This window comes from Delphinus delphis, chromosome 20 (genome assembly GCF_949987515.2).
Source record: "Delphinus delphis chromosome 20, mDelDel1.2, whole genome shotgun sequence".
Classification (NCBI taxonomy): domain Eukaryota; kingdom Metazoa; phylum Chordata; class Mammalia; order Artiodactyla; family Delphinidae; genus Delphinus; species Delphinus delphis.
Window position 1 is genome coordinate 22,966,394 of NC_082702.1, and position 144,179 is coordinate 23,110,572.

Below are 144,179 nucleotides of genomic sequence, written 5' to 3' on the forward strand. Positions count from 1 at the left end.
TCTTAAGCCATCCTCTATTGATGGGCACTTGGGTTGCTTCGATGTCTTGGCTATTGTAAATAGTGGTGCTATGAACATCGGGGATGCATGTATCTTCTCAAATTAAAGTTTTCATTTTTTCCAGATATATATCCAGGAGTGGAATTGCTAGACCATATGGTTGTTCTGTTTTCAGTTTTTTGTTTTTTGTTTTTTTGGGGGTTTTTGTGGTACGCGGGCCTCTCACTGCTGTGGCCTCTCCCGTTGCGGAGCACAGGCTCCGGACGCGCAGGCTCAGCAGCCATGGCTCACAGGCCCAGCCGCTCCACGGCATGTGGGATCTTCCTGGACTGGGGCACAAACCCATGTCCCCTGCATTGGCAGATGGACTCTCAACCACTGCGCTGCCAGGGAAGCCCTGTTTTTAGTTTTTTAAGGAACCTCCATGCTGTTCTCAATAGTGGCTGCACCAATTTACATTCCTACCAACAGTGTACAAGGGTTTCCTTTTTTCTACATCCTCTCCAGCATTTATTATTTATAGACTTTTTGATGATAGCCATTCTAACCAGTGTGAGGTGATACCTCATTCTGTTTTTGTTTTTAATTTATTTATTATTTCATATTTATTTTTGGTTGCATTGGCTGTGTGGGGTCTTCGCTGCTGTGTGGGGGCTTTCCCTAGTTGCAGCGAGAGGGGGCGACTCTTCGTTGCGGTGCGTGGGCTTCTCATTGCAGTGGCTTCTCTTGTTGCGGAGCACAGGCTCTAGGCACATGGGCTTCAGTAGTTCTGGTGTACAGGCTCAGTAGTTGTGGCTCGCAGGCTCCAGAACACAGGCTCGGTAGTTGTGGCACATGGGCTTTGTTGCTCCGCAGCATGGGGATCTTCCTGGACCAGGTCTTGAACCCATGTCTCGTGCATTGACAGGCAGATTCTTAACCACTGCGCCACCAGGGAAGTCCTCTCATTCTGGTTTTGATTTGCATTTCTCTAATTATTAGCGATGTTGAGCATCTTTTCATGTGCCTCTTGGCCATCTGTATATTTTCTTTGGAAAAAATGTCCATTTAGATCTTCTGCTCATTTTTTGATTGGGTTGTTTGTTTGCTTTGATATTGAGTTGTATGAGTTATTTGTATATTTTGGATATTAATCCCTTGTCGGTCACATCATTTGCAAATATTTTCCCCCATTCCACAGGTCGTCTTTTCGTTTTGTTGATGGTTCCCTTTGCTGTGCAAAAACTTTTAAGTTTGAATAGGTCCCATTTGTTTATTTTTGCTTTTATTTCTTTTGCTTTGGGAGACTGATCTTGGAAAATATTGCTACAATTCATGTCATAGAATTTCACCCATAAATTTCACCTATGTTCTCTTCTATGCATTTTATGGTGTCATGTCTTACATTTAGGTCTTTAAGCCATTTTGAGTTTACTTTTGTATATGGTGTGAGGAAATGTTCTAATTTCATTGATTTGTATGCAGCTGTCCAGCTTTCCCAACACCACTTGTTGAAAAGACTATCCCTTCTTCATTATGTATTCTTGCCTCCTTGTTGTAGATTAATTGACTGTAGGTGCATGGGTTTATTTCTGGGCTCTCTGTTCTGTTCCATTGATCTGTGTCTGTTTTTGTGCCAATATCAGGCTTTTTAAATTACTGTATCTTTGTGGTATAGTCTGAAGTCTGAAAGATTATATATCCAGCTTTGTTCTTTTTTCTCAAGAATTGCTTTGGCAATTCTGGGTCTTTTGTGGTCCCACGTGAATTTTAGGATTATTTGTTCTCATTCTGTGAAAAATGTCATGGGTATTTTGATAGAGATTGCATTAAATCTGTAGATTGCTTTGGGTTGTATGGCCATTTTAACAATATTAATTCTTCCAGTCCGTTTCTTATAGGTTGTCCAATTTGTTGGCATATAACTGTTCATAGTATTCTCTTATGATTTTATTGTTGTATCAGTTGTTATTTCTCCTCTTTCATTTCTTATTTTGTCTATTTGGGTCCTGTCTCTTTTCTTCTTGGTGAGCCTGGCTAGAGGTTTGTCAATTTTGTTTATCTTCTCAAAAAACCAACTCTTGGTTTTATTGATCTTTTCTATTTTTTTAATCTCTATTTTATTTATTTCCTCTCTGATCTTTGTTATTTCCTTTCTTCTGCTGACTTTGGATTTTATTTGTTCTTCTTTGTCTAATTCTTTTTTTTTTTTTTTTTTGAGGTATGCAGGCCTCTCACTGTTGTGGCCTCTCCCGTTGCGGAGTACAGGCTCCGGATGCGCAGGCTCAGCGGCCATGGCTCACAGGCCCAGCCGCTCCACGGCATGTGAGATCTTCCCAGACTGGGGCACGAACCTGTGTCCCCTGCATCGGCAGGCAGACTCTCAACCACTGCGCCACCAGGGAAGTCCCTGTCTAATTCTTTTAGGTGGTAGATTAGCTTGTTTATTTGAGATTTTTCTTGTTTCTTGAGGAAGGCCTGTATCACTATAAACTTCCCTCTTAGAACTGCTTTTGCTGAATCCCATAGATTTTGTAAAGTTGTGTTTTCATTTTCATTTGTCTCGAGGTATTTTCTGATTTCTTCTTTGATTTGACCTCATTTCTTCTTCTTCTTTGACCCATTGGTTATGTAGTATCTGTTGTTTAGTCTCTACATTTAGGTTGTTTCTATGTCTTGGCTACTGTAAATAATGTTGCAGTGAACACAGGGGTGCAAATATCTCTTCAGGACAGTGACTTATTCTCCTTTGGATATATACTGAGAAAATGAGTTGCTAAATTATACAGTAGTTCTATTTTTAATTTTTTGAGGAACCTCCATACTGTTTTCCATAGTGCTTGTACTAATTCACATTCTTACTAATATGCACAAGGGTTCCCTTTCCTTTGCATCCTCACAAGCATTTGTTATCTCTTGTCTTTTTGATGATAGTGATTCTGACACGTGTGAGGTGATTTCTTAATGTGGTTTTGACTTGCATTTGCCTGATGATTAGAGATGTTGAGCACCTTTTCGTTTACCTCTTGGCCATTTGTATGTCTTTTTTGGAAAAAAGAAGGTCCTTTGCCCATTTTTTAATTGGCAATATTATTATTATTGCTAATGAGTTGTATGAGTTCCTTACATATTTTGGACATTAACCTTTTTCAGATGTGTGGTTTGCAAATATTTTCTCACATTCTGAGGTTGCCTTTTTGTTTTCTTCATTATTTCTTTAGCTGTACAGAAGCTTTTTAGTTTGATGTAGTCCCACTTGTTTATTTTTTTATTTTGTTGCTTGTGCTTTAGTGTTATATCCAAAAAAATCATTACCAAGACCCATGACAAGAAGCTTTTCTTTGTTCTCATCTAGGAGTTTTATGGTTTCAGGTCTTACATTTAAGTGTTTAATCCATTTCAAGTCAATTTTTGTGAGTGGCATAAGATAGGAGTCTAGTTTCATTTTTGGCGAGTAAATATCCAGTTTTCAGAGCACCATTTATTGAAGAGACTATCTTTTCTCCATTGAATAGTCTTGTCTCCCTTGTCAATTATTAGCCGACTGTGTATGCATGGGTTTTTTCACTGGACTCTTGATTCTGTTCCACTCGTCTATATGTCTATTTTTATGCCAGTATCATACTGTTATGACAACTATAGCTTTGTAATATAATTTGAAATCAAGAAGCACTTGTCTTCTCTCTCATGATTACTTTGGTTATTCAGGGACTTTTGTGGTTCCATATGAATTATACTTTTTTTTTTTCCATTTCTGTAAAGTTGCCACTGTAATCTTGATAAGGATTGTGTTGAATGTATAGATGGCTTTGGGTAGTATGGACATTTTAACAATATTAATTCTTCCAATCCATGAACATGGGCTATCTTTCCAGTTGTTTGTGTCATCTTCAATTTCTTTTGTTAATGTCTTATAGTTTTCAGTGTAAAGATGTTTCACCTCTTAGTTAAATTTATTCCTAACTATTTTGTTTTTGATGCTTTGGTCAGTGGGATTATTTGCTTTATTTCTTTTTCAGATAATAAGTTGTTAGTGTATTGAAATGCTGCTAATTTTTCCATGATGATTTTGTATCCTGCAACTTTACTGAATTTGTTGATTAGATCTGACACTTTTTTGGTGAGTCTTTAGGATTTTCTACATATAAAATCATCTGCAAATAGAGACAGTTTTGCTTCTTCCTTATCTTTTTTTTTTGTGTGTGGTACGCGGGCCTCTAACTGTTGTGGCCTCTCCCGCTGCGGAGCACAGTCTCCGGACGCGCAGGCTCAGCGGCTATGGCTCACGGGCCCAGCCACTCCACGGCATGTGGGATCTTCCCGGACTGGGGCACGAACCTGTGTCCCCTGCATCGGCAGGCAGACTCTCAACAACTGCACCACCAGGGAAGCCCTTCCTTATCTTTTTTTTTTTTTTTTCCGGTACGTGGGCCTCTCACTGTTGTGGCCTCTCCAGTTGCAGAGCACAGGCTCCAGATGCGCAGGCCCAGCGGCCATGGCTCACGGGCCCAGCCGCTCTGCGGCATGTGGGATCCTCCCGGACAGGGGCACAAACCCACGTCCCCTGCATTGGCAGGCGGACTCTCAACCACTGTGCCACCAGGGAAGCCCATTCCTTCCTTATCATTTTTGATGCTTTTATTTTTCTTGCCTGATTGTTCTGGCTGACACTTCCAGTACTATGTTAAATTGAAGTGGCCCATGTGGGCACTTTTGTCTTTTTCCTGATCTTAGAGGAAAAGCTTTAACATTTCACCATTAATAAGATGTTAGCTGTAGGTCTGTCATATATGGCCTTTTTATGATGAGATATGTTCCTTCTATACCTGATTTGTTGAGGGTTTTTATCATGAATGGGTGTTGAATTTTATCAAATGCTTTTTCTACATGTATTGAGATGGTCATATGATGTTTATCTTTCATTCCTTTAATGTCATGTATCACATGTACTGATTTGTGTATGTTGAACTATCCTGGTATCTCAGGGATGAATTCCTCATGATCATAGTGTATGATCCTATATTGTGCTGCTGAATTTGGTTTGCTAGTATGTTGAGAATTTTTGGATCTGTATTTCAGGGATATTGGCCTGCAGTTTTTTTTTCTTACAGAGTCCTTCTCTGGCTTTCATATCAGCCAGAATGTTGGCCTCATAAAATTAGTTTGGAAGTGTTCCCTCCTCTTCCATTTTTTGGAAGAATTTGAGGATTGGCATTAATTCTTCATTAACTGTTTGTTAGATCCAATAAAGATGTTAAAAAAAAATGTTTGGTAGAATTCACTAGTGAATATTTCTGGTCCTGGGCTTTTCTTTCTTGGGATATTTTTGATTAATGATTTAATCTCCTTACTCATTATTGATGTGTTCAGATTTTCTATTTTTCCTGATTTGGTTTAGGTAGGTTGTATGTGTCTAGGAATTTATCCATTTCTTCTAGGTTGTCCAGTTTGTTGGTGTTTTAATTTTTCATAGTAGTCTTCTATGATCCTTTGTATTTCTGTGGTATTACTTGTTATGTCTCCTCTTTCATTTATGATTTCACATTGATTTTTGTTCTTTCTCTTCTTGGTAGTCTAGCTAAAGCTTTGTCAATTCTGTTTATCTTTTCAAAGAACCAACTCATTTTCATTGATCTTTTCTATTGTTTTTATTTTCTCTGTTTTGTTTATTTTTGCTCCAGTCTTTGTTGTTCCTTCCTTATGTTAACTTTGAGCTTAGTTTATCCTTCTTTTCCTTGTTTCTTTATGTGTAAAATTAGGTTGTTTATTTGAGATCTTTCTATCTTCTTGATGTATGTGTTTACATATATAAACTTCCCTCTTAAAACTTCTTTTGCTGCATCCCATTGGTTTTGGTATATTGTGTTTCCATTGTCATTTGTCTCAAGATACTTTTAATTTCTCTTTTAATTTCTTCTTTGATCCATTAGTTGTTCAGAAGTATGTTAATTTCCATGTATTTGTGAGTTTTCCAGTCTTCCTCCCATTATTGTTATCTAGTTTTATGCCACTGTGTTCAGTGACAATACTTGGTATGTTTTCACTCTTCTCAAATTTGCTAAGACTTGCATCTCATGAATCTGGATGTCCATTTTTCTCCCCAGGTTAAGAAAGTTTTCAGCCATTATTGCTTTAAATATACTTTCGGTCCCTATCTTTTTCTCTTCTCCTAAGATTCCCATAATGTGAATGTGGTTTCTCTTGATGGTGTCCCATAAGTCCCCTAGGCTTTCTTCATTCTTTTTCTCATTTACCTGATACTACATGATCCTTGATTCCTGTTGATTGCAATCTGCACATTTGAGTAAACTCTGCTCTTTCAGACAAAACAGATTCACTTTGGCAGAGATAGTCCTTCACCAGTTAGCTCAGCTTGGGGTTCCAGATGGGTCAGCTGGTATTGTCCTTGGGCAGGTTGGGAATGCAAAGTTCTTATGGACTCAGAAATTCATAGGGAATTACTTCCACTATATTCTGTTGGCAACACAGGGCCAGGCCATATTCACTGTGAAAGGGAACTACACATGGACATACCGTTAATTCTCATTATTTGCAGTATTTAAATTCTATAAGTTTTGTAAATCAACTATAGTTAAATAAAAAATAAATTTAAATAAATAAATGAATTCTAGAAAGTCAGCATGAACACTGAATTAGTGAATACAGACAGAACCATTGCTCCTAGGGGAAATATAAGGTTAGGTTCCTGAAACCCTCTGGTCACAATTTTTTTTTTTTTATTGGAGTATTGCTTTACAATGTTGTGTTAGTTTCTGCTGTACAATGAAGTGAATCAGCTATATGTATACATATATCCCCTCCCTCTGGGATCTCCCTCCCTGCTCCATCCCACTCATCTAGATCATCACAGAGCACTGAGCTGAGCTCCCTGTACTATACAGCAGGTTCTCACTAGCTATCTATTTTACATATGGTAGTGTATTTATGTCAAACCTAATCTCCCAATTCATCCCACCCTCCCCTTCCACCTCTGTGTCCACATGTCCATTCTCTAAGTCTCCCTTTCTATTCCTGCTCTACAAATAGGTTCAACTGTACCATTTTTCTAGATTCCACATATATGCATTAATATACAATATTTTTGTTTTTCTCTTTCTGACTTACTTCACTCTGTATGACAGACTCTAGGTCCATTGACGTCTCTGCCAATGACCCAATTTCATTTCTTTTTACGACTGAGTAATATTCCATTATATATATGTACCACATCTTCTTTATCCATTCATCTGTTGATGGACATTTAGGTTGTTTCCATGTCCTAGCTATCGTAAATAGTGCTTCAACTAACACTGGGGTACATGTGACTTTTTGAATTATGGTTTTCTTGGGGTATATGCCCAGTAGTGAGTTTGCTGGGTCATATGGTAGTTCTATTTTTAGTTTTTAAGGAACTTCCATACGGTTCTCCACAGTGGCTGTATCAATTTACATTCCCACCAACAGTGCAAGAAGGTTCCCTTTTCTCTGCAACCTCTCCAGCATTTATTGTTTGTAGATTTTTTTAAATTAATTAATTTATTTATTTTTGGCTGCATTTGGGTCTTTATTGCTACGTGCGGGCTTTCTCTAGTTGCGGAGAGCAGGGGCTACTCTTCCTTGTGGTGTGTGGGCTTCTCATTGTGGTGGCTTGTCTTTGTTGTGGAGCATGGGCTCTAGGTGCAGGGGCTTCAGTAGTTGTGGCATGTGGGCTCAGCAGTTGTGGCTCGTGGGCTGTAGAGTGCAGGCTCAGTAGTTGTAGCACATGGGCTTAGTTGCTCCATAGCATGTGAGATCTTCCCAGATCAGGGCTCAAACCTGTGTCCCCTGCATTGGCTGGCGGATTCTTAACCACTGAGCCACCAGGGAAGTCCCTGTGGATTTTTTTGATGATGGCCATTCTGACTGGTGTAAGGTGATACCCCATTGTAGTTTTGATTTGCATTTCTCTAATAATTAGTGATGTTGAGTATCTTTTCATGTGCCTCTTCATCATCTGTATGTCTTCTTTGGTGAAATGTCTATTTAGGTCTTCTGACCATTTTTTGATTAGGTTTTTTGTTTTTTTGATATTGAGCTGCATGAGCTGTTTGTATATTTTGGAGATTTTTTTATCTTTTTAATTTATTTTTGGCTGCATTGGGTCTTCGTTGCTGCATGCAGACTTCCTCTAGTTGCAGCGAGTGGGGGCTGCTCTTCATTGCGATACGCAGGCTTCTCACTGTGGTGGCTTCTCTTGTTGTGGAGCATGGGCTCTAGGCATGTGGGCTTTAGTAGTTGTGGCATGTAGGCTCAGTAGTTGTGGTTCGCGAGCTCTAGAGCGCAGGCTCAGTAGTTTTGGTGCACAGGCTTAGTTGCTCCATGGCATATGGGATCTTCCCGGACCAGGGCTCGAACCCATGTCCCCTGCATTAGCAGGTGGATTCTTAACCCCTGTGCCACCAGGGATGTCCTATTTTGGAGATTAATCCTTTGTCCGTTGCTTCGTTTGCAGATATTTTCTCCCATTCTGAGGGTTGTCTTTTTGTCTTGTTTATGGTTTCCTTTGCTGTGCAAAAGCTTTTCAGTTTAATTAGGTCCCATTTGCTTATTTTTGTTTTTATTTTCATTACTCTGGAAGGTGGGTCATAAAAGATCTCAAAGTGTGTTTTTCCTGGGCTTCCCTGGTGGCGCAGTGGTTGAGAGTCCGCCTGCCAATGCAGGGGGCACGGGTTCGTGCCCCGGTCCGGGAAGATCCCACATGCCGTGGAGCGTCTGGGTCCGTGAGCCATAGCCACTGGGCCTGCGCGTACCAAAAAAAAAAAAAAAAAAAGTGTGTTTTCCTATGTTTTCCTCCAAGAGTTTTATAGTATCCAGTCTTAACATTTAGGTCACAATGTTTCTGTCAACTGATTAATCCATAACCTATTTTTATGCTTGTTTCCATTTAAAGACACCTTATTTACTATATATTGTTGGCTATAATCTAATAGCCGATGGCACTCTAACTCATGCCAGAACAAAGCTTATTTAATAAGCTTATCATATTTTCTCCATAAGATAATCACAGACTTCTTGTGCTTAGTAACACCAGATAGCACTTCAGCACTCTTCTTGAGGATTACTAAATAGACTAATAAAGGCAATCACTAATCTACTTTTAGTCTCTATTAATTTACCTTTTCTGATGATTTTCTGTAAATGGAATCCTATCATATAGCCTGTAGTGTTTTCCAACACTACACCAAGTATGTGGGGGTTTTTCCCCGTATTAACCAATTCTCCAACTCCCTAGACACTAACTGGGTGTCCTACAATTCAATACATTCCTTTTTTTCTTTTTCTTTTTGTTTTAGCCACACTGTGCCGTTTGCAGGATCTTAGTCCCCTAACCAGGGATCAAACCCAGGCCCTTGGTAGTGAAAGCGTGGAGTTCTAACCACTGGAGTGCCAGGGAATTCCCCAATACATTTCTGATCCAACTGGAGTTAGTACAGAACCCACATTTTAAGGACTTAGTCCCATAAGACTGCCCCTTTAGATAACCAGTTGCAAGCCCCAGGTAGCCACCTTACTTCTGACCAACCCACTATAAATCAGGAGTTCCTGTGAATTGCTCCTCAGTTTCAATTATTTTCTAGAACAGCTCACAGGACTTAGGAAAACATATTACTTACTATTACCAGTTTATTAGAAGAGGATACAAGTCAGTAACAGCTAAATGGAAGAGATGCATAGGACAAGGTATGGGTCTACAGGTACAGGGCTTCCATTCCCTCTCTAGGCACACCACCTTCCTTGCACTTCGATGTGAAAGCTCTCCAAACCCCATTATTTAGGGGTTTTTATGGTGGTTCCACTGCATAAGCATGATTGATTAAATCATTGGCCGTTGGTGATCGAACTCAATGTTCAGCCCCTCTCCTTTCCCCAGAGATCCAGAGATGGGCTGAAAGTTCCAACCCTCTGATTTACATGGTTGGTTCCTTTTGAAACCACCCCACATCCTGAAGCTATCTAGGGGCTCACCAAGAGATATTGAATTAGCATAAGCCTTGGTATGGTCAAAAGGGGCTTATGAATAACAAAAGCTGCTCCTAACACCCTTATCACTCAAGAAATTCCAAAGGTTTTTGAAGCTCTGTGTCAGGAACTAGGGACAAAGACCAAATATATTTATTATTGTATCACATACAGCATGTTGCCTTTTATGTCTGGCTTCTTTCACTTAGCATAATGTTTTCAAGGTTCTTCTATGTTGTAGAAAGTATCAGTACTTTGTTTCTTTTTATAGCTGTATTACATTCAATTGTATGGATATACCGCATTTGTTTATCCATTCACAGTTGATGGACATTTGGGTTGTTTCCACTTTTTAGCTGTTATGAAAAATGTTGCTGTAAACATTTGTATAAAAGGTTTTGTGTAGACATGTTTTCCTTTTCTCCTAGGTATATACCTAGTTTTGGAATTACAGGATAATGTGGTAACTTTATGTTTAACTTTTTAAGCAACTGCCAAACTGTTTTCCAAAGCAGTTCCGCTATTTTTTTGTTGTCTCTTTAATTCAGTAATCTTTCTTTAAAAAGATTATTTTGACAAGAAAAAAAATTTTGTAACTATGTATGGTGTTGGATGTTAACTAGACTTACTGTGGTGATCATTTAGTAATATATACAAATATCAAATCATTATGTTGTACACCTGAAACAAATATAATGTTATATGTCAATTATACATCAATTTACAAAAGATTATTTTGATTTTTAATTTATTTCTTTGTGTTTTGTTTGTATATGTTATTTAAGTTTTGACAGTTTCATTGTTTCATTTGTCAGTATACTTCCATGAATAATACACCACAATCTTAGCTCTTGACTGTTAATTTTGGCTTTTATTGGCAAAAAAACAGAAACAATAAAGTTTGTTTTGCCACATTGGGGTGAAAAATAAATTTTCCTTCTCTAATTTAGCTAATAATTTTAAGCTAGATATATATTTCTTTTAAGACTTAATTATCTATAAAAATTTAAACGATTATAAATTTGGGAGCAGCTTAACCACGTGGTTCTGGCACAGAATCTCTTACAAGGAGGTGGCAATCAAGCTGTCAGCGGGGCTACAGCCATCTGACTGACTAGAGCTGGAGGATATGCTTCCAAGGTGACTCACATGTGGCTGTTGGCAGGAGGCCCCGGTTCCTCACCCCATGGGCTTATCCACAGGGATATTTGAGTGTCCTCATGGCATGTCAGCAGACTCCCTCCAGATCAAGTGACCTAAAAGAGAGAGCTAGGGTAAAGTTGTGATTTCGTTCACTACCAAGTCTCAGAAGTCACAAACCATCCTGTCTACTATATTCTGTTTACTAGAAGTGAGTTGGGACTTCCCTGGACGTCCAGTCATTAAGATTCCATGCTGCCACTGCTGGGGGCACAGGTTCAGTCCCTGGTCACGGAACTAGGATCCCGTGTACTGAGCAGCACGTCCAAAAAAAAGAGTCATAGTTCTTACCTTCCCTAAACTACTGTAGTGAACATAAAAGTTCCATTTCCATTCATTTAAGATACCAAAAAATATGCTTGAAATGAGCAAAAACAGTACAGGAATGTAAATAATTATAAAAAGAAAACAAAAGAGAAGTGAGTTAACAAGTCCAGTCCATACTCAAGAAGAGAATTAAGCTCTTCCTCTTAAGAGAGATGTATTAAAGAATTTGTAGACATCTTTTAAAACCACCACACTGGCTGTTGGCAAGAAGCCTCAGGTCCTCACCATGTGGGCTTCTCCACTGGACTGCTTGAGTGTCCTTATTACATGGCAGCATGGCTTCCACTGTGGAAGTAGGTGACCCAAGAGAGAACAATAAGGAATTCACAATATCTTTTATGGTCTAACTTAAGAAGTTACACTCTGTCATTTCTGCAGTATCCTATTGGTTACACAGGTCAGCCTTATTCAGGGTGGCAAGAGACTAAATGAGGACATGTATCTCAGGAACCAGGAATGACTGGGAGCCATCCTGGATGCTGGCAACCACATATACCCACAGGAAGTAATAACTAATTCTGCCAGGGCATTCTGGGGTGGGGTCCACAAAGGAATGACATAGAGATGGGCTTTTTGGATCCCACCTTTCGATCCCACAGACTCTGAGAAAAATCTGAAGGATCAGTAAAGGTCATCTAGTCTATCCCTTATTTGAAGACAGAAAGTAAGAAAGAACCAGGACAGATGCCAGGGGAGTCTACTTTCCACTGGCTTTTGATGCTATTTCTAACTTTGCTCAAGAGCTCTCATGTGTGCTGCTAAAATGCCTGTAGGTACTCTAGTCTCACAATATGCCATTAGGCCAGGCAGGAGCTTCTTTAATAACAGGTATTAAGTACTTGATGAACCAAAATGGCTATTTAAAGCCGCTTTTTGTTCTCTCTTGTAATTCGGATGTGCGCTTCCTCAGGGGGGTTGGGAGAAATGAGGTAACAGCCCCCACCTCTACTCCTGTCAGTGTTTTCACACTCAGAACACAAAATCTCTACTGAGGAGCCTTTTAAAGCTTCTATATTTTTGGTGGGAGAGGAGACGAAGAGCAGTGAGAAGCTCAGCAGATTCTTAAAATATAAAATTTCCCATTCCTCTTGGAAAACCAGAAATAACTCCTGAGTTACAAATTAGAGGTCTTTGTTCTTTATTGTTTTTCCCCCAAAAGGTTTGGCATCATCACAACACTGCAAAGGTGGTCATTTCATTTTTTTAAATATTTATTTATTTATTTTGGCTGCACCGGGTCTTAGTTGCGGCACTCGTGATCTTCGCTGCGGCATGTCTAGCTGCGGCATACAGGAGCTTTAGTTGCAGCATGTAGACTTCGTAGTTGTGGTATGCGGACTCTTAGTTGCAGCATGCATGTGGGATTTAGTTCCCCAACCAGGGATGGAAACTGTGCCCCCTGCATTGGGAGTGTGGAGTCTTACCCACTGGACCACCAGGGAAGTCCTGGTCATTTCATGTTTACTCTTTTTATTTTGTTATAAACTTTACATATTTCCACAGAAGAATAGTCTACAAACAACAATAATAAAAAAAGTAAATACAAAGAACTGTCCATGTAAAGAGAAAGAGGGTGAAGAAGCCTCCCTCATCTTTGTCCTGAAAGAGAGCTTTTCTTTCCTTCCTATGAGGCCAATAACACACTGGATCAGGGAGCACTTGTTGCAGGAAAGCCACAGGCTCAAAGCAACTCAAGACACCAGCCGTCCTTTACAGCTGGGTACCTCTGGACAGCGCAAGACACGTACCCCCACTGGCCTGCCCTGGAAACAGAGGGGCCTCCAGAGGTGCCCCATGCCTTGCTTTCCCTACTTTGTTTTTTCCTCTCATACTATTAAATACTATTTTGGGACATCTTCTCTGTGCCTGTGCTTTACATTTATTGACCTTCATCCTTCTGAAACCCTGTCACATTTTACAGTTACAGAAAGTAAAGCTCAGAGATCATATTAATCAAGAAGCTTTCTTTTACTGAAATGGAAAACTCAAATTCAAAATGGCTTAAGCAGAAAGACTGTTCATTGGCTCAGAGAACCAAAAAAGCCAAGCATATGATGGGCTTCAGGCATAGCTGGATCTACGTAGTCAAGTGAGCCACCAATACCGCCACCAAGACCACATTTCTCTCTCGGCCTCTTGTTTCTATACTCCGTGCAGGCAAGCTCTTCCTTCCTGGTATTGGGGGGGTGGCTGAGACAACAAAGACACTACATTTGATTAAGTGTGGCAGCTGAAGGGGTGCTCCATTTGGATCTCCCTTCTTAAAGAACTTGCCATTCAGCTGAAGGAGCACCTTTAGCTGGCAGCCTCCAGCTGTACCAGCTTCAGGATCCATGACCTTCCTGGTCCACTACCAGCCAATGCCTGGACATGGCAAGGGCCTGGTCACTTCTGCCCAATGCATGACTCTTCTAATGCGTCAGAGTTCCCGTGGGATTGGCTGAGAAAGTCAGAGCAGATAGTGTTCTGAGGCTCCTCCTTTATCAGACCTTACCCTCTCCCCTAAATAAACCTCTTGTGCCTCAAACTCCATCTCAGTAGCTTCCTCCTTCAGGGGTTAACTGAATCATCACATCTCACTGGCTTACTCGCCACTAGAAGCAGATGTTCTTGCTTCACACAGATCCCTTTGGATAACTTTGTACTGATTTTCAGTGTGCTCTTCTAACACCCAGCACCTTCAGCTGTGCCCTGGAGTTAGCGCTTCACCCTAAATGAACATTCAGATGGTCCAGGACCTACATCATCCCCTGCTTCCTCTCCTCCTTGCCCACCTGACGAATGACTGGCAGGTTAAGAGTCTCAATGCCAAGCCTCTTTGCCTCCAGGCAGACCTTGTAAGAAATAACCTGCCCCCCAAAGTTCCTTGGAGGGGTCAGGGTAAAGCTACCTTCCACAGGACTCTGCCAGAAATCACTTTGCCTGGCCTTCTCACCTTCTCTGCCCTGCTTCTCCCCCTCCACCTCCCATCTGTCTGGGCATACTTCCTTACTAAATCACTTACATGTAAATCCTTCTCTAAGGGTGTGCTTCTCAGGAACCCAACCAAGAACCACAGCTGGGGCCACAGCACCTGTCAAGTGGATCTCTCCTATGGAACAGTCCTTCAGGGTCCTCTCCCGCTTTTTGCTCCATCTGGCCTATGGGTGCTAGCTGCTTCCTACTGTCACTAACTCTACAGCGCTGGTCCTTGATTATTTCCCTGGGTCCCTTCCCATCCTTTTTGAGTAGCCCTTTCATTAAACTCTCCCCAGTCACCCCTTTGAAGTGTGCTGCCTGTTTCCTGCCAGAACCCTGAATGATAAATGTGATCATTCCAGGATTTTTTTTTTTTAATTACCTATCTAGGGACTTTCCTGGTGGCGCAGTGGTTAAGAATCTGCCTGCCAATTCAGGGGACACGGGTTCGAGCCCTGGTCCGGGAAGATCCCACATGCCACAGAACAACTAAGCCTGTGCACCACAACTACTGAGCCTGCTCTCTAGAGCCCATGAGCCACAACTACTGAAGCCCGCACTCCTAGAGGCTGTTCTCCGAAACAAGAGAAGCCACCGCAATGAGAAGCCCGTGCACCGCAACGAAGAGTAGCCCCCACCCGACGCAACTAGAGAAAGCATGCACGCAGCAGTGAAGACTCAATGCAGCCAAAAATAAATAAATTTATTTTTTTTTTAAATTACCTATCTATCTGTCTATCTATGTATCTATCTATCTATGAAATTCATAGTAACCTAGAGGTTTGGAAAGAGACACAAATTTTACACTGAGGAATGATTGCCCTTTTATCCCATCCAGTCAGTCTGGCTGTGGGACTGACTGTATGTAATATAATAAGCTAAATTAGAGATAATATCAAGAGTCTGATTTTAAGGTTCTTCCTGATGTGAGGGCAGAGGTAATGATCTCCTAACTCCATTCAGCTCTCAAAAAGCCTTCCAGCTGGAAACAGCCAGTAAACAGCTTGCAGAAGGTGACATCTGGCACTAGATGGCAGTCATGCCCACTGGTGCTCCTGCTCACAGAAGCCACTGACAGTCCCAGCTTGCCTGGCCCTGCAAAAGCCAGTTCGCCTGCCAGCTCTCTACTCTTAAATCAGGGTTGTTCCACATTCCTCCAACATAGAAGCAGCTTGTGGGTTTTCCAGCAGCTTGTGGTTTTCCAGCACCTTGGGCCAGGGCCTGGGAAGGTTCCTATTTGTATCTCCTTCTATTGGCCCTCCCACAGTACCTCTGTTGCTAGACACTCAAACACTGATGCAGACCCACAGACCCACTGGGTCTATGGGGAAGAGGCTGTAGAACATAGATGCTTAGGGGGAATCCCTCCTGGTGCAGGAAATATTGGTGTGTTTGGGCTGCCACTCTTCCTTGCTCAATGACCTCCACAATTGCTTTAGTGGGCCTCCCCTACCACCTTTGAATTTAGCAAATGAGTGACATTAGTTAAAATCATTATAGGGACTTCCCTGGTGGTCCAGTGGTTAAGAATCCCCCTTCCAATGCAGAGGACGCGGGTTCGATCCCTGGTCGGGGAACTAAGATCCCGCAAGCTGCGCGGCACAGCCAAAAAAAAAAAAAGAGACACTTTAAGTTGCAAGTAACTGAAGCCCTATGAAAATGAGCTTAAGCCAATAAAAAGATAGAAGAATTGTTTAGTCAATAGCGTTAAGAGCCATACATATGTGAATTTAGTCACAACTGTATCCACATGTGCTTCAGGCGTGTCTGGAAAAAAAAAATGATCAGTAATCCATTTGTCTCCATCCATCTCTTCTCTTCTCTCTTGAGTGCAAACTCCCAAGTGCTGAAAGAAATAAATGTTTTTCTTCGTAGTTCTGCCAAGATCCCTAGACTAATCACGTGGAAGGGGGCCTGGGAGATGACATACCCAGTTTGGTTAGGTCAAGTGCCCATTGCTAGAAAGAGGCATAGGTCAGGATGAGAATGAGGGAGGCTTGGATTTCCAAGAAAAAAATCAAGGTACTCTCACCTGAACAAGGGACACAGGACAAGCCATGTCAGCAGATGCCCATGACGACCAGGCATCTATGTAGTTCCCTTTCCCCTTATTACACTCACTTATCTATTGACTCATCCAGTACACCCAGGGGCTCCTGCCAGCTCTCGCTCTCCATTCCTGCTGAGGTAAAAGTCCTGCTTATTCAAGGACTCCTATCACACAGTCTTCTAACATCCTGTTCTTTTCCTTCAAAGCACTGATCAGTTCAAGATTATGTAGTGACATGTGTGATTATTAATCTGATATACATCTTTCCTCTAGATTTCGGTGCCCCTAGAGCCTCACACAGTGACTGGCACGTAGCAGATACTCAGTAAACATGTGTTTATTCATTGATTTTATGCTTATCTATTAGACCCCCAGGTATAGTAAGTCCAACCAGACATGGCCCCCACCCGGCTTCTATCCTAGTGATGGAGACAGACAAGTAAAGCAATGCTCACAGTCCAAATGCAATGCTTTCTACAAGAGTGGTGGACTCAAGGGAGCCTGGGAGAGGAATATCTAAATCAGAATGGTCCAGGAAGTTTCCCTTCAGAGTCATGATGTTGGTCTAACTTTAGAAAAATGAGAAGGCATATGCAGCAAGATGAAGGAGAGGAGGATGCCCTCAGAAGCACATTGGAAAACAAGGAAATGGGACGTAGCCTGATGTAGTCTCAGTCTCAGTGCATTGACCCTCTGGGACAGGGGGTAACCACATAAGAATTATGTCTTTTAGCTAAGCCAGTAACTTTTTGTGAAAAAGAAAATAAAAGGGGACGAGATCAAAAAACAATTTTGGGGCTTCCCTGGTGGCGCAGTGGTTGAGAGTCCACCTGCCAATGCAGGGGACACGGGTTTGTGCCCCGGTCCGGGAAGATCCCACATGCCACGGAGCGGCTGGGCCCGTGAGCCATGGCCACTGAGCCTGCGCGTCCGGAGCCTGTGCTCCGCAACGGGAGAGGCCGCAGCAGTGAGAGGCCCGCGTACCGCCAAAAAAAAAAAAAAAATTTGCGGGCAAAAAACTAGCTTAAAAGGATATGGAGAAGCCCTCTGATTATAGTAGCACCTGGCAGGGCAACTGCCACATATTAGGCCCTCAATAAATGTGTGAGTGCGTGGATGAAAGTCATTGGAATCAATATGTTTTGCTTAAAACAGAAAACAAAGCCAACCTGGGATATGGCCCATTAAGAATCCAAGCAGACCCCTAAAGTTACACAAAATAAAGGCAAAAGACATTACTGTAAAACGAGATTTATATAACCCTATCTGCGTGGAATAAAAATGTGCCCAGTTTCACATGCCACTTGCTGCCAGGATCTGAGATTGTGCTGAGAAAGGGGTGGGAGGAGGCTGTTGGGGGGAATCATGTACAAGGCCAAGACACAGGCACAGAGAATTCAACATTTGGGGGTTTGAAAAGAAGCCCTGGAACACAAGCCTCTTTTGTTTCTCAGCCTTCTCTTAACTGCCATGTTTGAGACCTGGGATTTATGAAGGAAGTACTATTCAAAATGGCAGTTTCCACTTCATTATAAAGAAAGTTCAGTCACAGTCCCCAATTTCCCCTCAAGTTGTATTACTCGAAAACTGGTGGGTGTCGAGCCAAAAGACACAACAAAGCCAAACATCGGGAGAAGGAAGGATTTACTATTACTTGCAGCAAGTAAGGAGAACGCCAGGAATTGGCAAAATTGGGGAAGTTTTAAGCTAAGCGTACATGCATATTCATGAAGGCGCTTGGGCAGTTGACAGAGTCCAAGCTTTAGTTGAGAGCACCTCAGGCTAATATTTACCATTGAAACAGAACTGGGAGTCTTTGCAACTGATATATTATCTTTGCTATTGTTACTTCTCTTGCCAGATAACAGTTGTTTCTGTATTCTTTTGTTCCTTTAAGATCATTAATTACTGAGACCTGTTCAAGGGCAAGCATTGTGGCCAGGATTAAATCACAAAATGGCTTAGGCCAAAAATGGCTTCCCTTATGTCAAGAAAGCCATGCCTGGTTCTCTTTCTCCAGGGACCCCCTATCTGCTTACAGTTGCAACCTGAGTCATTTGTGGAACAGCTGTGTTAAGTGGAGAGGAGAGTTATAAATAAAATCAGTGTGTTTTGTTGCAAATTGAAGCAGTTGCTGCTCCCCAGGCTGCCAGCAAAATCATGATTCAGAGTCTAAAGTTCTAGAACAATGTTTGTGAATCAACTCTCACAAAGGGCAATCAGCAGTTATGCCCTCACCCCCAGATTTCCTCTGTGTGAACCACCCCCAAGTATGCAAATTCATTGAACCTGGAAGTTCTTCATTCCAAACTAAGATGGGTGAGCTTTTGAAAGGGGTCTCTTCCCGTCACTGTATCTCACAGCCTTAGGCCAAAGGAAACCTGTCTTCTTTATTCAATACTTAATGTACAGAGAATTTTCCTTATTCTCCCCTCCAGATCATTAAATCTCTCTCAATAATAGCAAAGGCTTCTCTAGATCTTGTCCCAAGCCAGTCACTGTTTTAAGTGTTATATGCATATTTAATTAATTTGATGTCACAACAATCTTAGGGGGGACATGCTATCATCCTCCACTTTTCAGATGAGAAAGCTGAGGCCAGAGGTTTGTTAACTTGCCCAAGGTCATACAGCCCTCAAATGGTAAAGCCAATATTAGAACCAAAGCCATGTGTCTCCACAGCACACATTCTCAACCACTGTGATGCCTCATATGAGGGGTGCCACCTAAGCAGGGCTGAGCTATCCCTGTCACAGCCCCACTCTACTAACCATGCCTGATTCCCTCCTCCTTCCCTCTTCATTCAAGGGATTCGGAAGAAGCTGCTAACCTTAACCAGGCATGAGCCAATCATCCATTTTCCCTGCCTCAGTGATTGGCTCAGAGCTGGACTTGTGACCCAGTCAGAGCCAGTGAGTCATGACCAGACTTTTCCTGGGGCTTCTGGGAGAAAGAAGTCCTCCGTTCCTTCCTGGTTTTGGTGGATGGGAGGAGGTGGGGAAGAGGCGCTACTACAGCACTTTTATTGCTTTGAAGAGAGGCCAGCGAGGGGGAGTCAACAAACCGAGAAAACAGAACAAAAAGAGGGACCCACAGCATAGAACTCCAAGGGCATTGCCAAGAGTACATAGTGTTGGGCTCATGCCACACAATATAACGAGGCCTCCTGGAGTTGGGCCAGGCATATTGCCACGACCTGATTTGCGCTCTGAATCCAGTGACTCTTGAAGTGCCAAGGACCTCCACACTCTTTGGTTCCATGAGTCAATACATACCTTTTTAAAAGCCAATACGAGTAGGGTTTTCTGCAACTTGAATCAGAATGCAGCTTAATCAAAACAATCTCAATAAACCTTGTGAAGACTGGGCCAAAAAGCCCATTAGTTACCAATGCTATGATAGAACAGTAGGCTTGCTGATCAGAGATGAATCATGCCTCAAGTTTCTCACCATGCTAAAGAACAGAGAAAGGGCCAAGTTCCTAAAATTCTCAACTGTTCTCAAGTTTTACATTTTTGTACAAATGGAGGACAACAGCAGCTCAGATAATCCTCCAAAATGGCTGTGAATGGATTCACTTTCCTAATTACATTTAACTCTGGTTAATGTTAAAATGACTTTAAATGCTCTTTCAGCAAGGCAGAGGGTCATGGACCAGCAGTCTGTTGAAGGGGCAAAGTCAGCCAGGCGTCAAAAAATAGCCAGGGAACCTGGGCTGGTGAGGAGTGTCCAAAGAGGACTTTAGCCTTATGTATGTGTTGATATCTTATAAAGGAATGTATTTGTAAATTATTTGTTATTAAATAAAAATTAACTTTAAAACAGATAGGGTTAAAGGACAAGTCATGTAATTGCATTATCTTTGATGAATGTTTACTTTTTTTTTTTAAATAATGGAACCTGTCAAATGAAACATTATATGAATCACCATAGTGAACATCTGTTGTGTTTCTCCTTCTTTGGTATAGAATTTTAAAATGTAATAGCTTGCTTTTTGGGAAACACCTTCTCCTATTAACACCTGTGATTCAGGTACACAGTACTTGGTCCTGGTCTGGCCATGGGAGCAAATACAATAATTTGCTTCCTGAGCTCTCCTGGCTCTTTTTTCCTCCCTAACAATACTGGAAAGACAAAGCAGCAGCATAGTTTTTTAATCTCCCTGATCTTCTCTCCATCAAAAGAAAAGAAAAGAAAAGAAAAGCAGACAGAGCAACTAGATAGTAAAACCAAAAACTATGGACAACATCTACAACAAAACCAGGTGATAAGATGTGCCTGCCAAAAGTCCAAAATACAGGAAAGGGAGGACAACCACTACCAACACTATAAGATCTAAAGGATATTCACATTTATGCAGGAGAAACCAGAGGGAAGAAACCAGGGCATCTGATGGGCCAGCAAAAGGGTATTCATAGGAAGGCAGAGTGGACTGATTTGAGCGAAGCGGTTGAAGTGACAAGGGTTTGGCCTGCTCCAATATCAGATGAGTACAAGGCATCTCTGATTTCAAAAGATACAAGATATCAAAGATTAACATAAATCAGAACTAGAAAATTATGGAATTAAGTGATAAATCTCAGGAAAAATTAGGAATAAATAAAAGTTATTTCAGGAATGAAACTAAATCAAAAAGAAAGCAAGAGTGAATACACATTATAGATATTGCCTTATGAGAAATAGAAGGTGAAAAAAGTTTTAAAATTAAAAAGAATGAAGAAAGAAAAAGGATTCAAGAGAAAGTGACAAATACTGAAGCCATGTAAATAAGATTCAACATATTATAATAGGAGTAACTGAAAGAAAATCAAACCAAGGGAACAATATGACAAGTACTAAAAATTATAATTCCACAAAACTTTCTTGAAATAAGATTTGAGGGGCTTTCCTGGTGGCGCAGTGGTTAAGAATCTGCCCACCAATGCAGGGGACACGGATTCAAACCCTGGTCCGGGAAGATCCCACATGCTGTGGAGCAACTAGGCCTGTGCGCCACAACTACTGAGCCTGCGCTCTAGAGCCCGCGAGCTACAACAACTGAAGCCTGTGCACCTACAGGTCATGTTCCGCAACAAGAGAAGCCACCGCAATGAGAAGCCCGCGCACTGCAACAAAGAGTAGCCCCTGCTCACCACAACAAGAGAAAGCCCATGTGCAGCAATGAAAACCCAACACAGCCAAAAATAAAATAAATTAGAAACAAATAAATAAATTTATTTTAAAAAATAAGATTTGAAATTACATACTGAAAAGGCACACCTACACCTGAAAATGTTGACCCAGAATGACCAACACCAAGAAATACTCTAGACTTTAAAGGAAAAGAATTAAATTGGCCCTTTTTTGCATCAAGGCAAAAAGGCCAAGTGAATTATGATGGAAAGAAAATTAGATTTTCATTAACCTTTCCACAGCAATGCTTTATGCTGGAAGAAAATAGAGTCATATATAAGATAATCAAGGAGAGAAAATATGAGCCAAGGGTTTTGTATCCAATTAAATTGAGTATCCAACAAGGTAAAGGGGCACAGAAACAAATAACACATTATCAACATGCAAAAACTCAGGGAATCTTTTTTTTCTTTTTAAGATTTATTTATTATTTTATTTATTTTCAGCTGAGTCAGGTCTTAGTTGCTGCAGGCGGGATCTTCGTTGAGGCATGCAGAATCTTTTCATTACAGCGCACGGTCTGCTTGGGTTTCTGTCTAATTGCAGTGCACTGGCTTCTCTCTAGTTGTGGCACGCAGGTTTTCTCTCTCTAGTTGTGGCACGGGCTCCAGAGCGTGTGGGCTCTGAAGTTTGCAGTGTTTGCGGCATGCGGGCTCTAGTTGAGGCATGTGAGTTCAGTAGTTGTGGTGCGCAGGCTTAGTTGCCCCCGTGGCATGTGGGATCTTAATTCTCTGACCAGGGATCACACCCGCGTTTCCAGCATTTAAGGCAGATTCTTTACTACTAGACCACCAGGGAAGTCCCTCGGGGAATCTTGCTTCGGTTTGTGGTCACTTTGAAAAAGGAGTGTTTGTGATTGAGATGAGGCATATGGATGGCTTCTGAGATGGCTGACAATGTTTTATCTCTTTTCCTGAGTGGTGGTTTTAAGAGTATTCACCTTACAATAATTCACTGATCTATATGTATGTTTGGTATAGTTTTCTGTAAATGTGTTTTATTTTATAATAAGTTTAAAAACAACAAAAATAAAATAAAATAGACAATTACACTTAGAGAGATTTGAACATAAACTAAGGATGATATCAGGGAACTATTGTTAAATTTTAGGTATGATATAATTGTATTGTAGTTATGTAGTAGAATGTTCTTATTTTTTTGGAGATGCATGTTGAAAAATTTACTGTAATTTACTTTAAAATGCTCTAGCAAAACAAAATTGATTCTGAGTAATATTTTGTTACTTTAAGTTTTATAAGACATTATGTATTATATAAAGATCTTAAGTGGTACAGTTACATGAGTTTTGACAAATGCCATTACTCTATCAAAATACAGAATATTTTCCCCAGAAAATTTTCTCCTGGCTCTTCCTAATGAATCCCCTCTCCTGCCCCCATTAAGGGAACCACTGTTCTGATAATCTCTTTCACCATAGATTAGTTTTACCTGATCTAGAACTTCATCTAATGGAATTATGTAATATATACTCCTTAGACACACTTTTTTTTTTAACATTTTTAATATCCCTGAAATTGGAATGTATCTTAGAAATTGGTGGTGTCTTAACAATTAAATGGCAGTGTTTCCTCATTTTTACTGTTTTATAAAATAATGGAATGTCTTACAGTCAATGTCACCTTCTATTTGATGAAGTGTATTATATATATACAGATGAAGCAAATATGGTGAAAATGTTAACAGTTGTTGAATCTAGTTGGTGTTACATGGGTGTCCTACTTTTCTGTGAGTTTGAAAAGTTTTATATAAGAAAGTTTACTGAATACAGAAGTAAATAAAAGGATACCACAATTGTTATACCTTTTTTCCCCGTTAATTAAAGTGATGCTTAAATAACGGAATTGGCTGGAGCCCTTCTTGTCCTCTGCGAGGCCCTGATTATAGTAGGGACCTGGACACTCTAGACAGAGTAGCACATGATTATCAGTCTTTGTAAGATTTGCTTTTTTCTCACATATATTAGTTTTCTTCCCTCTATCTCCCCAAACTTTTCAAAAGCCAAGAGCCTCTGTCCTCTGTGTCCCAAGGCAGTGAGAAAGGGGAGCTCTGCACTTGTGACCAAAGTGTCTAATCAAGCATCTAATCCAAATCTATGGCAAGAAAGAAAAGCTGGAGGCCCAGAACCAGGGCCTTGCAGCTGGAAGGCCAAGGTGCTGGTCCTCTAAGTAGAGAAACACTTCCAGTTGCTCCTTGTGAGTGGTGCTTCTGGCGTGAAAGCTGACACTTTTCTTTGCACTTATAGGGAAGGTGGCAGTGGCCAGCAGGCCCTATCCTCATCATCTGGGACTTGCATCACTGCTGTACCATCCAGCAGAAATGGTCCTAAAAGGTCTGAACTCCTTTCCTATCCTGGAATCTGGCTTCCCCAGTCCCTTACCCTGTCACCTTTAGGAAGAGGCAGCCTGCCCTTTGTCCATGGAGGCAGAGAAGGTGACTCCACACTGCATATGTCACTTCAGCCACAGGCAGAATTACAGCTGACCACATCATGGCACAGACGTAGGTTTCCAATGGGAAGTTCAGACTTTGCCATTAGATAACCCATGTGGCCCAGAAGAAATCTGGAGCTCTTCCATTCCCAGTTTCCTCATTTGTAGGACAGGCTAATAGCACCCACCGCTCAGGGTGGCTGAAAATTAAGAGGACGAAAGGGAAAGCACTTAGCAAACTGTAAAACTACTTTCAATGTGGGCAGTTAACTTTTGGGGGGGAAGGGTGAGAGAAATATTTGTCAGCTGAAAAAAAAAGCACAACCTAAAAGTTGAGAATTATGCTTTATTTGGGGGACAAAACTGAGGACTTAAGCCCGGAAGACAGACTCTCAGATAGCTCTGAGGGACTGCTCTGAAGAAGTAAGTGAGGAGCCAGGATATATAAGAGCTTTTGCAACAAAACTCAGGTGGTTGGAACATTAAAAAATCACTGGGTTTTTAAAATTTATTTATTTTATTTATTTATTTTTGGCTGTGCTAGGTCTTTGTTGCTGTGCGTGAGCTTTTCTCTAGCTGCGGCGAGCAGGGGCTACTCTTCATTGCGGTGTGAGGGCTTCTCATTGTGGTGCCTTGTCTTTGTTGCAGAGCACAGGCTCTAGGCGCGGGGGCTTTGGTAGTGGTGGCTAATGGGCTCTAGAGCGTGGGCTCAGTAGTTGTGGCGCACAGGCTTAGTTGCTCCATGGCATGTGGGATCTTCCCAGACCAGGGCTCAAACCCGTGTCCCCTGCATTGGCAGGTGGATACTTAACCACTGTGCCACCAGGGAAGTCCCTTTTTTTTTTTTTTTTAATTTATTTATTTCGGCTGTGTCAGGTCTTAGTTGCAGCATGCGGGCTTCTTAGTTGCGGCATGCAGACTTCTTAGTTGTGGCATGTGGACTCTTAGTTGCAGCACGCAGGCTTCTTAGTTGCAGCAAGCGGACTCAGTTGTGCAGCATGCGGGCTTCTTAGTTGCCGCATGCATGTGGGATCTAGTTCCCCGACCAGGGATCAAACCTGGGCCCCCTGCATTAGGAGCGCAGAGTCTTATGCACTGGACCACCAGGGAAGTCCCAAAAGATTACCGTTAATTAAAGAAAACCAGACATCTCAAGTTAATGAATTTAATGATTTTCTATGTTTGGGAAGATGCGAGAGTCTGGGCTCATTGAAATCATTCCTTTGATGTGCATCTTAACTATCTAGGGCCAGTGTCCTGTTTTCTCCATCCTGAGTCCCCTCAGGGTGCACAGTGAGGGTTGGCTGCAGTGGCTGCCGGCTTGATGGCTGCAACATCCTTTGCTTACTGATCTGGCAGGCAATATTTTTCATCCACACACTTCACCTCAGATCTCAATTGGCTGATGGGTGGGCAGCAGTCATAGCCCCCACTGGCCCCTATCCTCATGGAGCCAATGAGACGCTCAGCATGGAGGAAATAAAGACACCAGCTTCCTGGTGTTTTTACCAGGCCCTGGCTTGTCCCACTTCACCTGTTACCTACCTGGTGGAGACCACAGGGAATTTACTATGGTCACATATTATTTAAAAGGTGCTTAGAGTGACATCAGCAAGATGGTGGACTAGGAAGCACTAGGCCCTTGGAATGTTCCCCCATGGAAACATTAAATCAACAACTAGAGATTGACTAAACTAACTTAAGAGGAGCTTTGCAAATCAGTCAAAGACCTATAGCAACCAAGCAAATGCCCAGTTTAAGTAAAAGCCACATTCAAAATGCAAGAAGTTTTGTGGTGTTTTTACTTGCCCCTGCCCCACACTCTCCTCAGCGTGGCACACAGTGGTTTAGGGGAAGTGGCAATCCAATCCCCAGTTTTCCTCCATGAACCAGAGAAGGCAGAGTGGACCTAATTTTCAACATTTTAACCTGTGTGGAAGCTGTCTGATTGGTCCCTGTGTCGCCTTACTTGGAGCTCAGATGGCCAAACATGGCACAGCTCAGATCTCAGGCTGGGAAAACCTGTGGGCAACAGTGGGCATGGCTCATGAAAGCCACAGGGGGAATACAGACCCACATATGCCTGGGGCAGAAGATTACTGATTGAAGAATACAATATACCACCTAGATCCCTTTAAAAAGCAGGGTGAGACACTTAGGGAAATTAAAACATTTAAAAGGTGCTGTGTATATGGGAGAATTGGGAATCGGAGTTTTTCGCTAACAGGGTGGCTCAAAGTGAGCCCTTAGATATTTTCAAGAGAGGAGTAGGCCATGCACTTGATTAGAGGGTTGGAAATGTCAGCCCCACCTCCCAAACTCCAGAGAGGTGCGTGAGTCTAGAGGTTAAGTTTAATCACCAGTGGTCAATGATGTAATCAATCATGCCTATGTAATGAAGCCTTGATTAAAAACTCTTGAACAGGGAGCCTTGGGGAGCTCATAGGTTGGTGAACGCGAAACCAAGTCCCCCTAAAACCAAGATCCCTTACCAAGTTTATGATTAATCTCTCTATCCAAAACATTATTTCTTTTCTTCCCTCTGACCTCAATTCTGTGCTAACTGAACACTAATCAACCAGAGTCAGATGACTAAAATTGCTGTTGTAGGTAACATCATTAAGATAACATTGTTAATGTACAAAAATCGGTTGTAGATCTCATCATTAACGACAAACTCAGGTTGTTTCTCCAGGCAGGATGAGCCCCCCCAGGCCATGGACCACCTGACCAGAGACATCCTGACTCCTGAAACTATGATCAAGAAATGTCGCAAGACGATGATTAATCCCAGCCTCTTTTTTCTTCCCCTTTAAAAAAACCCTGAACTCAAAGACCAAGTAGGAATGGGTCTGAGGCTTGTCTCCCCACTCCTTTGCTTTGATGCCCTACAGTAAACGCTGTACTTTCCTTCCCACAGCTTGGTGTCAGTAGATTGGCTTTGCAGTGCATCAGCAAGTGGACTCAAGTTTGGTAAGGTAACAAACACACCCATGAGCTGGGAGGATGGTATGCCCTCCTCCACTTCTCGTGCCACTGCTCTCCTCCCCATACCTGCCCTACACATCTCTTCCATTTGGCTGCTCCTGAGTTATATCCTTTATAATAAAATTGTTATAATAAGTATAGAACTTCCCTGAGTTCTGTGAGTCATCCTAGAGAATTACTGAATCTGATCAAGGGGTTGTGGGATCCCTTGAGTTTGTAGTTGTTGGGCACAAGGGCAGGTAGCCTGGGGACTCCATTTGCGGCTAGTGTCACAAGTGGGGGCAGTCTTATGGGACTGAACCTTTAACCTTTGAGATCCTAAGTTCAGGTCTCAGCTCTGCCACTTATTAGCTGTGTGATCTTGATAAGCAGCCCAATCTCTCTGAACATCAGTTTTGCTATCTGTGTAATAAGGATCATAGTAGTAAATATGTTAGGGTTGCTCTGAGGCTTGTATGAAATGATGCAGTAAAGCACTAAGCACAGTATCTGACACATTAAAAATGCTTAATAACTACTAGCTATAATTTTAATAATATTATTACTAATAAAGAAAGCTTTGGGCCAGGCCACCCTGATACTAAACCTAAATCACAGATAATCTGTGCCTGTTTCCCCAGGCATAAAATAGGAAACAGATTCCCTTTCTTTAAGAACTAGAATCCAGGAGTTCAGGGTTTTTAGAGCACTAGTCACCCATCCTCCTTGTATTGACGCCTTTACAATAAATGCTGCGTTTTCCTTCCCCACACACACAAAATAATAATAATAATAATTAAAAGAATTAGAATCCAAAACTCCAAAAACTAAAGGAGTAAATGAGAACAACAAATGACAAGGGCTTATGGTATTGCACAAATATTTTTTTCTCTTAAGTTCCTAAGTCCCAAAACTATTTTGCAATCTTCTCTAGGTGAAAGATTCTGTGGCTTCATGAAGAACATATCTGGGAAAACTCAGAGGGTAAACCAGTTGGAAGTATTGATTTGAGCCATTGCTTAATATTTTGTCTGTTTTGGGCACTGAATAGCTGAGGTCATTGAGTTTGCTGCTAAGGATTCTCTTTATATTAATCCCTTGGACTGTTTCTGAAACCTTTCCCAAATGTCCTCCATGGAAGAAGTAAAGTCAAAGAGTCCTCATATCCCGGCAAGACCAGGGAGCAAGAAATCAAGGAATGTGGAACAACAGACACACTCTGAATAAAGGAGGTTGCATTTGCTTCTGAAGCTTATACAACTGTTCTTTCTCTTTCGCTCCTCTACTCTTCCCTCTCCCTGTTCTCCAATACGTGGATTTTGTTGAGTCAGCTGCTAAGACCACAACGTGTCTGCATCTGTTTTGAAGTGTTATCAATTCAATACTGAACTGCAAATACTGCTTTTGTGAAATGTCTCTATTCAGCACTCACGTGCTGCCCATCTCCTGCTGGACTGCAAACACCTTGAGAGCATGGACCTTGTAGAATTGACTTCCTCATTCATTCAACAAAAATTTACTGAGAACCTCTGTGTGCCAGGTATCATTCCAGGTTCTAGGGATGCAGAGGAGCCTGTCCATTTCCCATCACCCCACACCCTAGTCCAGGCCAACCCTGGACCTTATTTGTGCCACAGTTCATCCTCCTGCACCCTCTATTGCCCCCCTCCAATTCATCCTCCATACAGCTGAATTTTAAACATAAATATGATCATGTCACTCCCTAGTTTTTTAGGCCTTCCAGGGGCTTCTAATTGTTCTTAGGATGAAAACCAAAATTCTTACATTCAGGACCTGGCCTGCCTGTCCTACCACTGCTCACCTCTGACCCCTGTCTTTCAGCCCTGCCCCTCCCTCACTGTCTGACCTGCAGTCACCCTAGCCTTCTTGGAGGTCTTCAGACCTCTCAGCCTTCAGCGATCCCTGGCCTGGGATGCTGTCCACCTCACCACTGACACTGAGATGGAGTGTGAGGTACAAGATGGATATTAGGAATCCACTCCTGTAAGAGGAAGTGGGAGGAAGCAGTATCAGGCAGAGAAAGAAAAACCATGATGCAGGTCTGCCAAAGCTTTGGCCAACCTCCTGGGGAAGGCCTGGAGCAAATACTGCTCCAGCATGTCCCACAGGCTTCTCCAGTTAGGGTGTGATGGTGATCTCAAAAGGCGGTTCTGTGCAGGTGCTGTGCAAGGCTGTCTGCTGACCGCACCCCTTGGGTAAAGGCAAGTTCTCCCTTGACAGGTGAGAGGGCACATCTCTGTGTCTACCACACCTGCCAGTACTGCTATCCCTCATCATCCAGCCAGGCTGCCAGGCAGCTCCAGCTTGCGGGCCACTTCCTCTGGGAAAGCTTTGCTCAGACCTTTGGGCTATAAGTGCTCATAAAACTCCTCAGCAGTTATCATAGTTTGTAATCATGTTTGTGTGTGCAATCAATGTCTGCCTTCCCTAAGAAACTATATGTTCTGTGTAGGCAAGGAAGGTCTGTGAGACTCATTATAGACCCAGAGTTCAGCCAGCACCTGGCCCCTGGTAGGTACCCAGTAAAAACCTGCTGAGGAAAGAAATAAAGATTGGTACCATGTCTTGCACACATATGACTTGCACAACTGTGTGGGTCCTCAAGAGCTTGCTGTGTATTTGGATCTCTCAGCTAGCTCACAGGGAGGGCATTTATGATTATTTCAATCAGGTTTTATCTCTGATATTTAGGAGCCTGCCTCCTGCCCTATCTTGACCTGGTCTAGAGGCAAAATAAAGGTAGAGTTCACACTATTACCACCACCATCATCATCACCACGACTACCACCCAAAAGCCTTTTAAGGGCTCAGTGCATTGCAATGGGCAGCTCCAATTTCCAAACCCAGAGAGCTACACAAGCCTGGTCTCTGCATGTATGGGCTGCAGCACTGGGTTAGGAATCACACTTCCTGCTCTACACTTAACTGTGCCACCTGAAAAGATTAAGTAACAAGTCAATCTCTCTGAGCTTCAACTGTAAAATAGGGATAATGTCTGCCCTTTCTCTTTCATTGATGTCTATCAGGTTCAAACTCCATGATAGGCAAGAAAGTGCTTTGCAAATTGTGAAGTGTGGTTCACAGGAAAGTAAGGGAGCTTTCTTCTCATGCAATCATGACAGGTTGGCAAAGGACATATTTGGGACACTAGTTTTCTACAATGGTGACGTGGGAGCCCACGTACATGGACTATGTGCTGGGCGTAGATGGGCTATGTGCTGGGTGTTGTTTTTCTCAGTTACGCAGATGGATTTGTGCTCACCTAAGCCCGCCCTACCTCCCAGTCCACTGTCCCTTCTGATCAGGGGTGGAGACAGCAGGAAGGGACTGTGTTTACAGCATACACAGGTCAAGGTTAAGCGTGTTTTGTAGGTAGAATGGAGCATGTGGGTGTGTGGCTCCCCAAGTGGGCAGAGCGAGTAAGAATATGACATTAAAGGCAGTGGAGTCCTTAGAGAAGCTAAGCTCCCCAGGGGAGAATCTTTAACCTGGAGACTGAGTACCTAGCCATTGAGACAGAGGCTAAGAAGGAGCTAGTGCAGACACAGGTGCTGGGGATGGGACCAGTGATGAGAAGCCCAAATAACTTTCCAGGGACCTCGGCAGGCCAAGACAGTTTGCTAACATAGGAATTCTCAGCGCGATCTTTGGTTTCTGTTGCTCTCCCCATCCCCCTTTCCCCTTCATTGGTAATCAATTTATTTAATCAAAGTATATGGCATTCCCTTGATAAGGATGAACAAGAGTGATCCACAGCACTAGGTTCCAAACTCTTGACTTTTACAGTTACCTCACTGAACTTTCCCCAGAGTCCCACTAGGTAGGTGTGTTACCCCTTTTCACAGATGGGGAAACTAGGCTTACAAAGGCTAAATAACATGTTCAAAGTCAGCCAAGTGGTAAGTGGCTATATGCACCTATATTCAAACCCAGATTTTCTAGTACCTTCTCCCTTACACCGCTGTGTTTTTTAAGTTCCTCTTGCCCCCCACTTTCATGAATCTAATGTGTGTGTATTTGTTGGGGTGAGGAAGCTCTGGACTGTTTATCTGCCTGAAAACACCTAGACACAGAATTTCCAAGCCCAGGAGGGACCTCGGAGGTCATTTAATCCAACTTATTTTGCAGATAGAGAATCTGAGGCCCAGAGACAGGAAGTGACTTCTCCCACATCCTCTCTGTCGATTTTGTTGTCTCAGAACAGTTGTCTTCCATTCCTACTCCTGCCCTGCACTCACTCTGGGTAAGCCAGGATGCCTTTTCCTGCAGGTACCTCAGCCAAAATAATAGTTACCATGCGCTGAGCATTCATCAGCAAACGTTTACTGGGTGCTTACTATGTACTGCGAACACTCAGAGGTGTTGTGAATATGATGAACAAGAAAAACGCTGCCCCTGCCCTCTAGAGCTTTCATGGTTAATGGGGGTAGAAAGGAAATTAACACAGGTAACGGAGGTGTGGTAGCGTTTCAAATGGAGCTGTCAGGAAGCCTGACCACCTGGTATATACCAGCTGCTTAGTCCTTTAATTTTCACGACATTCCTCAGAGGCTGTGACCTGATCTCCGTTTTGACGACAAGGAAACCGACGCTGAGACGGGTAAGAGTGGCAGTCAAGTCCAAAACTCCTAAGCCCCACTTCTTACCAGCCCCCTTCTTACCAGCCCCCGTAGAGCGGCCACTGCCACCGTCGGGCCCTGGATGATGAAACCCGGGGCGAGGACTGCACCATCTCTCAGCCTGTGTCCTTGCAGGTGTTGGGGGAAGGGATGTAGGGGGGAATGCAGGATGCGCTTCCAGGGAGAAGCTGCAAATAGCTCTAAATTCGCAGAAGTTTGAGAAGGGCAGACCCCGCCAGGACCCGTCCCGGCACCGCATCCCCTCTGCCAGACAAAAGAGCCCGCCCAGCCTACAGCAGAGCCAGACCACCGCTCCCGCCTCTTGCCCGGCCCCCGATCAGGCCAGCGCGGGGCACTATGGGACTTGTAGTTCTACCAGCTCTCCACACCTGCTACGAAAACAGACTAGGGAACTACAAGGCCCAGGAGCCAGCTGGCAGGCCCGGGCGGACTCGCCGGCGGTGGGTGTGCGAGCGCAGGAGCCGTGTAGTGCGGGAGCTGGGATGCGGCTGCGGGCGCCAGAGCCGAGGAGCAGCTCCAGGCGCGCGGTCTAGCCGGACTAGAAGAGGGGGTGGCCAGGTGGCGACAGGCACGTTGCATGCATGCATTGGGAGCAGACTTTGCAAAACCCCTGTCGTGCGGTGCTTTGGCTCTGCAGCGGCGAGGTGCAGGGTCCGAGTCAACGGGGGATGGGCACCCGTCCCAGAAGCCAGGCTGGCACCGCTAGCTGAAAGAGCCCTTGGCTGGGCTTGGGGACGGGTGTCGGCGTGCCCGCCTTGGGCTGTGCGTGACGTGTGTGTTCTCTTCTCCTTTTTGTCCCAAGGTTTCTCTGGGCGGGCGCGCGATGCAGCGGGCGGCGGCGCTGGTCCGGCGGGGCTGCTACCCCCGGACCCTCGGCCCCTGGGGCCGTGGTCAGAGCAGTGCGGCCGCCGAGGCCTCGGCGGTGCTCAAGGTGCGGCCCGAGCGGAGCCGGCGCGACCGCATCCTTACGCTCGAGTCCATGAACCCGCAGGTGAAGGCGGTGGAGTACGCGGTGCGGGGACCCATCGTGCTCAAGGCCGGCGAGATCGAGCTCGAGCTGCAGAGGGTGAGCGCTGGCTCCAGGGTTCGTGGGGCGGGAGGGCCCTGGGAGGCTAGGGGGCACTGGTGGCGGGGGGAAGAGTAGCAGCTGTCCCCTGCTGGGGTTCGCCCGCTGGACTTCCTCCCACCCGCGTGGCCAGCTCTTTCATTCGGCCCACCTTGGCTAAAACGATAGAATGCCCTCCCCCCATCCCTTTACCCGCCAGTGCCTGGCACCTGGCACAAAGAAAGGCCCTCAGATACGGTTCACTTGTTGAATTGAATTCATCAGTTATAATTGAGCTGCCCTTAGTGCCAGGCACTGCCTGCTATGTGGCCGTCCTACCCGCGTGGAACCAAGATCCATGGGGGGGTGGGGGTGGGGGTGAGGACGACAACAGGCAGTAAAGAAAGAAACCAGAATTTCAGAGATCACATTAGGTACCAGGGGAGGGAGGAAGGCTCTGAGGAGACTTAGGTTTGCTCACGAAGATTTTCTTTCTCTGTCTGAGACCTTTTGGGTCATTTTGCCAGTAATGATTCCCTGACAAAAGTGGAGTTGTTGCAGAGTGTCCTGCACAATTCCTTCCCTTAGGCCCCCTTTGGAACCCTGACTGACAGCCATATCTTGTTCTCCCGGTGGGTAGCAGAGGCTTGGGCCTTTTGGGCCTTGGTAGGGTGGCCCTGGGACGTTCTTCCTCCTGGTGACCGGCTGGCTGGGACCTTAACTTGAGTTCATAGCTGTGTGTAAAGTGACCACACACCCAGTAGTGATTTCTGCCTCCCTGCAACCAGGGCGGCTGGGGTAGGTGTAAGAGATGCCCCTGTAGGATACCAGAGTTCTAACCCAGGTGGAATTCAGGAGGCGGAGTCAAGAGGGTAATGTAAAAAAAAGTAAACACTCCTAAGATTTGTAAGAACTGATGACAGCAGTCACCCAGCTGCTTGCCTAAGATAGTTCTAACCCAGAAGGGGGGAGGGTTCCTTGATCTCGCTCTCACAGGCACCAGAACTGGATGTCTTGGGGGTGAGTTGGCCACTTAATGTTCTTTGAATGCATGGGAGGAAGCCGTGGTGGGACCGTTACATTAACGTGGGGACTTTGGGGGGTTGATGAGCTCATGGCTCGCTGAGACCTTGTTGGGACACTCAGTTCTGCTGACTCAAAACAGTGAGTTGGACAAGTCAGAGTCCAGTGTCTCCCTCTGACTCCTTGCAGGGCTAAGTTTAAAGCTTGGCCCACAGAAGGCTGGCTCGGTTTCTGTGCCTCCCTGTCCCGAAGGTGGGCCACAGGCAGAGAAAACGGGCTTTTGCTGCTCTGCTCCTTGCTGATACCTGGCAGAATCTAGCTGGCCCTCCTTAAGACAACAGTCTCCCTGATAAGGCTGAGATTAAATTGTTTCCGGTTTATCACTTTACAACTGATTTTTCTGGTTCCAGAACTTGTAGGGGTTCCACGGATTATCTCTGCCTGTTGTTAAATAGCAGCTTGCGTGTGGGCTCCATGAAGTACAAGGATGATTAAGGCAGAAGGGGACACTGTCTTTGCCTTCAGGGATCTGATTGCCATATTGTCCTCTGGACCTGAGCTTCTCTTCCCCCAATTCTTTAAGGATTGGTGAGATTTTTTTAGCAGGCACAGAAAATGTGAGAGCATTCCAGGTGGAAGGAGGGCTGTGAGCAAAGACAGAAGGTTGGGAAGTTCTGGGCATTTGGGGAAGGGAATTGGTGCTATTTGGAGAGCACTGTCTGGCAGAGAGATATGGTAGATGAATAAGATGGAAAAGGGGGACTGGAGTCTTGTGTGCTGGGCTCAGGACTTTATGGTGCAAAGTTTAGTGTGCAATGGGGAACCAGGATGGTGTTCCAACAGGGTATGGCTCCATCATTGAGGTGGAGAAATTTCTTGGTCATTTGGGCTGGAAACACCCTGTGATTTCTAGGACAGATGGCCCCACTGCCATGTTCTACCCCTGAGTAAGTTGAGACATTCTTTCTGTCCACCTACATTCTCCGGTGCTTTCGTTCAAATTCATCCCTTCTTATTCTCTTCTCACTTGGTCGAATCTCAGTTGCCTGATTCTTGGTGCTGGAGATAATAGCCCCAGCCAAGCCAGCATAGCCTTGCTTAAACCTTTCATTCTCTAGAGACAGCCTCTGCATTCTGCTAGCTTAGACAGTGCCCCTTCTGAGAGAGCCATATTTTCCCAGTCTTTTTTTTTTTTTTGGCTTGGCTTGGCTTGCGTTGGCTTTGCACAGCTTCGTTTTTTTCTACCTCCATTTTGAACTCTAATGATCAAAACCGGACTGATGTTATTTTAAAGGGTTCGATTTGGTTAGAGATGGGATTTGTAGAGAGTTGAGTGACTTGGGGTAAATCTTCAATCCTTTCTGGGCTTTGGTTTCCCTAGTCCATAAAAGGAAGGTCGGGTGGGCCCAGGGTTTTCCCCCAGGTCCTGACTTTTGTGCCTTTTTGTCCATCTGAAGACCTTTAAGCTGCCTTATGGAATCATTTCACCAGGTGCTCTGTAAATAGTACTGGCTGATTGGCTGGACACGTGGCTCTGGTTTTTTTTTTTAACATCTTTATTGAAGTATAATTGCTTTACAACGGCGTGTTAGTTTCTGCTGTATAACAGAGTGAACCAACTATACGCATATGTATATCCCCATATCCCCTCCCTCTTGCGTCTCCCTCCCACCCTCCCTATCCCACCCCTCTAGGTGGTCACAAAGCACTGAGCTGATCTCCCTGTGCTATGCGGCTGCTTCCCACTAGCTATTTTACATTTAGTAGTGTATATATGTCAATGTGGCTCTGGTTTTTGACTGTGGGGTGGCTTGCCAGGCAAGTCTCGTCTATCTTGCTTGGTGGTAGGAGTGGAGGAGAATGTTCAGGAGAGCCTGAAGGAGGAGGGGCACTTGACTAAGTGGGTGTGTGAAAGGGACCATTCTCCTCCAGCCTGGGCTGTGTGCTCTCAGGGAGGCCCTGTTTCTCCCTGACAGCAGCTCTAAGTGGGAGAACCTATCAGCTTTTCAGATCCTGGTGTTCATTGGGAGCAGCATTTAAAAATAAGCTGCCATTAGTAGGAGTTTTGAAAAGATCTGTCTGTTCCTCCTCAACCTACTTCTTTTTCCCTTGTTTTATTGGGGGAAAGGAGGAGGTTGGCATAAGTGGAGACAGGAAGGCTTCTGTTTGTAAAAGTACACAGAGTCAGGGCAAAACATTTACGAAGGGAAAAACTGAATACTGTTAACATCAGTGTGTGCTGCATCTAAACAGTAAAAGTGGAGAATGCTGTAGCACCTCCTTATCGTTAGCTAAGAACTAAGTCTGGAAACTCTGGATGTGCCAAGCACAAGAGGTGAAATCTCATCGGTCATTTTCTTTAGAGCTTAGATGCTATCTTAAAATAAAGAAATTTGTAGTGTAGGCTTCCATCTGGAACCCTCCACCCACCCACCCTGTCCAAGTCACCAAGGACCTGCATCCTGGGCTTTGCCTTTATGTGCTGTGGGCCTCAGACAAGTTACTCAGAGCACCTTGGCCTCAGTTATTCCTCTGCAAAATGAGCCCAATTTATTTCTCCTAAAGACTAGTTGGAGATGTTTAGTGATGATGCTTTGAACAGCTAGAAACCAGTCAGAACTCTTTTTTTTTTTTTTTGGTCCGCACTAAATGGCTTTTGGGATCTTATTAGTTCCCCGACCAGGGATTGAACTTATGCCCTCAGCAGTGAAAGTGTGGAGCCCTAACCACTGGACCGCCAGGGAATTCCCCAGTCAGAACTCTTAAGAGTCTTCATTTTCAAGATAATGAGAGTTGCTTGGGGAGAGTGCCAGGGGTCACTCTTTCCTTGCCTTCCCCTTGAGTCTCTGGGTCTAGGAATGTGGGGTTTGCTCTCCGGCCTGGGCCTTAACCTTGCTATCTTGAATTATCCTGTTTGGAGCTCATTCAGCTTTCATCCCTGCAAACCTCAGCTTCTACGGTTGACCCTCCCACAGGCCCCTAGACTTCAGGAACCTACGTCCAGCCTTCCCTGCTTCCATGGTTAGGAAACTCAGCCCTTGGAGCTCCCACCTCATCTCTTTTTTTTTTTTTTTTTTTGCGGTACGCGGGCCTCTCACTGTTGTGGCCTCTCCTGCTGCAGAGTACAGGCTCCGGATGCGCAGGCTCAGCGGCCATGGCTCATGGGCCCAGCCGCTCTGCAGCATGTGGAATCCTCCCGGACCAGGGCACGAACCCGTGTCCCCTGCATCGGCAGGCAGACTCTCAACCACTGCGCCACCAGGGAAGCCCCCACCTCATCTCTTAATCACAGGCCTGTATAGGTTTGGCTCGGTTTCTTTCAGCTTTGCCTGTCATAATGGTTGGGGCCAGACCCTGTGCTGAGCCTCGGTTTCCTCAGCTGTGCAGCGCACCTGTTTTCAGGGACCCTGGGGACTAGCTGGGTTTGTCTCTGGGGCTTCCGTCTGGAGCTCTCTGTTGGACTTCCTGCCTGCCCAGTCTTGCTCATGGCCCTGGGGTCTTTTCACGTGGCCTTCCTGGCCTGGAGCCAGCTGTGCCCTCTCTCCCTTCTCTGAGTCCACTTCTTCATCAGCCTGGGCTCTGAAGGTGGTAGCCTCTCCTGTGTTGCCCCCTTCTGTCACAGAGCATGATTCATAAGTGTTTGTTGAAGGAGAGAGAGGCTCTCTAGGGACTCACCGTCCTACCAAACCTTCCCGCTCGCATGTCACATGAAATGACAGGAGCCACCCCTACCTTGAGGAAACTGCCTTGTGCCTGTTAGAATTGTCCATTGTCCTAATGCTGGGCCTGTGAGCTGGGAAGGACAATGCTAACTCCTTTTTCCTTCTCCCTGCTAACACCCTCTGAAATATGCCATCCCCAGAGCCTGGGGGCCTTCTCCTTGAGCCCTACTTGAGCTGAACTGTGGGAAGAGAGCCCCCCTGTGTTGGCTCTCATCTCAGTGCCCCACAGGGAGGCAGCTCTGGGCAGGATGTGTGCAGATGAGTTAAACAGGTGGGCTCTAGGATGCTGGGAATTGAAACTAGAAAGCTATGTGCTGACCTGGCAGGCTCCCGGAGGGCAGGGCTGAGGTGAGGTTGCCATTGGGTGTGCGTGCAGGCCTGGATGAGTCACTGTGGGCAGGAGCTTGCCCCTGACTCCTTGGTATTTCCCAACCCATGTAGATCTCAAGTGCCTAGATACAGGAGTCTCCTTTGTATGGTGGCCCTTGGCTGGGCAGGCTGGTCCCCTGCCCATTCAGAGGAGCCAGTTTCCCACCCTGCAGCTCGTCCATCATAGCGAAGTGTCTGGAGACCATAGGTACCCAGACCCGAGAGAGGAGATGCTCTATGCTCCTAGGCTGCTTATTGGCAGGCCCCAGATTGGTTGAGCAGTGCAGGGTGAGGGCACAGGAAAGGAACATCCAGGGATCTGTTCCAGGCATTATTCTCTCCCTGCATTGGACTGGCTGAGGGCCCGCAGCTGTGTGTTGTAGTTCCTGGCCCTTGACTGTGACACATTTACTCCCTACCGAAGAATGGGCTGTGCCCACACCATGGAAATCACCTGAGTTCAGCTAGCCAGCCCTGGGGGACCGTGGCAATTGAGTCAGGCTGACAGAGCGTCCCATGCCAGGAGCCCAGGCCAGTGCCAAGGAGTGGGTCAGGTCTGCCCCTTTGCACACAGTGGCCTGGATTGCTCCACCTGTGGGACGAGCCCTGAGGCCACATGCCCCGAAGCCTGTCTCCAGGGTGCCTGCCCTCACCCCAGCCCAGCCCTGGGCAGCGGGTGGTGCTGTCCCCCTGCCTTGGCCCCCTGAGACGTCTTTCCATATTGGCCAGCCCTGAAGAACTTGGTAAAAGGAGCAGGAGGGAATTAAAAGGCCTTTCTCCCCGCTACCCGCCACCAAACGTAGCTTTTGGAGACTTATCAGGCCCTGTTTATGACGGTCCAGTGCTGTTTCTGGGGTGCCCTCCTCAGCGCCCCATGCCTCCTGGCTCCCGAAGCAGCTGGAGAATTTCTGTATGGGAGGGGCTGAGGAGTGGCAGATGAGGGTCAGGAAGACTTGTTCGGCAGGCAGCTGCTTTCATCCCTTAAGCCTTTACTTAAAGACTTGGTAAAGTAAAGTAAAGACTTGGTCTTTACTTAAGGGGTATATTACTGAGTTAAAAAAGGGAGAGTTTTCTAAAGTTGCTTTTATGCACACATTGTGTGAAATGGAGAAGGCAAGTGTCAGAACCATAGAATTGTACCTTTAAAATTTGTATTTAGGGTGCCTTTGGGGAAAGGGCAGCTGGAGATATGGAAAGGTGGCCAGGCATTCCACCCAGACCCCCCCTTGGTACTGCCACCCCTTGCCCCACCGCCTTCTTCCTCCACCATGACCCTTGTGACCTTGTTCCTGGTCCAGCTTTGTAAGATGATGATGTTTGTACTCTGCCAAGTGCTTTCATACTGTTTGTCTCAGATAATCCTTTCAGCTGCCCTGGGAGGTCCTTGAACCTGCTGTTGATTCTAACTCTTACAGTGGCTAATTCTGGATTTATCAGTGAGTTGCGTGGAGTTCCCACATTTCCAGATCCCCACAGTTTTCCATCCAAAATGCATTTTCTCCTTAGCAGCAGCCGGGGTGTCCTGCAGTCACCTCCCCAGTGACATTGTTGCCAGGGTTTCCGAGTTCCTCCTCTCTCTGCCATCTCTGTTCTGTGCTAAACGCATTGCTCAGGCAGTGGCCTCAGTTTTGCTCTTCAGCCAGTCTTTTCATCCCTGACGCTTTTTTTTTTTTTTCAATATGAAAATCAGCCCACATTCTTCATCCTGCAAAGACAGGGTTGCAAGAGAATGACCCCCAAGAGGTCCCTGCTGATCAGTGTCTTCTGGAGGGGAGGGTGGCTGCAGTGCCCCAGTCATTCACTTAGGGGTGGAGGTGGAGCTGCGCTTGGGGGGAGGGAGCCAGCAGTTGTGGGATCCTCTCCCTGATGTTTTCTGCTGCAGACCCCTCCCTCCCTCCCACCACATTTGCCCCAGGGTCAGCGTGGACCTGCAGCTGCCTCAGGGTGCTCTGGCAGCCCAGGAAGCTCTTCTGGCCTTTTCAGAAAATGGGTAACCTTTTGAAGCTTTAATTTCCTAATCTGTAAAAAGGGTTGTATATGGGTTGGCCGAAAAGTTCATTCGGATTTTTCCATAACATCTTATGAAAAACCGAAAAACCAAAACCAATTTTTGGGCCAACCCAATACTGGCCCTTCCTCATAGGGGTGGTTGTGAAGGTCAAATGGGACCAAACATGTCAAGGGCACTGGGCCTGACACCTGGCAAGGCTCAGAATAGGGCTGCTTATTAATATCCTGTTGAGCATTGCTTGGCCTCTGGAATCCAGGGTCTGAGAGTCACTAAGTAACCACCTGTTGCTTTCTCTCTACTCAGGGTATCAAAAAACCATTCACTGAGGTCATCCGTGCCAACATCGGGGATGCCCAAGCCATGGGCCAGCAGCCAATCACCTTCCTCCGACAGGTGAGCTGGCCCTCAGGAACAGAGGCCACTGGGACAGCAGGGAACCAGCCAGCCAGGCCCATTACATTACCTCTGCCTCCTTGCCTGTCCAGCTCCCTCAGGACACAGCAGACACCAGGATCCCACAGGGAGGTGCCATTGAAGTAGCAGCCCCTCCAGTGCCTGATGTCCCCACTGGTTCTCTCCCTGTCTCCTCCCCTTCCAAAGCTGTCTGAAATTCCTAAACCCATTTTGAGGATGCTCTAGTATACAAGGCTCCCAGGTGCATGGTCCTGGATGCTGAGTTTGGAGCTGGGTTGGTGAGGGCATCAGAGAGTAGATGGGAGAGGTAGAGGCCCAGTGGGCTGGGAGATGGTGCGTGGGGGTCCAGGTATGGCTTCCCAAGTGAGAATCCCCAGGTTTGAGTGTTGGCTTTGCTGCTTACCAGCTGGGTGGCTTTGGGCAAGTGGAGATCACCAGACACTGCCTCGGAAGACTGCTGGGGGACTCCATGAGATGGAGAGTGTGAAGGCCCTCAAGAGGCACATTGCAGTGTTTCAGTTTGAGTGCCAATTGCAAGGATGCTTCATGGGCCAAAACTGTGGGATTGGTGGGCTAGAGGGGAAAAGATAAGGTGGGAGAGTACTCCAGGGCCTGCTAGACAGAGGTTGGAGACCAGCTACAGCGAAAGCTTTTCCCTGGAGAAGGAATGGGGCAAAATTTGGTCCTTGTGTGGCTAAGGTTGGCAGGCTGGGGCAGGCAGCAAAGCTGAGTGCTGAATGCCCTGGTCTTTTCCTGCCCGTATTTCCTGCTGCAGGGACTGGCACACAGGAGGGGCGATCCTACCCTGCTCCCTGGGTGGAGGGTTGTTGGGGGCCCCGGGGCCTCAGCCTTCAGCCCCTCAGGGAATTCACACAGGGTATGGGGGAGAAGAACCAAGGCTGGCAACGACCTCAGGAACATCCACTGCTTGGACTCCCATGGCCACTGTTGCAGACCTCAGGAGCGTGCCAGCTGCCCATGAATGTCAGAGGCCCCAAGCTGGGCCCGTGGGGAGGAAGTGGATCAGACAAGACAGAGAGGCTCTGCCAGGGAAGTGGAGCAAGAGGAGGTCAGAGCATCCTGGTTGTCCTGGAAGCTCGTCCTGGAAGCACACAGCTTAGGAGAGGAGAGGCCCAAGGTGGCTTCCCCCTGCAGAGGTTCCCCACACGTGCCTGGGGCGCCTCCTGTTGCCTCAGCCTTTTCTGGCTGGCTGGCACACTCCCGGATCCAGCCCTGCCACCGGCTGTGGCAGGCCCGGCCTCTGCCACTTGGTGCTGGCCTCCTCCAGCCTTCACAAGCACCCCAGGGAGGAGGGCAGGCTGGGTCACTGCCTATTGCACAAATCTTTTTGAAGAAAAGCCGGGCTCCAAGAAGCCTGCGCCCGCCCAAAGTCCCCCAGCCGTGAGCCACAGCCTGCCTCAGTGCTCCTGGCATCGCTCTTAAGCTTCCAGCTTAGACTTGCCTGGTGAGGAGGGGTTTGCCAGCACTTTTGCAAACATTTCCTTGCTTAATCCTCTTAATTTGTGAGGTTAGGGTGATTTTCTGTGTTACAGAGGTGAAAAAGCTGAATCGGTTTTCAGTTCTGGCCAGGAAAAGGGGTGATGGGGGGGTGCTCAGGCTGTAGGCAGAGGTCTGTGCAATCCTGTCATCTGGGGTGCACCTGCCTCCTCAGCCCCAGCCCCCTGCTCTGGAACCCCTGGTTCTTGTGGCCTTGGGTATGTGAGCTGCTGTCCTTTATGGAGGAGGTGGGGCAGAGTAAGCAGCCTCCTTCTGTCCCCTGGCTCCTCGGAGGGTGGTGGCCCACCCTCCGCCCAGGCCCAGGTCATCATGGACCTTGCCTCTCACCATCTCCCTTCCGCTGCAGAGCATCCACTGTCCTCCGCCCCGCCTGTCCCCAGGCCCCCACAGGCTGGGGCCCTTGTGGAGAGGCCTGTGAGGGCACTGTCCCTCAGAGTTGTCATCTCACACCGTCGCCTGCCCAGAGTCCTTTGTGCCCCTCCGGGGTGGGCGGTGCTGGGAGCCCAGCCCATGCCTCTGTTCCTCCAGGTGATGGCACTCTGTACCTACCCGAACCTGTTGGACAGCCCCAGCTTCCCAGAAGATGCTAAGAAACGAGCCCGGCGGATCCTACAGGCTTGTGGCGGGAACAGCTTGGGTGAGGCCCCGATTTGCCAGGTCCCAGCGGGCATGAAAAGAACGTGTGTTCTCAGCGTGGGCCTGGGCCTCGGCCCAGAATGAAGGGTTACACGTTGAGTGAGTGTGTGAATGTGTGTGGTGGCTGACGTGCAGAGTAAATGACAATGTTCTTCTTGTCTGTGCTCTGTCAGCCTCTTGTTTGCTGAGCTTATGGGGTCGATGCCATCTTTTGGTGGATTGGGGCACTTCAGGCGCAAGAGCCTGCATTTGGCTGGATTTGGGGTTTACACTGGGAGCTGGCTTTGATGCTGAGCCCACCCTCAGAGCAGAAGGTTGAGCCCGAGGCAGCCTCCGAAGCCGGAGGCCAGAGGGAGGCACATGCCCCGCTGGCCCGGCTTCTCACTTCCCTGTGGCCACGCTGTGAGGTGCCTGTGGCCCCCTTTTGGTGGTTTCCTTGCTCTGAAGGTGCCGCCCACCCGCCCCCAACTTGTATGTTATGTTCCCGTCACCGGACTGTGCTCCTTTGTGCTGGGAGCCCAGGCCCAGCCTCGGCCCCCAGCACCAGAGGGCTCCGTGGAGGAAGGCCCTGTAGATGTGAAAATGATCTTCTCTCCCTTCCCTGCTGAGATGGATTTCCAGCCTCTGGGCCTCTGGCTCTTTGTTCTCATCTCATGTTCTTTTTCCTGTTTATTTTTGCTTCATTCCTTTGCCCAGTGCCTACATAGGGAATCCAGCTTCCTTTGTCCTGAGGAAAATCGTTGTCCTTAGGGCTTTTTTAGGACTAGTGCCTGAATGTTTCAAAACATGGGACGGGGATTCTTGTGGCTTGTTCAGCAGGGGATCAGCCACAATTGGCATCTCTGTCACCTCCCTGCCTTTCCCCTCCCCCTTTTCTGCTCTGTCCCTTTATGGAGAGTCCTATGCTTACTTTCCTGGCTGTGGTCACCCTACCAGCCCTCTGTCCAAGTTTGTGTCCTTCACAGTGTCCCTCTCAGGAAGGGGCCAGCTTCCCTGCCCGCCAGCCTGCTTGGCGTGTGGGCCAGCACCTTGTGTGGCAAGGACTGAACCACAAGCTGGCAGAGGCCAGCCCAGAGGCCTGGCCTCCAGGCTCCTTTCCTCCTGCACCCTCTGCCCAGCCCAGAGGACAAAGGTGCTTCTCGAAGACCCATGGCAGTGGGCCTGAGACTCCAGGAACTGCAACCCGGAGGTGGAGGGAGGGGGTTTGCTCTTGCATATCTGATGTCAGTGTCTGGGGAACGGGGAGGGGATTTTGTTCCATGCACTAAGCCTCATCGACAAGTTTTGTTCTGTGTCAGCCAGGGCTGGGAGAATGGCATTGGGAGGCCATGTCCGTGTGAGTCAGGACTGTTGGCCTTTGGGGTTTTGGGAACCTGCATTGAGTTCTGTCTGGGGAGCTCATGAGGACAGGTGAGGTAGGTGCTCTCTGAGCCTCTTTCCTCATCCTTGAATTAGGAGATACTTTGTACCCACCTCCCAGGCTTGCAGGAAGGTTGGCATTTGTGCCCCTTGTCAGGTGTGGAGAAGCCCCGCCCTGGAGGTCACTACCTGTTCCTGCCCATCGTTGGGGGAGGGGCAGTGTCCTGGCCAAGACTGGGACAATGGGGGGGTGGTGCTCTGTCAACTAAGGCTTGGGCAGCCTGAGCACCTGTCCACAAAAATAAAGGAAATGGAAAATGTCAGTATGCCCAGGGCTACCCTGGCCCACGGAGAGATTATACAATGTGTACACAAGGTCTTAGGGCCCACCTGGGCGTGTTTTTATCATGCCCTTTAAAATTATTTCTTACTGGGGCTCCATATATTTTTTGTTTGATGAGTAATCCAGTTCTCAGGCTGTGTCCCGGATCTTAAGTAGGATTGAGGTGAAACCTAGACACACCTGGGGGAGGTGGGAGCCGGGAGATAACGCCCTCGTCAGGCTCCTCTCTGAGCCCACGCCGTGTACCAGGCGCTGCTCTAGGCCCTGAGGGACACTGGTGAACAAGGCAGGTGGAGTTTCTGTGCTTGTGAAGCTCACTGTCAGATTTGGGAAAAACAAACATTAAAAAGAATTAACACAGAAACATAATCCCCAGTTTTCATGAGTTCTTAGAGAAAGAGCAGAGAGCTGTGGGGTTATAACAAGGGATTCTAATGTAGAGGGAGGGTTTAAGGAGAAACTGGCATTCAAATTCATGTGGAAGATGACTAAGAGATTCTGTTAATGCACACCAGACAGAGGAAATGGTGTGTGCAAAGGCCTTGAGGTTTAAGGCTGAGTGTGATCGAGTGAAAGGGTCTGGGTGCGATGGCGCTGGGGGTTTGGCAGATGGTGCCAGTTTGTGGGCAGTGGGAGGCAGGTTGCCATGGGTCCCAGGGCAGAGTCCTACACAGGGGTACGTGCTCTACAGCGATGAACAGAAGAAATAGGTGATGGTCCCTGCCCTCAAGTCAACATGGGGAGGCAGGGGTTCATCTGTATAAAATAAGATAACTGGAGAAATCACAGACTGGGAGAAAGGCTGGGGTGGGGCCCTATCTCAGCCTTCCTAGAGAGAGACTAGGTCTGAGCTGTGAAGGATCAGTGTGGTTCAGAGCATAACAGAAGGTGGAAGTCTGTGGCTGGCAGGAGCAGGGAGCTTGCCCGTGGGGGAATGTCTGGGAATTCAGGGAAGCAGGTGAACTAAAGGCAGGAAGAAGAGGAGGCTTAGCTGGTGTGGAAATGGCCAGGCCTCATGGAGTGGAGGGGAGGGCACTGAAAGAAGGCAGAGGGAAATAGGGAGCACAGGAAACTTTCTGAGCATGGGAGCTCAAGAAATATCAAATAAGACATCCAGTAGAAGAAGGATTCTCTAACACCGGCTTCTGTACCTCCCCACTTTTTTATTTGCAAAATATTTCAGATGCATTCAATACCCCAAATAATGTGACAAGGCTCTGTACTCACCACCCAGGTTTGATACGTGTTAATGTTTGCCACTTGATCCTTAGAGAAGTGGTCCAGCCTCCTTCCCCCCTCCCCCACCCCCACTTACAACTGGTCAGAGGGGAAAGGCCAGCCCAGTGCTGCACAGACCCTGAAACCCAGCACCTCCTGGGTGCTGGGCCTTGGATGCTGTGCACTGAGACCCAGAGAAGAGCTGGCCACTTTCCAGAGCTCCATCCTGCCTCCTGGTGGTGCTGTTGCAGTAGTCTTAGAAGGAATGAGCTGGTTTTCTTTAAATGTGTATAAAATTCAAATGGTATAAAAGGATATAGAGTGAAAGATCTGCCTCCCATCTCTGACCCCAAGCCTCCTGGTTCACTTCCCCAGAGAATTCACCTCACCAGTTTGAGTCTCCTTCAAAGAGATTTTGTGCATGTGCAGGTACCTATTTTCAGTTGCTTTTTAAAAACATAAGTAGTGGCTTGACATTTGGAAAAAGTTTTTATGCAAACAGTAAAAAGCACAAATATTAATGTACAGCACCTATGTGTGCACACCTGTGTAACCCCTGCCCAGATCACGACACTGACCATTCCCAGCATCACAGAAGGCTCCTCTGTGCCCCTTTGCAGTCAATACCCCCAAGCCCAAAGTGGTCACCACTGTTTTTGAACTTCATGTAAATGGTGGTTTGGATTTTGATCCAAATTGGCAGCCTGAGCATGCTGTTGGCATGGGGTGGGGGTAGGTGGGTCATGCCTCACAGCCCCAGGGGATCTGTGGTTAGTGCTGGTGAGGGTTCTGGATTCCTGGGCTGGCAGGCGGTGCCATTTTGGGGTGACCATTCTCTCAAGTTTTGTGGAACCATGTGTAGGCAACAGTGATGGAAGCATAGCAGTCCCAGCTGTAATGGTACATACTGTCATAGAACGTGTAAACCCCAGTAGGGTAGGTAAAGCAGGTATGGGCACCATTTAACTGGTTAGAAGCCAGGGCCTGGAATAATGCTTGATGTGTAAGTAGGTTCTCAGCAAATACTGGGGGGATGAATGGATGAGTGTGTGGGTGGACAGATGAACAGAAGGGCAGGTGGGTGGGTGGGTGGGTGGGTGGGCAGGTGAATGGATGTATGGATGAATGGATGGATAGCAGATGGACAGATGGTTGAGTGAGTGGGCAGCTACATGGGTAGATGGATGGATGACGGGATGGGTGGATGAAGCCCAGATAGGTAGTTAAGCAGCTTGCCACAGTTCCAGAGCCTAGAGTAGTGAGAATAGGGCCACACTGAGCCCTCCCTGACCTCCCCCTCCTTCCCACTCCCAGTTAATTATATGGATATCACAGACGCTATGGAGCCAGACATCCTGCCTCTAGTCACTGTCTTGCTTGCTGTCTTAACAGGATCTTATAGCGCTAGCCAGGGCGTCAACTGCATCCGTGAAGATGTGGCTGCCTATGTCACCAGGAGAGATGGTGGTGTACCTGCAGACCCGGACAACATTTACCTGACCACTGGAGCTAGTGACGGCATTTCCGTACGTGTGAGGGTAGCTTGTTGTTGTCCACTGTTCACCCACGTGAAGAACAGCCTTGCATGTTAGGGCCGAGTGTGTGAGCCTGTTAGCAGGGGGACAGCCTGGGAGGAGAGGTTGGCCTCCCTCTGGTCGCTGCTGTTTGCCCCACCCTGGTAGCCTGCTCTCCTTACCTTGTTCAGTCTTCATGAACCTGGGTACCCCTGCAGCCTCAGTTTCCCTCCAGAGTGGCACCAGCAGGTCCAGCTGGGAGGAGTCAGGGGTCACTCGAGGGTGCCCGTCTTCCTGGCGACATCGGCCTTTCTCTCACTCAGCACATACGGTGTATCTGCTCTGCGAGGCACTGTGCCAGGTGCTGGGGAGACAAACACGTTTGGCCTCTGCTTACGCATCAGTGCTGGATAAGACTGGCATTAATAGCACATAAATACATGTCAAATCTTAAGCTTTCAGTTTCTCTTCTGGAAGAGGACAAAGTATCACAGGAGGGAGCAGCAGGGACTCTGACCTGGGGGGCTGGGGAGGGCAGGAAGGTTTCTCCAAGGAAGGCTGAACAGATAGAGATCTGGAAGCTGCGTACCTGTGAACTCAGGAAGGCAGGGGAGAGACAGGTTCGGAGCAGAAGGTCAGCATATGTAGAGGCCTTGAGCTGGAAGGAGGCTGTGTGTCTGGAAACAGCATCGGGGGGACGAGCACCCATGGTGAGGGCCAGTTACCAGCAGTGGGCTGGGAAGCAGGTGGGGCCTTGTTGTCCTGAGAGCCTGGGAGCCACTGAAGGATTTGAAGTAGGCGGAGGGACATAATTATATTTAGGTTCTTAAGCTTTAAGTGTGGCAGGAGGGGGCATAATAGATGTAAGGGAGTGTTTAGGAGGCAAGAGAAGAGGTGGCTTGGGCTGGGGATCAGCCGTGGAAGAGGTGACGAGGGGCTGGTATCAAGTGTTCCATAGCAGAAGGGGCTGAACCCAGGGCCTGAGGAACCTGCAGCCTCCCTTCCCTTCCAGCACCCTGCCCCCGTGCCCAGTCAGTGCTGAGTGCCATCCACTCACTTTGTTCTCCCTACTCAGGGAGCCTGTCCTGTCTGACCCTTCCTGTAATGGAGTTATCTTTGTCTGTGTCTCTTGACTTCCAAAGGCTCCTGTTTTTGTTGTTTGTTAAATGCTTTAGTCCTTTCCTAAAGCCTTTCAAATGCATTAAACTCTTCCTGGAACCCAGGAGGAAACTGAGGCCCAGAGACCTTAGGTGGTCTGCCTGCTCTAAGTCAGCCTCTTGTGGCATTTGAGATTCTAGTGTTGGACTCAGGCTCCCAACCATGGCATCTTCCACCGTGTTCTGCCAAGGCCCGTCTCTATTCCCAGATAAGCCCAGGTATAGGTAGAGGTTCCAGAGGAGGGTTGGGGGAGGGGTCCTCAAGATTTAGTGAAAGAATCAAGTCATTGCAGTTTCTAATCCAGTGGCATTCTTGCAGCAAGGAGCCGAACCTGAGAAAGGAGCTAAGTCTGTGTAAGGTGGGGACTCGCCCAGAAGAGTTTGGGCTTATTAATCCAGTGAATTATTGCCACCTCCACCAGTGCCCCACAGGACTCCCCAGGCCTGGTTTCTCAGGAATCCTATGAACCTAGGGCGCGCTCAGCTTTGGAAACAGCCAGGTTGAAGCGCCACCTGGTGGCCATAGCTGGGTATTTTATCCCATTTCAACAATCCCTTGTTCAGGGGTCTGTCCAGCCTTGGGCACTGATAGCTACCGACCAGACAGATTCCTGGGCTCCACCCAAGACATACAGAATGAGTTTCAGGGGTGAGGTCAGAATAATTCTGAGACAGGGCCAGTTTGTGGGCTACTGCTTTAAAAGACCTCTTTAAAAAATACTAACAAGTATTGCGTGTTAAACTACATACCATGCACTGTACTGAGAACTTTAAAACATTTTGCTTATTTCTCACAGCAGACCTCATTTTACAGATGAGGAAAGTGAGGCTCAGGGAAGTTCAGCCACTCCCATGGGGCTGCACTGGAGGCAGGCAGTGGGGTGGCTGGTGAAAGGCAGGGTTGGGGCCTTCCAGCTTGCCTGCTGCTGGTCAGCCCCCGCGGGTGGGAAGTGGCAGTGGCCTTGCAAGATATGACTTCTCGGTTGCAGACGATCCTGAAGATCCTGGTCTCCGGGGGTGGCAAGTCACGGACGGGTGTGATGATACCCATCCCGCAGTACCCCCTCTACTCGGCGGTCATCTCTGAACTCGATGCCATCCAGGTGAACTATTACCTGGATGAGGACAACTGCTGGGCCCTAAACGTGAATGAGCTCCGGCGGGCCGTGCGGGAGGCCAAAGAGCACTGTGACCCCAAGGTGCTGTGCATCATCAACCCCGGGAACCCCACAGGTCTGTGCTTTACTACCTTGCCAGTTTCTTGGGGAGCAGGGGCAGGGTGGCTGGAGTACTGGATGTCTGGACACTAAAGATCTAAGAAATGATGAAGTCCTCTTTGCTCCCAGGTTCCCAATCCAACTTCAGATTTGCTAACCTAAAGCCATAAAATTTGCTGCAGACCACCTTAGGAGGTGAGCAAATGCAGGCATTTTCCTGGGCAGGGTTGTATTAAGACCAGTTTTTCTCCTGTTCTTGCATTTGCAAAGAATCTTCTCTTTGAGGTCACGCACAAACCGTCACCATTAATCATAGGCCTCATTTTACCCTTACTCCTACTTGTTTTTCTGAACCAGTTTTCAGATTGCTGGTGTGTGCGTTGTTTTTCTTTGACACAGCATTACTGTGTACTTTGAGGCCTGAAAAGGAAATGCCATATTAAAAACAAAAGCGAACAAACCAAAAAAACCTGATTCCAGAAGTTGAAAATCACTCCTAATTTTGCGTATTTTTCTTTTTTAAAAAAAATGCACAGTTCTGCCTGTTTTGATCTTTCCAGGCTGCTGGCTTCATGTGCCCCCGATGCTATTCGGATGCAGAGAACAAGGGCTCCTCTCTCCTCCTTTGTTGAGATAAACTGGGTCAGGGCCAAAGCGTGGTGGAGTTGATTGTGGAATCTGTTTCTTGGGAACATCAAATGATGCTTCAATCAGCTGAAAGCGCCACTTGAATTCCTGAGCGCAGAAAATGGGTGCAGCTGCCCTCCACCCTGGTTTATTTACGCCAACTGCTTGGGGGAAGGGATGAAGGGTCTAACCCTGGTTCAGTAGGAAAATGACAGAGCTGGGTTCTCAATCCTGGTTGCACATTAGAATCACAAAGGGAGCTTTTAAAAATGTTAAAGGCCAGGCTGCACCTCAGAATCTCTGGGGATGGGGCCCAGGCATCAATATTCTGTGCAGCTGAGGATGAGAAACACTGCCCTAGGATGATCGTTCTAAAACTTTAGCTTGTTAAGAAAAAAACAAACTGCTGGGCCCCACTTCTAGGTATTCTGATGTAATTAGGCTGGAGTGGGGCTTGACAATTTGCAATTCTAACAAGCCCCCAGGTGATGCTGATGCTACTGGTCCCAAACTTGGAGTAGTAGGCCCTACATCTTAGGAAATACTCTGTATACCTAGTTTATATCATAGGGTTGGTGACTTCTTGGCCAGGTGCTAACATAAATCTTCACCTGGCTGTCCTGGGAGAAATAACTGCACTAGAGACTTTCCTGTTTTAGGTCAAAGGTGGGGGAGTCATGTGAGTATATGTTAATATAAGCAGTTTTTTTGGGTTTTTTGGCCATGCTGCACAGCTTGTGGGATCTTAGCTCTCCGACCAGGGATTGAACCTGGGCCCTGAGAGTGAAATCACTGAGTCCTAACCATTGGACCATCAGGGAATTCCCTCTCTGGGGTCTTAATGGGTGAAAATCAGCTATTGGAAGATGGGAGATGGAAAAATAGAAACCTACCTGTGATAACCATGTATCTTGCCTGAACCACACACTGTGACCACTTTGGCTAAAAGGTATCAAAATGGACTGGGATATAAGTGGCTAACAGGGCTCTTTGGGATTCAAGACAGAAACTCATCTTAAGACTTGAAGGGAGTGGATCTGTGACGTCCAGGGTAAAGCAGCACACTTGAATCAGCGTCATTGTCATAGGAACCCCAGGCCATTTCCCAGCTCTGCTCTTCTCTGGGTTGGAATCCTTCTCAGGAAGCATCTGTCCTGGGAGTGGCCTTCAGCAGTTCCAGTCATTGCCCAGCACCTAAGCGTCCTCCACAGAGAGCCTTGCCTATAGTTTCAGCCAAAGCCACAGGCCAGACTCTCATTGGCCCACGTTGACCAACCTGCCCGTGCCTGACCTAGTTAAATCACTGAGGCTGATTGGCTGGGTCTGTATCCCATGTGCCTTGCTGGAGTTTAAAGAGAGGGAGTTCTCCCTGGGACATCTGAGTGTTGTTGCTCAAAAAAGGGCAGAATGCAGGGCTGGTGCAAGCAACAGGTATCCCCATTAGTTTGTGGGAAATTCCTTTGGCCTGGCCTCTGGGAAGGGGCACTTAGACCTCTCCCCAGCTTTGAGGCCTACAGCAGAGCCACCTCTTTTGTGCAGTGGGCTCATGTCTCCCCCTGCTGGGCACAGCTGTGCCCTGCCCCTCTAGAGCCTATGTGACTCTCCTCCTGTACCACCATGTGTGTTTGTCCATCCATTGGCTCAGCAGGCATGTTCTGAGTGACTCCTTCGTCCCAGGCGAAGACTGGAGAGAAGTAAGCTCTGTCCTTGTCCTACAGTTTGCATCGCTCATATCACAGGGATTATTTGCGCACAGCAGGTCTTTGCTCTCCCGAGCTACAGGCTTCCTGAGGCCTGGCCCTTACTCAGTTCTCTCAGCACTCCCCCTGGCAGTATGTACACATGGTTTGATGCTCTTGGTGCTCAAACCTTTGCTTGCATTCTAACAGAATACACTTTGTGGGATGGCAGCCCTGGGAGAGAAGACCAGCAGCATTTTTAGGCAGGCTCAGCCCCCTGGATAGGCAGCTCCTGTCTGTCTGTGGGAACAGCAGCTGGTTCCTTGTAGCATCCAGGGCTACTACCCTTCCTAATTCCCAGAGCCATGAGCTTGCTTCATAGGAAGCCCGGTTGACCCTTTCTTGGCAGGAGACAGGTTGTTCCCTTAGGAAAGGAATTGGTTCATTGCTTAGACAGTTTAAGTCTGAAATTCTGGCTGAATCATATCATACTTTTATAAGATACATCTATATATTTTTTCTAAGACTTATTCTTGTTATTCTTACATGGGCAAGAATATAGTTATTTTTAACAAGAAGGTAACATACTCTACATACTGGTTTGCATCTAGATATAGATACATATATAAATGACACATGTGCCCATACATACACACATAAATATATACATATATGTAACATCCATAGATGCACATTTATGTATAGTAAAGAAACAGCCTTTTGTGAGAAGTCAGCATGCCTGACTAGTGCTTTCCCAGAGGCTATGTGAGCACATCAGACAACCCAGTGCCACACTTACAGTGGGCCTCAGGAAATATTGGGAAAAGGTTCATTTCTACCTTGTTGCATTTGTTCCTTTCCCCACCTAAACCCACAGTATTTCCTGTGAACTGATGGGCGAATATTTTGCTGCTGGCTGGCACTCATTTCTCTAAGATGGATGAAATGTTGAGTCAAGCCCTGAAGGGAGACCCTGGCAGGGACACTGCGGGTACCCGGAAGCATCCTCAGAGGGCAGCTCCCATGTAGCTGCTGACAGGAGAAGCCAGAGCTAGCAGGCAGGCTCATCTCATTTAGAGCTTATTCCACAGTATTTACCGGGGCCCTGCTGAGTGCTGGCTTTGAGGGTCAGCACTGAGCCCACAGACCTTGTCCCTGCCTCACGGAGCTTGTGTGGGCAGAAGGTGTAGCCAGTGCAGTTCTCCTGGTGTTGCCGCTGTGGGGTGAGGAGGAGAGTGGGGCTGAATGATTAAACTCCTTCAGTTTAACTTTCCCGCTCTTTATGATGTTGTCATGCCTTCTTGCCCTCCAGCACAGATTAATACAAATATACCCCCTCCACACACACACACCTCCAATAAGAATAGCAAGAAGGCTGGGTGTGAAACACTGCTCCCTCCACGTACCCAGCTTAAGTGAGTCAGAGGGACGGGGCTGACCGTCGGGGCTCCCTGGAGGTTGACTGAACCCCCCGAGTCACAGCAGCTAGGGAGGGTGGTCCCACAGGGTCCTGGGGAATACAGATACCTGAGCGATTCTGGTTGGGGTTCTTACCTGGGGACAATTTAAACAGCATTACAACCTACCTTCTGCTTTTGTTTGGGGACTTTTTAGGTCAGGTGCAGAGCAGAAAGTGCATAGAAGACGTGATTCACTTTGCCTGGGAAGAGAAGCTCTTTCTCCTGGCTGATGAGGTAAGAGCAGCCTTGGCTCTCAGAGGTGAGGGTGCGCTTTCTCTTCTGGGAGAGGGAGCCAGGCCTGGTTTTTCTATAGCCAGAGAGAATTTTCTAGGTGTTGGAAGAGAGATTCTAACAAGGTTGAGGATGTTCAGTGTTACACCCTGTGAGACTGACCAAAAATCATCCCAACATTGGTTTGGAATCTTGGTTATAAGTTTCAGAAATCTAACCCAAACTACTTTAAACTTGAAAAGTAAAAAGGTGGTAGGGTCTCAGGAGTGGGGCTGGATCCAGGGACTCAGACCACATCTTCCACCTCCTTTCATTCCATCCTGCTGCCTTGGCCTCACACACGGGCCTGCTATCTTCGCAGTCTAGAAAGAGAGCATTTCTTCCTGGTGGTTCCAGCAAAAGTCTCAGAATTGAGCTTCACTGGTGCAGCTTGGGTCAAACACCCATTGCTGAGCCAATTACTGTGGCCCCGTGGTTGCAATATGCAAACTGACCAGGCCTGGGCACGGGGCTGTGTCTCTGCCCGGTGCCCCCAAACCTGCAGAGAGCGGGGCGGGGGTCGTGTTCACTGAGGCAAATTCAGGGCCCCTTTCTCAAGCAGGGAAAGTGGGTGCTAGGTGGGCCTGATGCTATGTCCTGTGAGGAGGGGAGTCTTAATTAACCCCCCACAGCTGCTGCTTCTTGAACCCCAGTTCTGGAGACAAGGCATGCCCATTCTTTTCCTGCAAGGAAAGAAATGAAAGACCCGTCATATCCTGTTTTCATTTCTTCATTGCTGCATGATTTCTAGTTAGTCGTAGCTTCTAACACACAAGCTTCATTTCTTTGCTTCTCAGCACCCGCACCGCCCCACCCCACACACAGAGCTTACCCACCAAATTGTTGCCGTGATTAATAGCAGGTGGACCTAAAATGTTCATTTCTATAGGAAAGAACGTACAGCAGAGTGACCTGGTGCACAAACCTCTTCCCTCGGGGTCTGGGAATGGAGGGGTGGGGGAGAAGGAAGCTCTGCCTGGCTTGTTGAAGGTGCAGCTGGCTTGACCCTCCTGCTGACCCACAGCACTCCAGAGAGCCTCGGTTTCCCTGATGTCCAAACTGGGTATGGGACGCTCATCTCCAAGGGCAGATGGGACGCTTGCCTGCGGCGCGCTAGACTGTGTGGGGACAGGGAGGCGCTGCTCCGTCCAGTGTGGGGGCTGCTCGCTCCAGTGTGGGGGCTGCTGGGTCCAGTGTGGGTGCTGTTTGGTCCAGTGTCGGGGCTGTTTGGTCCAGTGTGGGCGCTGTTTGGTCCATTGTGGGGGCTGCTGGGTCCAGTGTGGGGACTGCTGGGTCCAGTGTGGGGACTGTTTGGTCAGTGTGGGGGCTGCTGGGTCCAGTGTGGGTGCTGTTTGGTCCAGTGTGGGGCTGTTTGGTCCAGTGTAGGTGCTGTTTGGTCCAGTGTGGGGTTGTTTGGTCCAGTGTAGGGGATGCTGGGTCCAGTGTGGGGCTGTTTGGTCCAGTGTGGGGCTGTTTGGTCCAGTGTGGGTGCTGTTTGGTCCAGTGTGGGGGCTGCTGGGTCCAGTGTGGGCGCTGACAGCAATGGTGGACAGAGAGCTGGGTGAGTGCCGTGACGTGCGGAGGGTACACAGTTAGCACTTCAGGTGCGGAGGTCAGGACAGGTACATGAACTGCTTTCACCACTCATCTTATTGACGGAAGTGAGCATCACACTCCGGGAGGAAACCTGCTTGGGCAAGTGGGGTACTTGATGTCGTCACTGGCACATGAGGCAGAAAGGAGATCTGGAGACTGGGTGGGAGAATCCAGTGGGCATGCATCCCGAGGCCTTCCCTCCTTGCTCTTCTGTAAGGTTCCCTCAGGCATGTCTGGCTTGGCAGTGGTGTCCGAGGCTGGGCTTCACAGCAGGCTGCCTGGCTGCAGTTTGGCCTGGAGCACCCGTGCCCTCCCTCAGCCGGCGCCTAGGTGGCTCAGGCTTCTGGGGGACTTGCGATGACTGTCTCCATCCCGTCCCCTCCTGCAGGTGTACCAGGACAACGTGTACTCTCCAGACTGCAGATTTCACTCCTTTAAGAAGGTGCTTTACGAGATGGGGCCCGAGTACTCCAGCAACGTGGAACTCGCCTCCTTCCACTCCACCTCCAAGGGCTACATGGGCGAGTATGTGGGCCCCCACCTCCCTCCCGCTGCCCCTGGGCCTGCTTGGTCCCTGTGCTTCTCCGCTCTGCCCCACCTCAGTCTGCTGGACAGAGACAGCTGCCCTTATCCACCGACTCTGCTGATCTAAGAAGCAGGAGGAGACAGACCACACCTCCCCAAAGGGAGCATGGTGGTGTGAGGACAGACCTTGTGCAAGGGCTCGTGTAAAATAAGGCTGTGATGAAAATGAAAACAGGACCTCACAGCAGCTTCCAACGCTAGTGTTTTCTGCCAGCCATGTCGCTGTTGCTCTGACAGTGACTGAACTCTGAGGGCCAGGGAAGGCAGGTTGAGTGGACAAATGCTGTCAGGCCAGTAGGGCAAGCTCTGTGTGCAGGAGCTCTGTATGCACCCTGCCTCAGCACTATGTGACCTCTGGGGCCAGAGTCAGCTTCAATCCTGTATTCATTCATTCAGCTAATATTTATTGAGCACATGCTATGAGTCCAGTACTGATCTCGGCACTGAGGTTATAGCAGTGAGCAAACCACAGCCATCCCTGCCCTCACAGAGTTATGCTTTAGTGAGGAGAGAGCGGCAATAGACAAACGAATATCACATGTCAAGTGGGCAAAAATAATTAGAGAAGAGATGGGAATGCCGAGAGGTGGGGTCTGGTCACTGAGGAGTTGGCTTTTGAGTTAAGACCCAAGGGAGGGGTTGTGGGGAGCTACACAGATGTCTGAGGAAAGAGCATTCCGGACAGAGGGAACAGCACATGCAAAGGCCCTGAGGTGGAAGGAGCAGCTGTTTGAGGAGTGGCAAGGAGACTAGAAAGGAGTGAGAGAGAAAGTGGCAGAAGTTGCGACCAAAAAAAGTCATAGGAGGCCAGATCACCCGAGCTACTTAGGTTATTTTTTACTTTTACTCAGAGTGAGATGGGAACCCTTGGAGGGTTTACACAGAGGTGTGACTTCTCCTGACTTATGTTTTACCAGATTCTCTGGTTGCTGTGTGATGAGGGTAGGGACAGAAGTGGGCATTCGAGTCAAAAGGCTGTTATGGTCCAGGGGAGATATCGTGGGCCAGGGTAGAGGTGGGGAGAAGATGTTTGATCTTGGATATGTTTGAAGGTAGAGTTGACAGGTGTTGCTTGATGGAAAAGGTGGGTGTGAGAGAGGGAAGTCTCGGATGATTCCCAAGTTTTTTGTTCAAACAGCAGCAAGGATAGAGTTGCCATCAATAGATGAGGATTGCTGTTTGTGAAGCAGGTTTTGGGGTAAAATTAGAAGTTGGTTTTGGATGTGTAGAATTTGCAGATGCCTATTGGATGTCCAGATGGAGATGGATGTGTGAGTCTGCAGCTCAGGGCTGATATCCAGCTGGAGATTAAAGTTTATGAGATGTCAATGTATGAGTTGTTAGACAGATCTCTGAGCCTGGATGTCTCACCAGGGGTGAGTACAAATAGAGAAGAGGTCCAAGGACTGGGCCCAGGCCCTCCCTGCTCAGCAGTTAGGGGAGGAGAGGAGGAGCCTACAAACTAGACTGAGATGGAAAGGCCAGTGTATTTACAGCTAAGGACATTCATTCCCCAGCGTTGTGGGAGTTCTGCTTTATGCCAGGTGTCAGGAGGAGGTGTGCAGGCCAGTGTAACTGCGAAGCTTCAAGAAATATTTTAGCCAGGTCAAGGGAGCTGTCCCCTTGGGATGGTCACCCAACTGTTCTTGGCTATATTTGATGTGGGCAGGGGTTGATCTATGCTGGTCTTTCTGGTCTACCCCAGTAGTGATGCTGTCTCCTTGCTAGGCTTTCATGTGTTGTGTAGCTCTTTTCCTAAACAAATATGTTCTCCATTAACTCATTTTTCAAACTCAAGTGTGTTTGTCACATACCCACCCATCTTCCCATCTGTGTTACTGATGACTGTTTTAATGGTAATACCCTGGATGTTGGTAACCTGAGGTGGTATCCTGTTGCCCTCAGATCCTGATTACCTAGGATCAGACTGATTTGCCCAATTTGATATTCTGCTCATCAGCAGAGAATAAAGCAGAAAGTTTCTTCTTTCAACTTTGTTACAGGAAACATTTCCGAGATGCCAGAATTTATCTTCCCGCATTGGAAAAGCGAGTTGAGGGATCACATGGGGATCTGTCTCTGCCAGTTCATTCTGCAGCCTGATCCCAAAAGTGTTTTATCGAGTGTCTCATCGTATCAGGTGCTCTGAGGTTGTGTGGGTGTGGTACATGTACAGAGGAAGGCAGGAGCTGGTGCCTGCGTTTCTGTGCTTATTAGTCTGAATGTTATCAATCACAGTCCAGAAAGTGTGGCTGATGGAGCTGACTTCGTTCTGAAAGGTTTTTGTTTTTGTTTTTGACTGTATGATCTCAGCTTATTTTCATGAGATTTGACTGTATATCAGTCAGGATGCTTTTGGAAATACGTAACAGAAACTCAAGTTGAACTGGCCTACATCAAAGAGGCTTTTTAAAAAATCCATATCAGGGCACTTCCCTGGTGGTCCAGTGGTAAAGAATCTGCCTTACACGGACTTGCCTGGTGGCACAGTGGTTAAGAATCCACATGCCAGTGCAGGGGACGTGGGTTCGATTCCCTGGTCAGGGAAGATCCCACATGCCGCAGAGCAACTAAGCCCGTACGCCACAACTGCTGAGCCTGTGCTCTAGAGCCCTCGAGCTGCAATACTGAAGCCCGCACACCTAGAACCTGTGCTCCACAACAAGAGAAGCCACCACAATGAGAAGCCCGCACACTGCAGTAAAGAGTAGCCCCCCTCACCGCAACTAAAGAAAGCCCGCGTGCAGCAATGAAGACCCAACACAGCCAAAAATAAAATTAAAAAATAAAGTAAAATAAAGAATCCGCCTTACAATGCAGGGTACGTGGGTTTGATTCCTAGCCAGGGAACTAAGATCCCACATGCCATGGGGCAACTAAGCCCACGCGCCACAACTACTGAGTTTGCACGCCTCAACTAGAGCCCACGTACCACAAACTACAGAGCCCACGCGCCACAACTAGAGAGAAAACCCGCACGCCACAACTAGAGAGAAGCCCATGCGCCGCAATGAAAGATCCCACACGCCTCAACGAATATCCCACGTGCCGCAACTAAGACCTGACGGAGCCAAAAATAAAGTTAAATAAATAAGTAAATAATAAATCTTAAAAAAAATTTTTTTTAATCTTTATCAGTAAAAAGTCAAGGAGGGCTTCCCTGGTGGTGCAGTGGTTGAGAGTCCGCCTGCCGATGCATGGGACACGGGTTCGTGCCCCGGTCCGGGAAGATCCCACATGCTGTGGAGCAGCTGGGCCTGTGAGCCATGGCCGCTGAGCCTGCGCATCTGGAGCCTGTGCTCCGCAACGGGAGAGGCCACAGCAGTGAGAGGCCTGTGTATCGCAAAAAAAAAAAAAAAAAAGTCAAGGAGTGGACTTCCCTGGTGGTGCAGTGTTTAAGAATCCGCCTGCCAGTGCAGGGGACACGGGTTTGAGCCCTGGTCTGGGAAGATCCCACATGCTGCAGAGCAACTAAGCCCATGCACCACAACTACTGAGCATGTGCTCTAGAGCTCGCGAGCCACAACTACTGAAGCCCACACACCTAGAACCCGTGCTCTGCAACAAGAGAAGCCACCACAATGAGAAGCCTGCGCACCGCAACGAAGAGTAGCCCCTGCTCACCGCAGCTAGAGAAAGCCCGCACACAGCAACAAACACCCAACGCAGCCAAAAAAAAAATAAAAAGTAAATAAAATTTAAAAAGTCAAAGAGTAAAGTTTAATCAGGGGGCTTAAAAGTGTCACCAGATCTCTTTCTGCTTTCTGGCCTTGTCTTGTTTTCTTTCTCAGCTCTGCTTTCCTTTTTTTTGGCCACACTGCCTGGCTTGTGGGGTCTTAGTTCCCTTACCAGGAATTGAACCCTGGCCCTCGGCGGTGGAAGTGCCAAGTCCTAACCACTGGACCGCCAGGGAATTCCCTGCTTTGCTCTCCTTTGGGTTGGCTTTGTTTTCAGGTATCAGAAAGTTCTAGCCAAATCCTCAGGCTACTGCTCACATGCCCACCCCTCGAACCTGTGCAGGGGGTGCCCAGCCTGAATCACATGCCCCTTTGGAGCAGGGCTAGCGTATAAGTTAAGAGTCAGGCTAAGCTGCTCTAACCAAAAGGCCCCAAAATACAGTGGCTCAAACAAGATGGAAGTGTGTCTCTGTGATAACAGCCCAAAGGTAGGGGGAGTCCAGGACTGGCTCTGCCCCGTGAGGTCATTCAGAGATGGGCTGGTGGACTGGCCCTGTTTTCTCAACATGGGGCACTGAGGCTGCTGCTCTGGTGTGTGCATTCCTCAGGAAGTGGGGAAAGGGAGAGAGGAAGGAGAGAGCATGCTTTTAAGGAAGTGATGTGGAATTTACACATATCGCTCCCTTTCACTTTCCACTGGCAAGAACTCAGCCACACCTGGAAACTCAGTGTTGGGCATGGGGATGTTTACAGAAGATTCTGGCCGGCTGGATGCACTTAGTAGAGGTCTCTCTGTGACTGGTGGGTCCTCTCCCTGTCTTCAACCTTTTAGGTGTGGCTACAGAGGAGGCTACATGGAGGTGATCAACCTGCACCCTGAGATCAAGGGCCAGCTGGTAAAGCTGCTCTCGGTGCGTCTGTGCCCGCCAGTGTCTGGGCAGGCTGCCATGGACATCGTTGTGAACCCCCCGGTGCCAGGAGAGGAATCCTTCGAGCAGTTCAGCAGGGTGAGTCAGCTTGTCCCACGGCCTGTCTGCATCACTGCTGTGACCAGTGTTCACCGTGTATTGTCTCAATGGCCAGCCTCTGTCTAGATGGCCTCCCGGGGGTGCTCGTGGTTCCACGTGGCGCCTGACTCACCCCAATGAGGTTAAGTCTCAGGATGCAGCTGGGCTGTATTTGAAGTGGGAGGACTGTTGCATGTGGGGGGGGCGGGGTGCACCCCTTCCTGTTTCTCGCCTGTGAGCACCACGGATGGGCAGGCGCCCAGAGGGAATGGCCTTGTGTCCTGAGAACACCCTGGGTGGGAGTGGGAGGGGAATGATTCTGTTACTAAACTAAAAGGGGGAGATGGATGAGCATGGCATTGATTCTAGGCCACGGGCCACAGCTGCAGGCTGTCCTTGCAGCTTGAAGTGATGCAGTCAAACCTTTTTAACTGCAAGTGAGAAAAACCCAACTCTAAGTAGTTTAAACAGAAATGGAATTTATTGGTCATATAACCAAGAAGTCAGTTCCCAGCTGTTCTAGATTCACAACCTTTTTTAAAAATTGTGGTAAGATACACAGAACATGCAATTTACCATTTGGATCATTTTTAACTGAACAGTTTAATGCATAAAGTACACTCATTGTTGTGCAACCATTACCACCGTCCATCTCCAGGAACTTTTCATCATCCCAGACTGAAGCTCTGTACCCATTAAACAATAACTCCTCATTTCCCCCTCTCCCCCAGCCCCTGGTAACCTCTACTCTACTCTCTATGAATATGACTACTCTAGGTACCTCATATACAGCGTTTGTCTTCTTGTGACTTTATTTCAATTAGCATGATGTCCTCAGGGTTTATCCCTGTTGTGGCATGTGTCGGACTGTGCCTCCTGTTTAAGGCTGAGTGACATTCCCCTGTGTGTACATTCTACGTTTTGCTGATCCGCTCATCCGCAGGCCACAGCTCTTCACCCACACATTCCAGTAGTACTTGCAGAAGTGCTGGACTGCTTGCTCCAGCTTTGGACACATGTCCAGCTCTGAGCCTGTCACTGATGTGCTTTGCCTGGATCACGTGCCCCAAACACACCACGTGGATTGGGGGAAGGGTGACTCCCCAAAATGAAGTGGTGGGCTGTCTCCTAGAAGCATGTTCTAGGGTGTTCCATCCAGGCCCAAGTTCATTCAGACCAATGGGCAGGGACTGGTTTTTCTCATTTTCAGGAATGACATCCTGGTACAAGAGTAGAACCCATGGGCTTCCCTGGTGGCGCAGTGGTTGAGAGTTCGCCTACCGATGCAGGGGACACGGGTTCGTGCCCCGGTCTGGGAAGATCCCACATGCCGTGGAGCGGCTGAGCCCATGAGCCATGGCCGCTAAGCCTGGGCGTCCGGAGCCTGTGCTCCGCAACGGGAGAGGCCACAACAGTGAGAGGCCCGCGTACCACCAAAAAAAAAAAAAAGAGTAGAACCCATGACACAGGCTACCTAGGACCTACCTGTGGCCCGTGTGCTCCTGCCCCAGGGCACATGGCAGCTTCATGGGCTGAGCGTCTATGGAAGAAGTTCCTGCAGAGGGACATGTGTTTCGCCCACCTCCCCCATTTGCTGTGCTTATGCACACGCAAGCTCACCTTCACCAGTCTGCCCTGACGCCCCAGTTTGAAGGGATAGTTTCCAGGGTCTGGAGCCATGATGTCCAGAGATGCTAACTCCTGTGCTTTCTCTGTCTCATCAGGAGAAAGAGTCCGTCTTGGGTAATCTGGCCAGAAAAGCTAAGCTGACAGAAGACCTGTTTAACCAAGTCCCAGGAATTCACTGCAACCCCTTGCAGGGGGCCATGTACGCCTTTCCTCGAATCTTCATCCCTGCCAAAGCCATGGAGGCAGCTCAGGTCAGGGGTGCCAGGTCAGGGCTGGCTCTCTCACTGGGTTCACATGGGACTGCTTCTTGCCATGGGGAGCTAAAGTGTTGGCCCTAGAGGCTCTGAACTTTGTGTATCTGTTGGTCAGATGGTACTTAGTGTGTAAAGATGACGGGCTCTCAGAGACCCAGCCCTGCAGCATGCTGTGTTGATGCGGTGGGTGTGAGGCCGGCCCCAGGTGAGCGGTGTGCTGAAGGCAGGTGCCCACATGTGATATGATGCATTTAAAACTGAACAGAGGGCTTCCCTGGTGGCGCAGTGGTTGAGAGTCCGCCTGCCGATTCAGGGAACACGGGTTCGTGCCCCAGTTCAGGAAGATCCCATGTGCCGCGGAGCGGCTGGGCCCGTGAGCCATGGCCGCTGAGCCTGCGCGTCCGTTGCCTGTTGAACAGATGCTGGGGAAGCATCAAGAGCAGTCTCTTTCACCTGGCCACAGTACCCTAGAGCAGCGCTTCTCAGACTTGAGTGTGTACGTGGATCACCTGGGGTCCTGTTAAAAATGCCGATACTGGTTCAAGAAATCTTTGGAGGGGCCCAAGATTCTGCGTTTCTAGTAAGTTCTCAGGTGGTGCCACAGACCCTGGTTTGAGGATCAAGGGCCAGAGCCGTATCTCTGAAAGTGTCCTTCTACCTGCTTACCTCCTCGATACCTTGTTAAACATTCAAAATCTGGCCCCACCCCTCAGCCGATTGAATCAGAATTTCTGGTATTGGAGCCTGAGAACCTATTTAACAGGTGGCCTGATTGTGCAAACCGAAGTGTGAGAAGCACCAACAGTAGGGCCCCTGAGAGGCTTGTTCCTTGAGGCCCCCTGGGCAGAGACCTCAGGGCCCTGGCTTGGCGTATAGGACACAGCCAATGCTTGTGGAGCTGCTCCGTGGGGGTAGGGTACACAGGCAACAGGCTGGCACTCCCCACTGGAGAGCAGAAGCCCCGCAGCCCATGGCTGTCCCACAGTGGCCTTTGGGTTCTTTGTTCCTGGCCCCAGCTGCTTACAGCACCCAGCATCCTGCCTTGGTTCTCACAGGAAGGGAGGGCAGAAGGGCCCTGCCATGGGAAAGAACCTGCCTTCTCAAGTGTATTTGGCTTTGAGATTGTAATGTTTGTACAGTGCGAAACCAGGAATGAATCCTAAGTTCTGTCCCACTCCCACAGGCCCATAAGATGGCCCCCGACATGTTCTACTGCATGAAGCTCCTGGAGGAGACGGGCATCTGTGTCGTGCCCGGCAGTGGCTTTGGGCAGAGGGAAGGCACCTACCACTTCAGGTACCACTTCCTCTGCACCGGCGGGCTGGTCCCGGGTTTGTCTTGGGAAACTTGGGCTTCTTAACATCAAGGCACCTACAGAGACTGGGATGTGTGGAGCCCCTGTCCCCCCATCCCACTCCCATTCTGTCCTGCTGCAGAGGTAGCTGAGACCCTGCGCCAGGGACTAAGGAAGACTGTGGGCGACGCCAAGGTCATCTCCTTGACTGCTCTATCTCCCCTTCACTGCCCCCATCTATCATATGCCATCTGCAGTGTTCCCGTGCTATGTTTTCTTTTCCTTCCCCTGTCCCTTTTCAACTCTGTGATGGTATCATACAGCATCCAGGAGCTCAATAGCTTGTCCATTGCACCAAAAGCCTGCTGAGATGTTGCCTCTGAGACATGGTGGAATTGCTGTGCCTCCTTTCACAGGCATGTGACTCTGCTGGGCGAGCCGGAGCAGGTCAGCCAGGTCTTCCGCTGAGGCCAGTTCTGTTCCAAACAGCACCCTCTCCATGCGCAGCACTCTCAGATGTTTCCTGCAGCAGATGCTAAAAAAAGAAATGTCATGGGCTTAGCACCTGGGGCTAAGTCTTGAGGCAGTGAAGGTCGTGGGTAGGGCCCCACCCCCCACCCCCCGCAGTGGACAGACATGTGTGGGTGGTGTGGATGGCCTTTCCACCCTTGTTGGATTCACCTTGGCAATTCACAGGTCATTCAAGAGGTGGTTACTTCTCCAGGGCTGCCCTTAAGGCTGGGAAGCAGGCTGACCATATTGGAGGGAGGAGTTAGTTACCATGGCAATGTGGGAATTCCTGTGGAGGAAAGTTATGACTGGAGGTTCTCACTGTGAGACTGATGGTGGAGATGGAAAAGGCCTGTCTAGCAGGAATGGAGTCTCGCTCTGTAGCCATAGGAAATACCAAGAGTCGTGCGCTGGAGAAAGTTCTATGCACCTGTCAGAGTGTTGGGCAGACCTTCTGTGATTATGGGTGGATGTGTTAGTGAGCTGAGATGCTGCCACCAGCTTATTGCTTTTGTTCACATATACGAGTTGGGTAAAAAAATGTGTGAATGGTGGGAGAAAGTGGTTCAACAAGTGCCAGGTGCTGTCCAGAGCCTGGAGCCATCGCAGTGGACAAGACAGGCCTGTCCCTCCCCACACAACTTGCCCGCACCACCTGGTCTCTGCAGCTGCAGGTGGAGGAGTGACCTGCCAGGTTCACTTCTCTCCCCTTTTCCAGAGCCACTTGTCTCTGACTGACGCTCTTCTCTTTCCTGACAGAATGACCATTCTTCCTCCGGTGGAGAAGCTAAAGACGGTTCTACAGAAGGTGAAGGACTTTCACATAAAGTTCCTGGAGAAGTACGCGTGACGACTCCTCAGGCCCCAGAGGGAGACCTGGCCCTCAGCCTTCCTCCTGATGCCCACCCAGCCCAGACTGGATTCGCCCCCCCAGCGACTCCGCCTCAGGCCTTACGAAGGCCACTGGTCGCTTTCATCGTCATTTTGCCCCAGGAGACTTCTTTCTTTGTGCCTTGATGTTGGGAGCACCTCTCTTCTGAGCAAATGTGAATTGGGGTTGTCTCAGAAGCCCTGTTTTTTGATGCAACCAAAGTAGAGGGGACTTGCTCAGCATATATGGTGGTGTTCTCTGAATCTGTTGTTGTTGCTTTTGGAAAAGTCTTTTGGGGTTGAAACAACCAGGGTGTGTTGGGTGAGCTGTTTCAGATCTGGAGAAACAAGGTGTCGGGAAATGTATAACTTAACCATGGTGAGGACTGGAAATCGCAAACTCACCACCATGATCTGTGAAATAAAACCTTTAGCAGTATGAAAATCTAGTCCTTCAAACAGGAGAGCCTAGAGTCCACTGGAGGCTCCGAGAGGGCCCGCCCTTCTGACCTGGAGGCAGGCAGCCTGCTCTCAGACAAGAATGGTAAGGGCAGCAGCGCATGGGGCTGGACCGCATGCCAGACTAGGTGGTGGCGGGCACCGGGGGCTATGGCCAAGGTCAGAGGGTCCTGCAGGGGAGGAGTGGGTGTGAGCCAGGCTCCAATTTGAACCGGGCCTCCACGTGGGAGCACACAGCAGGTAGTGAGGACTCTGCACACACGAGGGCTTTGGGTGAAGGGTTCTCTTGGGCATGCTTAGGCTGGGACGCCCGTCCAGGGATCTCCTTGGACTCCAGGGGCACAGGGTTCAGCCCAGCAATATCCCAGTCACGTAGAGGGATTCTACCTGGTGGTGTGTGGATCCATCCCACTGTTACCCAGCAAACAAGCAGTCTCATCCAAGGGCTTGAGTGAGCCTTTAGGTGATAGTAGGGCAAGGAAACACTGAAAACGTTCTAGTGAGGGAGGGGTATCCTTAAGGACATGAAGACAGTTAAACCACACCCCCTTCCCATAGTGTTTGTTGAGTTGTTTCAAGCGGAATTTGGTCCCTTTCCTAGCTCTTAATTGGTCAAAGTGCCTGGTAGCGTGGCTGCTGTGTACATGTGATCCGATTCAAAGTTTATAGAAGTATTTTACCTTATATGCAAAGTGTTTTGCCTCCACATCTGCTTCTGGCTCCCCTCCCAGACTCTGCAGACTGTCCTGTAGCATCAGTCATCTCTCGGGGGAGGGGGTGGGAGTTGGGGGATCATCCACCAAGTGCACAGTTTCCCTGGTATGAGCAAACCTGGGTGCAGGGCCCAACGTGTGCCCCCAGAAAGTGGGCACTACGGGTGGCAGCAGGCTTACGCCCTCTTTTCCTACTGTGGGCCTTCCCTGGTGGGCGGTTAGGGAAGCCAAGGCCAGCTCAGGAGTCTGGGGATCCAGCAAGTCCCAAAGTGGAATTGAAGGGACTGGAGAGAAATCTGAAAAGGCTAAAGGAGTGAGCTTTGAAAGCAGCCTCCTGTGCTATAATTCCCATGCCGGGTCCATGCAGGGGATGCAATAGGAAACTTCAAACTGTCCTTACCACTAGCATTACAGTCCCTATGAAGAAAGTAGCCACAATCTCAAGTAACAAAGGGAATGTTTGGGGACTTTTTCTTCCTTAAAAATTTGAGAAAATTGCACTTGTGCTTGTTGATGGTATAAAAACCAGGATGTGTCCCAGAGTTGTGAGATTTCTGGTGGAAAGGTTAAATAGTAGAAGCTAGTATATTTTTTATATTTTTGTAACAATTGCTTTTTTCATGGGGGGGTGGGGTAGGGTTAGTATTTGTAGTTTTAACAAGTCCAGTAGTTTTTTTAATAAATCTCTTCAGATTATAAATAACCCCTAAAAATTTTGCAATGTTTACATGATTTTTTTAAAAAGATGTCATATACACTTGGTTTGGTTTTAAAATAAATGAGTAAAAACTTAATAAGGTCAGCTGGTTTAGGAGGTTAACTTCATTCAGGTAGGAACGCTGATCATGATAGATTTGATTTTCTGCAGATTCTGATGTCTTGTTTGGGCACCACCAGAGTAAGTCGTTTGTCATTTGAGGTCGCACTTTAAATCCACACCTGTGAAGTTTTCTGCTGTTCATCTAGATCTGCCTGTGGGGATGCTGGGCTATACCTTGTTGGTCCATCACCTTGCACCTTGAGGCCGGACTGGTTGTCCCCATGTTTGTGGATTTGCAGGAAGAGCTGACAGGCCTGCCTGTCCGTTTGCCGTTCTGGATTCTCGTAGGCATCTCCTGACAAAGGTACTTCGTGATAAGCTCTGGTGGAAATTTCTGAACAATAAAATATATGTCCAAAATGGTGACTGTGTTTAACTTGCTTTGTAGTTTAAATCTAAATATCAAGCGGACATCACTAATTGTATATCTTCACTCTTATGTTCATTCTTACGTTCCTAAGTCACAGCTTTTCAGTTTCCATTTCTTCTTAGGTGTCAACTCCAAGGACTCTGGGCTGCTTTTTATTGCTTGAGGTGGGGAAACTTCACCGATTCTTTAGAATGTTGTTCAAATGAAAACAGACGTTGATTTTCTAGTGGAAGTGAAACAGGAACTAGCAGCTTCTTCGCAGGGGGCAGGGGAGGGCAGGCAGGCAGGGAGAGCCAGAGAAGCAATCCTGAGGCCAGTGGGGAAAGGGGAGCTGCCTATACAAGCGATTTCATTCATTTCCCTAGCCTTTCCCAGATCCATGTCAATGTTAAAGTGTGGTTCTGGGATTCAGAACTTTATTTTTCACTTAAAACAGAAACGTCTGTCTTTATTATAGAAAATTTGGAAAATATATTTTTTAAAAAATAGGATTCTTTCAGGAGGAAGACATGGAAACCTACTCAAAGTAGCTTCAGCAGAAGAGAATTTATTGTGTCATGTAAGAGGAATTTATTGAAATCCTGGAGGGATGCTGACTTTAGTTTTGATGTGCACTGTTAAGTGCAAAGCCTGCCTGTCCATCTGTCCAGTTCTGCATCGAAAAATCCCACGGAGGGGCTCTGCCTTGGTCCACATGCCCTTCTCTGAACAGTCACTGTGGCCCTTGAGAATAGAGTCCTTTGGCTGGCCCTGTGCATGAGCGGTGGTAGAGGAGGGTCTAGAATGGCCAGACCCCTCAGGGCCATTGGAGGAGAAGCTGCTCCCCACAGAAATGGGGGCTGGAGGTGGTGCCACACCCACAAACCTCATTTAACCACAGGTGGCTCTTTAGAGAGGGGCTGGGGAAGGAGGCGGTGTGTTCAAGGCAGGTTGAAAGTCATTACTGGTTGATAACCAAGGGGACTGAAGATGCTCTGCACACACACACTGTACACACACATACACACACACACACAGGGACATGTGCATCTTCTTGTCTGGGGAGCAAACTTGGTGTAGTTTATTCTACAAAGATTTTATTAAATAGACAAGGATGGGGAAATACAGTAATTATTCTAGACTATTTTTGGTATAGTGTTTGCTGTAAACACACCTAGAAAGCTTTCAAATGTTTGATTTGAAAGCATAAGCCACAGACTTCTAGGGAATGGGGAATCAGAAGCTAATAAGATGTGGTCACTGTCCTCAAAAAGCCTACAGATGGAATGGCCACCAGATGGTTCAGTGCTCAAATCCCATCCACCCAACAGGGCTGGGCTTTAAAGAAGAATGTGGGTGACGCAAAGGAGGGAGGGGCTGATGCTGTTCTCTACCTAGTTGGGGGTGCCTCTACCTACCTCTACTCTTTCCACAATGCCTTCTGAGGTCTTCCATATATCTTCCTTTTGGGCTTCATCCTGCCACCGAGCCAGGAGACCCCTCAAGAAAAAGAAAGATGAAACTCACTGCCAGACACCCACCCAACTCTCTTCCTTAAGAGGACATGTCAGTTAGAGTTTCCTATTTCATTCTCCCACTTGAAAAAATAAGAGGCACCCACACACCTATGGTCAATCAATCTATGGCATAGGGGCAAGAATGTACAATGGAGAGAAGACAGTCACTTCAATAAGTGGTGCAGGGAAAACTGGACAGCTACATGTAAAACAGTGATTAGAACATTTCTTCCCTCACGCCACCTACAAAAATAAACCCAAAATGGATTAAAGACCTAAATGGAAGACCCAAAACCATAAAACTCCTAGAAGAGAATGTAGGCAGTACATTTTTTTTTTTTTTCGTTACGCGGGCCTCTCACTGTTGTGGCCTCTCCTGTTGCGGAGCACAGGCTCCGGACGAGCAGGCCCAGCGGCCATGGCTCACGGGCCCAGCTGCTCCGTGGCATGTGGGATCTTCCTGGACCGGGGCACGAGCCCGTGTCCCCTGCATCGGCAGGCGGACTCTCAACCACTGCACCACCAGGGAAGCCCGGCAGTACATTCTTTGACATAAATCGTAGCAATATTTCTTTGGATCTCTCTCTCAAAGCCAAAGAAATAAAAGCAAAAATAAACAAATTGGCCTTAATTAGACTTCAAAGTTTTTGCACAGCAAAGGAAACCATTTGCAAAATGAAAAGAACATACTGACTGGGAGAAAATATTTGCAAATGACCTGACTGACAAGGGGTTAATATCCAAAATCAGCTCATACAGTTCAAGGTTAAAAAAAAAAAAAAAAAAAATGGGCAGGGGCTTCCCTGGTGGCGCTAGTGGTTGAGAGTCTGCCTGCCGATGCAGGGGACACGGGTTCGTGCCCCGGTCCGGGAAGATCCCACATGCCGCGGAGTGGCTGGGCCCGTGAGCCATGGCCGCTGAGCCTTCGCGTCCGGAGCCTGTGCTCCGCAACGGGAGAGGCCACAACAGTGAGGGGCCCGCGTACAGCAAAAAAAAAAAGGGCAGAAAACCTGAATAGACATTTTTCCAAAGAAGACGTAACAGATGGCTAACAGGCACATGAAAAGATGCTTGATGTCGCTAATTATTAGAGAAAGAAAGAAAAAAAATACCACCTCACACTGGTCAGAATGGCTATCATCAAAAAGTCTACAAATAACAAATTCTGGAGAGGGTGCAGGGAAAAGGGAACCCTGCTACACTATTGGTGGGAATGTAAATTGATACAGCCACTATGGAGACAGTATGGAGGTTCCTCAAAAACTAAAAATAGAATTACCATATGATCCAACAATCCCACTCTTGGGTATATATCTGGAAAAAATGAAAACACTCATTCACAAAGATACATGCATCCCAATGTTCATTGCAGCACTGTTTACAATAGCCAAGACATGGAAACAATCCAAGTGCCCATCATCAGAAGATTGGCTTAAGAAGATGTTGTATATATACATACATACACACGATGGAATACAGCCATAAAAAAGAATGAAATAATGCCATTTGCAGCAATGTGGATGGACCTAGAGAATATCATACGAAGTGAAGTAAGTCAGAGAAAGACAAATTGTGTATTGCATCACTTATACGTGAAATCTAAAAAATGAATGTGTATAGCAAAACAGTATCATATAGAAAACAAACTACTGGTTACTAGTGGGGAGAGGGAAAGGGGAAAGGACATGATAGGAGTATGGGATTAAAAGATACAAAGATACAAACTACTATATATAAAGTAGATAAGCAACAGGGATATATTGTACAGCAGAGGGAACTATAGTCATTATTTTGCAGTAACTTTTAATGGAGTATAATCTATTAAAATACTGAGCCACTATGCTGTACGCCTGAAAGTAATATAATATTGTAAATCAACTACAATTTAAAAAAAGAATCTGTCACTAAAAAAATTAGAAGATATAGAGTCGTCCCTTAGTATCCATGGGGGATTGGTCCCAGGATCTCCCAGGATACCAAAACCTGAGGATGCTCAAATCCCTTATATAAAATGGTACAGTATTTGCATATAACTCACACATATTCTTCCATATACTTTAAATCATCTCTACATCACTTATAATACCGAATACAATGTAAATGCTACATGAATAGTTGTAAATACAATGTATATAGTGGCTGGTGTGTGGCTAATTCAACTTTTGCTTTTTGGAATTTTCTGAAAAAAGTATTTTTTGATTTGAGGTTGGTTCAATTCACAGATATGAAGGGCTGACTCTCATGTTTTTGTGGGTTTTTTTTTTTAACATCTTTATTGTGGTATAATTGCTTTACAATGGTGTGTTAGTTTCTGCTTTATAACAAACTGAATCAGTTATACATATACATATGTTCCCATATCTCTTCACTCTTGCGTCTCCCTCCCTCCCACCCTCCCTATCCCACCCTTCCAGGTGGTCACAGAGCACCGAGCTGATCTCCCTGTGCTATGCGGCCGCTTCCCACTAGCTATCTACCTTACGTTTGGTAGTGTATATATGTCCATGCCTTTCTCTCGCTTTGTCACAGCTCACCCTTCCCCGTTTTTTTTTTTTTAATCTCCTCCCCAGTTTCATCTGCTTTGCTCTGAATGCATAACCTTGAAGTCCTTTTGAAGATATTAAATTTCAAAACTGTAAAAACATCGAGAATCCTAGTGATGCTTATGTCAGAGCACAAAAGTGTACATTAAATCACAGTGTAAAACAAAAAGTATTCTGATTATCAGAGTAAAGATGTTCATGTGGAAAAACTAGAAAATAAAAGTCAAGGAAGAAATTTTAAAATCCCCTGTAATTCTCTAACCAGAATTAATCAAGCCTACATTCCTTTTTTGGGGGCGCGCCACATGGTTTGCGGGATCCTAGTTCCCCAACCTTGACCAGGGATCGAGCCCAGGCCCTTGGCAGTGAAAGTGTGGAGTCCTAACCACTAGACCGCCAAGGAATTCCCCTAACATTCCTTACTGTCCTTTTCCTGAGAGTATTTTTATATGGTTGAGACGTATGTGTGTGTTTAGATCCTTTTTCTTTTCCCCCTTCAACATTAGAACATGCTAATAAAAGTGCCTGATGAGCAGTTTGGTTGGCTACTTCATCAATGCTATGAATAAATAGTCATTTGGCTAACTGCACACTTAAGCATTTAGATTATATACAGTTCCTGGTTTTTAAAAATAATGCCACTTAATACATCCATACATAGAGAGGGTATTCCCCTCCCTCACCCTTGTGTTTTAAGGCTTGTTGTGGAACATGCTCAGGAGTGGGTGTTTTCCATGAACCGCCAGGTCCTTCACCCCTGAGGCAGAGCCAGAGCTGGGCAAATCATTGTGCACACCTTGGCTCTAGCACTTACCAGCTAAGAGGTCACTGAGCCTCAGTGTTGCCATTTGCAAAATGGGACTAATCATACCTATTCATGGGGTAATAGAACAACTGTGAGCACTGAATAGGAAAATGTATGTGTGTGGGGGGGAATTAGCATATCTCATGCAAGTAGCTTCATTTGTTGACCACTTTCTGTGATAATCTGATTAATCTTTAGAGCAGTGCTGATATGATACATGTTCAATAAATGTTTAAATTGAAGGGAAAAATACACCCTTGGAATGCTAGATACAATATGAAAATGACACATAGAGGAAGTGAGGACTCTTTCCCAATACTTCTGAACATACTCTGCTAGACAAAGTACACAGGTTATTTTTTCTGTCAGTGGTAACTTTTTTTGTCACAGTTTCTGAAATAAAAATGCATTGGGTCCAGTTACACTAGACTCCTTATGAGGTAGGTCCAATAAAAAACAACACTTTTACAACTCTAGTGAAACTGGACATTGTTTTTGGTGCAGGTCTATCTTGACCTGCTGGCACCAGTTAGGAACCGGTATTTACATGGAGTTGTGTCCTCTCCCAAAAGGAATTTTGTGGACCTTTTTCCCTTTATGGTTAAAGTAAGCTGCTATTTGCCGTTTCCACCTTAAAACTTTAAAACAAAATGCTCCCAGTCGTTTGAGTCAGCATCATGGTACACTTTGAGTGACAGAGCCCCACTCCAGGAGTTAGAGTGTATATGTTAGGATTCTTTTGGTTGTACATGACAGAAAACCAAATCTGAGAAGTCAAGAAGACCTGGAGAAGTCAAACCTACATTCCCCAGGCTCCCTTGCGGCTATGTGTGGCCATAAATTTAATGGGACATCATAAATAGTGTCATGTGGCAGCTTCTGGGAACTTTCCTTAGGAGAAACCTGCCCTGTGTCCCTTTTCTTCCTTGTCCTGTCCTCTAACTGCTTGGAATGCATGGGTGACAACTGAGACATGGCAACAAGTGTTTCTTGTGCAGAAACACTGTGTAAGATTTTGCTATTATTTTTGTTGTTGTTATTACTCCACCCTAATCCTAATGACATAATCTTTTGTGCTTTCAGAATCATTTGCCTGGAATTTAGCTTGATCATCTCATCTTTGTTACCTACCAGGGCAGCCTAATAAGTGTTGGCAACAGTCATAGAAATGCTAACAACGTCTGTCACGCATGTAGCACTGGCTGAGTAGCTGTGTGTCAGGCACAGTGCTTGGTGATGGGGAACCAGCAGTGAGTAAGAGGTGGTCTCATGGTTTATAAGGTTGATGATGCTTATGCTGATAAGAGTGAGAGAAGTAACAGTGATACACTGTTGATAGGAGTATAAGTCTGTACCATTTTTTTGGGAGAGCATTTTGGCACGGTCAACATTAAATATACACATGCCAACTTCAAAACTGCAGTAACTTGGGACTTCAATGGTGGCACAGTGGATAAGACTCCACACTCCCAGTGCAGGGACCCAGGTTCGATCCCTGGTCAGGGAACTAGATCCCACATGTATGCCGCAACTAAGAGTTCCAATGCCACAACTAAGGAGCCCACATGCCACAAATAAGGAGCCAGTGAGTCGCACCTAAGGAGCCTGCCCACCACAACTGAGACCTGGTGCAACTAAATAAATAAATAAATATTTAAAAAGAAAAAAAAAAACTACAGTAATCAAGACAGTATGGTATTACTTTAAGGAGAGACAAAAATAAAGAACAGAATAGAGTCCAGAAATAGAACCACATACATTTATCACTTTGGCATAAAAGAGACCACACACACACGTATCTTTGACACATCTGTATTGACAAAATAATTTTTGACAAGCATGCTAAAGCAATCCAGCAGGAAAGGAAAGTCTCTTCAACAAATGGTGCTGCAACACCTGGGTATTCATATGGGGAAACAAATGAACTTCAACTCCTGCCTCACACATGTGCAAAATTTGGGGTGGATCATAGACCTAAATTTAAGAGCTAAAATGATAAATCTTCTAGAGGAAAAACATAAGAGAAAAATCTTTGCGACTTATGATATAAACATTTCTCAGGACAAAAAGGCACAAATCTTAAAACAAAAAAAATTGATAAATTGAACCACATCAAAATTAAGAGCTTCTGCCTTCTAAAAGGACATGATTAGGAAATTAAAAGGCAAACCACATGCTGGGAGAAAACATTTTCAGAACATAAATCTCATAAAAGTCTTGTAACAAGAGTATATAAAGAACTTCAAAAGTCAATAAGACAAACAACCCAATTAAAAAACAGAGGTGGGATGAACTGGGAGATTGAGATTGACATATATACACTATTATGTATAAAATAGATAACTAATGAGAACCTATTGTATAGCACAGGGAACTCTACTTGGTGCTCTGTGGCGACATAAATGGGAAGGAAATTCAAAAATGAGGGGATATATGTATACATATGGCTGATTCACTTTGCTGTGCAGCAGAAACTGACACAGCAGTGTAAAGCAACTATACGCCAATAAAAAAAAAATTTGTTTTTAAATGGGAAAGACTTGAACAGACACTTCACAAAAGAAGATATACAAATGGCCAATGAGCACATGGGAAGATGCCCAACATCATCAGTGACTGAAAGGAATGCGAATTAAAAGCACTGAGATGTCACTAGAGTGACTAAACTGAAGAAGATTGACAATACCAAATGCTGAAGGCATGGAATAACCAAAATCTCGGGGGTGATGCAATCATTTTGGAAGACTGCTGGCTTCTTACAAAGTCAAACATACATCTACTTAGTGACCCAGTAATTCCACTTCTAGCTAGGTGTTTCCCTAAGAAAAATAAATGTCCACACATGTCCACAGAGGCCTTGTCTGCAAAGGCTCTGTTTGGGAACCCCTCCCTGCACTGTGGCCTGGAATCTCTCATGAGGCAGAAAGCTGGGGCCATCCTAGGGCTCCCTTCATTTGGTCCCCATCTCTCAGGGAACACTGTCTTGTGTTGCCTGTTGTCCATTGTCTGAAAAATATTGTTTCCTGTGTTTTTTCCACTCAGTTTTTAGTTTTTTAAGGTGGTTGGGTAAATCCAGTGCCCGTTACTCCATCATAGCCTGGAGCAAAATTTTCCTGTTCCATGTCTTCATAGGGCTGTGTGCTACACTGTTACATTCATCTGTCAAAAATTATAGAACTGTCCACTTAGGATTTGTGTATTTCACTGTAAGTAAATTATAACTCAACAGACTTTACTGGGGTTGGGAAGGGAATACATGTGTCCCTTGATCCAGAAATTTCACCTCTAGGAATTTATCCTAGAATGTTTTCCCACTTGTGAAAGATGTGTTTGTGTGTATATATATATATATATATATATATATATATACACATATATATATATGAAATAAAATTTATATTTTAAGGCAGGACAAGAAAAAATTAAAGATAAAATTCTCTCTCTGTGTTTGTTTGGGCCGCCTTACCCCCTCCCTAATGTGCAGCGCACATCTACATTACATTAACCAGAGCTCCTCAAAGATGGGAGTGCCTGCTCAACCATAAAGATCTCTTTTTTTTTCTTTCTTCGGACACTAGCAGTGTACATTTTTAGAAGAATAATGTTCTTTCCCATCTCTGTAGGGGTCATGATGACTTGCTTCTCACTTTGTACGTGCTTACCTGGACTATGTAACCTTGGTGAACTTTATGTAACGTATCAGTATGTCATTTTCATGTACGATCTTTTGTCTCAAAAATGTATATGACTGTGCCTTCAACTTCTAATAGGCATTCTCAGAGCTTTCTGAGAATCTGCTTCCCGAGTTATAATCCTCAGTTTGGCTTGAATAAAATGCCCTTTGTTTCTTCTTAACTTGACAGTTAATTGAATTTTCGTTGACAGTATTCAAGGATGTTCTTGGCAGCATTGTTGGCCATAGCAAAAGAGGGGGAAAACCTACATATCCACTAATGAGGGATTGGTGTATCCCTCCAAATGAATACCATGCAACTGTTAATCCAGATTAGTACATCTGTATCTACTGACATGAAAAGTCATCCAAGATCCACTATTAAATTGAAGTTGCAATTGCAATTGCCGTACGTAGTACAGTGGTGGACATCTCAGTATTGTCTGATCAGACTCACCCTCTCCTGGGAATGTTCTCCCCCCACGTCAGGAGCTGCCTCACTCTAAGGTGAGTCTGTACCCCCTGGACTGCAGATGGATCAGTAAGTCCATTCCCACGATTGTCTAACTTGAAATATACTCTAATTCTCGAAAGGCTAAATTATTTTTAAAAAATGAAACTCAAGCCCCAGAGAAAAACATGGATCTTGTCTCATGGAGGAAAGCGGTCTTCAATGAGACAACAGAACTGACATTCAGAGAAGATCAGAGATGAGAGTCCACGGCACAAAGGCCTTCACGGGTTTTGCCTTGAATTTCTTCAGTTGTTTTCAAAGTTCCCAGCCACATCTTCGCCGTTCCTGTGGCTTGGTTATCTGATTTATTGGATCCTAAGTGCCAATAAATTCTCCTTTTGGCCATGTTAGCCAGAGTTAAGTTCCTGTTGCTGCAGACAAAGCGTATGTTAGTATATGCATAAGGAAAATTGAGGGGAAAAAAAGTTTTTTATATATATATATATATATATGTATGTATGTATATATCTGGTCTATAGATGCTCAAACTGCTTAGCTTGATTTTTAATAAAGGGAACTGGGAGGAGGAAATAGTGTGACCACAGCTATCCACAGCTGTTGCTGGGTTTATCAGGGCAGTAAGTGAGGCTGGGGCTAGTTTCGTTTAAAGGTAGAAATGTGGATTTTGAGCGGGGAGTGGGGGGTCTCCTGGGTAACCTTGAGATAGCTCTGTTCCTGATTAGTATTTGATTATGGAAATCAGTCTCTCTCACTTGCTCTGTCTCTGTCTCTTTCAGTCTCTGTGTCTCTGTCTGTCTCTTAAAGACAAAGGATTTTCCCTCATAATGTTGTTCTGCCTTAAAATACTTAAGCTGACAAATCCTTAAGAAGAATTCTTAAGAAACATTAAGCAGCTAAAAAGTTGCAAGCCCTTACTTGTCTTTAGAGCTTTGCTGGATTCATCAGATTTAGTATTTAATCGCTTAATGTAATCTGTGTTCCTGGGAAAAAAAATGTGTAAATCAAAGGATTTTTTTTTTTTTTTTTTTTTTTTTTTTTCAGTACGCGGGCCTCTCACTGTTGTGGCCTCTCCCGCTGCGGAGCACAGGCTCTGGACGTGCAGGCTCAGCGGCCAAGGCTCACGGGCCCAGCCGCTCCACGGCATGTGGGATCTTCCCAGACCGGGGCACGAAGCCATGTCTCTTGCATCGGCAGGCGGACTCTCAACCACAGCGCCACCAGGGAAGCCCCTATCAAAGGATTTTAAATTTCTGTTTGAATTTTATTTATTTTATTTTTTATACAGCAAGTTCTTATTAGTTATCTATTTTATACCTTTTAGAGTTATATATGTCAATCCCAATCTCCCAATTCATCCCACCACTGCCACTGCCCCCCCCACTTTCCCTCCATTGGTGTTCATACATTTGTTCTCTACATCTGTGTCTCAACTTCTGCCCTGCAAACCAGTTCATCTGTACCATTTTTCTAGGTTCCACATACATGCGTTAATATATGATATTTGTTTTTCTCTTTCTGATTTACTTCACTCTGTATGACAGTCCCTAGATCCATCCACGTCTCAACAAATGACCCAATTTCATTGGCTTTTTATGGCTGAGTAATATTCCATTGTACATATGTACCACAACTTCTTTATCCGTTTGTCTGTTGATGTGCATTTAGGTTGCTTTCATGACCTGGCTATTGTAAATAGTGCTGCAATGAACATTGGGGTGCATGCGTCTTTTTGAATTATGGTTTTCTCTGGGTATATGCCCAGTAGTGGGATTGCTGGATCATATGGTAATTCTATTTTTGGTTTTTTAAGGAACCTCCATACTGTTCTCCATAGTGGCTGTAGCAATTTACATTCCCACCAACAGTGCAAGAGGCTTCCCTTTTCTCCACACCCTCTCCAGCATTTGTTGTTTGTAGATTTCCTGATGCTGCCCATTCTAACTGGTGTGAGGTTGTTTTTGTAGGTCCTTTTCTTCTCTTGTGTTTCCCACTTAGAGAAGTTCCTTTAGCATTTGTTGTAGAGCTCGTTTGGTGATGCTGATTTCTCTTAGATTTGCTTGTCTGTAAAGCTTTTGATTTGTCTGTCGAATCTGAATGAGATCCTTGCTTGGTATAGTAATCTTGGTTGCAGTTTCTTCCATTTCATCACTTTAAATATATTGTGCCACTCCCTTCTGACTTGATTTCTGCTGAGAAATCAGCTGTTAACCTTATGGGAGTTCCGTTGTATGTTATTTGTCATTTTTCCCTTGTTGCTTTTAATAATTTTTCTTTGCTTTTAATTTTTGTCAGTTTGATTACTATGTATCTTGGCATGTTTCTCCTTGGGTTTATCCTACCTGGGACTCTCTGTGCTTCCTGGACTTGGGTGGCTCTTTCCTTTCCCATGTTAGGGAAGTTTTCGACTATAATCTCTTCAAATATGTTCTCGGGTCCTTTCTCCCTCTCTTCTCCTTCTGGGACCCCTATAATGTGAATGTTGGTGCATTTAATGTTGTCCTAGAGGTCTCTTAGGGTGTTTTCCTTTCTTTTCATTCTTTTTTCTTTATTCTGTTCCATGGCAGTGAATTCCACCATTCTGTCTTCCAGGTTATTCTTCTGTCTCAGTTATTCTGCTATGGATTCCTTCTAGTGTAGTTTTCATTTCAGTTATTGTACTGTTCATCTCTGTTTGTTTGTTCTTTAATTCTTCTAGGCATTTTTTATTTAATTCTTCTAGGTCTTTGTTAAACATTTCTTGCATCTTCTCGATCTTTGCCTCCATTCTTTTTCTGAGGTCTTGGATCATCTTCACTCTCACTATTGTGAATTCTTTTTCTGGAAGGTTGCCTATCTCTACTTCATTGAATTGTTTTTCTAGGGTTTTATCTTGTTCCTTCATCTGGTTCATTCCTCTGCCTTTTCATTTTGTCTATCTTTCAATGAATGTGGTTTTCATTCCACAGGCTGCAGGACTGTAGTTCTTCTTGCTTCTGCTCAAAGGATTTTTAATTGTTTAAACTGTGGCTTTTTAATAATAGTTGTTATGTTTATTTGTAAAAAAAATTAGCAAACACAGATAAGAAAAAATAAGAGAAAATCACTCATGGAAATGCAAATATAATCTGGGTAGTGCAGAAACTGAAGGGTTTATTGTTAATATGTTAGGTGTGATAATGGCATTGTAAACACATAAGAAATGTCCTTTTCAAAGATGCATGTTGAATTATATAGGGATAACATTCAATGATGTCTGATATTTGCTTTAAAATACTTCAGGAGAGAGAGGTCTGTTTTTAAAAATAGGTGTGAAATGTTACTGTTCAAAAAAGTAGTGTAAGTTTTAAGATTAAACGGATTTCTTTATTGGAAAAAAAATAGGTGAAGCAAGTGTGGCCAAATATTGATGATAATTAATGAATAGGGGCAATAGATTATAGAGGTTCATTTTATTATTTGACTTTTGTGTATATTTTCATAATAAAAAGCATTTTTAAACACCTGTAACCTTCAAATGCAGAGAAAAATCATTATTTTCAACTTCACGTACATCCTATCAGAACAGTTATGCAGGCATATATTTTAAAAACAGCAACATATTGAATGCATTTTCTAGTATATAATTGACATTGTGCCATAAAACATCCTTTACAACATTGTTTTTTAACAACTACATACTATGCATTGAATGGATGTAACAAAGTTTAATGGGAGGATGTTCAGGTAATTTTCAATTCCTTACAATCATAATCTTTCAATAAACATTCTTGTATTGCATCTTGTTGCACAGTCATAATTTTCCCAAGATAAAGGACTAGAAAGGGAATTCCCAGATGAAAAAATGTTTAAGCACCAGGGGGAGCTGGTCACCTATCCGATACCCAGAGGCTGTGTGTGTGTGTGTGTGTGTGTGTGTGTGTGTGTGTGTGTGTGTTTAAAAGCAAACCCTCGCCCTTGAACTTAGTAGCTGAGCCCATCTCTTGTATCATATTTCAGCTTTGTGAGATGAAAGTGCAAAACACCTGGGCACACAGCCCCTAAAGAATGCCTGATACTCAGGAACACTTAACAGAGCCCCCAGTCTTTGAAACACTCTTACCAAGACAGAAAACAATGGATTAAATAGACATTATGGACATGTGTCAATGTAGAGATTCTGTGCAGTGGCAGGCAGGATGGGTTCTGGGTGGGTGGGTGGATGTGCACACCAGACTCTAGTCAGGTGTGAACATCCACTGGGCAGGTTTTAGCCTACAGGTGATTCTCTCTGCTACATTCTCATTTTGTAGGCCGTCTTGTAGTTATTTAGACCCTCTGACTGGCTTTGAGAGCCAGATCAGACTCTTTCACCAGGTTGCAGGGAAGGAAACCAAGATATTTAACAACTGACTTACCTCAGAGGTTGTCAAGATACTAATTCAGGTGCTGTCCCCCAGGCTCTATTCCCTGGTAGATACACATCTCTTTGTCAGAAAGGGTCCTCTAGGGATGACCTCTGAACATTCCAGCTGGTCAAAGATGACAAAGGACAGAGCACAACAGCCAGGAGTGGAGGTAACACACCAACTCCCGGCCTCTCCCTGCCCACCCCCTGACAAATGTGGACAATTGATGTTTCTCAAACACACAAAATGCTCTCACCTTCCAGTCCCGAACACTTCTATATGAAAATGCTGGCACTGCCACTGCCCAGGTCATGTCATTTAGGTGAGGATGGCCCCACCTCAGGCTCACAGTTGGACACGGGACCCAGCCTGGTGCCCCTGACCCCAGTGATTGGTTCAAGGATGGCACATGACCAACACCAGGCCAATGGGCGCCCCACACAGGATTTGTGCTAGGAGGGTGGAAAAAGAGGTGCTGCTTCTACAGGCTTGCTGACTTGGCTGTCTAGCACTGTATTAAAGAGCCTGGGCCTTGGAGTTTGGACTTGAATTGGACTCCTCCCTTCATCACTTTTTGGCCACGTGACCTTTCTGAAATTTCTTCATATCTCTGAGATTTGGCTTCCTTACCTATAAACTGGAGCGACAGTAATTTCTACCTTACAGCGTTGTTGTGTGATGTAACATATGTAAAACACTAAGCCCTGAGCCTGGCACATGTCAGTCATTCCATGCTGTTGGATGGCTGTTATGACACTGTCCGCACCCTGAGATATAGAAGAAGACAGCAAGCTTCCATCCTGCTAAGCCTCTTAGTCCACAACACTATTGCCCTCTCATCAAAGATATATACATCTGGGTTTCCCTGGTGGCGCAGTGGTTGAGAGTCCGCCTGCCGATGCAGGGGACACGGGTTCGTGCCCCAGTCCGGGAAGATCCCACATGTCGCGGAGCGGCTGGGCCCGTGAGCTATGGCCGCTGGGCTTGCGCGTCCGGAGCCTGTGCTCTGCAGCGGGAGAGGCCACAACAGTGAGAGGCCTGCGTACCGCAAAAAAAAAAAAAAAAGATATATACGTCTTTTTCCACTGTCAACATATATATATATAAATGAGGCATCATCATATGGTGACCATGCACCTGGGATTTTCTGGGAACTCCCAATTTCAAATATTTGATCCTGTGGCCAGAAAACAAGTTGCAGCTTCTGGTCAGAGGAATATACTTCCTGTCCATCTATGATGGGGATGGACCAGCGCCATTGCTCTGGGCATGTGATTTAGGCCATTCTAGGAGACAGAGTGATTTGGGCTGGGCCACCCTTGTGTCAGGAAGGACTCAGTTGGTTGCCAAGTGACAGAAAACCCAACTTTAACTGCCTCTAATTCACAAGAACTGAGAGTGAGGAAGGTACTTGTCCCTTAGAGCAGAAGTAAGCAAATTTTACCTATAAAGGGGAAGACAGTAAATATTTTAGACTTTACAGGCCACATGGTCCCTGTTGTAAGTGCTCAACCCTGCTATTGTAGCACAAGAGCAGCATAGAAAATATGTAAAGAATGAGCATGGCTGTGTTCCAATACAACTTTATTTACAAAAATAGGTGGTAGGTGATTTGACCCATGGGCTATAGTTTGCAGACCCCTGGCTTTAGAGGAAAACCAGAGTATAAGCACCCAGAGAGAGGGGATTGAATGAAGGTAGCTAAAATTTTTTTAAATGCCCTTTATAAGCCCTTAATACTCCTGACATAGTCTGGCTTTTTTGTCCTCTTTAAGCAAACAAAGAGAAAAAAGTGACTAGCCTGGGATCCAGTCTATGTGGATGGAACAAGGAGAGGTTCTTTCTGTTTGTGGATCTACTAAATCAGGAGTTCAAATTCAGGACCTTAAAAAAGTGTAATAGTTCATGCTGGGGAGCTTGTGTGCTGAGGTTTTACTTCTTTATAAGCTGATCTCTTTTGTGTCAACTCTTAACAGACAGACCCCTGGACCCATGATTGTCCATGGATTAAGACTCTTGGACTTTCAACAATACAATGTATTATAGACTCTTCCTCCTCCAGATGTGCCTCACTGCTTCTTAAGACTGGTATGTTTTTGTTCATTGCAATCACAAGATGTCTTAGATGCAAATACATACTAATCAGTATAAGCAGAAATGTAATCAGCCATTATTTCCTTTGAAATGTCTTGGTCAGATAAAAATGTATACCATTGGGCTTCCCTGGTGGCGCAGTGGTTGAGAGTCTGCCTGCCAATGCAGGGGACATGGGTTCGTGGCCCGGTCCGGGAAGATCCCACATGCCACGGAGCGGCTGGGCCCGTGAGCCATGGCCGCTGGGCCTGCACGTCCGGAGCCTGTGCTCCGCAACGGGAGAGGCCACAACAGTGAGAGGCCCGTGTATGGCAAAAAAAAAATGTAGTCAATAGTCCTCTGTGAGTAAATACAAAGGACAAGGAAACTCTGGACAAACTCTTTGAAGTCAAAGCCGTCCTAAAAATGAGTCAGAGGGTTTCTAAAGGACTGATGGCCAGTGGAGCACTGCTTCTTCATCCTTGGTCTTTGACCTTTCCCACCTCTGAAGGATCAGCTATGGCAAGAGCCTAGCCAGTAGCTGAATCTCTCTTTTTTGTTGTTGTTTTGTTTTGATAGCAAGAAATGAAGTATTCAAAGCATAAATTTCTATAGTGGGGCCATTATTGTGGATGTCTCTAGACTGTTGGGATACACAGGGAATATCCAACACTGCCTGTCTTTCCTAGGATGATCATTCTGCGTACCTAGCTACTAACTGATGTCTAGGATCAAACAAGAGAGGATTTAGAACCAAAGGAGCTTTAAATAAGACACTCCTGGATCAACGGGATGAAAGGAGAATGGGCTAGGGTATCACCATGTTGTCCTGTCATGCCACTGCCATCCATATTGATAGGTTTCTTTGGAGAGCCTGGTCATCAAGAGCACTGAGAACAAAGGATCAGCTATGCCTTCAAGGAAGTGGCTCAACCCTCCTGGTGAGCTCTGTAGAATCCACCTTTTAGATGCCTGAGCCAGGTCAGAACCTCAGAGACTTGAGTCCAGCTGAAACCAATTGCCCATATGGGAAGATCAAGTCACTTCCTTCATTCAATAAATATTTATTTAGGTTCTACTATGTGCCAGTGTTCTTTGCATTAGAAGCTTAACTTTGTAATCTGTGCATTGTGCACAAATGCAGAAACATATTTATGAAGATATTATGCATATCATTGTAATAAGAAATAATTGGAAACGATCCCAATATCTATCAATAGAAGAATGAATAATGGTTAGAATGAATAATGGTTCATTTAAACAATAGAACGTTGAGATCACTAAAAAGAAGACATAGATATTTATGTATTAGTATGCAAATATGGCAAAGGAATAATAAGACCAAAGAAAAGTTATAAAGTAAGTTGTATCCCATTTTTACACACACAAGAAATTGATAAAAGTGGTTGCCTTTGGGAGGAGGACTAAAGATGGGAGATTTGGTTCTATATGCACTAAAAAAAATCTTGAAGAATAAAGACAAATCTATTTGTATTGATAGTCTCATGAGCATGGGATTTGATGGGGGCAGTGGATTACTCATATTTCCAAGCACATAGTTCTTTAATACTTGGTTGTTGTTTTTTTCCGGTACGCGGGCCTCTCACTGCCGTGGCCTCTCCCGTTGCGGAGCACAGGCTCCGGACGCGCAGGCCCAGCGGCCACGGTTCACGGGCCCAGCCGCTCTGCGGCATGCGGGATCCTCCCGGACCGAGGCTCGAACCCGCGTCCCCTGCATCGGCAGGCGGACTCTCAACCACTGCGCCACCAGGGAAGCCCAATGTTTGATTTTTTAATGGCTATGTACTGCATTCTTAACAGAAAAAATAATTTGTGGCTCACAAGAGGGGATTAGCTGTTAACACATAGACTATTAAAAGTACACCAACTGATTGAAAGTTCTCAACCTATCCCTGCTAAAGAGATTTCTCAGGCCCTTTTCTTCCTATAGCTGAGAAGTCAGGTCTTCTAGAATCTTTAGCTTGACTCATTTGGCCCACTTTGACTAGAGACTTAACTGAAATTTCAGAAATTAAAAACAAGAATCACACTAACAATATTCTCTAGAAGTCTGTGCCAGATTACGTGGGCTTCAGAATTTTATCAAATCCCTTGCAACTGGAGCTGACTTAATCACAAGACTTTGGGAGTCTTTATTATTATTATTATTATTTTGGCTGAGCCACTTGGCTTGCGAGATGTTAGTTCCCTGACAAGGGATCCAACCAGGGCCCTGGCAACGAAAGCACCGAGTCCTAACCACTGGACTGCCAGGGAATTCCCTGGAGTCTTTATTATTAGATTACGTGCATCCCTTTGTAATCAAACTCCAGCTATTTATATTAATATAAAATGTGTTTACTTAATGAAATACTATAAAAACTTCCAAGCTAGTAAGCCAGAAAAGGAAGACTAGGTTTATGGATCTAACTTACTAAGTGTGGCATAAGTAAATAGGTTAGCAAGGAAAAGCAAGAAAATGAGTGGGTGTAGCAGCCACTGTGGAAAACAGTATGAAGAGCTCTCAAAAAAACAAAACTATAACTACCATACGTACAATCCAGCAATTCATTTTCCCAAACAAAACGAAAACACTAATTTGAAAAGATGTATGCACGTCTGTGTTCATTGTAACATTATTTAAAATAGCTAAGATATGGAAGCAACCCAAGTGCCCATCAATAGATGAATGGATAAAAAAAAAATATATATATATATATATATAGTGGAATATTAGCCACAAGAAAGAATGAAATCTTGCCATTTGCGACAACATGGGTGGACCTGGAGGATATTATGCTAAGTGAAATAAGTCAGACAAAGACAAATAGTGTATGATTCCACTTACCTGTGGAATCTAAAAAACAAAACAAATGAACAAACATAACTAAAGAGATACAGAGTCATAGATATAGAGAACATACAGGTGGTTGCCAAGGGACGAGGAATGGGGGGATGAGAGAAATACATGAGAGAGATTAAGAGGTAATGAACTTTAAGTTACAAAATAAATGAGTACAGGTATGAAATGTACAGTGTGGGGAATACAATCAATAATACTATAATATCTTTGTATAATGACACATGACAACTAGATTTATCAAAGGATCATTTTGAAATGTATGGAAATATCAAATCACTATGTTGTGTACCAGGAATTAACATAAAGTTGTAGGTCAATTATAACTCAAAAACTCATACCAAAGAGATCAGATTTGTGGTTACCAGAGGCAGAGGTGTGTGTGTGGGGGATTGGATGAAGACAGTCAAAAGGCACACACTTCCAGTTATAAGTACTAGGGATGTAATGTACAACATAATAAATGTCATTAACACTGCTATATATTATATAAAAGTTTAGGCAGCAAATCCTGAGTTCCCGTTACACACAAAAAGTATATTTTTCTATTTCTTTACTGTTATCTATATGAGATGATGGATGTTCACTAAACTTATTGACAATCATTTCATGATTATGAAAGTCAAATCATTATGCTGTCACACCTTAAACTTATACAGTGCTGTATGTCAATTGTATTTCAATAAAACTGAAAGAAATATATTTCTTTATAATATAATCAGTACTTGGGGCAAAATACCCAAGACTTAATTGATGTAACTGTTGAACAGTAACTTCATGTAGGCTTCCCAAGTAAATTATTAATAACCAAGCAAGGTCTACAATGTCCTATGTACTCCCAGAGCCAGATGACTGCTGTATGTAAAAAACCAGCTACTATACCTCAATGAACACTGAAGGTCATTTCCGGTGTTATACCCTTTGGTTAAAAATTTTATATAAGTAATAAAAGAAATAAATTGGACTTAATGAAAATTTTAAAAACTTTGTGCTTCAAAGGACACTATCAAGAAAGTGAAGACAACCCATGGAATGGGAAAAAATATTTGCAAATCTAATATCTGATAAGGTGGGACTTCCCTGGTAGTCCAGTGGTTAAGAATCCCCCTTCCAATGCAGGAGATGTGGGTCCGATCCCTGGTCAGGGAACTAAGATCCCACATGCTGAGGGGCAACTAAGCCTGAGCACCGCAACTACTGAGCCTACGTGCCGCAACTCAGACCCGACACAGCCAAAAATAAACAAATAAATAAATCTGATAAGGGATAAACTGTGGTATAGCCATACAATGGAATCTTTTTCAGCAATAATAAGAAATGAGCTATCAAGCCACAAAAAGACAAGAACGCATCTTTTTTTTTTTAAGATTTTTTTTTTTATTTGGACCATTTTTTTTTAACGTCTTTATTGAATTTTTGTTACAATATTGCTTCTGTTTTATGTTTTGGCTTTTTGGCCATGAGGCATGTGGAATCCTAGCTCCCCAACCAGGGATTGAACCCACACTCCCTGCATTGGAAGGTGAAGTCTTAACCACTGGGCCACCAGGGAAGTCCCCAAGACATGAACACATCTTAAGTGCATATTGCTAAGTGAAAGACTGAAAAGGCTACATACTATATTACTCTATATGAAATTTTGGAAAAGGCAAAACAGTAAGTACTTGCCACAGAATCAGAAGTGGGAGAGGAGTTGAATAGGTCAAGTTCAGGGGATTTTTTTATTGTGTATGACATACTAGTGAATACATGACACTATGCATTTGTCAAGACATTGTGAACTTCACAACACAAAGAGTGACCCTCAATGTACGCAGATTTTATTTATTTTTGGCCACTCTGCACAGCTTGTGGGATTTTACTTCCCCAACCAGGGATTGAACCTGTGCCCTCAGCAGTGAAAGCGTGGAGTCCTAACCACTGGACCACCAGGGAATTCCCTGTAGGCAGATTTCAAAAAATCATTTAGGAGGTGTTGGTGGGGTGGTTCCTAGGATAGAATGTAGAATGCAATCACACAATTTAACTATATTACAAACGTATGAAACAATCTCATGGAAGGGGGTGGGGGGAAAGGCTCCTTTCCTAAGTAACTTTGGAAATGGAGTCTGTGAAATTAAAGATAAAAGGAACTATGCTTAGCACTGTACTCTAGTTGATTAGGTTTTTTTTTTTCCCATGTGGGTATGGGTTAACAATTCTGATACTACCATACGTGTATACTGGAATTGAACAACTAAGCAAAAAGTTGGCAGATGGTGGGAGCAAAGTTTCCCATGTTTCTCCCAAAGTACACAATGATTCACTCATGCAAGTAAGACTATTAGAAATAACTTTTACACGTGCCTTGACAGAGTTTATAATATGCAGCCGTTTCACTGAAATATCAATAACACTGTGACACTGTGATAGAATAAGAAAAATAATTTGGTTTTCATCCCTGGTTCCTGGCAGAGAGCTCCCCAAACCCATGGAACTTCCTGATAGGGATTAGTGATGTGTCTTTAAATTTATAACAAGCCACTTTCAGCTATTCCTGAGTTTATATTAATGAGGGGGGCTGCTTACCAGAGTGAACCAACCATATGGTAAGAAGGTTGGAACTTTCGGTCCCACCCCTAGACCACTGGGAAGGGGAGACCCCTAGACCCTATTCCATTTGGCTGTTCCTGAGTTGTATCTCTTATAATAACCTGGTAATCAATCTAGTAAGAAAAGTGTTCCTGAGTTCTATGAGCCATTCTAGCAAATTACTGAAACCGAGGAGGGGGTTGTGGGTACCCTGCATTTATAACCAGTTGGTCAAAAGTACAGGTGACAATCTGGGACTTGTGATTGGTGTCTGAAGACCAGGCAGTCTTATGGGACTGAGCCCTTAACCTGTGGGGTCTAACTCCAGGTAGTATCAAGTGTTTTGAGTAAAGAAAACAGGTTTTTCTTTTAAACATCATACTGATACATTCCTGCAACTAGTACTATCAGAATCAACTTTTACATGTTAATACTAATATTACATTGTTCATTCTACAAAATACCTGACTACTATTGCTCAAAATTGTCTAGGTCACCAATCAAAACCAAATAAAATCAGAACTGTTACAGCCAAGAGGAACCTATGCAGATATGACTAAGTGTAAGATGGTGTCCTAGAACAGAAAAAGGTTATACAGTAAGAAAATCTATTGAATAAAGTATGGGAAAAGGATCTGAAATAGACATTTCTCCAGAAACACACAGATGGCCAGTAAGTACATGAAAAGATGCTTAACATCATTAGTTGTAGGAAATGCAAATCAAAATCACTTCATACCCACTAGGATAGCTATACTAAAAGACAGCAAGTGTTGGCAGTTACATGGAAAAACTGAAACCCTCATATATTGTGGTATTGTAAAATGGTGCAGCCTTTTTGGAAGTTTGGCAGTTCTTCAAAAGATTAAACAGTTACCATGTGACCCAGCAATTCCACTCCTAGGTTTATCGAAAAGAATTTTAAACATGTCCACACACAAATTTGTACATGAATGTTCACAGCAGCATTATTCCAAATGGAAAAAACTCAAATGTCCACCAACTGATGGATGAGTAAACAAACATGGTATTTCTATACAATGGAGTATTATTTTGCCATAAAAATGAAATACCAATACATGCTATGACAGGAATGAACCTTGAAAACATACTAAATGAACACGTCACAAACAGCTACATACTGTCATGATTCCATTTTATAGAAAATATCTGAAATAGGCAAATACTTAGAAACTAGAGATTGCAAGTAAATACTAACGGATTTTTCTTTTCTGGCGTGATGAAAATATTCTGGAATCAGTGGTGATGGTTGCAAAACACTGTGAATACACTAAAAACCACTGAATTGCACACTTTTTTTTTTTTTTTTTGGCTGCGCAGCTTGCAGAATCTTAGTTCCCAGACCACAGATAGAACCCAGGGCCCCAGCAGTGGAAGCGAAGTTCTAACCACTGGACTACCAGGGAATTCCCTGCACACATTCCTTAAAAAGTAGATTTAATGATATATGAATTATATTTCAATAAAGCTGTTATAAAAGGTTCTTTGTACTGATGATATATGCTTATTCTTTAGACAGATGCTCTACAACGTAGAGCCAGTAGACTCAGTGAAATAACAGACCTTAACAAGGTTTTATTCCCCTTCCATATGGTTCTCTACTGTAGTCCAAAAACCTGGGTAGAACTGAAAGAAAGACTACACTGAACAGCTCTAATGTTTTATAAACCTTTATTGGAAAGGCTACAAACTTTGTATTGCCACTGCATTTCTTACTTAAAGTTGTTGTGGGGAAGTAACCTTGGATACAAAACTACTATGCTGTTGCATCTTGCCCAGGCTGGTTGTAAAATAGTTTTTGTACAATGGAGGTAGAGTGGATAGGGCAATAATTTAAACCTCAAGGCCTTGATTAATGCCAGGACACCTTTTTTTTTTTCATTCAGGTTCTAGTAGACCTAGAAATAAACTACAAGTACTACAATTAGGCTCAGGGATGGCATAATACATTGAAAATTTTTAGTTTTCGGCTTTCTCCCATTTGTCCTTTTACAAATGTAAAATCTATAAATGATGTCTCTTTTCCCTAAAATTAAAGTGTGTTCTAAAAATACCTACTCTGGGAATGAAAAGAAGGTAGTAGAAGATGAAAGAAGAGCAATACAACATCCTTTTCATAGTAGTTTTACCTGATTTTTCTCATACCAGCCTAAGAGTCTTACTTTTCTATAAAACAATAGTAATCAATGCTTCCCCCCCAATCTCAAATATTCAACTTAATGGACACAAGAGAATCTTTAACTTAACATTTAATGAAAACAGAGCATTTTAACAGGTTCTATGCAGACATGGTTCTAATATTGATTTACTGTTACCTTATTTTTTTAAAAAGGGGGTGAGGTGAGGAAATACAGGCCAGGTTAACCTGGCCCCAGTGCTCAGGATCATAACTTAGAAGTTACATAACTCAGATATCCTTGACTCTACAAAGCATTAATTGAAGCCAATAAAGCCTGTTTCTACCAACATATCAAACTCTCTTTTATCTTTTGAAACTATAAAATGGGCATGTGCCTGAGGCATAAGCTTCAGGCCAATGGGTTTTTAAGGGCTGTTTAAGAACCAGAACTAAGGGTACATTCTCCAGTTTAAGGATAGATTTTACAGTTCAAAATACTTCTTCCTTCTAAAAATGTGAGACAAAGAGTAATTTACACCAACTGCTTTTTATTATTGAGTTTCAGAAACCTTTCACAAGATGGTAAAAAAAAAAAAAAGAAAGAAAGAAAAAAAAGGAAAAAAAAAGGGCCGGGGGAGAAACCCCAAACTTTACAACCACAGCTCAGCTAATGTTATTTTTTCCATTGTTCCCAGTCAGCTCCAAACCCATTGTGTGCAAAGCCCATTTTTCCATGCATCTAAATGATAGATACAGGCTATGAAATTCTTTATTCTATTTGTAGCAGCTTATGCAGGTGCAGCCAAACACAAAGCTTCAGGACAAATTGTACACAAACTTTACAATGTGGGATTTGAATTTAAAATATGAAACATAAAATCTACACAAAACTGATAAAAATCAAGCACAGATACCAGGACTGAAACTTATAACCCACATGTGAAAGGGAGTCTTGTTTCCTTTCAAGTGCTTTATTCTGCTACAGAACAGTCGAAATGAAGATGTAAAGCTTTGTGGTTAGTTTAAATTATACACTCTGTAGATACTATACCAATTTTAAAAGTTACACATAGACCAACAGATGTCCATCAGTTCATCTGGGTTGACCAGCTGGATCGCTGAAAACAAACCAGGCAAGTGTGGAAAGAAAATCCACCTGTGCAATTTGTTTGCAGAGTTTACTGATGGGCACATTGCACTCCTGGTCCATGATGGCTACTGCTTTCTTCATCAGAGCTATCATTATAGGCTTCACGCCTCTGACCACCTCCTGAGCCCCGAGTGCTATCAAACTCTTGAAGCTCTACCTCCTCTGTGTCTCCAATAATGTTCGGAACTTCTGGTCTAGATGGCAGAAGATCTTCTAATTCCTTCATTAAAATAAAGAAAAATAAGGTTAGCTGGAAGATTATCTTCATCCACTATCAAGTTCCCTTTTGATACAATCCAAGGTATATGTTTGACAGTTAGTCTTTGCACTTTAAGCCAGAGATCACAAATGGATGATCCACAGACCAAATCTGTAGACATCTTTTGGACAACCCATCTATTGCTTAGAAAACAAAAAACAGAATTAGTTGCTAACATTTAAACACTGGAAAATTTCACACTAGACATGCCTTCCTGCATGAACAACCAGTAGACGCTAAGCTGGGGGGTTGCCCTCTTCAGGTGAGATATCTGTTCTCCAGGGAGCCCCAATCCTCCCACCACCACCTCACACGCAGTCTGCTTTACTCCTTCACTATTCCCTACTCGGCCCCATAAACTTTTACATCAGGTATCCTCACTTTAAAAACAACCAGGACAGCCCATCAATCACTCAAATTAATAAACTGTGTAATCTAATCTTAGCACCCAAAACGAAGGGAAGGTGACACAGAAATACAACTATTATTAAACTTAACTCATCTTTTGCCTAAATTTAGAGAACACTTACAGAAAGCTTGTCTGGGTTGATCCAGTTGTTTTCAGGAAACTGCACATCAAATTTTATGTAAAGATCACCTTTTTCAAAGGGATTACGATACTGTGGCATTCCTTCACCTCGAACTACACGGACACATCCTATTATTTGAGTAAATAAAGGGGAAAATATTAAGAATTTTACCCAAGAAAGTGCACAACAATATTTTTTTCAGTCACCTACTGTAGAAAGAATCTTGGATCAGGCAAAAATCAAGATTTACCTGGCTCAATTACTTTGCCAGGGGGGTATTTCACCACAATCTGACGTCCATCAAGGTGCTTAAATGTGAACTGAAATCCACATAGAGCTTCAACAAGTCCTATCTTATATGTCATGTGCAAATCATTTCCGTCTCTCTGGAACACCTACAAATAAAGCACACCAGAAACATCTTTTTAAAAAATTATGGAGGCATACTGTTGTTCTGTGCTCCTTGAATCAATTTCAAAACCTTAGTTCTACCATTTACTGCAAAAGCCAAACTGCCACCATCCCTAGGTTCCCTAAATTTATATAAGGAAACCTAGCTATTCTCAAGTAATATGCTAAAAGCTTCTATCACGAAAGAATTGGAATTGGGAAAACAATGACTCATAAGGTACAACTGAAACTTCAAAAACAGAACCAGGTATATTTTACAATTATGGACCATTTCGAAACACTGCCTGTGAGTGAAAAGGTGTACAAGGCCCAGTGGGATTCTGGAGAACAGGTTCACTTGGAGTTTCCTCCAGATGTGATTCTAACAGGGAAAGGTGAAAGCCCAAGTTCAACTAAAAAAGCTCAACCAGTAATGCTCAGCCAGTAAAGGGGCTCAAACCCCATGCTTCATACAAATACAAACAAATTTTACCTCACCTAAAATTCAAAACTTGCTTAGGCGAATGTAAAACAAATGCTAAAGTTGGCTTATTATTACACCATAAGCCTATGGACTAGGTAATGCAAAGGTTATTCAATAAACATTAAAAAATGAGCGTTCAATGTGTAGGGAAAAATACATCCAATTTCACACATGCCCAACTTAAAACGTTTGCTTATTAGAATTCACAAATATCTATAGTTAACTTTTGAAATTTAAGCTGAAATAAAATTAACTGCAGTGAAAGGTCACCTAATTTTTTTTCAATACAATAGTTATCTCTTCTAAAGAATAATCCTGGCTGGTTCAGTCAGAGAAGAGAGGAAATCTGAAAGATATCCTCTTTTCCTAAATTATCCTCCTAAATTTACCTATGAAGAAAAGTTAATCTCAAACCATTATCTTGACCAGTGGTCCTGGACCAGCAGCCTCAGCAGCACCAGTAAACTGGTTAGGAATGCACATTCTTGGGCCTCATCCCATAACCACTGCATCAGAATCTATAAAGGCGAGGACCTGCAATCTGTAGTTTTAATAAACCCTCCAGGGGATTCTAATGTATGCTAAAGTTTGAGAACCACTGAATGTATATTTCCTATGAGAGTTTACTCAGCTGTTTCTCACAATGGGTGGAAAAATTAACTTCAATACGGTTTCTTTCATGCAGCACTTTTCAATGCTTTTTCAAGTTCATAAAATGAAAGTGTTTCTGAACATATTACATTACTGTTCCAAAAACTATCTTTAACCAAATATCCTTTGGTTAAAGCTATATTAGCAGTAGGGAGTGGACTTCCCTGGTGGTCCAGTGGTTAATACTCCGCATTCCCAATGCAGGGGACACGGGTTCCATCCCTGGTTGGGGAAGTTCCACATGCTGCACAGTGAGACCAAATAAATAAATTAAAAAAAAAAAAAAGACGTAGGAAGCATGAAGGGATACTATGTTCTTGTATAGGAGAGCTCAACTTAAAGTAATTCCAATAAAAAATGGTATTAGGGTTTTTTTTGGGTGGGGCAGGGGACCAGCAGGAAGGGTGGTTATATTAGACAATTTGATGCTAAAATTCAAACAGAGAATAAACAGGCAAGAATGGCCAGGATATTTTGAAAAAACAGACTAATGAGGAGAAATTACCAAGAACCAGACAGTAAAACACATAAAAGCTGTAATAATTTCTGAAAAATAAAGAGTATAGAAGAGAGACTAACATCACCAGATCTTACCCACCACTGTGGTTCTTTGCTGTACAAATGCACCATGATAGCAAGATTACCAAAATACACACACACCAGTACTGAAAGATGATACACATGCATACACAGCACTCTCAAAATTGAATTGTTTTTTGATCAGAAGATTTACACTCTGTTTCAGCTACAGTACCCACCCTGATCTCACGGCCTCACAATTCCTTCAGCACAAGTGTTGAGAGCTTTTTTAAAAAAGAAAGCCCCAAACAAAATACGAGTATGTTCATGAACTAGTCAAACTAATCAATTTTTCTTAAGAAGGTTAAGAATATTCTCAGTGGTATAAACAAAACAAGATACCTAAATCTCATTTTGGGCTCAAATTTACTTTACCGGTCACAATAAAACCAAGAAGGAACAATCTTTGACCTCTTACTAGATGAACTTCCATTCTAACCTTTATCATCTTCTACTTTCTACTTTAGACAACCAGTAACATCTGCTGTCTGTTGGAAATTCCATGCAATTCCACTGCTGCCAATAATTTTGGAGGTGATTTACTTCCAAATGCCTCCTCCTCACAGCCCCAAGAAAGAAGAGCAGCTTATTCATTATCTCATTTGATTCTACACCATCTTTCTGAGGGATGACTTTTTTTTTTTAGTATGCAAAGCCAAGCCCAGGGAAGCTAAAGCTAATAAATGGGAGCCAGAACTTAAGTCCCTTGTCTCCAAGGTCAGTGATTTCTATTTTTTAAAATCCCAAATTCTTACAGAATATTTTAATCCATAACACTCTAAGGCAGAATTCTAGAAATTACTCCTTAAAAAAAACAACCACAAAAGCAATCTAGGGACCCTTGCCACTGGTAGGTTTGGCAATATTCACAAAAGGCCAAGATATATAGCAATTTACAGCTTTGCTGAGGCAATAAATTCGACTAGTATACCTTGAGAAAGGCTTGTCTAGGAGAGCAAGCCACAATCTAATGAGGGAATGAATCAAATCAAATTCCCAGAATCTGCATCTCAATATCACCTTAATCTCTATTGGATTCTTGAAGTGATTTTTAAAATTTACTTCATTTGTAGAAATCACCATCAAATGGGAGAAAATTCTGGTGTGAACTAAAAAAGGCGGCTGACTTGTAATCTAAATGCTTCCAAAGGAATTCAAAATGGCAGTGCGATCAAGTACAAAGCCAGAATCCTGTCAAATGCTTCTATATCCAAGAATTTAGGGGACTTCCCTGGTGGCCCAGTGGTTAAGACTTCATCTTCCAATGCAGGGGTTGCGGGTTCAATCCCTGGTCGGGGAGCTAAGATCCCATATGCCTCGTGGCCAAAGAAACCAAAACATAAAACAGAAGCAATATTGTAACAAATTCAACAAAGACTTTAAAAATGGTCCAAATCAAAAAACAAACAAAAAACTTAAAATATACTCCATCGCACATTTAAAAAATACAGATACAATGGTATAATCAAAATAATATATACCAGGCCACATCATCAGCCCAGTACATTTTGCCATGTACATTAATGGATACAATACAGAGTCAATGAGCAATTTAAAAATAGGGTGTTCCCTGGCAGTCCAGTGGTTAGGACTCGGTGCTTTCACTGCCGTGGGCCCAGGTTCAATCCCTGGCTGGGGAACTAAGATCCCACAAGCTGCGCAGCACAGCCAAAAAAAAAAAAAAGAAATTTAAAAATAAAATGTTTTTAAAACCGCAGAACCTTTTCTTTCAAGAAAGCTCACATAGATACCCAATATGTAAAACAAGTCAACAGAGCAATACTGAGGACTGAAGCCCTCACCAACCATCCAAGGAGTTTCACAGTGAAACCTAGGCTGCCTAGATTATCTGGTCCAATGCCCTTATTTTCATAAATAAGGAAACCGAGGTACAGACACACAACAGGATTACTTAAGGTTATACTGCCAGTCAATGGCAGAGCTGGGACCCAGACCAACTCCTTCTACAGTGCTTCTGACAGCACCTGTCTTGTTGGTCTACTAAAGAAGTCAGTTCTTATGAACTCAGCCTAAGGACTTAACAACTTCATCTATGTTCAGTGTTGCTTCAGGAAACTCAAACTGATCTAACCTATATCTTGCATACAAGACCCATTTCTGGTCTTCTGAGGCAAAAATAAAACAAACAAAAAGGAAATTACCTCATGTTCTTTTTCTTGTAGCAAAAGAACAATGTCTCCTGGTTCCACTCCTGGGGCCTGGTCTGCTTCCCCAGTAAATGTAATTCTCTGTCCATGTTTCATGCCTTTGTCTACGTGGACTTCAAGAATCTTGACTTCTTTAATCACCTTCTTCCCTTCACATTTTTTACAGCGGTCCTTTTCATTAATTACCTCCCCTGGAAAAAGAGGTCATTCAAACTTCCAGCAAGGGTACTCTACCGCACTCTTAAGTAAGATAGGTCTTGATAATGCCTTTATTCACTAAATAAATTTCCTGAATGTCTTTAAACTGCTACCTGAACTTTTGATTGAAATATCATTCTTAATAACAAAAACTCACATCTTACTGCAGGTTACCTAAAGGACCCAGCTACCTAGTCTCCTCTATTCCAGAGTATAAAGTATCTTAAACAATATTTTCTTAACTCCTGACTCTACTTCCTAAGTTAAAACAAAGCCTAATGATCAAGCAAACAAAATGGGTGGTCGGATGCTGGAACTTCTACAACTGCTTTTTCATTTTTTTGTCTTAGTTTCATTTAAATTTAACAATGGAGAGAGACAACCCAAATAAAGATTTAAACATCCTTTATAACTCTAACAGTTTTTTTCTTCTATGTATTCTTCTGAAATATTTGATCAGTGCTATAATAAAATAAAACCAAAGCTGTACATATAGTATACTGTGAAAAAAAAATACCATCAATTTCTGATGGCTGATTAGTGGCACACTTTAATGCTCAGATGACATGTATAAGTGACTTCAGGAACACTGCTTCTGCAAAGTATGTTCTGCAAAGCACCAGTTCCTTAAAATGGTAACGGCACATGGGAAAAGATTTCAGTCAATTCTGATTTCTTGAGAGTGGGAATTGTTAGCAACTTTAATAAGGTAAAATGCCCTGAGACGCTCCAGAAGGGGAATATGATATGCAGCTTCTCCAAATTATCTTGTCTCTGCCAGAAGCAATTTGGAAAAGGATGTTCTAGAACTGCCCAATGTGGTAGCCACTAGCCAATGTGGCTATTTAATTTAAAAATAATTAAAAGTTCAGGGCTTCCCTGGTGGCGCAGTGGTTTAGAGTCCGCCTGCCGATGCAGGGGACACGGGTTCGTGCCCTGGTCCGGGAAGATCCCACATGCCGTGGAGCGGCTGGGCCCATGAGCCATGGCTGCTGAGCCTGCGCGTCTGGAGCCTGTGCTCCGCAACAGGAGAGGCCACAACAGTGAGAGGCCCACGTACCGCAAAAAAAAAAAAAAAAAAAAAGGTTCAGTTCCTCAGTCATACACAGGTGGCTAGTGGCTACTATACTAGACATTACATACACAGAACTTTCCCATCATCACAGAAAAATTCTTTTGGATAGCACTGCTCTAGAACAAGGGCTGGCAAACTAAGGCTCACAGGCCAAAATGGGCATGCCCTTGTTTCTATAAGTAATGTTTATCTAGAAGACAGTCATGCCCACTTGTTTACATATTGTCTGTGGCTATAAAAGTGCTAAAAGGGCAGAAGTGAATAGCAGTTTCAGAAAACATTCGCCCACAAAGCCTAAAATATTTACTTCTGTAAAAAGAGCTTCAATTGCAATAATCTATCCTCAAAAGCTAACTAAAGCTTACAGTAAAATTCTCCACTTATCAGAATGAGAACTAAACAATTTGCTCTCTTTTACCAAATATAACTTTTTAAAATATAAAGGGACAAAAAACTTTGCCCCATCTTTTTGGAATGAAAAAAGACTAACATTTCACTCAACATAATATAAGTTTACTGTTTATCTGTGTTCACTGGGCCTATACATAAGGAAATATTATTTTTACATTTCTCTTTCAGAACCCTCTGTATCTTTAATAAGATGAATACAAACACACGTTGAAAAAGAAAAACTGTAAGCCTCTCCAACTTCTGCATTCCCAATCCATCCAACATAAAAGCAGAGAAACACTGGCATGCATACCTTCTCCATTACAGTCAGAACACACAGACTGCATCTGTTGTACCATTCCTGGAGCCAGCTGTCTGATCATGATGCGTACACCTCGACCCCGACAAGCACTACACTTCTGAACAGCTCCAGACTTTCCACCTTGGCTAAAGCAAGCAAAAGTATAAATTAGAATATGCCCCCTAGGCCATGACAAATAGGAATTGTGCTTTTCACCTTCATCTTCAACGCCCAATGACTGGTATTTAAATACTTTCAGAGGTATCAGAAAGTGTTCTGGGTTGGGTAGTCAGTTTGAAATCATGAACAATTTTTATCTGATATGGACTCAATGTGCCACTGAAAGAATGGATGAAATTCATTTCATAACCAGAAAACACACTTACCCACTGCATGCGCTACAGAGTACATTCTTGCTAAGTTGTAGTTTGGTTGTCTTGCCATTATACAGATCTTCTAAAGATACTCTGGGGAGAAAAGAATTAGGTTCAAATTTTGCCAAGTTCTCTTAAATTCAAGATATAAACGATAGCTGATATAGCAAATTCCACTATAATCTTTTAAACAAAGAATTCAAGAACATCTTACATAAATCAACTGAGTGAGATTTTATTTTGTAGCTCAAATTGTTTATGGCTATAAACAATATATGTATTGCTCAAAGCCAGAACTTAAAGGATCAGGCCAATAATTCACTGTGCTGCATTTCCTGATAAAGCTGATAACTGCACAAACTCAAAACATCACACCTTCTTCTGGCCTCAAGAAGACCTCCACCTAATCCAACCCCCTGAATGAGGTAAAATTATTATCCTCATGTTACAGGACAAAACTGAGGCACAGAGAAGTAACTTGCCCAAGATCACATAGGCAGTCTGGCTCCAGAGTCCAGGCTCTACTATAAGGCTCTGTCCCCTTCAAGGACAATTCAGAAACGCTACAAAGTTACATTACAATTTACAGGAGGCAATTAGATTGCATATGTCTTAAAAAAAAAAAAAATTGGCCTTATCTAGAGTGTGAAAGATGAGAAGAATAGGTTTCCAAGAGAGAGCCTACAGCAAGTTTTAGATGTCTGAAAAACGCAGTGAATTATAACCAAAACTTGAGCAACTTCTGCAAAAATTTCAAAGGGGTCTATGACCCCAAAATGGCCAAGTTAAAAAGCCTATTAAAAATCCCAACTGATAAAACCCAACTCGTCTTTATTCATACAGCATATCTGAACTGCAGGACCATTCATTTCCAAATCTATATACATCAAAAGTCTCAAAAATATTATTTACAATTTGCAAGCAATGCATTTAATTTGGTTTTACCTTTCTCATGGTGTTTTTAAATCTCCTTTAATGGTAAAAGTTTACTTTAAAATAGAGGAACAGGGCTTCCCTGGTGGCGCAGTGGTTGGGAGTCCGCCTGCCGATGCAGGGGACACGGGTTCGTGCCCCGGTCGGGGAAGATCCCATGTGCCGCGGAGCAGCTGGGCCCGTGAGCCATGGCCACTAAGCCTGCGCGTCTGGAGCCTGTGCTCCGCAGCGGGGGAGGCCACAGCAGTGAGAGGCCCGCGAACCGCGCGCAAAAAAAAAAATAGAGGATCAAAAGAAGTTAAATGTGCTTTGCAAAGCACCTATACTATTTTGTGGCATTCAAACTTTCTCAAAATTGTTATCTTTTATACATTCTAGACAGTATAATAAAACATTTATGGTCAAAACACTACCAGCACTTCCAAACAACGGCATATCTAGACCTTAGACCAAAGCACTTGGTTCCATCAGGCTTTAACCTCCTCCTAAGAACCTTTAACCAACGATTTACATGATAGGTAGGTCTTCTTCCCCTAACATATTAAACTACAATTAGTAAGCAACACTGCTGTGTAAGAGGCCAGAAAAATCTTCACTTCAACAAACATGGCAAAAGAAGGAAAAATGTGGGTAATGGTCTAGTGAAGCTGGCACTCTCCACCAGTGGGGCTAAACTGGCACAATCCTCTACAAGGCAATTTAGTTATATGTATCAGCCTCAAAACACTGATGCCTGCCCAGGAATCTCTGCCAAGGAGAGACAAAGCTGTATATAAAGATACTCATAGCAGCGCTATTTATGATAGGAAAAAACTGGTAACATCCTACAGAAAAGGGAATGATTAAATAAATGATGGAATGGAATATTATAAAGCCATCCAAAATGAAATGTTGTAATAACAGGAAAATTTTAACAAATTACACTTTACTTCCTCTTACCTACTCAAATGTATAAACTAGATACTATGAAATATTTCAAATAAACACTTGAACTTCAGTCTCTGGCATTTACTAGTATAACCATTACTGGTCCATGAAAAGTTAACGGGACAAAAGATCTCACAAATTTTGCAAAGTAAAATAGTTATTTTCATATTGGGTTCACAGTCTAAGATCAAGGTCAGGTACCATTCATATGTTGGCAGGTTAATGTCAGGCTTGAGGCCAGCAAGCTCAGTGGAAATCAATTTAGGACAGTTCAGACTGAGGAACAAGTAATGAGTTACTGTAACATGTTAACAAACTAGCCAGATGGTCACTCAATTTGTAAGTTTTTAAATAAAAAGTAACTCAGGAGGTCTAAATACTTCAAAGAAAAGAATCTTCATCATTGAAAATTTAAAAACAAGCAGCCTCAGAAGCATATACCAAATCAATCTTCCTACTCTGTAAAAACACCAACCATCCTTTAAGATCTGTTAGCAAAATACCAACATTCAGGTTATTAAATTCAACTTAGTCACCCAATGAGGACAGCATGGTAAATGGAAGATTTTTTTTTTTTCTGATGGACAGAGTATTTTTTGATGCCTCTTCTCTTTTACTGAGTACTTCTACTTGAAAAAAAGTATTTAGCATTTTTTTTAAAAAAGAAAAAAGATATTCACTTGAGTGGATGCATCATGTCCTCTCCTCTTCTTCTGCCATTTCGACTTCTGCTCTGATTGCCCATGAAGCCGAATAATCCCCCACCAAAAATGTGAGAGAAAATATCATCCATGCCACCACCTCCGCCGCTACCTTCCCGAAGACCTTGTTCTCCATATCTGTCATATAGTTCGCGCTTCTCAGGATTTGATAGTACTTCATATGCAAAACTTATTTCTTTGAACTATAAAGAAAAAGTAAAACAATTGGATTTACAAATAAAAAGCTACAGGAATCTAGAATTCATTTAATTCTAAAAGAAAAGTTACAAGTTACCTTTGGTTTGATTCTGGTCCTATTTACCACCTACCACTGCCCCGAATGTTAGTATTCCCATTGTAAAACCAAAATACTCTTAACATAAAACTTTGGCACTATGGGAATAAATGGACTTTTCTTACAACATTCCCTTTTTTTCCCAAGAAGGGCGATTTAAGTTTAAAACAGAAATCTCAGGGGAAAAAAGTCTCAAATAACTTACTTTGTCACCAGCATTTGGATTCTTATCGGGATGGTATTCCTTGGCTAACTTTCTGTATGCCTTCAATAAAAGATTTTAAAAAAAAAGGTTATATATAAAGACCAGTTTAAAGATTTGTGAGTACTAACATAACATCCAATTTTCTGAGAAGCAATGTTCTAAAATCATAACCTCCCAAAATATCCTTTATTCATTAGCATTGTTGGGCATATTCCATCTTAATATTGTTTTCTCACTAATAACAAAGCAGACAGTAGTTATACTTGAAAACAAGTTATACTAAAGCCAGATACAAACAATGAAACAAAGCCACAGAGAAAAACAAAATACTGAAAAATCCCCTATTTTCACTATTGTCAAATGTCTTTGATGGCCCGTAAGCAGACCAAGACGACTCCAATTAACTCTAAAGAGAAATGACTGTTAAGCTCTACAGCCTGCAAAAACACTATTATTAAAATTAAGCTAAGCGAAGAGATATGGGAACATATGTATAATTGATTCACTCTGTTATAAAGCAGAAAGTAACACACCATTGTAAAGCAATTATACTCCAATAAAGATGTTAAAAAAAAATTAAGCTAAGGTAAGAATCTGGCTCACGATGGCTCCTCTAATTGTAGCATCAGGAAAAAGCCAAGACAAGCTCCTAGGTCATGGTTTATTTTCATACGGTGGATTGATTGGGGTCTTAACTGGAGTGACCTCGGTCTTAGTGAAGCTGCATACATTTGGGTGGCTGAGATATAAAGCACTTAAGCGTTCATTCACAGACACCTGAATTATGTAACACAGAATAGCATTTCCGGTAAGGTAACAGGAAGTGCTTTTACTCTCAACTGCACCCGTCCCACTGCCTAAGGAGCATTCTCATTTTTCTAAGCTTACAAATTCGGATACTCTAAGCCCCGTGAAGATGCTGTGTGGCTTAATCAAATGCCTCAAATGCTTTGAAATCCTGAGATAAAAGATTCGCAGCAATGCAAACAGCGATAATGAGGCCTATTTATTTTTAGTCAGTGTACGCTCAGGTGTTTGGCTGGGACCCACAGCTTTTTCCTGAAACGAGCACATAACATTTGGGTTACCTGCCCACAGAACAATGCACCCAGACACAGACCCACGACACCTCCGGGTCAATGGGCGAGGGAGAAAGGCGGGGAGAAGCTCCGCGGCCGCGGCTCCCAGGAAACATCCCTAAGTTCCCACAGGCACCCGGCGGGGGCGGCCTCGACCCTCCGCCAGGCCCCAGACCAGCCCCGACGCGGCCCGGGTGCCGACGTCCGCGGCGCGGTCAACTCCTCTCCCGGGGCCGGGATGCGCTGGGCGTCTCGGTCCAACCTGTTTTTCCAGGGTGGTGACCTCGGCGCAGGGAGGGCCGGGCAGGCAGCTGCCTCCCGAGAGCGCCAGGCCTCCGGCGCCCGCCGGGGGAGGGAGGAAGGAAGCGTTTTCGTCGTGTTTGCTCAGGGGTGGGTTTATATTTGCTGCATCTGTAGGCGGGCGGGCGGGGCCGGCGGCCCAAGGTCAGCCGAGGCTGGAGTGCGCGGCCCGCGGCGGGCCGGTCTCGCCGCCGGCCCCCAGCCTGGGCCCGCCGCCGCCGGCTAGCGGGCCGCCCCACAGCGCGGCCTGGCAGTCCCAGCCGCTCAGGCCTGCGCCCCTCACACCCTGCCCGGGCCGCCCGCTCCCCAATACCTTCTTCAGCTCGTTCTCGCTGGCGCCGGGCGGGACGCCCAGGATGTCGTACAGCTTCGTGTCGGCCACGTTCGCCATGGCGGTCGGCCTGGCAGCGCTCAGGGAGGAAGGCGGCGGAGCAGGCGGAGCGGAGCCGGGCCCACGGCAGCGGCAGCGGCGGCGGCGGCGGCGGCGGCAGCGGCAGCGCAGGCCGAGCGAGACAGCGAGGGGGAGGCGGGGGCAGGGCCGACCTTTGAACCGACGCACGGCGCGCCGTGACGTTGCTTCTCGGAGCCCGCCTCGAGCACTCGGCCGAGGTGGTGGCGGCGTCTCGGGCGCTGAGGAAGTGGGTGAGGTGGTCTACTGCCTTGAGGCTCTGGGCCGCTGGGCGAAGTCCAGCGTAGAAACCGGGATAACTAAGTCTGCACGCTACCCTCCGTGGCACCAGCTCTCTCCAGAGGCGTTTAGGGGGGTGCTGAAAGGATGAAGAGGCCGATGCGGCCCCCACAGCCGCCCCCTCGGTCTGCTTCGAGTCCGGCGGGAGAGAAAGGCGGTCCGGGCTCGCGGAGGTAGTCCTCAGAATCCGAGCTGCCGCCGGTGGACCCTCTGGATCTGGTTCCCTCGGGGTTTACGATGAAAAACAGCACCTGGGTGTGTGTGTGCTGTGTGTGTTTTATATTAGGGCATTTTCAGACATTCACCAAAAGTAGTATAATATACCGAACGGTTAGCTACATTTTGCCCACTTTGTTTCATCTATTGCCCCCATACTCCCTACTTCCAGTGTTTTAAGGGAAATCATTAAGTTTATAAATACTCTATATAAGTCTAACAGATGACTTTTTAAGGCATAATCACATCACCACATGTAATGAAATGAATTCCTTCACCTAATTCCTAGTCCGTGTTTAGATTTTCACAATTGTCTCATGTCCCTTCACAATTGGTTTGTGGCATCTAGATCCACAAGTTCCACCTGTTACCTCCGGATCATGTGTTTAGGTCTCTTGGTAGCTTTAAAATTAGCCAACACCAGAGGTCTAGATGGTATCAGGCAGCCTGGTTGGGCGCACAGTCATCTGGTGATTGTTGCCCATGATTTAGATTTGCTTCAGAAAATGTTTGCTATGCACCTGCCATGTGCTAAGAGCTATGGACGCCTGGACTGGTGGAGTGGAGTGTTAAGAATAAGCCATGGTGCCTACCTTCAACCCACTAACGATTTATGGAGACAGAAAAAATAAGATGTTCTGATCCTTTGGAACCTGAACCGGGAACAAAGACTCCAGCATAGGCATCTCACTTAGGATAATCCCTTCTCCCTGGCTTTCCCCCAGACCTAGTTTGGAGGGCATTGAGTGCCATGCCAAAGAGTTGAAATTTATCCTGAAAACCCTGGGGAGTTAATTGATGTGAAGTCATGATGCTCCTTTCACCTAACTCTTCCAGTTTTCTCAAATCCTGTCCAAAATGCTGCTGTTTCAGTGACGTCTTCCTAGATTCCACAACCTGGTGAACATTGCTATCTCATTTGAGTTCCCACTATCCTTGGCTTGTGCCTTTTGTAAGATAGGTCTGATGTGGGACTTGAGTGGTATTTTGCTGTGAGTCTGAACTCCATTAATGGGCTGTAAGTTCCTTAGGGGAAGTTCACTCTGTTTTTGAATGCAGATGGTCTAGTTTTGAATGCAGTAAAGGCCTCAATAATTTCAATTCCCCCACTTCCTTTTCACATTTTGAGTGGTTCATAAGAGGCAGTATAAAGTTGTGGTGGAGTTAGAGTGTGTGGGCTGGTAGCCTGACTCCGCCATTTATTAACAATGTGACCTTGAACAAGTTACTTAGCTTTTCTGAGGCTGTCGCCTCGCGTGTGAAATGGGGTTTAATAGTATTTATAGCATTGGCTTGTTTTGAGGATTAAAAAAGTTAATACAGAGTACTAAAAACAGGAGCTAAAACTAAGTAAGTATTAGCAACTTTTTTTGGCCCATTTGCCTATAAGCTGTCTCCACGTCTCTATTCATTGTCTTTATTTCAATTCTTGGATTCCCAAGTGGAATTCCCCAACTTCCTCCATTGCCTATGTGGAATACTCCTCAGTCCTTCTTCCTGATCTCAGATATCCAGCTCTCCCTGCTTGCCAAGTACCATATTCTCTTCTTCCTCCATCCGTTTGTACTCCACACGAGAATATAAACTGAAAACTTTGTCTTTATTGCAACCTTCATATAGTTTATTATTTTATTTTCATCTTATTTTCTTTCTGTCCATAACGAGTCAAAAAGAGCTGAACTTTTCTATTTGTTTCAGTTTTACTTAATGTTTTTATAGCAAGTGTTTTCCCTTGGTTCAATTTTAGCTTCTGTTTTCTAGTGAAGAGTAGCTGGGTGAATCCCCCCACCCCACCCCAGGTCTAAGTTATTTTTTTTACCTGACTGAAATCAGTCGCCGCAGTTCATATATTTTTTATTTTCATTTAGTCACAATATTTTCTCCATTTCTGAGTGTTAATTGTAGTCAGCATTGTTATTTGCTAAAGTTACAGGTCAAGTTATTTCAGAACGGTTCTGTGTGCTTCAGCTGACACTTGCCGTCCTCCCTGTCATCACATATTGAGTCAGATCTGCATGAGGTTGAGCGCTGTAACATTTCAGCCACTGAGTTTGTGTTTTTAAGGTAGCTCATTTATTTTCGCTCCATATTTAGGTAATGCCATGAAGGGAACAAGACCTTTATCTCATTTCATGTCTCAGGCATCATAAAATGCTGAGTCACAGTGCATCTGAGGGCTGCTCTCACTAGGCAAATTATTTAAAGTTTGAAGTTGGAGTGATTTCAGATTTCTGCTAGGTTTATATTGTTCAATTTCTTTTATCTGTTTTTTTTTTTAAATTTGGTATACTTGTGTAACTTTGTGGGATTGAGGTGGGGAGTAGGTGGATAAGGACTAGGGAGAGACTGTGTGAACCAGAAAGGCCATTCATATTGTTCCCAGCTAACTGAATACAGAGGCATGTAACCCATTATTTTAGATAGCCTTGTGTGTATGATTCAGGCAGTTCAAACAGTAGTTTTGCTTTCTGCCTTTTATCTAACTAGTTTTTTTTGTGTGTGTGTATGTTTGTGTGTGCACTTGAAAAGAATGTTTATTCTGCTGTTGTTATGTGGAGTGTTCTATAAATCTAACTAGTTTTGAATGTACAGAGCCGGTGACGCCATTTGAAATATTTTTCATGGTATATGGAAGGCAGTACTCTTGTCATGAGGATATTAGTGCCATTAGAATCGATGATTGTTGGTACTCTGAGAAGAAAAAATTGTGGGGTTTGGATCACTGGATAGTCTGCATTCCTTGCAGTTGCTAAACTGGATAGGACGCATGGTTATATATAGTATATATGTATCTATGTTTACATACATATATACATTTGTATACATACACATGTACGTATAGTGTATATGGCTGTATAGTCCCACTGCTAACCTGTCAAACCCTGTCATGTCAAACCCTTCCAAGTCAATTAGCACATTTAAACTTTCAGTTTGCTTATATCATTGCAGTGGTATAGTAAGCAGAGAAACTGGAAAGTTTAATCATTTGTGTGGGGAAAAATAGTGGTGAAAATATGTCTATATATTAATTCATTCATCAGATATGTATTATGGACCCACTGTGTGTCAGGCACTTTTCAGGGCTAAGGATACAATCATAAACAAAACAAAATCTCTTCCTTCACAGAACTTACATCCTAGTGGTGAAGACAGAAGGTAAACAAGCAAGTAAATACACAGTATAACAGATGAGAAAGAAGAGAGATAAGGAAGTATTGAAGTTGGACACTATTTTTATTTATGTTATTTGGGGAAGACTTCACTGATAAGGTGATATTTGAACTTTAAAGGAAGTGAGGGAGTTAGCTAGGAGTATATTTGAGAAAACTTCCCAGCAGTGGGCCTGCAAAGGCCCTAAGGCAGAGCATGCCTGGTTTATTAGAGGAAGGAAGCCAGTATGGCTGGGTGACAGCAAGTTAAGTAGATAGTAGGATTTGAAGTCAGACGTTGTGAAAGACCCAATTAGGTCCATTGTAAAGACTTTGGCTTTTATCCTGAGTGAGATGGGAAGCCTTTAAAGGGTTTGAGCAGAAGAGCAACATAAACCAAGTGGTATTTTAAATGCATCTGGTGGCTGTGTTGAGAATCTATTGTAATAAAACCCTGGAGAGGGATGACTTGGGCCCAGGTAGAAGAGCTGGAGTTGGTGAGGAATGGTTGGATTCTGGATATATTTTGAACTTGGAGCTGATAGAATTAAATTTGGGGCGGAAATGGGAGTGGGGTAAAAATAAGAGTTCATGTTAAATTAGAGATGCTTATTAGACGTTCAAGGAACAATGCTGAGGAAGCAGTGGGTTTATAAGAATAGAGTTAGAAGGGCTGCAGTCCAGGCTGAAGATGTAAATTTAGGACCCTGTCAACACATTGATGGTGTATAAAGAGATAAGACTGGGTAATCTCACCTATGATAGTTGACTCAATAACTGCACATTAGAACCCCTGGAGGAACTTTTTAAAAATTCCAGTGTCCTCCCAGAGCTCCTGACTGAATTGATCAGAAATAGGGCAAGACATTGTTGTAAGGCCAACTAGCCCGAGGCAGGGGAACGCAATCAGATTCACAGGTTGCATCAGACCGAAACTCTCCGGACCACCCAGTTCCAGAAACGGACCTGGAGACTTTCCGGACCACCCAGTTCCAGGAACTGACCTGGGGACTTTCCACCCGGCCCAGCCTTCCCGCCTTTCGAGGAGCGGGACTAACGGTCCCCCACGATACCCGAAAAGCCCACCAAATAAGGAATACCCTGCGCCCTCCCGGATTCACCACACCCCTTTCCCTTCTTCCCATAAATTCTGCTCAAACCCTCGCCCGGGAGCGACTTCTCTGGCCCCTTTCTCTCGGACTAGTGAACCTCGCCCGGGAGCGCTCCCTAATAAAGCTCACTTGAAGCTTTCCTCTGTTTCGCGGTGCCGTTTGTTAAGATCTGACCTTACAATTGTATTCTTAAAAATACTCTATGGTGGGCTTCCCTAGTGGCGCAGTGGTTGAGAGTCCGCCTGCCGATGCAGGGGACGCGGGTTCGTTCCCCGGTCCGGGAGGATCTCGCATGCCGCGGAGCGGCTGGGCCCGTGAGCCATGGCCGCTGAGCCTGCGCGTCCGGAGCCTGTGTTCAGCAACGGGAGAGGCCACAGCAGTGAGAGGCCCGCGTACCGCCAAAAAAAAAAAAAAAAAAGTCTATGGTGATTCTATTTTTGAATACTTAGATTGTTTATAGTTTTTTTTTAAACATTGTAAACAATGCTTCTGTGAACTGCCTTATAGTCTAATTTCTTGTGCATATTCTTAGTTGCTTCCATAGGATATGTTTCTAGAATACTGTTAATATTTTTATTTTGTCAATTCACACATGAAGAACACATGCTTTTGTTCTTGAATACAGTTCTCAAAGTTTTCTAAAGTTGTGAATCTGCTTAATAAAATTTCCATACCTTAAGTGTTAGAACAATTGTTATTTAACAATTGATAATATAGATTAGGAAAATCATCCAAAATCTATAGTGATATTTAAGTGTCAAATCTTTGTTCCTAGACATAGTGCTAAGAGGTCTTAACATTGCTTAATCAGAAAAGAAATCATAGCTAAGAAAGAGCAAAAAATGAATAGAAAACAGCTCATTCAATTCTGACTTAGTCATCAAGGTAGTCACAATCTGGGAGTCAGTTTAATATTCTTATGAGATACCTTCTTTCTCTGTGAATTTCATCAGGTTAAAATAAATCACAGTATCAATGACACACAATGTAAAATGTTGGTAGACAAGGATCAAGCAAACCAATTAGGAAGCTCATTTGCAGGGGTTCAGGAGAGAGAGAGAAAGGTAGACAGCGTGGACTAGGATGGCAACAGTAAAACTGGAGAGGAGTGAATGGATTTGGTATATATTTTAGAAGTAAAACCTGCAGATAATATGGGTGAATCTCATTGCTATTTCCAGATATTTCTTCCTCCCATATTCCTGAAAATGTAAAGCCTTTAGTTTTTAGTCACCAGACAATATCACCTATTACCTGATATTTCATTGTCAATTTATTGACCCCTAGAATCCCTCTTATTTCTCAAAAATTGTAACTCTTGGCTTACTCTCCAACTCCACTACTGTCCTAATTTTTAGCTTGTAAATGATACTTCCAACAGCCTGGCCTCTCACTTCCTTGAACTTACATCCAGTGGTCTGGTCCTCTGTCGCCCGTGGAGCTACTCACTCCCTTGGTTTTATGACTTTGTCATTGCCAAACTCTCCTTAATCTCATTCACTGATTACACCTATTTTTCCACTCCCTCTAATACTCTGACCCTAACAGTCTTTCAACCACACCAGGATTGGATTTAGCAAAGTGGAGACCATTATGAGAATAGAACAAGGACTCTGAGGGTGTGCAGGAGACAGATGATAATGTTTGATGGTGAATGTCAGTGAGAATGTGGTACTTTCAGTGGATTATGGGTCCTCTTCTTATAGGACTTGCTGATGGATTTGATATAAATATTTGAAAGATGAGAAAAATCAAGATGATTTCAGATTTTTATCTGAGTCACTAAAGTGGTAGTAAAGTCGTTTATAGAGATGAAAAAAGCTGAGGAAGAAGATTTGGTGGTTGTGTGAATCGAGAACTCTATTTTGGTGAATTAAATTGGAAATTCCAATATCTAACTAGAGATGTAGACTAAGGAATCAGATCTGATCACTTAGAGCTCAGGGTCAGGATTGGGAAAGAAATTTTACAACAGTTATCCTAGGTGGCATTCAATGTCTGGGAACTGGTTGAAGTCACCCTCCAGGCCCAGGGGAAAGGAGGAAAAACAGCCACAGTTTAAGAGGGCTGCAGTTTCCATTTGAATAAGAAGGCAAAGGGAAAGTTCACAGGAGTTGAGGATATAAGAATTTTGATGGGCAGTGAATTCCAGAGGGCAGAGGAAGAATTTCAGACTTCATAATTTTAGACCCAATCAACGGGAATTTAAATTTCTTCTAGTACCAGCCAGTATTGCTTTAAAGCAGTTCAAATCTGGTGTGATCTGCCTGCAAAAACCCTAGAATGATTTATTGCAGAACTTTAATTATATTAAAAGATATTGGATATTTTTCCCATTCTAGCCTAATCAAGAGTCCTAATGCTTTCTCTCTAAATTTCTGGATCTGAAGGATTGATCAGTTTCTTAAAGGAAAAAGAAGAAGAAAAAAAAGAACTTGATTCAGTCTTCCTTAGAAAAATTTCATTAAATGATTTTCAGAATCACCTATTTTTCAGTTTCGTCTATCTCAACTTGAATGTTTCTTAGACCTATGACTTTATGAATGTAGACATCTTGCTTACAAGGAAATTAAGGTTTTTTATAAATACATTTATGTAGTTCAAAATTATACAAAGGAAACCTTGCTTCCATCCCTGTCCTCTCCACTCCTGTTTACCTCACCCCAGTTGCCTATATTTCTTACTTATCCTTCCATTGTTTCTTTATACAAGTCAAGCAATACAAATTTATATTCTTACCTCCACTTTTTTTAAATATAAAAAGTAAAATACTATATGTACTGCTCTGCACTGGCTTTGGTCACCTAATGAATCCTGAAAATCCTTCCACAACAGTATATAGAGATTTTCCTCATTTTTTTTTTTCTGATTCTTTTTTGTAGCAATGTACATTGTGAGAATGTACCATGATTTATTTAATTAGCTCTTTATTGATGGACAATTGACGTGTTATCTGGTAATTAAGATATGTATCTATGCCAGAGATGAAAACACCTTAGAAATTATTCTTTATTTCCCAACTTTTAGAAAATAGGATCTAATTCTTCAGAAGTATTCTACAAGGCTGAAAGATATTTTGAATTTATTTTTGATAGCTTAATTTTTAAAGGAAATTGCTTTAATCAAAAGAAAATTTCAAATTTTCTTTAGAGCAGGAGGCATTAATTTCAAATATCTTAGAATTAAGGAGCTCCCAGGGGACTATCTAAAGCTAACAGCCATCAGCATCAGTGTTTGTCATTTGAGCTCAGTCATTAACTTTCTCCTATGTTTCAGGGAAAGATATCTCGAAATTGTAAGAACAGTAGCTTTGAATTACAGTTTCTAGGTCAACGTAATGGAGACATTACTTTAGATGTGGTTTAGCTGTGAACTTGGCTAGCAGATTTATTCTGCTAAAGAAACAAGCTACTCAGGTCCAACTGGAAAAATACATAGAAGAAATCCAGAGGATTGTTGGCCTTGGCGATGGAAGCCCTCTTTTCCTCTAAAAGAAACCACAGTAGGGGGATATCCATGAGTGATAAAACTCACTGAAATGATTATAGTTCCAGTCTGTGTCTCCTTGGAAAGAAGATCCCATTCTGAAGTTTTCTTTCAGCAAACCAAAGATCAGTTATTTAAATATTTTTTTCCAGCCAGATTGGGGGCTGGCAGACTAAGAAGGTTCATAAATGCATAGCTCTCCTTATCTAAAAAGCCACCATATCAATGGTGACCTGAAGTGAAGTGCCACACCTCCTGCAAGAATTTCTTATAAGAGTTCTTTTTTCTCTTTCTTAGCAGGATTAATGAAGTTCTAAACCTTAGCTGTGACCACTCCTCTAAAAGTTGCTCCGGGAAAGGCCACAAGTTGTGGCTATTCTTTGCTGAGGTGGTCAGTAACAACAATAACTACCATTTACTGAATACTCACTCTTGCCAGGTGCTATAGAATGGGCATGGCCTCTTTCCTCAAAGACTATTCACCATGAAGACAGCTTCAACACTGCCTGTGTTTTCCAGCAATTGGATTCCAGAATTGGATGAACATTGAGACGTGAATGTGGTTTATCAGTAATAAGAAGGATTCCATTGCTCTTTGGAGATGGGAGATAAATACTAATTGTTAGGTTCCAGGATGCTCTATAAGGGTAAAGGAAATGTCATCTGTAGATTTGTGCACAGCCCGAAGACCACAGTTCTTATATCCTGTTGTGCAGTAAGTTTTCTGAGGGTGTAAGTAAAGATCCCTTCCTACTTTTCTGTAAGTTTCATGGGAGCAGGAATTATATCTCTCTTGCTTGTTTTATTTCCTCTACTTTAAAAAGTGCTTCATACATAGTGGTAAAATATTAAAATGACACTTGTTAAAGCATAGTAAGGAAGACTTTACAGGGGGTGGGAGGGGGAAGAGCACTATAGTGATAGGTATAGTACCACTGGGGTGGAATTTTGCATTGAGAGAGAAAGATTGCACTTAACTCTTAACATAGCATGAACAAGAGGGAATTTATAGCCAAGGAGCAGAGTGGGGGTCAGTGGGTGGAAAATTACTAGGAAACAACATCAGAGGTAAGGGGAGATTCTGGCTAAACTGACCTAACAGGATTCTTGCTGAAGGCAGCCCAGGGTGATCAGACATCATCTGGGGGATGGTAGAGGATGAGGAACCTGATTAGATATTGAGGGTGATGAGATATGCAGGATGGGAGATTCTGGCTAAACAGATTTCTCAGGATTCTTGTTTAAATTGGACAATGAAGTAGTGAATAAAGAAGTGCAAAAGTCACGTGTAGTTGAAAACAAGTTCAGGGGAATCTGAGTAGAATTTGGTTTGGTCAATGAGCGAATCTTTTTTTTTTTTTTTTTCCGGTACACGCGGGCCTCTCACTGTTGTGGCCTCTCTGTTGCGGAGCACAGGCTCCGGACACGCAGGCTCAGCAGCCATGGCTCACGGGCCCAGCCGCTCCACGGCATGTGGAATCTTCCCAGACCGGGGCACGAACCCACGTCCCCTGCATCGGCAGGCAGACTCCCAACCACTGCGCCACCAGGGAAGCCCAATGAGAGAATCTTTTTCAAAAGCAGTCAGATATCTGTGGAATGAATAATAAATAATAATGAATTCCTTATATAAAATATTCATGTATTCATCCATTTGTTCATTTCACAAATATATAAGTGAAATATTTATAGTATAGGCACTGTTCTAGGCCCTTGGGGGGAAAAGTCAGTGGACAATTGCCAGATTCAGTCCCTGCCCTCATGGAACTTATATTCTAGTTGGTAAACGAGATAAGTAAGTAAAATAATATGTGAAGTGTGATTGTGATCAATGCTAAGGAGAAGAAAAAGCAGGAAAAGAGAATAGGAACTGTTAGGGGAAGGATATGGTATTGAAATCTTAGATATGGTGGCCAGAGAAGACCTCCCTAAGATGGTGATATTTAAGTAAAGCCCAGATAGAAGTGAGGGAAGGAAGGATCTACCAGATACCCGGGGAAAGAACATTCCAATTCAAGCAGAAGGAACAGCAGGTGTACAGATCCTGCGGCAGGAGTGTGCCAAGGAGTGTGACAGGGTCAGAAATGTAAAGTAAAGCAGGACACACAGAGTGTTATGTTCATTGTATAGACTTTGGCCTTTACCCAGGGTGAGATGGGAAGGCATTGAAAGATTTTGAGCAGGGAAGCAATGTGGTGGATGGACATTTTCAAAGGGTACTCTGCTGCATTGAGAATGGATTGAAGAGCAGTAAGGGCATAAGCTAGGAGGTTATTGCAACAATCCAGGCAAGAGATGTCCAGGGTGTTATTGGTGCCAGATACTTAGCAGTGGCTGAATTCAGGATTGATTTTTAAAGATGACACAGAAAGTAATGGCTTATGGATCTGTTGTGAGGTGTGAAAAAAAGTGAAAGGTGAAAACCATGGGGAAATGCTCTTATAATTGGTGTTGAGTTGTGTCTGCAACCACAGTATGTTGCACTGACACAGTGTTCACATGTGTAAAGCAAAAATATAAAGCCCCCTAAAAAACGGTAATGCTAAGTAGCATGCCCCGGCCAATTTCTTGACTTGTGCATGTGCTTAGCATTTACTGCACTGGATTATGTTTAACTTGAATGTTGAACCCAGTAGAATTTAGGTTCTTAATGGGTAGGGTTTGTGACTTTTGTCTTTATTTCTCTATTTCCTAGCAAAGTACCTGGCATAGAGTAGACTGAATACGTTTGCTGAGTGAATAAATTTTTCTGAATGTGTTATGTTCCCAAGCATTTACCATATGAATTTATTTTAAAATCTTTTTGTTTAGAAAACACAAAGGTTTTTTATATTAAAATATATACACATGTAAATGGTACCAGGGTTCTGCTCAGAAACATCTACTCTTGTGCTTTTTCTGTACATGCTGTAATTCAATTAAAATTTCTTTTTTTTTTAATTTTAATTTTATTTTTGGCTGCATTGGGTCTTAGTTGTGACACGCGGGATCTTCGTTGTGGCGTGTGGGCTTGCATGGGCTCTCTAGTTGTGGTGCGTGTGGTCAGTAGTTGTGCGTGGGCTTAGTTGCCCCACGGCATGTGGGATCTTAGTTCCCCGACCAGGGATCAAACCCGTGTCCCCTGTGTTGGAAGGTGGATTCTTAACCACTGGACCACCAGGGAAGTCCCTCAATTAAAATTTCTTTAGACTCCTGTTGAAGTTGTATTATTAATATGTCCCTATCAAAAAAAATATGTCCCCTATTAATGCTAAATTGTGAATTTGAGAATTTGTAATAAGTTTGATGTCTCTTAACTGTTATGTTCTAAGAAGTTTGTAAAGCAGAAAAGTGGCCCTGCATACACTCAAATTTCCACTGCCCCATTGCCCCAGCACTTCCACCTTTATACAATGACCTCATCCTTTCAGTTGCTCCCATCACAAACCTCTCTTATTCACCCTGAAATCCACTTTCTCACTTCCATCCACTCACATGATTTAGCTCCTGTCTACTCTTAAGCTGGCAGATGAAGTGGCTTCTACATGTTGAATCCAACTTGGTGACTGGTTTTCAGAGTTTATATCAACTTTGAAAGAAAATAAAGTTAAATAAATCTTTTTGGATCTCCTTCATTTCCCATCTCCCCTACAACACCGGACAATGGAAAAGCCAAGGGAACCTTTCCCTCACTTTCTTTCCATCCCCAGCAATTGTTATTCAGATTCTCCTACTGAAAGGACCCAAACCTGCCCAGCAGAAAATTCTCTTCCTAAATATTCTTAAATGTTTTGAACCATTTGTCACCCCGGGAACTATGTGGAGTATTTAAAAAGCAGGTCACTCTGAGCAGACATATTTATAAATTTTTACATACATTATCTTAATCTTTATAACATTAGCTATGCTGTGAAGATTATCAACCATCTTTATTTATCTCAGAAGGCTAAATAAGAAACGTGCCCCAGGGACTTCCCTGGTGGCGCAGTGGTTAAGACTCACCTGCCAACGCAGTGGACACGGGTTTGAGCCCTGGTCCAGGAAGATCCCACATGCTGCGGAGCAACTAAGCCCGTGCGTCACAACAACTGAGCCTGCGCTCTAGAGCCTGTGAGCCACAACTACTGAGCCTGTGTGCCACAATTACTGAAGCCGATGTGCCTAGAGCCCCTGCTCCACAACAAGAGAAGCCACCACAATTAGAAGCCCGTGCACTGCAACGAAGAGTAGCCCCCACTCGCTGCAACTACAGAAAGCCCGCGTGTAGCAATGAAAACCCAACACAGCCAAAAATAAATAAATTTATATATATTAAAAAAAAGAAATGTGCCCCTAATCACGCAGCATGTAGAAGATTCAGATTTGGTCTAAGAACAGAGCACTCGTGGCTTTAACAGTCTCAGTGAGGCCTGTGGATATTGTGTGTATAAGGGTAAAATATATGCTCACCAAGCCTAGTATCCCTCCTAATGTGCAGCCACTTGATTTGTCTTTGTAAGTGTCATCTATATAGTGAAAGGATTTATCTCAGACACACGGGGAGTATGTGTGGAAAATGTCCAGCAATTTTGTAAGACTCATCTGTGTGTCTTCTTTTCAATATACAGATTTCATTCAGTCTTTCCACAAATTTTTGATGAGCACTTATTCTATGCCAGACACTGTGCTAGAGCCTAGAGATAAAATTGTGAATAAAACAGCAAATTCCTTGCTCTCATAGAGCTTGCATTTCAGTTAGGAGGAGGGGAAGACAAAAAACAAATTAAAGATTATCTAATAGTACTAAAAGCTAGGGACAAAATAAAGGAGAGAATGAGGCTACAGAGTGCTGGGAAGGCATGGGACTGTGGGTGGTAGAAGCTATTTTAAATAAGATGGCCAGAGAACACCTCATTATAAAGAAGACAATTGAGCAGAGAAAGAGGGTGAGGGAACTGGCCATGCTGCTCTTTGAGAGAAGAAACTTCAAGGAAGAGGGAACAGCAGGTGCAAAGGCCTTGAAGCTGGAATGTATTTAGTAGGCTTTGTTGGTTAGTTGGGTTTGTTTTTGTTTTTGTTTTTTTCAGGAAAGCAGCTTCTTCTGACTCCTATTGAAAGGAAACGTTTGATATTTCAGCAGGTCACTCCCATTCAGTTACTGTATACATTCTACCTTCTTTTAATTTCAGAGGGGTTTATGGATCACCAAAATCACAAAATCCACTTTCAACTGAAATATATTAATAAATAAAATGCATCATCATATTAATAACTATAAAAAAATCTGCCCAAATAGCACCTATTACCTATATGATACAGAATTCAGCCCATCTATCAGAACCATGGCCAAGAGAAGGCAGATGAGAGACAACAAAGTTGCCACAAAGGGTGAAAAACACAGGGTAAAAATTGTGAATCAGACCCCTTCCCATTGCTCATGGGGAGAGTACATAAGCTGGGACTCTCTGGTCTAGATATTTTGTTTTCAAATCAGCCTTTCTTCCCAGGAGACTGGTGATTTCAGTAGGACTCTTTGGGTGGCAGGGAACAGAGATGCCCTTGAGCTTATTCAGGCAAAGAAGGTTTGTTCCCCTCCCACCCTCGGCCACAAGGCTTGTGGGATCTTAGTTCCCTGAACAGGGATTGAACCCGGGCTCTCAGCAGTGAGAGCATGGAGTCCTAACCACTGGACCACCAGGGAATTCCCCAAAGATAGTTTTATTATAAGGATTTATAAGGTTTGGCCCAAACCTTGATCCAATACCAGGAGCTACCACAGGAACCTGGGACCAGTAACTGTGGGAGCTGTGTGCCCCCAGTTTTGAGGGCCTACTCTGTCCTGCTCTCTGCTCACTGGCTTCCTCTGCCTACTCCTCTAATAACTTTGATTTACCAATGGCTTTGGGGTTTTTTTGGTTTTGTTGTTGTTGTTATCGTCATCGTTTTGGCTAATTGCTGATGTTGTTTTTAAAATTAAAATGATACATTCATGAATAAAGAATTATTTCTCTTCCACTCCAGACTCTTAGCCTTTTTCCTCAGAAGATAATTTCTGTTAATAACAGTCTCTTATGTATAATCTCAGGCATTTTCTATGCACATGTAAGCATACATACATTTTATACACAAATAATTGTATAGAACACACAGTTTTTCTTTTCCACCAAATTTTAATAAAAATTATACCTAGAAACAGATTGGTTTACTAATTTACCTTATTTGGTCAAAGCAGTTCATGTTAGAAAAAGATTCAGTGAAACAGTGTCTGCTTTTTCTTTTTTTTTTTTTTTTTTTTTTTTTAACATCTTTATTGGGGTATAATTACTTTACAATGGTGTGTTAGTTTCTGCTTTATAACAAAGTGAATCAGTTATACATATACATATGTTCCCATATCTCTTCCCTCTTTGCTTTTTCTGTAGTCTTTTTCACTCCTTAGTTAGCTATTCACTCCTTTTTAATTTTCCAAATCAGATGACCCCTTGGGAGGCATATTAAAGGATTTAAAATTTAGATCATAAAATAAATCACTCATTCCCAATAAGCAATACAACACCATGCATTGTTCAGTTCAGATATATTGACCATGGCTGTGTGTGGCTGGAAATGTTTTATGATTTTAGCTTCATGGTGCTATCGCCCTTGGCTAAAACCAGTGCAGTTTACATTTTGCAGTGGGCATACAACTGAGGTAGGCAAGAAATAGAACTTTTTCTGTTGTTCTATAACTCAATTTCTATCTAAGACCCCTATTTGACTAAGGCTGTGGAAACTTGGAGCTCCTCCCTTTCCTGTGGTTATGTCTAAGCTCTAGGGGCTTTTGTCATACCAGGAAGTTGAGGTGTGTCCTCTTTGTTGCCTATCAAGTGTCCATGAAGCCGTCCCTCCCTGAATCTGCCTGAACCCTTTAGGTCATGTAGCTGGGTCCACACTTGTGAATGGCATCGCTGCTGCTGCTTCCATTGCTGTGCTTAGGCTTTGAGAAGTAACTGTGTCTCTCTGCAGCCACATCTGCCTAGCCTCCTACGTATTCATTTCCTCCCTGGGGTTTTGCAGTTTTCCCCATGCAAGGGGACACAAACCTATTTGCTCTCAGACTCTCGGGTTTTAGTGTTTCTTTGTGTCATTGTCCACCGGACAGCATTCATTCCCGTTTACCCAGTTTTCACCTGTGATTAAGCCTTCATCACTTTCTCTCCACCTCTCTTTTCTCCCCACCAGTCTACCAGCCCTCAATCAGGGTGTCTTTTGTTTTAGTCTGGAATGGATGAAGATGGGGAAGAGATGAAGAGCAAAGAGCTAGAATTATACTGCTACAGTAAAATCTCTTAGCATTTCTTTTAGGTTTCTATTCTGGGAAAATGCCCAGTTGTCCCTCCCCTCCACCTACATCTGGCCCCATCCCATCCAGCCCCAGCATATCAGCCTCCTCCTGTTACATCATGTAAAGGAAAATCCATTAGAAGTGCTCCACCTGGTTGGCATTTAATTTTCCAGAGGGCTCTATTTGTTAAAGTTCCGTCTTCCCCTTTGTATCCCACTTCATAGGGTTAAAAGGGGGCAGGGTATTTGGCAAACCTGAACCAGAGGGCAGTAGAATCTGTTCTTTGTCTGCTCCTGATGAGAGAAGCCCTAAGGGAACAGCTGAGAAGGCCCAGAAAGTGGGCTGGATCAAGCTTGGTCCCAGGAGATGAATAATTTGGGTGGGGGTGGTGCAGCCACCTATGTCTTTCCAGCTCACATTGGTCCTGTCTACCTTTGGGACAACTGGACTTTGTGGTTTCCTGCCTTCAAGCCAACTTTCCAGATGCATCTCTACCAACTCCTGCTTTAGAGAGAGGGAGTCCAATACATAGTGTATATGACTCTTGATTCAGAGCTCTAAGATGTGGCAGAATATTTAGAAATGCTTAAGACAAAATGAATTATAATAAACAGGAAAAGCAGTATATACATTCTATTAGGCTGAAAAAAAATAAATCAGTTCTTTTTTTCCTTTTTTAATATACAGTATTATCATAGATGAAGCTTTTAGGAAAAAAGTGAAAATATGTATAGTTTTGTTCATGGCATAGACATTAAAAAGTCAATGTCCAACATTATCTGAGAAGTTGGAATGATAGCATGCATCTCTGTTGTGTTTGTGCTGCTCTGCCCTGAGCAGGCTGTGTCAGCAGCAAAGTCTCTAACTGTGCTGTCACTATGGTAAAAGATGCAGAAAGGCATTCATCTCTTTCCCTCTTTCAACACCATTGATCATGCTTCATCATCTGTGAACTGATGTTTGCCAGTCACAATTACACTTCAAATTTAGAAAAACACTCAGCATGTAATTTAAAGTCATTAGGACTGCATAGAATTCCACAGCAATTGCAAAGGTGGGTACTGATTGGGAACTGACTTTGCTTCTTGCCTTGTGTACCAAGAACCCCAAATTTTGATTGGCAGCTTCAATAATACTATCCGAAAATTAGTACATTTATAATAAATTGTTAATTTCTTTATTACTTTATTCTAAAAATTGTAAGCAGCTGATTTTAAGCTGGTTCTATAGGGTTTTATAGCATTTGTACCAGGTTCATTTTGCTTCATATATTTAGTTATTTTCTCTCTCTTTATGACACTTAAAAGAAAATCATTTAGACAAAGAAGGCATTTGATATTCTAGATCAGGACTTGGAAATTTAATTAGCTGCAGAGGGGCACAAATGGGGTAAGCTGAGGGTACTACAGTTTGGATCGATGAGGATTGTGGTTTTCTGAAGGACTCATATGTCAACTAAATGAAGAAGCCCCTTTTCAGGTCCAGCTAATTGTAGCCAGATAGATAGAAAATAGAAATGTGAGTCCTGGGACTTCCCTGGTGATCCAGTGGTTAAGACTCCATGCTTCCACTGCATGGGACATGGGTTCGATCCCTGGTAGGAGAAGTAAGATCCCGCATGCTGTGCAGAAAAAAAGAAAGAAGGAAGGAAAGAAAGAAAGAAAGATAGAAAGGAAGGAAGGAAGGAAGGAAGAAAGAAAGAGAAAGAGAAAGAAAGAAAGGAAGGAAGGAAGGAAGGGGGGAAGGAAGAAGGAGAAAGAGAAAGAAAGAAAAAAAAATGTGAGTCCCATGTTGACAGAACTGCTGTTTCAAGACAATGTGAAAATCCAAGTTTTCATGGGAAATGGATTGTTTTTTTTGAGCTATATGGGACCTACCAAGACAAACGTGCATGCCAGATTTGGTTGCAACTTCTATTTTTGACTTTCTGGTTTATATTACTTCTATTATAAAAATTAAACTGTGACACTCTATAAGCAAGATCTTGGCAGATTTCTGCCAAATTAATACAGACATTAGAGAAATATTTTTAATCCATGAGAGTGAGAAATTAAAGCTCCCTCCAAATAGTGAAAATTTTGACACCTTTCTTCAGAGAATAAGAATAGAGCAAAAATTTGCACTAAAAGAATTTGTACATGGGGGAAAATATCTTTTAGAAAAGGATACAACAGAGGCATCACAAAGATGACAGAGTAGGAAGGGCCTGAGCTCACCTCCTCCCACAGACACACCAAAATTACAACTATTTACAGAGCAACTCTCTATGAGAACTACCTGAAGACTAGCAGAAAAGATTTTCCATAACTAAAAATATAAAGAAGGAAATGTGAGACAGGTAGGAGGAACAGAGACTCAGCATAGTCAAGACCCAAACCCACAGGTAGGCGACCCACAAATAGGATCATCACAATTGCAGAGGTTCTTTCCAAGAAGTGAGGGGTCCAAGCCTCATATTGGGCTCCCCAGCCCAGGGGTCCTGCAGCAGGAAAATAAGCCCCCAGAACATCTGACTTTGAAGGTCAGTGGGAGTGTGTGGGAGAGCAGGAGGGCTGTAAGAAACAGACTGCTCTTGAAGGATACTCACAAAATCTCACACATTTTGAGTCCCAGCACAGAGGCAGTAATTTGAAAGGAGCCTGGGTCAGACCCACTTGCTGATCTTAGAGAGCCTCCTGGAGACGCAGGAGGTAACTGGGACTCACCCCAGGGACACAGATGCTGGCAGCAGCCATTTGGGGGAGCTTGATCTACCATGAGAGCACTGTACTAGCAAATACCATTTTGCAGTCTTCCCTCTAGCCTATTATCTCCAGGGGCTTACACACCTTCCAGTGGGCCTACATGAGCCGCCAGAGCCCAGCCCTGCTACCAGTGGGCCAACAGCAGCCGTGGGATCCAGCCCCACCTACCAGTGGGCTAGCACCATCCCTGGACCCCAGCTCCCACAGCCAGCCACCCTGACACCTAGCCCTGCCCACTAGTGGGCTGGCACTAGCCCAGGACTCCTTTGGCCTCCCCACATCCAGGTGCCCCAAGACCCAGCCCTGCCCATGTGTGGACTGGCACCAGCCCTGGGACCTCACAGGCTTCTCAGCCAGCCACCCTGAAACCTGGTCCCATCCACCAGTGGGCCGGCATCAGCCCCAAGACACTGGATTATACAGTCAGCTGCGCTGGAACCTGGTCTTGCCCACTAGCGGGCCAGCAGCCACCACACAAGGCAGGGCCTGGCAGCCAACTGGGCCAGTGGCCAGTCCTGTCTACCAGCACACTCACAGTAGGTAGAGCCACCATAACAGAAGGGCCTATGCAGCCCCCATAGGTGTCACCCCTAGAGCGTATAGCTCTGGTGACTAGAGGGAAGAGTGCCCTTGGGCCCTATAGGATGTCTCCTACTAAGACCACTTCTCCAAGATCAGGAAATGTAACTGACCTACCTAATTCATAGAAGTAAACATAGAGAACCAGGCAAAATGAGTCAACAGAGGAATATTTTAGAAATGAAGGAAAAAGACAAAACCCTGGAAGAAGAACTAAGTGAAGTGGAGATAAAAAATCTACCCAGCAAAGAGTTCAAGGTAGTGATCATAAAAATATTCAATGAACTAAGAGACAAATGGACATAGTGAGAAGTTAAGCAAAGATTTAGAAAATATAAAGAAGAACTAAACAGCAATAAAGAATACAGTAACTGAGGTAAAAATGCACTAGAAGTATCAACAGTAGACTAGGTGATACTGAGGAACAGATGAGCAAACTGGAAGACAGAGTAGTGGAAACCACCCAAGCTGAACAGAAAAGAAAAAAAAAAAAAAGAATTTAAAAAAATGAAGGTAATTTAAGAGACCTCTGAGACAACATAAAGCATACTAGCATTCACATGGGGGTCCCAGAAGGAGAAAAAAGAAAGAAAGGGGCAGAGAACTTATTTGAAGAAATAATAGCTGAAAACTTCCTACCAGGGAAAGTAAACAGACATCTATGTCCAGGAAGAACAGAGAGTCCCAAACGAGATGAATCCAAAGAGGTCCACACCAAGACACTTTAAAATTAAAATGGCAAAAATTAAAGATAAAGAATCTTTAAAACAGGAGAGAAAAGCAACTAACTATGTACAAGGGAACTCCCAAACACTATCTGTTGACTTTTCTGTAGAAACTTTGCAGGCCAGAAGGGAGTGGTATGATATACTCAAAGTGATGAAAGGAGAAAGCCTAAAACAGAATACTCTACCCAGCAAGGCTATCATTCAGATTTCAAGGGAAGATAAATATTTTAACAGACAAGAAAAAGCTAAAAGTGTTCAGCACCACTAAATTGGCTTTACAAGAAATGTTAAAGGGACTTCTCTAAGAAGAAAAGACCCAACAGAAGTATGAAAATTAAGAAAGGAAAAATCTCATTGGTAAAGACAAACATACAGTGAAGGTAGTAGATCTATCACTTATAAAGGTAGTAAAAATATTAAACAATAAAATAAGTACAATTATCTATACCCACAATAAGTTGTTAGGGATACACAAAACAATTAGATGTAAAATGTGATCTCAAAAACATTAAAAGTTTGAGTCAGAAGAAGTACAAATGCAGGGTTGTTAGGATGCATTCAGACTTAAGAGATCAACTTAAAATAATCATATATATTATAAAATTATAATTATATATGTATATTGCTATTTATAAATATCATAGTAACCAAAGCCCAAAAATCTATAATAATCACACACAAAAAGGGAAAGGAATCCAAACATAACACTAAAGATAGTCATCAAATCAGAGGAAGAGAGCAAAAGAAGACAAAAAGAACAAAAAAGAACTACAAAAACAATCCCCAAACAATTAACAAAATGGCAATAAAAACATACATATCAATAATTACTTTAAATGTAAATGGACTAAATGCTGTAATAAAAAGACATAGAGTGGCTGAATGGATTAAAAAAAACAAGACCCTTATATATGCAGTCTACAAGAGACTCACTTTAAAGACACATACAGACTGAAGGTGAAGGGGATGGAAAAAGGTATTACATGCAAATGAAAATGAAAAGAAAGCTGGAGGGGAGTGTGGGTGTCAATACTTATATCAGGCAAATAAACAAGAGACAAAGAAGGACATTTCATAGTGATATAGGGTTCAATTAAAGAAGAAGATATAACAATTGTAAATATATATGCACCCAACATAGGAGCACCTAAAATACATAAAGCAAATATTAACAAACATAAAGGGAGATATTGACAACAACACAATAATACTAGGAGACTTTAACACCTCACTTAGACCAACAGACAGAAAATCATAAGGAAACACTGGCCTTAAATGACACATTAGATCGGATGGACTTTATACACATATAGAACATTCTATCCAAAAGCAGCAGAATACATATTCTTTTCAAATGCACATGGAACATTCTCCAGTATAGATCACTTGCTATCTCACGAAACAAGACTTGGTAAATTTAAGAAAATTGAAATCGTATCAAGTATATTTTCTGACTACAAAGCTATGAGACTAGAAATCAACTACAGGAAAAAAAAAAACTGCAAAAACAGAAACAGGGGCTTCCCTGGTGGTGCAGTGGATAAGAATCTGCCTGCCAATGCAGGGAACACAGGTTCGATCCCTGGTCCAGGAAGATCCCACATGCCACGGAGCAACTAAGCCCGTGTGCCACAACTACTGAAGCCCGGGTGCCTAGAGCCCATGCTCCACGACAAGAGAAGCCACCGCAATGAGAAGCCTGTGCACCACAACAAAGAGTAGCCCCCGCTCACTGCAACTAGAGAAAGCCCGTGCACAGCAATGAAGACCCAATGCAGCCAAAAATAAATAAATAAATAAAAATAAAAATAAAAAAAAAACAGAAACAGGTTGAGGTTAGCCAATATGCTACTAAACGACCAATGGATCACTGAAGAAATAAAAGAGGAAATAAAAAGTATCTGGAGACAAATGAAAATGAAAATACAACAACCCAAAATCTATAGGATGCAGAAAAAGCATTTCTAAGAGGGAAGTTTATAGTGACACAGGCTTATCTCAGGAAACAAGAAAAATCGCAAATAAGCAGCCTAAAGAGCCTAAATAAAAATAAAAATAAAAAATATCAAGGAAAACTAAGAGCTAGTTCCTGAAAAGATAAACCAAATTGATAAACCTTTAGCAACACTCATCAAGAAAATTCAATAAAGTCAGAAATGAAAAATGAGAAGTTACAACTGACACAGAAATACAAAGTATCATAAGAAACGACTATGAACAATTATATTCCAATAAAATGGAAAACCTGGAAGAAAGGGATAAGTTCCTAGAAACATACATTCTCCCAAAACTGAATCAGAAGAAATCGAAAATATGAACAAACCAATTACCAATAATGAAGTCAAATCAGTAGTAAGAAAACTCCCAACAAACAAAATTCTAGGACCAGATAGCTTCACTGGTGAATTCTACTAAGTATTTAAAGAGTTAATAACTATACTCTCAAACTCTTCTGAAAAATAGAAGAGGAAGGAGCACTTCAAAACTCATTTTTTGAGACCACCATCACCTTAATACCAAAACCGTACACCTCAAAAAAAAAAAAAAAGAAAATTACAGGCCAATATCTCTGAACATAGATGCAAAAATCCTCAACAAAATATTAGCAAATGAATTCAACAATACATTAAAAGGATCATACACCGTGATCAAGTGGGATTTATCCCAGGGGTGCAAGGATGGTTCTACAAATCAATCAATGTGACACACCACATTAACAAATTAAAGAATAAAAATCATATGATCATCTCAACAGATACAGAAAATATTTTGACAAAATTCTACATCCATTTATGATGAAAACTTTCAACAGAGCCAGTGTAGAGGGAACATACCTCAAAATAATAAATGCCATATATACAACAAAACCACAGCTGACATATTTGATGATGAAAAGCTGAAAACATTTTCTCTAAGATCAGGAAGAGCACAAGGATGCCCTCTCATCCCTTTTATTCAACATAGTATTGGAAATCCTAGACACAGTAGTCAGACAAGAAAGAGAAATAAAAAGCATCTAATTTGGAAATGAAGAAGTAAAACTGTTACTGTTTGCAAATGACATGATAATATATATAGAAAATCATAAAGACACCATCAAAAAAGCTATTAGAACTAAAGGAATTCAATAAAGTTGCAGGATACAAAATTAGTATAAAGAAATCTGTTGTGTTTCTGTACACTAACAATGAACTATCAGAAAGAGAAATTAAGAAAATAATCCCATTTATAATCACATCAAAAAGAATAAAATACCTAGGAATAAATCTAGCCAAGTAGGTAAAAGACCTATACTTGGAAAGCTATACATGATAAAAGAATTGAAGATGACACAAACAAATGGAAAGATATACTGTGTTCATGGATTGGATTAATTAATATTGTTGAAATGACCATACTCCTCAAGGCAATCTACAGATTAAATGCAAGCCCTATGAAAATACCAATGGCTTTTTTTTCACAGAACTAGAACATATAATTGTAAAATTTGTATAGAAACACAAAAGACCCTGAATAGCCAAAACACTGAGGTGCATATATCTTTTCAAATTAGTGGGGTTTTTCTGGATATATACGCAAGATTGGAATTGCTGGGTCATATAGTAGTTCTATTTTTAGTTTTTTGAGGAACCTGCATACTATTTTCCATAATGGCTGCACCAACTTACATTCCCACCAACAGTGAAACAGGGTTCCCTTTTCTCCACATCCTCACCAACATTTGTTATTTGTAGACTTTTTGATGATAGCCATTCTGACAGGTGTGAAGTGATACCTCATGGTGGTTTCAATTTGCATTTCTTTAATAATTAGTGATGTTGAGCATCTCTTCACGTGCCTGTTAGCCATCTGTATGTCTTCTTTGGAAAAATGTCTATTCAGGTCTTCTGCCCATTTTTTGACTGGGTTTTTGTTTGTTTGTTTTGATATTGAGTTGTATGAGCTGTTTACATATTTTGGATATTAACCCCTTGTCAGCCATATCATTTGCAAACGTTTTCTCCCATTCAGTAGGCTGTCTTTTCATTTTGTCAGTGGTTTCCTTTGCTGTGAAAAAGACTTTAAGTTTAATTAGGACCCATTTGTTTATTTTTGCTTCTGTTTCCTTTGCCTTAGGAGACAGATCCAAAAAAATATTGCTATGATTTATGTCAAAGAGTGTTCTGCCCATGTTTTCTTCTAGGAGTTTTATGGTTTATGGTCTTACATTATGTCTTCAATCCATTTTGAGTTTATTTGTGTATATGGTGTTAGAAAATGTTCTAATTTAATTCTTTTCCATCTGTCTGTCAAGTTTTCCCAGCACCACTTATTGAAGAGACTGGTGTATTCTTGCCTCCTTAGCTGTAGATTAATTGACCATAAGAGTGTGGATTTATTTCTGGGCTCTCTATTCTGGTCCTTTGATCTATGTGTCTGTTTTTGTGCCAGTAGTATGCTGTTTTGATTACAGTAGCTTTGTGTTGTAGTCTGAAGTCAGGGAGTATGATGCCACCAGCTCTGTTTTTCTTTCTCAAGATTGTTTTGGCTATTCAAAGTCTTTTGTGTTTCCATACAAATTTTAAAATTATTTTTTCTAGTTTTGTGAAAAATACCATTGGTATTTTGATAAGGATTGTATTGAATCTGTAGATTGCCTTGGGTAGTGTGGTCATTTTGACAATATTAATTATTCCAATTCATGAACACAGTCTATCTTTCCATCTGTTTGTGGCATCTTCAGTTTCTTTCATCAGTGTCTTAATATTTTCCAAGTACAGGTTTTTACCTCCTTAGGTAGGTTTATTCCTAGGTATTTTATTCTTTTTGATATGATTGTAAGTGGGATTGTTTTCTTAAGTTCTCTTTCTGATAGTTTGTTGTAGTGTATAGAAATGCAGCAGATTTCTGTATATTAATTTTGTATTCTGCAACTTTACTGGCTTCATTGATGATCACTAGTAGTTTTTGGTGGCATCTTTAGGATTTTCTGTGTATAGTATCATATCATCTGCAAATAGTGACAATTTTACTTCTTCCTTTCCAATTTGTATGCTTTCTATTTCTTTTTCTTTTCTGATTGCTATGGCTAGGGCTTCCAATACTTTGTTGAATAAAAGTGGTGAGAGTGGGCATCCTTGTCTTACTCTTTTTTTTTTTTTTTTGCGATACGCAGGCCTCTCACTGTTGTGGCCTCTCCCGTTGCGGAGCACAGGCTCCGGACGCGCAGGCTCAGTGGCCATGGCTCATGGGCCCAGCCACTCCGCGGCATGTGGGATCTTCCCGGACTGGGGCACGAACCCATGTACCCTGCATTGGCAGGCGGACTCTCAACCACTGTGCCACCAGGGAAGCCCCCTTGTCTTATTCTTGATCTTCGAGGAAAAAGTTTCAGCTTCTCACCATTGAGTTTGATGTTAGCTGTAGGTTTGTCTTACACGGCCTTTATCATGTGGCAGTACCTTTTCTCTATACCCACTTATTCAGAGTTTTTATCATAAATGGATGTTGAATTTTGTCAAAAGCTTTTTCTGCATCTATTAAGATGATTGTATAATTTTTATCCTACATTTTCACAATATGGTGTATCATATTGATTGATTTGCAAATGTTAAACCATCCTTGCATCTCATGAATAAATCCCACGTGATCTTAAGTGTATGATTCTTTTTTTTTTTTGCGGTACGCGGGCCTCTCACTGTTGTGGCCTCTCCCGTTGCGGAGCACAGGCTCCGGACACGCAGGCTCGGTGGCCATGGCTCACGGGCCCAGCCGCTCCACGGCATGTGGGATCTTCCCGGACCAGGGCACGAACCTGTGTTCCCTGCATCGGCAGGTGGACTCTCAACCACTGCGCCACCAGGGAAGCCCTGTATGATCCTTTTAATGTACTGTTGAATTCGGTTTGATAATATTTTGCAGAGGATTTTTGGATCTATGTTCATGAGGGATATTGGCCTTTAATTTCTTTTTTCCTTGTGAGTACTGCTTTAGGTATCAGAGTGATGCTGGCCTTGTGAAATGAGTTTGGAAGTGTTCCCTCCTCTTCTATTTTTTGGAAGAGTTTGCGAAGGATTAGTATTAATTTTTCTTTGAGTGTTTAGTAGAATTCACCAGTGAAGCTATCTGGTCCTGGTATTTTGTTTGTTGGATTATCTTACTTTTAAAATATTAACTCTACTTTGGGTTTCAGAATATAGTATGATGAACTGATGTGAACCTCCCTCTTGCTTTAAACAGTAGAGTAAAATGTTTTTTGAAAAGTTCAAATTCAATGACAAGCTCAAAATAAACAGATTTCCCCATGTGCCAGCAATGAAGAGGACTTCACACCACATTTGTGCCCATGAAAGTCAGTGCCATGGTGGGCCAGGGACAGCAGACCTTGATACTGACCCCAACAGTTTATTGGCCACAGTGGGATAGGACACATGGCCTTCAGCCACGAGTGGTGGGGAGCTGGAATTGACACCTGCATAAACCTGGGTTCTGGAATGGCTGCGCCTCTGTGATTAGGTGCACACCGACCCTAGCATGGGAGTTTATCTCATCAGGACTCTGCGTGGAAAAAAAAAGACCTTCTTGAGAAGTTGAAACCCCAAACCTATTCCATGCAAGGATGTGGAACGCAAATTTACTCTTCCTGTTTGTTGTAGCAGTCGAGAGCCAATAAATTAAGAGGAAAACTAATCACAGGTAAAATACTTGGTTATTCGGCAGAGGGGAACTCAGACCTGCTCTGTGGGGACATTTCCACATTCCAGAGTTCACAGAACACATGTGTGAGGGCATACACACACACACACACACACACACACACGTATGTGCCCCCAGGAAAAATGAGCTCATGCAAAATTCATAGACCATTAGAGAATATCAGCAGACACAGCCACAAAAAAATTAGAGCCCCTGAGAATTTGAGATAGTTAAGCAACATGAGAAATGACCCTACAGAAAAAGAATAGTCAGACTTGGGGCTTCCCTGGTGGCACAGTGGTTGAGAGGCCGCCTGCCAATGCAGGGGACACGGGTTCGTGCCCCGGTCTGGGAAGATCCCACATGCCACAGAGCGGCTGGGCCCATGAGCCATGGCCGCTGAGCCTGCGCGTCCGGAGCCTGTGCTCCGCAACGGGAGAGGCCACAACAGTGAGAGGCCTGCGTACCGCAAAAAAAAAAAAAAAGAATAGTCAGACTTGATGAAGTACATGAATCTCAGATTGAAGAAGCACCCCTAATGCTGAGTGAAACACATGTGCCCTTGAGGTATTTGTCAATTCAGGTTTTCATAATTTGAGTGTTCTTAAAGTGGAGCCCATCATGCACAAAGAGTGCCCTTTGGGAATGGTTTTGGGCAGCCCTGACCACAAAGACTCAGGCCACTGAAACTCCTTTTACCCTGAAGGATCCCTCATTGTACCCCCAGAGCCCCAAGCCTTGGTGGCCCTCTGGATGTCTTTTCTCCCTGGTCTGCGTAGGACATGGGATTAAAAGGTTGTAGGTTGATATAGGAAAGATTAGAATAGCTGAAAATGAGTGCTGGACAGAGGGACACAGTCAAGCTGACAAGACAGTAGCCTGAGTAGTACTGCACCGACCATGGGCTGATTGTGCTGATGGACCCCCATTAGGAGGAGCGGAAGGAGGTGTTCCCTATCACCACAGCCGCGGATGTGCTGCCCGAGCCAGTCCACTGGGTTAGCAAAGGAAATCATGGAAACTGAGAAATGGAAAGTTGAGCATGTGCGCCAGCAGAAATCTCCTGCCAGTAACACTTTCTTTAAGAGGAGAGGATGTTTGCAAGGAGAGAGGACTCAGCACCGCACCGGCTCTGCAGCAGGTAATGAAGTGATTATGCAGCAGTTAGCTGGTTATTGGGTCTCCGAGACAATGTGATCTGCTAGTTGTTCTCCTATTCATCCTTCAAGACATGGCTGCAAAGTCCCCTCTTGGTGAAACCTCTCTACCTGTCTCCATCCCAGGCTCAGTTGTGCCCCTTCCTCAGTGTGCCTTTGGTTTATGTCCATATAGTGTCTGTCTAGGGACCCTAATGAAAGGGTCACAGTGGCTAAATCCTGGGGCTGTCACCTGGCATGTCTTTGGTCCCCAAGTCCAAGTGATGAGATGTCCAGACAAGCAAGGCCACCACACTCCACACAGTATTCGTCTCTGCCATACATGCAGGGACTGAGTTAACTGCCCTAACAGAAGTGAATTGCACGTATAGTCTTGATGCCAGTCAGGCAAATTGAATCAGTTTAGTAAGAAGAAACACAGTTCAGTGGGGAAAGATTAAACACATTTCCTGACATGGTGTAGACAAGAGTTAACTGACTAAGTTTTGCTCTTCATTAAAAAGTTTTGTCATCATTTATACTGTCATAATCATTTCTCTGCCTTTCCCAGCATTTCTTAAAAAAATTCTTTGTGGGGCATTTTTAATACATTTTCTGGCCAACTCTGAAGGAAAGCCAATAATTTATGTTTTAATGTTTAAGTTTAGCTACATTATTATTTTTTGCACAGAAAATTTAAACATTTATTTTAGCCATTAAGTTAGCTATTGCTCCCTGAGGCTTTCTGTTGATGGTAGTGGAACAAGAGGGTTATAGTGTTTGAATAGAGAGAAATACAGTCTGCATGAAATAAGCCATTCTTTAGATAAATTCCCTGACTTATTAAAAGTGGTTGCTATTGTAAGCCTAATTTTTGAATTGGGAAAGGCATTAGAAGCATAATCTAGCATGATCCAGTGCCGAAATCAGAGGCAGGACAAGAAGTTCATAAAAAATCCATTTATAAGCTCAGCAAATCTCCTTTTCATAAGCAGCAACTTCTCTCCTGAATTAGTTCAGACTCTCAGCTCTGACTGCAGAGATGGTTCTGCTCTAGAAAGCTCCTACATGATTCCAGTTTATTAATGCCTTGGAGGGCATAGAACTGTATCTTTAAAGCAGCTCTTGGTCTAATTTTCCTGCCAGAAAGGAGGCTATAGAACTCCAGGAACTAAAATTGGAGGATGACAAGGCGGACATCTTTTCCTATCAAGCCACGTGTGCTGGGCTGAGGCATGTATTATGTGTCTTTCTATGCAGGATGAAATGATAGATACTCAATTTCTGTTTCTAGGAGGTTACACTACAAGAAAGGGCAGAGGACCAGAGGGGTCTACAGTGCACATAGTCACAGAATAAATGCTGTCTTGGGACAGAGATTTGGTCAATAAATAAAGGACTTTATATGTTTAGATGTTAAAAGGCTTGATTTGAAATAAGACAGGCATGATGTAAAATGGACTGGTTAACTAATTGTTTAAAGCAAGTGGTGAAATTGGGCCCGGCTCACAAATTGAGCCTCATGGGGCCATTTTGTTTGGATTTGGGGAAATACAGTGGCTCCCTATAAATGGTTCTCAAACCTAGATGATCTTCAGAGTCGCTTTTAAAATACAAATTCTCAGGCCTGCCCTTGGATTTACTGAATTAGCAGTGGGAGGATGGGGCCTAGGAATCTTGAGTTTGGGAAATGCTGAACCTTGAAGAAAGAGTTCAGGCTTAGGGCCAGGCAAATCTGGTTTTGAATCTTCCCTGTGTGACCTTTAGCAAGTTTCCAGACTCTTCTGAACCTTAGAACCCCTAAGAAGAGTAACTTTGGGATGAATCAATGAGGAGTCTCAAAAGGTTGCCACAGAGACTGGACATTATTGGGCATTTGGTAATCTGTCCATTCGGGCTGCTATAACAAAAATACCAGAAACTAGCTGGCTTAAACAATAAACATTTATTTCCACAGTTCTGGAGCCTGGGAAGTTCAAGATTAAAGTATTGGCAGATTTGGTGTCTGGTGAGGGTTTGCTTCCTGGTTCATGGACAGCAGTCCTCTCAGTATAACCACACATGGCCATAGGGGCAAGGGAGCTCTCTGGGGTGCTTTTTATGAGGGCAGCAGTCTTATTCACGAGGGCTCCATCCTCATGACTTAATCACCTCCCAAATACCATCACATTGGGAATTAGGATCTTAACATGTGAATTTTGTGGGGACACAGATATTCAGTCTACCATAGGAACCGTGGGCTGCCCTCTCCTCCCTAACTCCAGCACCTCATGCCTTCTGGGATTCCTGTGAACATGATGATACCCACTTAAACCATAATCAGATGGCCACATAGCAGGTCAAGAAGCTGGCTGAATCAGAGAGGAAGTGTTTGACATCTGGTTAATTCTGATAACCTCAGGTTGAATTTGATTGAATGTGTGGCTGCCCAATCAAAGGCCAACATCAGCTAGAAGGAACCAGTTAAGCAGGCTGGCAGAGCCTCAGGGCTTCTGATTCACTGAGCCACATTGCTCCTCTTGGGTCCCCCAAGCATGCAATAATCGTGCTTCATGCCTGCAGGCCCTCGATATCTTTAAGGTTCATTTGATTCTCACCATAACAAGTGGAGGGTAGACAGCAACTGGCTGGCTTAGGATCTTCCTGAGGCACAGGCACCGAGGGAACTCAGAAAAAACATGGCCAGGCTTCCTGGATTGTCAATTTTATTCAAATCCTGGAGGAAGCAGTGTTGTTTTTTTTTTAATAAATTTATTTATTTATTTTTGGTTGCGTTGGGTCTTTGTTGCTGTGCACAGGCTTTCTCTAGTTGTAGTGAGCGAGGGCTGCTCTTTGTTGCTGTGCTCGGGCTTCTCATTGCAGTGGCTTCTCTTGTTGCGGAGCACGGGCTTTAGGTGTGCAGGCTCAGTAGTTGTGGCACGTGGGCTCTAGAGCGCAGACTCAGTAGTTGTGGCACACTGTCTTCGTTGCTTTGTGGCATGTGGGATCTTCCCGGACCAGGCATTGAACCCGTGTCCCCTGCATTGGCAGGCGGATTCTTAACCACTGGGCCACCAGGGAAGCCCAGCAGTGTTATATTTACAGTATCAATAGCTGGTGTTCTTTGAGTGTTTGCTTTGTGCCAGGCACTTTTATCCTAATAACAATTCTATGAGAAAACACTGTGTAGTAGGTACTAGTATCATCTTTGTTTTACAGATGAGGAAAAACTGAGAAACAGAGAGATTAAGTTGGGAGGGAGTAAGAGTATGAGAGAAGGCATTCCTGGCAGAGGGCACAACATGTGCAGCAGCCCTGAGGCCAAAAGGAGCACAGTGCATCTAAGGAAAAGAAAGGCCATTATAGCTAATGTACAGACAGCAAAAAAACAAGGGCCGCCAGCTCCTGCAGGTCTCATGGGCCACCGTGATTTTGTCTGTTCTCATAACAGCTTTGGGAAGTGATTGAGACTTTGTTTTTAATTTAGCTTTTATTATAGAATTTAAAAATATATGCAGAAGTAGAAAGAAAAAGATCACAGATCCCTACATACCATCACTCAGCTTCAGTAATTAACCCTTGAAATGTTTCAAGCAGGAAAGTGACATGATTATATTCAAACCAACCAACCTTCTGGCTACTGTGGAGAAGGAATTGAAGGGAACAAAGTGGACATGCAAATAACAGCTGGGAGGCCATCGCAGTGGTCCAGGAGAGAGAGTGTCATGGCGAGGTGAGGATAAACCAAAGGCGGTGGACAGATTCTGGAGAAATGGATATGTTGGGGTCACGGGTCAGCTTCCCCCAGAAGCAGACCCTGAGACGAGGATCTGAGTTCAAGTAGTTTATTTGAGGTCAGGAAATAACAGCAGGCAAGTGGGGAAGAGAGACAGGGAAGGAAGGAGGGAAGGCAGCCAGTGTCTTCTCAAACCAGCTACCCCTTGGGCAGGACCAGCTGCGCAATTTGCAGGGTTGGTACAAAATGAAAATGAAAATCCTTGTGCTTATAAATTATTGAGAAATTCAGAACGACAATAGCAGAGTATTCAGCCAAGCACAGGGCCCTTTAAGCAATGGGGCCCCACGCAGCTGTACACATCGCAAGCCCATGTAGCCCATCCTGCCTTGGGCAAATGGAGCTTAATCCTGCAGGAAACTTGGTGAAATGAGATAAAACACGCATCTCAGCGGAATGAGGGAGCCATCAGTCACTGGTCAAAGGCTGCTCCTAGAGAATTCTAGCTTCCTGGCATTTCCAGACTGCCTTGCCTAGAATGGCTTCCCCTGACTTCTTTATGCAGCTCCTGGAGGTTGGAAGTATGCCAGTGCCACTGACGGACATGGGTCAGACAAGGATAATTCCAAGGGGACACAGGTGCCTTCTAGGTTTCTGGCTTATGTATTGGAAGGTCAGAGTGCCCTTCCTGGAGACAGGGAGCACTGGAATGGGAGTAGGTAGGGGAAGCACTGGAGTTTGGTTTGAATGTGTTGAGCTTGACTCATCCACGTGGAGATGTCAAGAAGGCAGTAGGAGTTTTGGCTCTTAGGCTCAGAGGAAATGTCTGGCTGCGGGTGGGGATGGAAGTACCAGGGAGGGAGAGCAGAGGGCTCTAGAACGCCAGGCACCCACTGCACAGCTGGGGCCAGGGCACAGGCCAGCACAGAGGGTGCTTAGTGACTAAAGCAGAAAGGTGCTCCCTCAGCTCTTGCTCCTCAGAACCCAGCCTCTAGACCAGGGCACTCAGGTGGACACCTGCCTCCAGGTTTGTGTCATCTCTCTGGAGGGAAGCTGGAATCATCACCCTCCCCAGGCTACTGTAAAAGGCTTCCTGTCCCAGCCTTAGCAGAAGCAGAGAGCAGATGGCCTAAAACCATCAGTGTCTGATGGTCCCGTGCGCATTCCCCCAGCCAGGGCAGAGGCAGAAAGAGAGGGAGAGGGAAGTTCTAAAGTCACCTGCACAAACACTGAAGTAGTTTTCCCATCCTTATCTTCAGTTTCTGTTTCATGGGTTTTCTCTGTGCAAATAAAACCCTAAGTTTACCAGTGGATATTAAAACAATGAATTCCGCCCCCCCCAGCCCCCCCCAACCCCCAACCCCCCCCCCCCCCCCCCCGCGCCCCCACCCCCCCAGCCTCCACCCCCCATGCCCCACCACCCCCGCCACCAGATGGAGACAGAAATGGCTGGAGTTTTACAGAATCCAATTACCAAGAGCAGTTGAAATGTACAAATTTTGGTCAGTGGGCATTCAGATGACATTGGTGTTCTTGCATATTTCAATGTCTATTTAAAGAAAGGGTTCCCAGGATCCATTAGTGTCCAGAGAGCCCCTGAAAGCCGCTTTATTTCTCATCATTAAAGTCAATCCAAGTTTCCCAACAAAGAGGAGGATAAATGAATCAGACCTGCCAGGCCCAGGCAGCCCTGGGCTCCTCAGCCTAGTAATTGCTCCCTTATTGTTCTTCCTCATTAAAACGATGGTCAGACAAGTCACATGGCACCTGCTGTTCTTGCTTTTAGAGAGAGACATCTTCCCAGGGGGCCCTGGAAACAGTGAGGGAGTCAGGACAGCAGCAGTGGCTGTGGGTCAGTCTTGCACTTTCATGGCCTTATTTCAGTTCTTCCTGGGCAGACTCTACTTTTCCCATGCTTATAAAAATGTACATATATGAAACCATCTCCTAGGTGTTGGTGTGGGCAGGTTACAGTGATCTGAAAAAAAGCCAGAGTATATATCTACATGAAAACATTTAGATGGAATGTGTTCTATTTGTCATTGTGGAAAATTAAACATCTGGCCTGTTGATGAATTTTCTACTTTTTAATCCAGCTATTTTGGCATGACACAGTCACAGCTTGAGAGATTCTTATTTATTATAATTCCATGGCTGTTCTACTCAGGAGTGATACTCAAACCCTGAACATCAGGTCTGGCATGAATGCTGGCCCCAAACAGCCGGCACTGGTGTGTGCTGGCCTAAGCAGTCCTAGCTAGCCTTTTCATTCTGTGAGTGAAGCAAAGAGGCGGGCATGCTGAGGCAACACACTAGACGGTGTTTCCATTTGTCCTAGGATCTTGCTGCAAGCAGGAGGTGGAATGATGCTGGTGAAAAAACTGAGTGTTAGGTGACCCAGCGTCCCCTGGGAATTCAATTCCTAGGGCTGGTGCCAGCCTGGCTGCCCACTCCCAGGGCAGGCCTGCTGCCGCTGGCTGTCCTCCTGATACCAGAGCAGGAGAACACACATCCTAAGGACTTGGAATCTGAAGATGGATAATCTGTGATAGCAAAAATGACACTCTAAATTTGTTCCAAACACAAGGATGCTTCGTGATGGTGCTGGCACTGATTGTCTCACGCAGCTTCACGCTTCAAATGTTTTTCAGCCAAATAAAGAGGCCTAATAGCCATCAAACTCCTGTCCAGTGTAATTACCATAAATCATTATAAATGGGTGCTAATATTGCTAGAAACATAGATGCACAGCTATGGTCACAGGGAAATGAGGCCAAGAGATAGTTTCTCTGAGGGAATATGACATCACATCCCACTCTCGACACCCACCTGAACCCTTTTTCAGAAAGCAAAGGAAATCTCCCCAAAATGTCTTGTGATTGTCAAGGGCGCCATCACATGTGGGAAAGAACTGGAATGCAATACCATTCCAGGAGAAAAATCAGTGGAGACACCTCCCAGGAAGCAGTGTTTCAGCAGTTGTCACAAGGGAAAGCGCTGACATTTACAGAGCCCTGACACTGTTGCTAGGCCTCATTCTAGGGACTTTACACCAATTAACTACCTTATAAGTTAGGCTTGGAGGCAGCCGCTCCCAAGTTAGACTTTTCCTCTTTATTTATTTATTTTTAAAGTTTTTTTTTTTTTTTTTGATGTGGACCATCAAAAAGTCTGGGAAGTCCCAGACTTTTCCTCTTTAAATCCATTCGTTTCACAGCAATTATTGATACCTTCTAGGTGCCTTGGGGGAAACATGGAGGAGGCCAAGTTCCGTCCTTAAGGGTGTGGTATATGCTGGTATGTCCTGCAGACTCAAGTTTGAAGACATTGGAGGGAGGGCCACTGGTAGGAGGGGACAGGAAGGAGGGGAAACACTTCTGGAAGAGAGTGGAATGGCCAAAGTGGTGGAGGAATGGTACCATGGCTTTCAACTGTGGTGTATGACTTTACAGGTATTGTATAACTTTTTTTTAGGCCTCAGGTTCCACATCTGTAAAATGTATTCGTATTTAGCCTTGTAACAATGCTGTTAATGGATGTATGGTTGCAGCCCTAGGGAAGGCGGGTGGAGTAGTTGGGTGGGGTGGGATCAGCATTTGAGCAGAGACTTGAGGACAGGCAAGGATCTCCTTGTTTCACCCTCACCTCACCACCATGATGTGCATGTAAATTCCAGGTAAAAATGCTTTGAATTTTGCATTACTGTTCTCTTCTCTGTGGCCCCAAGCTGGATTTAGACCCAGACCCCCTGCCCTTCCCCAGCCTCTCTGGGGACCTGCCTGCCCAGCCTCCTTCCGGCCCACCCCCACCTTGTCCAGATGGGCTCCTATGGCCATTACTCCACTCAGTAAGGTTGCCAGATTTAGCAAATAAAATACAGGACATCAGTTAAATTCAAATTTCAGAGAAACAACAAAAACATTTTTTAGCTTAAGTATGTATGCACCCTGCCGTATTTGGGACATACTTATACCAAAAAAACAAAATGTGTTTTTTCATTTATTGTATATCTGAAATTAAAATTTAACTGGAATATCCTGTGTTTCATCTGACAAACTAAGTAATAACGCAGCCCCTGGGAGACCTCCCTCAGCACCCGCAGGCCCTCGGCCCAGGCCCTCCCCGTGACGCCTGATTCCGGGTTTATCTGGAATTCATTGATCCAGGCTTCAGAAATGCCTGAGCGCCCCCCGTGAAGACAGCCCTGTGCCAGACTCTCCGGGGGTGAGGTGACCTGGCAAGGTGTGCCCCGGAGAACCCCCGGTCCCGGTTCCATAGCAGAGCAACACTGTTACAAGGAAGGTTCCAGAAGCAGGGGGTCTCGGAGGGGGACTCAGAGGGAGGGCTGCACCAGGTGGCCGGGAGAGCGAGGGGGGAGCTAGGGCCCAGCGACGCCGCGGGGGTCCCAGCCTCCCGAGCTCGTCGGGGTAACGCAAACACGGCCGGTCCCCGACGCTGGCCACCAGAGGGCGGACTGGCTTGTGAAATGATTTTCCTCCACCACCAGGAGGAAGACAACCCGCGTTTCCCTCAGGTTGGAGGTTCTCTTTCTTTGCTCTGAAACTAAATCAAAGAGGAGAGAAAACCGTGGGCACATCCCCTCCTCTGTGACAGCGAGGGTCTTTCTGAAAGCCCCGTGAGAGCTAGGAGGTCAGAGGTGTGTCTCGAGCACCGAGCACCGAGTGGGAGGCCTGCTCAGACGGTGGGCAGGGAGTATGGGGGGAGGGGGGAGGGAGGAAAGATGAAGGCGGGGTGGAGGAGAGGGGGAGTGCCATCCTTGCTGGCCCGGGACCTGCAGGACCCACATGGTGACCTCAGTGCGTCCAGCCCAGAGCTTGCCACACAAAAGACCCGACGAAATACTGGTTGAGAGAATGAATGGCCCCCAGGAAGGGAAGCACTGAGAGACTTTTCCTTCCAGACATTCAGGGTACTGATGGTTGGTCTAAAGGGAAATCTGGGAAGGAGAAGGGGTAGGAGGGCACAGGAAGGAAGGGAAACACTTCAGGAAGAGAGGGGGTTGGTGCAAGCGGTGGAGGAATACCACAGCTTTCACACTTAGAGAGATCGTGTAACCTCCTTTTTAGGAACTTCCTACCTTGTAACAGTGTTGCTCTGCTACGGAACCGGAACTGGGGGGTTCTCCTGCCAAGTCATCTCACCCCGAGAGAGTCTGGCACAGGACTCTCTTCACGGGGCTGGTGGGGGAGGGGGGAGGGGGGCAGGGGGCGGGGGACGGACGCTCAGGCCATTTCTGAAGCCTGGATCAATGAATTCCAGATAAACCAGGAACCAGGAGTCCCTGGGAGGGCCTGGGCCGTGGGCCTGCGGGTGCTGAGGGAGGTCTCCCAGGGGCTGCGTATTAGGTTGCCAGACGAAATACAGGACAGCCTAGTTAAATTTGAATTTCAGTGATCAAAAGAGAAAACAGATGTGATCATGTGACAGTGCTTTGTAAACTGTGAGGTGTGTGCAAAAATGAGGAGCTGCCAAAGAAGATGTACAGATTGCCAACAAACACAGGAAAGAATGCTCAACATCATTAATCACTAGAGAAATGCAAATCAAAACTACAATGAGGTATCATCTCACACCGGTCAGAATGGCCATCATCAAAAAATCTACAAACAATAAATGCTGGAGAGGGTGTGGAGAAAAGGGAAGCCTCTTGCACTGTTGGTGGGAATGTAAATTGATACAGCCACTATGGAGAACAGTATGGAGGTTCCTCAAAAAACTAAAAATAGAATTACCATATGACCCAGCAATCCCACTACTGGGCATATACCCTGAGAAAACCATGATTCAAAAAGAGTCATGCAGGGGCTTCCCTGGTGGCACAGTGGTTGAGAGGGAAAAGATATGGGAACATATGTATATGTACAACTGATTCACTTTGTTATAAAGCAGAAACTAACACACCATTGTAAAGCAATTATACTCCAATAAAGATGTTAAAAAAAAGAAAGAAATGAGGAGCTGTTGTCAGTGTCATTGTTACTCTCTCCTCCCCCTAAAAAGTCAGGAGAGAGAATTTGTATTGAATCAAAGGAAAAGGAAGGGAGGGAAGGAGGGAGAGGAGAGAAGACAGGAGACACACTCTGGGTGTGGTCAGCATTTCCTCTTCCCTCCTGTCCCCTTGCTAAACATTCTAGGGACCCAGGGCTTTAATTTTCTTATTTCAGGTGAAAAGATTCATTCATTATACAGCAAGCATTTACTGAGCCCATGTTTCCGTCCTCAAAGGAGGGAAACTTCTAGTGGGGCACCACCTGTACCCCACACAATTCCCTCGAGGGTCTGCATCACCTTGGTTTACAAAGCACTTTTACAGGAAGTTTCTCGTTTGTCCTCTAGGCAGCCGAGGGATGGGATTGATTTTTCTCCATTTTAGAGACAGGAGGCAAGGTCCAGAGACCCCAAGCATTGCTCCAGGTGACCACAGAGAGTGGTCAGACTAACAGCCTCTTTTCAGACTAAAACTGTATAAATGTAGTGATTTGATAAACATATCAGGAGAAAGTGGTCTTGTTTGTGGAATAAATGAGAGAACTGTGGAAAACTGAAGAGGCTCTGTGCCTCCGGCCCACGGGAGGCTGAGCTACTGCTCCCCTTGCTTGTCTGTTTTTGAGGTAATCATGGTGGCTTCCACAACTGTGGGCCCTTTGTGCTCTGCCACTCTGCCAAGCCTCCCACACAGATGATCACTTAATCCCCACAGCAGCAGCACAGGCAAGTGCTCAGGGAGGTTGAGACACCTCCCCAGGGCCACACAGCTGGGGGGGTGAGGGCTCTGAGTGCAGGTCTCTCTGACTCTTGCTCAGCCTGTGAACAGTGCTCAGTGCCTGTGGGTGTTCACGGTGTTTGTGGAAAGGCCGACGGGTTCTTACCCTGCCGGGTCCTGACTGGTTCTCTCTGGGCAGCCCTCCCAAGTGCGAGGCAGCTCAGTGTGTACTGACCTGGCAGAATGCCCACGAGGCCTTGAGTGAGTGCAAAAGGAAGTCGTGGAACTCTGCAGACCAGTGCACTAAGAACAAAATATGTGGGCTCATATTTTTGTTTATATGAGGGATAACTCTGAGAGGATACTAGCCACCATCTCCAGTGGTCACCTGCAGGGAGTGGAATTGGAGTAGGGGAGGTTAGGGAGAACGTCTGACATTACTCTTTGATATTGGCTGCTGTCTGAGTTTCTTGTAACAAGCCTTATCCTTTAAAAACCTTGGAAATGTAATGTTCGTAACAGTAAAAATGTAGAAACAACACAAATGCCCCCCACCAACCCTGTAGGTCTTCCTAGTCCACCTAGTCAGGCTGCCCTCTCAGCCCAGCCTGGGATGGGGTTGGAGGCTGAGGCACATCCAAGAATGAGAATCAGTCCAGAGTTGAGTCAAAGGAAAGAGAGTTGTGCGTCCGTGTCAGGGCCCCCCGTGGCTGCTGTGTGAGTGCATGCACACATGTACCAGCCATGTTACCTTCCTGCCCGACACACACAGCCTCCAATCTGGCCACTGCTCAGGGCTGGGGGTGCCCAGGTAGTCTCTGCCCCAGGCCCCGTCCCCAAGGACCCTCACTGCCAAGGCCTGACTTGCCTGACTTGCCCCTCTGCCTCACCCTGCTGACAGGGATGGGCTAGGAAGGGGACTCAGGATCGTTTGCGTCCTGGAAGTTCAAGGCCCTGGGCAGCCAGCAGTGGTCCTGGGCTTCTTCTCATTCCTTTTCTCAAAGGAAGAAAGTCTTCCTCCAGGCCCCCTCCACAGGCCTCCCTGTCTCTGGAGTAGCTGGGAAGTGTGAGCTTTGTAGGATCCCACTCTGGTGGGAAGCGTGCTGATATGTGTGGACACGTGTGCGTATAAAACTCTGGGGATGTTGTTCACGGTGGTTATCTCTGGGTGGGGGATTGTGGGTGGGCCTCACTTGCTTGTTTCCTCACATTTGTGGTTCGTATTTGTTTAATTTGTTTTTTTTAAAGTTTGTCCACAGCCCCTGAGATAAAATCATCAAGAGAGGAAGCAAGAGAAGGAAAGTAGGAGAGATACACGAAAGGCAAGAAGGAGGAAAGGAGAAGAAGCAAAGAAGAGAGGATAAAGTACAGGGAGATAGAGAGGGTCCAGGGGAGCAGAGGTGAAGGAGGAAGAGGCAAAGGGCAGAGAGATGGAGGTGAGCCCTGCGGGGCCTGGACTGAGGCCTTTGTGTGACCCCCAGGGTGGTAGCAGCTGGTGTCCTCAGAGCCCGCAGCGAGGCCGGCCCAGATTGGCCTCGCCACTGCTCACAGGCTGCCACCAGATGGCACCGCAGTCCCCCCCTCCAGGCCAGCCTCCCAGACCCTCTTCAGCCCCAGCACCTCTGCTGGTGATGGAGGTGAGAGATGCCACAGGTGGCCAGAGCCCAGTCTCCAGGCCGAGCAGCTGGGTGTTAGGAGACGATCCTCTAGGGTCTCTCGCACTTTTGCACCTTTTGTGAACAGAGGCACTGACTGCCTTTATTCCAGATGACCATTTCTAGGATGTTTGAATAGCAAACAACCTTAGAAGTGAGTGATAGTGTGGGTTTCCCTGGTGGCGAAGTGGTTGAGAGTCCACCTGCCAATGCAGGGGACACGGGTTCGTGCCCTGGTCCGGGAGGATCCCACATGCCGCCGCGGAGCAGCTGAGCCCGTGAGCCATGGCCGCTGAGCCTGCACGTCCGGAGCCTGTGCTCTGCAACGGGAGAGGCCACAACAGTGAAAGGCCCACGTACGGCAAGTGAGTGATAGCGTTTCCTTCTGGAGTAAAGATGTGCCCATTGCACATTATAGAATGTTCTGTTCCCCTAAGTTCCAGGTTCCTCTTTTGGAGGTTTACATTGCAAAATACACACAACTTTCTATTGTATACTAGAGTCTTTGTTCTCAGAAACACAGGAAAGCTGTGTTGCCTAGTGGTGAGGAGGTCAGACTCTGAGCATAAGCTCAAATCCCAGCACTGCTGTGTAGCGTGTTCCATAGGCATGTGACCTGCAGAATGTGACCTGAGAGTAGTAGACACTCAGAGGAGACAGTGGGAAGAAAAATATTTGGCAATTTCTATTTTCAATGAACACAAGAATACCTTATGAACCAGCAGTTTTACTCCGAGGTAGATACCCAACAGGAATACATCCATATGTGTGCTGAAAACATCTACTAGGATGTCCAAAGAAGTGGAAACTACCCAAATGTTCATCAACAGTAGGGCAAGATGCCAGGAGGCTGATTTCTCTTTTTCTGTTTGTTTGTGATTGGCAGTGCAACCCCCCTCTTCCCCCGCCCCATTTTCAGTAAAGACTCTTCCACATAAATGTCTCCCGGGAGCCTCTAGGGAGGGCTGCGTTGCATGCTGAGATCAGCACTGAGTAGACACCACAGCAGCCACGGGGGTGAGACACAGGTGACCTGGAGACACCAGCAGGGGCTGGAGGTGGCCCTGAGCGCAGCCATCCCCAGGGAGTCACAGAAATCTGGGGGGAAAACGTTGGATTTCCTGTTCACAAGGGATGGAGGTCCCAGCCAATTTAATTTAAATTTCAAAGAA

The 144,179-nt window shown here is 44.4% G+C and overlaps 2 protein-coding genes across 2 annotated transcripts; one reads left to right on the plus strand and one right to left on the minus strand.

The window, feature by feature from the left end:
* Window positions 1-32,208: 32,208 nt before the first annotated feature.
* Window positions 32,209-65,212, plus strand: GPT2 (glutamic--pyruvic transaminase 2). Its single transcript, XM_059999967.1, has 12 exons — window positions 32,209-32,331; window positions 32,566-32,829; window positions 40,237-40,326; window positions 42,394-42,502; window positions 46,814-46,947; window positions 49,082-49,325; window positions 53,230-53,309; window positions 55,330-55,466; window positions 60,036-60,210; window positions 61,935-62,090; window positions 63,277-63,389; window positions 64,657-65,212. Exons 2-12 carry the CDS (start codon window positions 32,587-32,589, stop codon window positions 64,745-64,747), a joined length of 1,572 nt encoding a protein of 523 aa, XP_059855950.1. The 5' UTR covers window positions 32,209-32,331; window positions 32,566-32,586; the 3' UTR covers window positions 64,748-65,212.
* Window positions 65,213-89,394: 24,182 nt separating this feature from the next.
* DNAJA2 (DnaJ heat shock protein family (Hsp40) member A2) lies at window positions 89,395-103,640 on the minus strand. The gene is made up of 9 exons (XM_060000018.1): window positions 103,432-103,640; window positions 101,740-101,799; window positions 101,219-101,442; window positions 98,691-98,771; window positions 98,317-98,450; window positions 96,335-96,531; window positions 92,319-92,463; window positions 92,069-92,196; window positions 89,395-91,499 (listed from the first exon to the last, which is right to left on the minus strand). The coding sequence occupies exons 1-9, from the start codon at window positions 103,507-103,509 to the stop codon at window positions 91,308-91,310; spliced, it is 1,239 nt and encodes a 412-aa protein (XP_059856001.1). The 5' UTR covers window positions 103,510-103,640; the 3' UTR covers window positions 89,395-91,307.
* Window positions 103,641-144,179: the final 40,539 nt, after the last annotated feature.

Excerpts from the sequence above, each read along its gene's own strand:
- GPT2 (XM_059999967.1), top strand. The coding sequence starts at position 32,587 with ATGCAGCGGGCGGCGGCGCTGGTCCGGCGGGGCTGCTACCCCCGGACC. Across the intron at positions 62,091-63,276 it reads AAGCCATGGAGGCAGCTCAG|GCCCATAAGATGGCCCCCGA; the intron begins GTCAGGGGTGCC and ends CCACTCCCACAG. Across the intron at positions 63,390-64,656 it reads GAAGGCACCTACCACTTCAG|AATGACCATTCTTCCTCCGG; the intron begins GTACCACTTCCT and ends CTTTCCTGACAG.
- DNAJA2 (XM_060000018.1), bottom strand. The coding sequence starts at position 103,509 with ATGGCGAACGTGGCCGACACGAAGCTGTACGACATCCTGGGCGTCCCG. Across the intron at positions 101,443-101,739 it reads ATCCAAATGCTGGTGACAAA|TTCAAAGAAATAAGTTTTGC; the intron begins GTAAGTTATTTG and ends TTTTCTTTATAG. Across the intron at positions 91,500-92,068 it reads TCAACCCAGACAAGCTTTCT|GAATTAGAAGATCTTCTGCC; the intron begins GTAAGTGTTCTC and ends ATTTTAATGAAG.